Raw genomic sequence first — 144,179 nt, 5'->3', positions numbered from 1 at the left:
TAAAAGTTATGACGTATTTATATGAAAAAAAAAACTATGAATAACTTTTAAGTTGGAGTTAGTTACTTCATTTCGTTGTTTGTTTTTGTTAAAAAGGTGTGAGTCATAAAGTTTTACCCCAAAAAGGGTTAAGCATTTTATTTTTCTTTTAGTTCTGAAGAACTATACTGTCAGGAAATTATTAGCCATATAATGAAGTGTTATTACTCGCCATAGATTACTGGGAAAGTATATTTCTCGATATTAAATCTTACAAAACGAAATTGCATTTTATCATGAAGGAGAAAACTACCTTTTATAAACAAGCTCTTCATGCATAGCATTGCTAAAACCAACGTTGTCTAGATTAATTTCGTATGATCTTAAAATTTGCATTGAAGTTTCGATGCAAAATATGTTAAACTGTCAATATATACAACTGGATCAAAGGTAATCATTTAAATTTAACCTGCCCTACTAAATTCAAATTCTTAAAAGTACATTACAATGGAAATCAAATAATTAATTCCAAAAAGCCCCATGATACTTTTTCTCTTTTTTCACTGTCTGATATTTCATCATATTGCCGAAGAATTTAATAATGAAATATTTCATTTAAAGTCACATTTCTAAAAGCGAAAATGTATTATTACGAACTGACGGTCCAAATCAACTCTCGAGCTGCATAAACTATTTCCACAGAAGTGGAATTGAGAACTTTTTCTCAAAGCCGTGTTCATTAACTCTGGCCCGAAGTCAATTAGGCGAGGAATAATAGGAATATTAAAGTAAAACACAACAATTTCCTCTTATTCATAAAAGCTCTCATTGCGAGTAAAGGCAATATAGCGCGAATTCCATGCCAGGATTTTGGAATGAGTCCAGGATATGTGTGCGCGCCATCCATCTTCTCCGTTACCATGGTAACGCTTCCCGGTATACAGGACAGGATGCGGAGAGCGAGGCAGAGGCTGTGTAATGGAGCACAAACATGATCAACTGTGAATAATGAAGACAGTTCTGCTTTTATGCTGTCTTTTCAGATACAGAAGAAAAGAGGGGGGAAATATCGGAACTATCTGTCAGTGAAACCTTTATCGGAACCAGCACATTCTCTTCATTCGAAGATGGTTTAAGCACTATTTTTGTTTTATTTTTGAAATATCAATGGCGTTCCGGCAATCTTAGAAAAATAAATGGGATTGGATGTTACAACTTGTGTTTGACAAATAATAGTAACAATAACAATCAGTTCCTTTAAAGTAAACATAAACAACGTCAAAAAAGCACAAATTTGCAGAATTACTGTATACACGTGTTTCGGCGTTTTAGGGAACACTTTTTTCAATGCAGAAAGTAAAGCGCTTATGTATGAAAAGACATCTGACAAAAGCCATAAGCTTTCGTCGGATGTCTTTTCATACATAAGCTCTTTACTTTCTGCATTGAAAAAAAGCGTTCCCTGAAACACGTGTATGCAGTAATTCTGCAAATTTGTGCTTTTTTGACGTTGTTTGTTTACTTTACTGTTCAGCACAAAGGTATTTATTTATTTTAATCAGTTCTTTTGTTTCAAAATTTGTTGCAGACGTCTTTTAAATTTGATTGAGGAAAATTTTTTTTCTTTCTTTAACATAGTAAATTTGTCCCCATTTAAAAGCTACATCATCAGTTGCTTTGCTTGTATCAAGTGAAAAACATTAAAACGACGCAAATGCTACTCAAATCAGTGTTGGAGAAATTTAGAACTCATGCACTCAAAAGGGAAGGGAAAACGTGGAAACTTGGGGACGGAAAGATACAACCAAAGTATAAATTAAAACCAACATTTTTCCACGTGCAAAGATGACCAAAATGATGATTAAAGGGAGAGTTTTTTCTCAATGTATCCAAAACGCACAGATATATGTATCGAAAATGAAATTGGATAAATTGAGTTAAGTGTTAGAAAAAGTTTGGTTTCGTTACCTGAAACAATAGTTTTGATGAATATTTAATTTAAGATAAATTAGTTTCAACCGTTAAACTTGTATCACTTTAATGCTTCTGATATTGATATCAGGGTTTTTTCTCTAACGTTTCACGGTAGTACAAACCAAAAAATGATATTTCTAAATGAAATTTTGTATTTTTAATTTAATTTTCTGTTGGTAACGTTCCTGATCTATTAAAACATTACTGAAAATGCTGCTTTCAAAAGTACATAAACCTATGGTAGAATTCTTCAGAGTCACATTACGTTTATTGATATTTGCTTATTAAAAATATGTTTTATGCAACAATTAAATAGCATTGAGTTGATGATAAAAATAGAAAAATGTTTAACTGAAAAATGAATACGAATCCCTCAAAGTGTTTTAAGCAATCTAGAGTGTATAAATTAAAAATCATATTACAAAAGTGTTTTTTCAATCTTCAGCACCATATTGATGTCGGTTACAGACTGTAATTAAAGAAAGTACGTATGGTTTTCACGCGAGTGTAATTTCAAAAAACTTAGAGCCAGAAGATTGACATACTATACTTAAATGAATGTATTGTATCTGTTCGGAAAATATTTCTTTTTTTCTTATTGCTAAGTCATTAGACGAGCAGTTAATGTTGCGCTAGAACAAATGCATAATACATATAAAATTTTATGCTGTAATCAGTTAGTTTGAAAATCATGCACGGATGAGATAGTTTATATTTCGAAAAGAAACGTGAGAGATGGAACATCTTCTCCGTGAAAATTCAGTGTAAAATATTCAATAGAAGTCAATTCTTCAGATTCGAAAGTTCTATCAAACATCGAGGTAGCTTACTTGGACGTAAAAATAAAATAATGATTGGTAAAACCAGATTGAAATCTCATTAAAGGAGGAATTTTTAGCTAAAAAATTTCATTATTGGCATCAATATGCCACAAAAACCTGTTGATTTAAAAAAGGTAAGTGTGCCAAATAAAGCTATTGTGACGTTTAGGGTCTAGTTTATTAATGATTCAATTTTCTTCAAATTTTGTACATTCATCAAATGACAAGTAAAAAATAAGAAGAAAACCATATCATGCAAAAATTTATGTTTAAATTATGTTTTCCAACAGTTCAACAAAAAATGGTTAATTGACCCGGTTAGAAAGAGGGGTCCCTAATTAGATCAAACTTTAAAAACGCCAAAAAAGACAATCAAACTTTAAAAAATGAAAAATTCTTTACTGTCAATAAAAAACATTAGAGCCACATTTGATAAACTCAAAAACATTATCAAAGCCTTGAATATGCCACAAAAACCTGTTGGTTTTAGAAATGTAAGTGTGCCAAGTAAAGCCAATCCAAAGTTCAGGGTCTAGTTAATTAATAATTCAATTTTCTCCAAAGTTTGTACATTCATCAAATAACAAATAAAAAATAAGAAAAAAAACCATACCATGCAAAAATGTAAGTTGAAATTATGTTTCCCAACAGTTCAACAAAAATGGTTAATTGACCTGGTTAGAAACAGGGGTCCCTAATTAGATCAAACTTTAAAAAACGCCAAAAAAGACAATCAAACTTTAAAAAATGAAAAATTTTTTACTTTCAATAAAAAACATTAGAGCCACATTTCATAAACTCAAAAACATTATCAAAGCCTTGATGTTTACTTCAATGAAAAGAAGAATATCAGTCATTCCGTAAGGGGCACTGATAAGTTGTTACTTTTTTTTTTCAATCATGCACACAGTTCTTGCACAGTTGTGGAGCATATGCTGTAATAAACCTTGTTGCATTCTTAAGTAACAAATCTTTGTTACATTTTTAAAATATTACTTTTGGCGTAAAATATATAAGCTAAAAATCTATAGTAATAAAGCTAAACTCTTGAGCAGATTCAATCCAAATTTGTTTATTACCTGTCTTACAGAACTGATAATAAAGATTTTTTTGTCTTATTCTTACTCTCATTTATGTAATATTTTTAATGTTCCTACTCTTAAATCACGCCGTGAATTTTTGTGTCTTTTTTTCTATAAGGTTCTACATAATATTATAGACTGCTTCGATATCGTCAATTTCATACAACTTGCTATCCCAAGTAGGACGCTAAGGAGTCATTCTTCTTTAAGATTTTTTTTTTTTACCAGACGGAACTATGTTGATAATTTTTGTCTTTTTAAATTTAACAAACTTTTTAACATTCATTGTCTTGATTTAGACATTTTTAACTTGTCATTTTACAATTGTAAATCTTTGTTTTAATAATTTAAATGTATAATTGGTTTTAATTGATATTTTTATATTGTTGTTGCCACTGTAACTGAATTTTTTCTGTTGTGTGAAATAAATTTATTAAATAAATAAAATAAATGAAAATATAGAGATGGCACGTATGGGATAAAATATCTGATTTCCTGCGTAAGGCGCTACTTGTATCTGTCTGAAATTATCATTAGAAAGTAATTGGTGGGATAGCAAAGTATATATATGTAATAGATTTTCAATAAAAGAATGGGAAGATATACTGCTAGAGTCCGGAACTCTGAAGCTAATTTCTAAAAGTGAGTCCCACACGTGACAGATAAACTTCATTAAAAAATACCAAGAAAATAGCACTTATTATTATTATTTTTTTTTTTTTTTTGCTTAACAAATCACAGGACTCGAGTAATTTCACTGGGTCAACAAGCTTTTAAATGTCAGCCCTTATTAATTTGTATATGGATGATTCCATTTGGAAAATTTATTCCACATTGGCTCACACGTGACCGTGGAATTACCCACCAGGACACGGCGGACCAGGGTTGCGAAGTCGGAGGGGGAAATGACCGACTTCGGCTCTAACTTCTACTCCGGAAACGATTGAACCCTCAACTCCGCTTCCTTTACCTTTAAAATTTCTTTGACTTCAACTTCGACTTTGACTCCGCAGCCCTGGCAGAGTTAAGGACTCAGAGGGAACATGATGGACTCTAATTCTTTAAATTTTAAAGTCCCCGTCTCCGACTCCTTTTCCATAAAATCAGTCCACTACCGACTTCGATCCGCCGCTCTGGTCAACAGTCTTCTGTGGGAAAAAAATCAGGATTCAGTGTATCAATGGGAATAGTAGCCTCGCAGCCACGTGTTTATAAATCAAAGATCTCTTACTTACACTTTTCCATTTAGAAATCTGCGTATTCCAACTACTTTCTGGTGATCACGAATGTAGTAGAAATATGAGACATAAAAGTTTCCAAATACCAATAAAGCAATCAAACGTGGAAATGAAATAGGTAAGCGCACGTTTAAAAATAGTTATTAATGCAAGATTGTCAATTGGGGCATTTCATCCTGCGCACAGTGCGGCTGCCTATGAACAATAGTGGAAAATGCGACTTTTTTTTTTCAACTTGTGTTATTTTGATTATCCTTCTAAAGGTACCTCAGTGAGGAGATGGAATTTGAGCTTTTAATCCAATATCATAAATACAAAGGATAGAAATCATGTTTGAACAAGAGGCAGATCGCACTTCTCTATCAGTGAAACATGTTTCATTTAGTGATATCTTCTTTCGTGTTGAGGACACATCGTTAATTTTTATAAATTTTGTTATAATTATATTCTATTTAGTATGGAAGGCATCAAAGAAAGTGAGTAAGGTCAATTTTTTCGTTAATACCTTTGAATAAAACTTTTTCGTTACTGTCTTTAAATGACGTTTAAAAAGAAAAACTTCAAATAAATATTTTTAATTTCTACCGAAAACATTCTGAGTTTCTGAAATATTTTGATTTAATAACAATCATACATCATGAATAAGTAAATATTTCCTGCTTCAAACTATTTTGAATAGTTTTGGGTGATTCTCCAAAAAACATAACGTTTTCCAATTACATTTTTTTAATTAAAAATGCTGGAAAAATGTATACACTTATTAAGAGAACAAGTAACTAAAATTAAAAATTTAAAAATCCGCGATTGGGTCGCAAATGTAGAATCAAGAGGGAAAATTAAAAGTCCTCTTAAAAGCCTTGTACTATTAAAAATCAATTACAAATATTTTATTTGTATACAAACAGAAATTGGTAGCAGTTAAAAACTTTAAATCGTTGTGTTTAATTTCCTTGTCGGCCAACAGTGAATTCGGCTACCAATCGCGTGAATAAAAACTTAGCCATATTTAAAATCAGCTTTAAAAAAACGTCATTATTTGAATTCTATATAACATGGAAGTTCTAATTTTCGTTACATATATATTATTTAGTTATATATTAATTTTCATATATTTTCGTTAATTGATATCATTCAAAGATGCAACCTAGCCAAGAACACTCTCGATTCTAACAAAAAAAAGTTTTTCAAAATCGGTTCATCCGTTTAGGCGCTAGACAACCGCAGAACAGATTCACAGATACATAGATACACCGTCAAACTTATAACCCACTTCCTTTGTGTGTCGGTGGTTAAAAATAGAGAAAACTCACTTTAACTATGTTATAATAATATAGATTTCAAAATCCCGTCAAGAACGACTTTTGTCCACTTCGACCGTAAGTGCGTCGTACTGTGTAGCGTGGCGATGAAGTTATTGCGTGGAGGAAAAATCAAATACGTCATTTAGAGTATCATGCATGGCCTAGTGATTCATAGCGTATTAAGCGTGGCATAGGAGTAAAATAATCTGAGTTTAGGGGAGAGAAAATAAAAATCAAGCGTGAATGGTAAATTTATGGAAACAGGAAAAATCAAGCAAATCCGAGTCATCAAAAGAGCACTCTATGCATAGCTAATTTATAGCATTCTTATTTTACTCTTTAGTAAAAAACGAATTGCTTTTTATGGTTCAAAATTAATTGGGAGGAAAGAATGACGTCGCTTTAACACAGCTCAAGAATGTACTTCTCCCAGGTAAAAAATTTTGAAAAATACAAGCGATTCAAAACAAACTTAAATGAAATTGATGCTATTTTTAAGATTACTTAAAATTTTTTTAGTCTTGCAATTGTATAAGATCAGGTTTAAATGGATTATTAAAGCATTTGTGTGCATCATCTTCAAAATTTCATTACATACAAAATGCTTAATCATTTTTTGCCAATGCTGAAATGTTTACCACAAATTAACTTGGAATTCCATATCTTAAACAGAGAATGTGAGAAAATAAAATGGCCAAAGTGTATATAGCAAAACAAGATTCTAGTGTACAAACGCTGCTTTACAATTACTCTGAGAAATACTGAACGAATAACGAAACTGTTAAATGAAAACATTTCACTTGCAAGCTCTGATTCTTATAAAATTTTGCGCTTCCAAGCCAAATTATTAAATTTCTTTTGGAAGAACTACGTACGCTTATTGTCATGTTACGTAAAATCTTAATAAATATTACGCTTTTGTACTGCATGATTTTCATAGTGTTTGGGTTAGAAATGTTGATTCGTTTTCTCATATCCCCGTCCAATGCAGATATTTATTTCACTAAGTGCAACAACAAAAACACGCTTGGGGTAAATAAAAATGTAGCGAAACATAAGAACTGCCTATTTCTCCTGGGAAAGCATGCCCTGGACCAAAAGGACTTGAGAGAAATAACGTGGTTTGTCCCATAGGACCAGAAAACCAAAGCAGAAGAAGAATATCAAAGCTGGCCCATTCTAGAGATGACGTCATGGAATACCCGGGCTGTGACGTCAATGGCTGGCATCGATCCGACCAAACAGAGACAGGCCCGGAAGAAATTTCATTTTCTCGCTTAGTGTCCGGGCGCAATTTCCAAAATTTAAATGGACATGGTTAGTGAATGAAAAATGCGATCACTTCATTCAGAGCTGTCACTGTAATTGAAGAAAAATGCTCCGGGAGGCCGCAGCGTCGAGCTCTGTTACTATTAAATGTGGGAGAAGAAATTATTTGCTTGATGTTGAGGATCAAAAGAATGGATGGAAGTGTCAGTTAACTTTCGTCTTTGCAGATATGAGTTTTGCAAACTCCTGCGAAGGGAAACAGTTTGGTGGAATTTTTATCTTCATTTAAGTCATCTGCGCAACAAACATATTTCTTTAAATGAAAGTAAGGATTCTTAAATTGCAGTTATATATTCATTTAAGTTGCTGGGATCTGGGTTATAATTCAAGCAGCAACTATATGGGCATTACGAATAAGTGATGAAACGATGTAGTATGCGCTAAGAAAGTAGATGTTCGTTTTAAATTAAAAAGCGTTGTTTATTTCTTCAATGCAATCAAAAGGGTATTTTCAAAAAATATGATTAAAAAAGATTATCAATTCAGCTGGAAAAATCTAAGTCCACATTAGGAATTGCATTCCCGATCCCTCGGGATTGGAATCAGGAGGTACTCCACTGATTCCTATGGGATTAATCGGTATTAGGATCTCAATTCCACAGGATTGAAATCCAGGAACCATAAGAATTCCCCTCTTTCGAAGCAGTTAAAGTCTTATACTGATGTCTGAATTACACATTTTCCCTCTTCCCCCTCCTCTCATCCTCCATACATTACTCTATCCTGAAACTCTTTGCGATAAAGAGACATGCAGAAGCGACCTGCCTGTAATACAGTGAAACCTGTGTAAGTTGACCACTACTTTAGTAGTCAACTTAAACAGATGGTCAAGTTACAGAGGTTGGTTTATATGGTAATGGCTAATTCCGTGCCTGATAAAAGTGGTCAACTTAGACAGATGGACAACATACAAGGGTGTTCAACTTTACAGGTTTTACTGTGTTAGGAAAAACTGACGTCAAAATGCGCTCGCAGCATATTTTGCATTCATTTTGTAAAACTTGTGATACATTAAGTAATAATTGTAAATTATGTAAACTATGAAACAAAAAATAAAGAGAAAAATATTTATGATTACATTTTATCAAACTGCGCTCCTAACATCGACCAAACTTCACAACGAAAAGCACCTCTGGTGTCTCATCTATTTTGGATTCGTCCGTAAAATCGTCTGCCAATCCTTTATATTGGAAGATAGCATATAAAAAGCCTTGATTGATATCAGATCTACAGTAACTGTTTCTGAGGCAGAATTAAATGCAGTATGATTAGTAATGAAGTAAAATAAGTAAAAGTAAATAAAAAATATAAAATACCTGTAGAACTAAATTCAACCTTAAGCAATGCGATTAAAAGTTTCATTTCATATTATCTCTTGCTAGCAGTAAAAGTGACATTCTTGACACTTTCTAGTAGACTTTGTAAGCGTTCCGTCCTAATTTCCAATGAAAACGTTAGAGACATCTAAATTATAACAGGGCGGTGTATTTCATGTATTTCTGACTTAGCTCTGGCTAATGGGCGGTAACTTACTGAACACCTCATGAGGTGCTTGAAATTTTTCCTAAGAATTATATGACGAAAATACTTTTTTTTCTTGTTTTTTACCTTTTTTGATACGAGTGATCTATTTCTTCGGAATAACCTTATGTAATTTATTTTTTTAATTGTTGATCTTTTTTGAGCTCTGAGTCGGGTTTTTAAAAATTGCTAAAATGAAAATTTAAAAAGTTCCACAACCCGATATATGAACAACCCAACAAGTGGATATACACATCATTTTTAACTTATTTTCCTTTTTGAAATGTCTAGAATAGAAGTTACTGCTAACTCATCTAAGACTAAAAACTTTTGATTTTTTTTCTCTTTTGAAGTTACGAGCTGTAAATTCACTAAAGGGGAGGCAGAGTGTATTCCATCACTGCTTGATCATCCATTCAAGATAACAGGAATACTACGAACTGCAGTGTCGTTTTAGAAAACTTCATTCACTTCACCTTCTTAATTTATGTAAAACTTTAACAACCTTTTGTTCACTAACTCCTGATAACATCATTTTACGATTCCCAGCAAAAACAATCTCTACAAAAACGTACAACGTGTGAAAATTAACTGCTTTACTGTTACCAACGGAACAAAAAAAGCAAAAGGAGCTTGATGCGTATGAGCATTGACTGCTGTTTTCCGGAGATGAATGGGAGAATTTCTCTCTATCGCTTTCTTTTCTCCTTTGAATTTCTTTCGTTTTCAGCTTCCCGTATTTCCCACAGATGACGTTGATGCCTATGTCCCGTGCCGATCGTTACCATAATGGATATTTCACTGGGTTGTACGTTAAAGGAGAAATAATTCTTTGAGAAAAATGGGACTTTTTTTTAGAGAAAAGATTTTAAGTGAGAATTTAATTAACGCTTTATCGCAGCTAAAAGTCAAATTGACAGTAAATCGCTACTTTCTTGCAACGTTAGCTAAATGTTTTAGAGTTTGAGAAATTTTGATTTATTTGTGATACATATGAAATTAGGTCATAGAAAAGCTTTACATTTGAGGTAGGGAGAAGCAAAGGGATGCGAGTGGCGAAATTAAAAATTTGGAGATAACCAGTACAAATGGTAGGTGAACCTCTCCTCTGTCTTGAAGCAAGAGATAGTACTAGTAGCCCTGGTAGGTGCTGCTGTACAGCATGATTTGGAAAAAAAATTTAATGAATGTCTACCTAGAACGAAATCTTTATATGCGTTTTGCTCGAAACTTGAAAATGTCTACTTATACATTACTTATGTCTACTTATACTTACATCCCTTTGCTTTTCACTGCCTCATTTAATTATATGATTGAATTAGCATTTAGATGTTAAGAGGGCCGACCAGTGAAGGATTTTCAAAAATTTATAATGTGGCTAAAACTGTATCATTCGTAAACTGAGAATATTTATTATATAACATCTAAAAATTAGTTTGGGAAACATTGCACCCAATGATTAAAGCACAATGGCCACAATATAGAAAGGTTACACCGTAAAGTAAAATGTGTGCACACATCACGTCCAGATAATGAATTGATAAACAAAAATTAAGCTAGTATGAGTTATCCATCCAAGGACAGCAAATGTGTGTTGAATGTACAAATTAGTAGGTACTTGCTAAAATTAGTTGTTTAAGCATGGTATTAACAATTTGTAAAATTTTATCAACCAATTGGGGGTAGAAGGAAATATGACCTGCTCTGGCTCCAACTACAACACTTTAGAAGCCTTCGAATCTGACTACGACTGAAGCCCTGGTATTATCGCGCAGTAGAGATGTGTGCACAGTAATAATAAATCTAAAGTCTGTTCACGTGGTGACAAAATATATTACAGTTGTAAGCTTTAGGGCTAGAGGTGCAGGTGATCATGATGTCATGAGAAATAGCATCCCAGACTGCATGTCTTGTAAAGAAAAAACTGGTCATGACATCTATCTATTAATAGAAGAAAACAATAGTTACCTGCTACTAGACTAAAGCTGATATAGTATACGCAGTGTAATGTGTTCATCGCTGATTATAATTTGGGGTCGGTCAGGGGCGGATACAGTTTACCATTTTAGGGGCATGCTGACGAATGCCCCCCCCCCCCCCGCCCCGTTGAACGAACCTACAGTTTTTGGTGCGAAAATTTCTGAATCCACTTAGGTGTCAGTATAAAGCACCGAATCTGCTGAGGAATGGGGCCCCTAAAAAGGGAATAAACGTTACTAATTAATTGCATAAGCAATAAAAAAAAGAATAATCTATATATATAAAAATAAATGTTTGTCTGTATGTCATCCATGAACTCAAAAACTACCCGGCAGATTTGGCTGCAACTTTCACCGTTTGTTATTTTTGGTACTGGGAATGTTTATAGACCAGTTCGAAAAAAATCCGATCGATAGTTCCTTTTTTATTCCAATTTAAGTCACAATCCATTGGATAAATACGAATAAAATTATCGGCTGCGGAAATTAATTTGCGTGAAAGATCTCATTCATAAGAAGTTAGCTGTTGGGGGGATGACCTCATTACCCTCCCCTTGTATCCTCCCCTGGGGCCGGTTTGTGTGCATTCATAATGAATGGCTCATCAAACTACTCCAGTGAACACCAACAAAATTGAAATTATGAGAAGTTTCCTTAAATATTAGTCCCAGGGCACAACTGTCGGTAAAATATGCGACGTTAGACAACAGAAACTAGCGTATATGTCATAGAAATTGCTGTAGTAAGTGGTAGCGACAGTAATACTGTTGCAGACGTTAGGACCTGTTTTACTTTTGGGCACCTTGACATTCCAAAGCCTTTATTTTGTCCATTCGAGATCGATGTGGTGCTTCATAAAATATTTCTCTTCTAAAAACTTTTTTTGAAATAATAATGCTTTCCATTTTCGACAACATTTATGCATCTCGAAACAACAAATTCAAAAGCAAATTAAATATTTAAAAAACTTAAAGAAAGAGTCAGGAACAAAGAAAAACAAAGATTAATTTTCAAGAAAAAATGATTGTTGAGTTTTTTTATTTACGTTTGTGAATTTTTATTTCGTAATAAATGATATGAAAATCGTAGAAAAATATTTACATGCTCATAAATGTTGCAAATGCTTATGTTGCAAGTTTATTGATTATATCTTATTCCTTTTTAGGTAAGTTCCTGAACCTGTTCATTTGTTTCATTTTGGTAATGTATAAATCTTTGTGATTTGAGAAAACAATGTTTCCGTACCTTTTAACAAAAAGTCTTACGTGTATCAAAGGTCTTTCCCAACTATTTTCTAATTTTTAATGTTAAATGGAATAAAAACGTACAGTGGTAAATTGAAACTATCTTTAAACTATAAAATCGCCCGTCAAGGTATTACGGTAGAAAATTGTATTTACATTCGAACGAAGCCAATGCCTGGTTGGTGATATTTTTATAGCTGAAATTTTAACCCTAACTCCAGTGGATTAACCCTAAACTCCAGTAGATATAGCGTTTATTGTTGACCCCTTATTCCCTTGAAATGACACTCTTACCAGTAAAAAAAAAGTTACCGGATCCAGTTCAGCCTTGTCACAATCAAGCCTTTCCCTGCATTTTAAGCATTATCAAAACATATTACCAAATTATCATGCCGTGGCGCGAGTTTCACTGTTGATGACGTCAAGAGCGTTACTCGATCATTGACTAGTCTATATGTGAGAATCGAGGTCAGAATTTACAGTGTTAAATTGAAACTCTGTTTAAATTGAGGTAAGAATTCATTTTGTAACTTGGAAAATAAGATAATGGAGGAAAAGGGTTAATTAGTAGAATATAAAATTGAGGTAAGAATTCATTTCGTAACTTGGAAAATGATAAGATAATGGAGGAAAAGGGTTCCTTAGTAGAATATACATTATTAATAATTTTATTTTTGTTAGTCCAATAAATTAAAGAAAGTTCGCAGTAACAAACTATAAATTTCTGGATGAAAATTATTGCTACTGAAACTTTTCAATCAATTTTTTTTCTTAAGATTAAATCGAAAATCTTTTTTGGTTTGAATAATGAACTAAAGTGTGAAGTTATTTTCCACACGCTGCATTACGTCAGAGCATGATAGCAGTTTAGTTCTTTTGGCGTGCGTTTTAAATTCATAGCAAGAAGAAATCGAATTCTATTTATATTCTTACGTGTAGAAATGAACTTTTGCAGTACAAACAACGTCAAAACTCTTTGTTGCGTGGATGCTCACAATAACAAGAATGCCAAGCGAAATCTTCGATTAACAAAAAATGAGTTGATTTTTTTTTTTCAATATACCTTTATGTTCCTTTATTCAGCTTACATTTATTTTTAATTAAATCAAATCTGGTTTTGATATGTAAATGTAGGGTTTTTTTACACAGGGAGACAAATAGTTTCTCTTTCAGGGATGCAAAAAAAGACTTGTTATACGAGTTAGCATAAAGTTAAAAGACGATGTTAGATCAAAGTTCAACTGTATACATTTTGAGCGATTTATGAAAAAAACTTTGCGAATGTTCATAACTATTTTTTAAGATTTCCTCCCGACATACAAGGAAAATAAAGAAAATAATCATTTAAAAACTATAAAAATTAACACTTATTAAAATAAAAAGGCTCTTTTTTAATTTTTTTAAGAAAATAATAAGTGAATTCATAATTTGAAATCATTAAAAATAATTTCTGGCAAATTGTAGGATACTACTTTTTATAAGGTAACGGGCGTTTTAGGTTATTTTTAGCATCGGCAGTTTTTTTTTATTAAATAAAATATTCAATTTCTTTTTATTTTTAATAGCATTTTTCAACTTTTACCGCTTAGTTTGCTATTGCTTTAATTGAATGTTTGGAGTATTTTTTTAGACTGTTCCATAGTTTGTCAATTAAGCAGATTTGTGTTAAAATTTTTCATGAAACATATTCTTTTAAAGACTAGAAATCCTTATATATTATTTCTGTAGCTTGTTTTTGGTTTCTACGCGAGATTTTCCTCAATTCTTGATCGATTTCTTTGATTTACACCTCATTTTAAAGCTTTACGTGCAGGCTACAGACGAAAAATAGACCCACGGTCTAAAAATTGTTTTTTCGAGCAAAAAAACCTGTTTTAAAGAACCATAAAGAGGTTTTCGGTTAAATTTATAACTTTAACTTGCATTGTTACCGACAGAGCTGAATAGCTTGATCGGCAGAGCGTTCGACTGGTAACCAGGAGAATGCGTGTTCGGGCCCACGTCCGGAATTCTGCATCAAAAAAATAGAAAAATATCGCGCATTATATGAACAATGAATAACACATATGAGGGAATACATGAGGTAGAAACGCTCCTAGCTGTTGTGAAAACTTGATGCAACACGGAGCTAAATTGATACTCAATTCTACGGTTTTATTTATTTTATTTTTTTTTAAAGCTTTGGCTCCGGGAAGAAAATTAAAGCATAATGTAAGCGAAAATATAAGTATCAAGTTTAAGATTTCAGACTACATTGGAATTGTTTTTTGTTCAGTAAAATATAATAAATCGTATGTTGAAATAAAGATTCTTCTAATGAGTTTTTGACTCTTTGTACAAATAAAAAAAATACTACCTCAATTTAAAGGGTAATATATATATATATTTCTTCTTTTTGCAAAAAAAAACAAATAGCGTATCACATTTTTACTACATTTGAAAAGCTACGCTTAAAAAAGAACTTAGTTCAAATTACAGTAAAACCCCTCCTAACGGACACCCCTCATAGGCGGACATCCCTCTTATGCGGACAATTTTTAATTTCCCTGTTCCAATGCAAATAACATTATTAAACCCCTGTCTTGCGGACACCTCTCTATTGCGGACAAAAATATTTGTCCCGTTAGTGTCCGCATTAGAGGGATTTTACTGTATTTTGTATTTTAACCGTGCTGTTAAATGATGAACACGTGCTGCCATCTAAGTCCTAACGGTTCAAACATCCTGCGATAACAAATTGTAAAAATTTTCAAAAATAAAAACACTTCTCGGCAAGAAAAAAAATTTAAAATTACCTGCGGGGTTTTTTTTTTTCGGTAGAGCGTTCGGCTATAAACTGTTTGAACTTCGGGCCAGTTCGGGCTGTCCGACATAATAGCAAATTTACAGTAATATTACGCATTACATGTACTCATAACATACAACAGATAACACACGTAATAAAATAAATGCAGTGGGAATGCTATTTGGTGTTTCGACTCCTTTATGCAAGCTACAGTCATCATTCAGATAAGTTGACTGCTAATCGAAGGGTGTTCTTCCCTTTTTTTTAAGCTTTGACCCGTCCAGACCACTGAGAATAATGTAAGCATAAAAAAAAGTAGTAGATATACCTCAAGGGAATCCTTTTTGTGCAGAAAAACATTTTCATTGTATGCTGAAATGTAGATTTTTCTAATAGCAGTGTTCGAACTTTTGTACAAATGAAAAAATACTACGCCAAATTAAAACTGCGAGTTTCAACCAGTAAATCTTTAATTATTTATTCGAATACGATGTAAAACATCAAAATTATTATCAACTTCATTAGTAAGAAATCATTTTCTACTCCTCTGCTTTCGGCTGAAAAAAAAAAAAAAAACATTTTGTCTATGTTCGAAAAATTACACGTAAAAAACGGACTCAGTTCAACTAGTTTTGGTTTTGAATTTTAATTGTTCGATTGAAAGAAAAACAAGTGCGGGCTTTTAAGCCGTACAGGTTAAAGAAGCCTGCTATGGGAAATTGTTGAATATTCAAAACTAAAAACACTTATTTTTTCAACCGAATTTATTACTTCTCTAGAATGTTTGTTTCAATCGCTACGTGAGATCTTCCTCATTCTTTAATCAAATTCCATGTTTTACGAATAATTTCAAATCGTATCATGCTGGCTAATGATAAAACATAGACGCATGATCTTATTATATTTTTTTCGGCGAAAAACTTTTTTACTGTGTTTTATTACGCATTCCTTCAATGAAGAGCATTCAAAAAGGAAGGCACAGTTGCTAGGTTTGTTGGAGCGTCGTACTGTTAATCAGAATGGCGCCAGTTCGAATCCGTGCCACTAAATATCTCTTTAATGTTTCTTTTTTTTTCCGTCAGATGCTCACATGGGCAGGACTGTATTTGCCACAACCTGTTTTTTCACATGCAAAATTACTGATTTTTCACGTGTCATTCAGCCACACTTTTAATGATATTTATATTTGCATTGAAAATACGTACAACCAAAAGGAGAGCGATGATCAAATTATCACAACGTTGTATTTAAAGAGGTTTTGTTACTGATGTCTTTAAATTACATGCCTTCTCTTGTGCGCTTACTTTTTTCCGTTTACTTTTTTCGGTTTTTCTTCATAATATTCTTTCTTTGAAATTTTAAAGAGCGAAATGCCTTATGAAACGATTCGAAGTACAGTGCGGAGCTCCGCACAGGTCGACTAGTAAACTCATATTATAACGAAGAAAAACAGTTAATAAAATTGTTGTAGCTATCATTTGGCCTTCGAATAAAATCTGTGTGGAATACTATTAATAGAACGAATGGAACCAAAGTTAGGCAATTTTTTTGCAACTTTATTACTGAAAGTTAAGATTTAAACCGTTTGGAACTTTTTCAATATTTGTAAAACACCTTAAGACCATCTCACCAAAAATTACCTTTATTACTAACTTATTTGAAGAAACTTAAACTGTAGGTTTGTAAAATGAGCATACACGCAAGCATGCGTACATATACTCTGCTTTTTTTTTTTTTTTTATCGATAAGGCGTTGCTCCCGACCCGGCTATTATTTCAAATGCAAGATGGCAATTCGTAGAGAGGAGCAAATAATAAACAAAAGACTTTGTGGGGCAAAGCGAAATAGCAAAGATAGCTTCATTCTGTATTTCAAAATGAAAAAAATTGAAGTTTGTTTTGAAAAATACAGACCGTAAAAAAAAGAGAAATGTATTTATATAAAACTTTCATTGAAGTACGTGTATTATTTTTTATTTTTTGCTCTAAAATTGTAGAAAAGTTTAGCTGGAATAATACTGGGAAAATATGGGGCAAAGTTAAAAATAATCGGTAAAATATTCAATTGGATTTTAAAAAAATATTTTTCGTCAAATAAATGAATAAATAGATGAATTATTGAAATTAAGATGAAATTAATTTTAAAACAATAAAAGAATTAATGAAAGGATTTACTTTATACATGACAAAAATTTAATGAATGAAAAAAATAGTGAATGAATGAGAAAACAGGTCTATTAATGAATAAAAAAAATGAATTAATAAATGTTTAAATAAAGAATATGTATGTGATTTAATACATGAAGGAATGAAAACACGAAATGGACTATTTAATTTTGACCCTTTCACTTTGATCAATGTGCATTCAAAACATATATTAAAATATTTATAGTCATAAAGTACCTAATATTAGTTATAGGCGACTTCGCAGGAGTTAAGTATGTTTCAATTAATATTTAGAATAATAACAAAAACTTTGATTCCTAATTCATAAGGTAGGAAGGAAGGGTCTGAAGTTAAAAAAAATATGTTTCCATTTTCTCTAACTGCCCCTTCTTGCGTTGAGGGTACTTTTAACTGAACTAAACACTGAAATTCTTGACAACAAACGGCAAGCGTTTTGAAATCAGATCATAAAACATTTTGTCTAGTAAATTTTAATGCTAAATTTCAACAATAAAGTTCAGTATTAACCTTTAGTACCTTCTATCTCAGCGATACTAGCTATATGTTGCTCTACCCCTTTTGAAACGTTGAAATTGTTTTACGTTGAAGTAATACTACTTTGAAGAGTACTCTTTTGCATATATTTTGCTGCAATATGTTCTGAACTACAACCGTTCTGTAGTACGCGTTAATAATCTTCTGGCCAATAATCCATCCTCAACTGAAACCACATTCGAATTCCTTTCATTAATTTTCATTAAGCTCTATTCTCCACTAATCTCGATTCTAAAACTCGAAATGGATAATTAAAATTTCTGTGCTGTGTTCCACACGATTCTGCATTCAGGCACTTTGTGAGGCATTAAATGCTGTAGAGTTAAATTACATCAGCACTCAATTGCACAAAGCATTTATAACTACAGATGAAATTGCGTTTGATAGGTGTGTGGAAAGAGAGTAAATGAAGTGGTGAACAATCGGAGAAATGTTTGCTTTCAAAAGTTCTTAAAAGGATAGATTGGAGCAATTGTAATGCTTTTCCGCGTAACATGCTGCTGTCTGCTCAGTTTATTCTGAAACAATTAAGTGTTAGACATTTGACTACTTTAAGAAAATCAGGAAGTAGTTAAGGACTGTATTCAGTAAATTACCGCCCATTAGCCAGGGCTAAAGCAGAAATACGTGAAATACACCGCCAGTTCAGTCATTTCCAGCCGAGAACTGCAGTTTCGTGCTTATTAGCACTCATCAGCCCGGCATAGGAAAGTGACTGAGCTGGAGATGGAAAACCTCTTAAGGAAGCCAAGAGTGCCAAACAAACTGGTAGCTAATATAGAATTAGCAGACCAGACGAGTGGCCGAAGCAATGGTTCGGTTCAACTCGAAGATTGAACGCGAGGCAGGGTATATTCAGTAAATTACCGCCCATTAGCCAGGGCTAAAGCAGAAATACGTGAAACGAGTTGAACCGAACCATTGCTTCGGTCACTCGTCTGGTCTGCAAATTCTATATTAGCTACCAGTTTGTTTCGCACTCTTGGCTTCCTTAAGAGGTTTTCCATCTCCAGCTCAGTCACTTTCCTATGCCGGGCTGATGAGTGCTAATAAGCACGAAACTGCAGTCCTCGGCTGGAAATGACTGAGCTGGCGGTGTATTTCACGTAGTTAAGGACTGGTTTGGCATCTTATATATAGATGCAATTTCAATAGTCAGCTTAACTAATTTTAAAAGATGAACGATGAAGTAATTATTTTTAGAGTTATTATTTTTTACAGATAAATAATAGTAATATATTATTATTATTATTGTTATAAATAACTAGAACTTGGTTTTGACACATTTAATATTTTTACAATCAATGATGGCAGCCAGATGGTTACTCAATGTTTTCACCATTTCCATAACTTAAGTCATTTCAGCCTATATTTTCTTTGTTTTATTCGAACTAAAATCTAAATGAAAAAAAAAAACACTAATGAATCGTAACGTATTAAAAGTTGCGCAATAAATACAGGAAACCATATATTTTAAAGCGCGAGACAGTATCATCAAAAAATCAATTGTCTACACAGCAAGAATTGTGTGCAGTTGTAATATAATAGATAAGAGACTGTTCAAAAAAATTTTTAAAATAAAATTAAATACCTTATTCTACAGGAAGCCAAACAAAAATGAAAATATATTCTAATTAACTTAATACACAATATTAAATCACTTCATGTGAAATTAACATTTTTGGTATATGAAATTCGTAAGTTAGATATGATGTAAATTGAGATCATTCATAATTGATGTATTTATGTGGTGAAAGTAAAATTATAAAATATTATGAAATACAAGAAATATTCTGTCCGAAAGAAATTGGTAAAAAAAGAAGAGAAAGAAGAAACAAATCAATCAGATGCTGAACTATTTACCGTCTGCAAAAAAATAAATAAACAAATAAATAAAACGAAAAAATAAGCAATTTCATACAAAAATATTTATTTCTAGCAAAAATAAATATCCACATATTAAGTAACACGAAGATCACATAACTTCTGTTAATTTATAAACCCTTCTCCTCAAACACACATAGAAAACTTTTAAAATGTTAGACATGAAACTTTTTTTTTTGAGAAGTCACCGAATCGACACAACATACCCACACCTCACTTTTGCTTTGAACAACTGTTGCCAAATTTTAGGCCATAAAAAAACTACTTTATGTTCCCCATGGAAATATAAATTCTTATTGAAATCATGACTGACGGATTCGCTTCAAATTTATCGGAAAACGCTGCTAAAACGGTTCTTATTATCTTATTATGTCAATATTGTTTTCACATTTTAAGTTTCAGAAACACTTTAAGCCTTAGAAAATATTTTAACATTAATGCCTACGGGAAACCAATTTTATTTTCAAAGAAAACTAACATTAAAAAATGCTTTCAGCAATCAGAAAATTGAAACCATTTAACCGTTTTAACCACTAACTGCCAAAACTCCACGAAAATTGTTCGTTATAGCTGTTATTCGTAGCAACCATAAAAAAAAGTGATATTGTGTGTGTACAAAAATTTAAGCAAATATCCTTTTATCTATCTACCTAAGAGTGTTAAACTGTACAAAAACCTATACAAATATCCTTCTATCTACCCATCTAAGAGAGTAAAACTGGACGAAAGTCTATCCAAATATCCTTTCACATATATCTATGTATCTATACAGAATATAATAAAATTAATTGTTTGTGTGGGTTTGGCGTACTTCCCGGGAGAACGATCAGACCTAGAAGTATGAAATTTGTTATACGGATATAGTTTCTGGTATCGATTAACAATATGCACAGCATCGGCAGCTTTTCAATTAAGTAAATAGAATATGATTTTTATATTATGTAATTTTTACCCCTTTTTATCCAGCAGACCCAGAAGCATTTGTTGTGGTTCATATTGCATTGTTGTGAAAAACGAAACTCACTTTAAGTGTTTTCTACTACTTGGTAAGCGTCTGTAACAATGAAAACCCTTTGCAATAATTCAATTCGTTAGAAATGAATATACATTACTGTGAGTTGTGCAATGTACCTAGCAGTGCAACAATATTGCCAAATGCTGGGATTTATACAGAAAGATGGATAAATAAGGAGATAGAGAGATTTATACAGAAATAGATCTATGTAGATGGATAGATATAGAAAATCTTCTTTTGAAACTAATAGATATAGATTGGTAAAGGTACAGAAATAAATGGATACAGAGATAAATAAAGATAGAAACAGAGATAAATACATAGACATGAATAGATAAGAAATATATAAATAGGTGTAATGAGATGTAGATATTGATTGAATTTTTGTAACTCCCCAAAATGTATTTAGGCTGTCAAAGACGGCAATCTTGACGTAAAAAAAAATAACGCAACAAGTGAATTGCGAAAAAAGGTGAATATATTTTGAGCTTTTGACTTGAGTTTTGTTTCCTAATTCTAAACTTTTATGGCTATTTTTAGCTGTTTTCTTATATGACAACCACGGTCACGATATCTAATTCGATGTTCTCGAAATGTCAATGTTTTTGTAAAACATGTTTTTATAGAACACTTTGAAGTATAATCAAGGAAGTTAGTTTTCTAACATTGATGTTTCGAGGGTGATTCTTTATTTAGGGTTTAACCAAGAATAGCATACCAAGAGAATACTAACTGCGGTGAGTATAATTATGAAAATATTTAAGATGAAAGCTACGTAATTAATTACTAATAGAGACCTCACTGGAAAATGTAGCTAGTTGTATAAAGAAGTACTTTCATTCGAGAACAGTTAACTCTAATGATTCTCCTCGTTTATACTGCCGTGAGCTATAATTAGCAGTATTTTCATAAATAACTCTTCGAGATAAAAGACATTTGAAGAAATACGTTTTGGATTTAATAATAACAGTACGGAAATGTTGGAATTAGAATTTTTCCCGCGCTTTTGCTGTTTGTCAGTTGGTATTTATGACTCCTCCCCCCCCCCCAATCCAAAATTAGGAAAATTTAAACAAGTGATTGTTATACGTAAAAAAAAGGGGGTGAAAAATTTTGTACAATGAAATAAGTGTATGCATGTACTAATAAAATCAATAAAAAAGAAACAAAAAACGCCGCAACAGCATTTTCCGATTTATAAAACCAAACCCCTTCATCAGTGCATAAAATAACGATGGAGCACAAAGTCAAGCGATGGACAAGTGAACGAGAAAAAATAAGACGAGGATGAGTAAATATGCTTATTGTTGTTTCTTTTTGCTATTTTAATATTCTACTTTTTAAATTATTTTTTATTTTTATTACTGTTTAAGCGCTTTTAGGTTTCTTAATTTCTTTGATTGGTGGAATCCTTTTTAATGATCACTTTTTTCGTGAAACCCCTGATGTTTCAATAGTTTGCAGTGGCGTAGCCAGTGTTCTGTTTCGGAGAGTGCCCAGGTTCTTGCCTCAAAGAGACTATCACATTAACTATTTCTCAATAAATCGCTAATTAAATGTACATAATTATAGATCATTTTAATAATTGGTAATTGCTAATTATTATTTATTTTTGTAAAATACAGTCGGATCCCAATTTAACGAATTCATCGGGACCAAAACTTTTATACGTTAAATCGGGGTTATTCGTAATATTAGCGTGTAAAAAAAAATTGCACTTACTTTATCAATAAGCCCTAATAAGCAATTAAGCATAAATATCGAAAAGAAGAAAGTGTACCCTTTTTGTTTAGTATTCTACAAATTATTACTCACTCCTTAATTTGAAATTTTAAAGTACTGAGCAATAGATTTTTTGACAATTTCTTTGATACCTTGACAGGAAATAACGCTCTTTCTATGGAGCGAAGGAAATACTGGCTGATTTACAGCTTGTTGCATGAGATATGTTTTTACAGTTTCCAGGCCAAGTAAAGCGTTTGAAAAAGCAAGTTTTAATAGGAGTTTCATTATCGCTTTCTGCGTCAGAATCACTATTCATTGGCTGCCCCCTCATCACTCGCCAAAAATTGCAGATTCTAATAAAAGAGTTTTTCTGCTTCGGGCAATGTGGATGTGTCATTTGGAAAACATTCTAATATTTCCTAACTCAAACTGACAAAAAAAAACGTTTTTTTTGGCTGTTGAAATGTTTCGTTAATTTGGTGTTTATTATTCGTTAAATAGAGGTTTTTGCTTTCATTTTGGTAGAGAAAAAAATAAAAATTCGCTAAATCACGAAATTAATTAAATAGAGGTTCGATAAGTTGGGGTCCGACTGTACCAGTAAGTTTCTATTTGTAATTCTGAGAAATACTCAGAATCTTTTGAAGGGATAAATAACCTAAGAATTTATTCATGAGTTTTATGATCAAAATATCTTCTTAATTAGGAAAAGAGATACTGATGTTTTACCTACAAAAGTGTTAATAATTCAATTAAATTTACGCAGAAAAAGTTTTTAATCCTTAAAATTTTTTAAATATCTGTTATTTTTTTATTTTTTGAGCAATCACGATTGCTTATTGTTCTCATTCGACTGTTTTTGACGTTTCTATCATTTTACTTTCCCTCCGCACCGTCTCCGTCGACCGGCTCCTCACGATGCTGCTCCTATAGCGAAAGCCGTCTCCAGGGTGCATCCATGTCCTACACACATGCACATACATACACAACTACACACACACACACACGCACACACACACAACTACCCACACCTTCATGCCTGCACACAGACACAAACACACATGCCTACACACACATACACATACCCCCCCCCCCACTTACACATTCATACACACAACTACCCACACACTTATGCCTGCACACAGACACAAACACACATGCCTACACACACATACACATACCCCTATACACAAACCACCCACACACAAACACACACGCCTACATACACACATTCGTGATTGCGAAAAACATAATTTGGATTCAAGATGTCAAAATTCAAATTAATTTTTTTTTTATTTATTTATTTACAAATCAGAGATTTTGATGCAAATATGTGTTCCACCAGACATTAAACTATTTAGACCCTCGTGACCAGTACTCCTTAAATTGGTCCTCACTCGTTAAATGCTGAAATTGTCCTTTCAATAACGCAATTCATCAACGCAATTTTATGCTATTTTTGGAGACATTAGGTGAAAAATAGACGTTTTGGAGCTGATCTTAAAAAAATATTAAACGTTAAAACCTTAAAATTTTATTAAATGTTAAAACCTTAAAGGCATCATTTCATTCTATTTTTGATAGCTAAAAATTTACATTATTTTTGCGAGAAATAAAATTGTTCCCATAGCATAGTGGCTAATCCAGATGGATAACAGTGCTTAGATTAGATGCGAAAGTGGCAGTAAATGCATTTTTGAAAAGGCGTTATTTTTTTCGATTTTTTAAGTGACAAATTTGAAAGGTGTGAAAAGAATATCTCATGGAACCCCTGAGAGAGCTCCGGGGAACCCCGGGGTTCCGCGGAACACAATTTAAGAAACGCTGTGGTAGTAATATGGGTATATACATTCAACATTCATTCGAACATCAAAGTCACACCGATGGATGTCCAGACACAGACATACAGATTCTTTTGTACAATGCATGAATTTCCATCTTTTGGTCAAGTTAAATTTTTGTTTTCATCTTTCGAAATTCTAGTACTGTCTTGACTCTGATAACGATATTTTTATAATTTGAAGATTCTTAATGCATTCGATACACAAAACATTTTTTTCTTTACAGATTTAAAAAATTTTACTTGAACTTCATATTTTAGACTCCTAGTAAGATATTTCTATAAAAGGAAAAAAAAAAAGCTTTTCTTCTTACGCAATGTTTTGAGTTTCTGTTTTTTCCTCAAATGTTTACCGAAACCTTAGAAAAATATTTTCAAATTACGAAATTTGAGAAAAGGGTTCTTTTAATTTATTTTTAATTTTTATCCATTTATTTGCTTTCTTGAACCGTGGGTCCCTTAGTGATGACGCCCCCCCCCCCCCACTGCGGGTTCTACGCGTATGTAGATATGGGCCTGCTATTTTCGAATGCTTTATAAAGTGCAAGTTAAAATTCAAATATGGAGGGAGAAATCTTTCTACTGAACAAGAACACAAAGCATTCATTTACGTAATTGATCATAACTGATCAGTTCCACAAGATAGTCTTTTATAATTTGTGCAAATTTCTAGACACAGGAAATTAAACATTGTTAAAAATGTTTTCCTTTATACAAAAAACAAATTAGCTTTTTTGTTCTGAACGCATTATAAAGCATAATTTTATGTACACTCATTATTAAATTAAAACGGTCATAAGATGCGAAAATCTAAAAAAAAAAAAAGAAACACCTACCCAAGAAATTATTCAAAACGGAATGATTTTATTATACTGCAGTTAACAGTTAATTATGATGCAACCTCTTGAAATTCTGTGCTCAAAATAGAAACGCTCCATTTCATTGAAAATGCAATCCAAACCTCCCCTTTCATCTCTCAGCTCATCTAATACCGGACTGCAATTGGCCACTAGTTGCTTCACTCAGTAGATGACGTCAAGCAATCTTTCATCACGTGACACGACCCGGCTGTTTCCAATCTTTTCACCACCGGAAGAATTCTCATCTCTCTCTCTCTCTTTTTTTACTTCGATCCTCTGCTTTTATCCCAAGAGATCTCAAGGAATATTCGCTACAGAAGCTTTTCAAATTCTAGGAAAACATCGAAAATTCAATGCAATTCTGTGCAAATTCGCGACTCGAAAATCTTTTCATAGCTCTACGCTAGTACTGACGCGCTCCAGTAGATGGCGTTGCCTTTCATTCCATGTTAAATACAACGTTAAATTAAGATTTTTTTTACTTATTAAAGAAAAGGTATATAAAGAGACTCTAGCTGAAAACAAAATCCAAAACTAAAATTAAATTACTTAGTTTAAAAAATAACAATTACTGTAAAAAAGAACGATATTTGACAACTTTCGTGTTTTATCCGAGATTACTGTTAATCGTTCTTTCCCCGCGCACGTGACAAAGCTCTACGCCCCCTAGCGGCGACACGGAGATCCGGCATCAGGGACGGCGGGAAGTGATACGGAGGAGCGCTGTTCCAAACGACCGTAAGAACGATAGAGAACGAAAGCTGGTTCCCGTGAATCCATCGTTTATAGGATTTGCGCTTCTGCAGAAATATATAGAGTCAGTGATGCAACTATTTTTTTGCCGCCAAGTTTAAGGAATACTAGCGCAGTTTCATTGATAGTTTGCAAAAGATTCCTTTGTTTTGTTGAAAATGCAGTGCAAAAATTTATCTTCGTAATAAAGGTTTGGAATAACTAATACAGTTTTTAAATCAAAAAAGATCATCCTTGGAATAATAAGAAAAAATAAGTGAAAATGTCTTTTTGATGCACGTCATGTTTTGCTATGTGTTTTAGTTATTAAGATAAATATAGCCATTCTATGCTATTTATGAAAGTTGAAGAACAAATCAATGATTTAGAGTTTGTGCTGAAAAATTAAGTAGAAATGAAAATAAGCTCTAAATTATTTTAAAAATTGCATTCCAAAATAAAAATACTACGCTTATTGCGATACGTTAAAAAAAATTATCTTTGGTTCAAGGAAAAATACCCATGTTCTGTTTCTAGAAGGTGTTCATTTCATCGCGATATAATATGGAATACGTCAAGAAAAAAATCGAAAAAGTTAGCAGGAAAAATTTATAATGGTTCGTAATATTTTAATTTTTTACTTATAAACACAATAACAAAATGTACCTAACTTCTTTTTTAAAGGTATATTGCACAAATTTCAATTGAATTGATTAAGCGACAAAAAAAAAAAAAAAAAAACGCTGGTATGGTAGACTAATTTATGCTTTGGAGCACTGAAAAATTAGTAGTTTGAAATATGTGATAGGTTTAAAGAAAAGTGGGAGAAAATACTTCAAAAGATATCTTTTAGTTAAAAAACGGTTATTATAAAAATAAAAATTGAATAGTCGAATGACATGTTTACATTACTAGAGGTCCTTCAACAAGATATTGATAACTGATGCGATAAAATAAATCAATTTATTTAAGAAAAAAATTGAGAAGTTGTCGTTACATATTCATAAAAAAGAACGAGTGTTATAACATTTACAACACTTATAATTTAGCATAAAGTTGAAGGAATTACACGTCATCATTTTCATTCCAAATTTGCGATATAAACTCAAATGTTATCTCATATTATGGTATGAGATGTTCAGAATATGTTAATTGGAAAAAACAAAAGGTAATTAAAATATATTTTACAATTTTTGCTATTTAATTTTTCCTAGACGTTAATATCAGCGGAAACAAAAAAGGGATAAAAAAAGGGCATTCTTAGAATTTGAAGGAGAAAAGAGGGCTGAAAAATGCATTCTGTATCCTCATATGCGAGAACTGGAATATTTTACTTGGAACTTAAGAAAGAGTATGGCAAAAAAATAACAATAAAAATAAAAGAACGTATGGAAAAAAATAATGCTGTTAAATGTATAAGTTAATGTATGTACTAGTGTAGGTAATTTCAAGTCAGATTTTCGTAAAACTCTTATAGTTGAACAAATAATTGCAGAAATATTTTGGCGTCTTATTAAAAAAGTGAAAATATTAATGATGTAGTAATTAATGACAAAGAAAAACAAAAATGGAGTATTTCAATATGATACAAAGAAGCGTAGTCACTGCAATAGATCATGTTTTTTTGCTTTAAAATCCAGAAAAATTTGCGAAAACTTATTTATTTCTCGAATTATAAGTTTTTAACAAATAATTAATTTTAAAGTTAGTAAATGTCTGCTTCAAATGTAGTTCAGATTTGTTATAACCAAGCACATGTTTTTTAATGATTAAAGTTGTTCTGTAGTTGTTGTTGATTATATTTTACGAGTATGATGTTTTAACTTGTAAATGTTTCAGTACGCAAAATAGATAGAAACAATTATTTTAATGAAGCTTTCAAAAGAATCATCAATGTGTCATAGTTTGCAAAAACATATCGATGTGTCAAAAGAGTGACTTTCGATTTTCCAACTGCGCAAATCAGCAAAGCAGGCTAAGTAAACAACGGTTCGTTGAATAATTGATTTCGCAGGGAAGAGTGCAGCGAAACGATTGAAAGTCAATTACAAGCGGAGTTTCTTGATTCCAGCACATGTGGTTCAAATCGATTTCAGATTAAAGATAAATTTAAAATCGAGTTAATGAAGGCCATTGATACTGTGTTAATCTTGATGGTTCTGGTGCGAATGTGTGGTTCACCAAACCCAAATCAACCAGTTTGACGTGTTCTTGGTTCAAGCAGCTACTTGTCCACCATGGCCACAGTAGGATTTTGGTCTCAGATGGGAACTTCTACGAATGAAACTCAATTACCACCAGAGTTTCTGCAGGATTATAATTATCAGTAAGTAGATTTTAAGTTTTAAGCTTATACATGCTAAGTTACTCTCGTGCATAGCATTTTACCTGAATGTTTCTATATGCAATACGTGAATACTAATTTTGTTTTTAATTAAAGGATTAATAAATTCATTTATAGAAATGCTACCATTTTTAAACCATATTACTTAAATCAATATTATCCTTTAATGCAATTATTTGGAAAACGTATTAATGATCTTATGACAGCGTCAATAAAATTACCTGTTTTGGATATTCATCTTATACTTATTTTTATAGTAGAAATAGGCAATTTTTGAACTTATATTCAATATTACAAGATTATATTATATAAAATAATACGTGCTTTGCATTTTAAGTGCGGTTTTCAATAAGCCATTTTGATAATTTGGAGGAACAGTTAAACCTAACAGTTAAACTAACCACTAAACATAACCATGAAAAGAAGTGGTCGTGGAGTTCGGAGGATTTTAGAATTATTCATATTGCTTTGCGGTAATCATATACAAACTGTTAATTACACATGGTATAGATATAAGCAAAACATAATGCAAGGATTTTTTGTTTAAATGTATGAACTATGAAACTCTTACTGGTTTAACTCCATGTTTTTTTCTTTATTTTTAATTGCAAAAATATAATGTGTCGTGATTAACTATACAGCCTTATGACCAGACCAGTTCGTAAAGTTAAGAAATACCCCAAAACGAAACAGTAGTAACATAATTCGGCACAGATATTCACGGAAAAATGGGGTGGAAGCATAATGTACTAATAATACACAGTAAACCATGAAGAAGCAAAACTTACTGTAAAATAAAGTCCAGCATTATTGGCGTGCTGTACCCGAGAAAAGGTTTTCTTGGGTGACTTTTGAACCAAAAGCTCACTTCTTTGAACTAAAAAGTGGGATTCTTGAATCCTAAAAGCACTTGTCTGCAATCGATTTGATAATTTGCTCTTGATATACATACATTGTTTACCATCGTTACTAGTGTTTTTTTTAAATCTAAAACATAAAACTCATTAAAACAAATTTGAAATTCAGTTTGCATATACTTTTTTCCGTAATGACATTCTAAGTAGGGGAATGTGGGGCAAAGTGAAATGGTTGAATATTTCCATAGTTTGCTGCGCCACCGATTTAGCAATATTTTGACTGTGTTCCTTAACATATTGTTGGTTCCAGTCAAAAAATGAATTTGAAACTCTAGAGATCTAGGTTCATAATGATATCGGTAATTTTCAAAATTTGATACACATATTGCAAGATTTTGTGGGTTACCAAAAATATTTTTCATTGTTATAAAATGATAAAGCGTTTGCAATTCACATTTTAAATATTTATTGAAATTTATTGATATCCAATGCGGGTTTTTTTGAAACTACAAATTTGCTCCCAAAAATTAAATATTTTATTCCAATGCAAATTTTAGTGCAAAATGAAGTATTCTTGCTTTATGTGCTGTAGTTTTCAGAACAAATTTCCAATTTGTTCAATTTAAAAAAGGTTAGCTATCTTAAATATTTCATTTTAGCCTACATTCTACACTAAGAAGAACAGTTTTTTTAGCGCTTATGCCCTGCAAAAAGGATTCCATGGGATTGTAATGCGCATTAGGTGTTATTTTAGCACCTATAGGCTGCCTACAAAAAGTATGACGCATGTTCATGCTTAAAAGTCATAAAAAAGCGAAATGCGTTTTAATTATAGACATTATTTTTTATATAAATTGAAAAGTTATATGTTTGTTGTTAATAAAGTTCCAATGTTCGCCATCAATTGTAAAAACAATAACATACGGGTTGTCGATTTCATGTCAGCTTTCGTACACGGCACACATATTTCCCAAGTACATCTGCATTTTTTTCTGGTTTTGCCATTATCCTAAACATATGATCTAAGGAAAACATCACATGAAAGGAAACATTGAAACAAATTATTAATAAAGCATAAACATTGTAATAATTATAATAATTATCAAAAAAGCAAGCGAAACACTAGATAGTTTCTTTATAGTCAATAAATAAACATCAAAACTTATTTATTCGCTATAGAAATGTTCCTATTATAGAAGTAATGAGTAATTCTATTTTTGTAAATCACATCTTTATGGATATTTTGATTATTTTATCAATTATATTGCGCCGATTGAACGTTTCAATTAGTTTAATTTCGGCAGAGTAAGTCAATTTATAATCTATATAATGATAGAACTGTCTAATTTAATATTGAAATTGATGGATTTTCTAAATTCAATGTTCTTATGCTGTAGTGTGTTGCTCGAAGAATAGAGGTGGGCAATATGTGGAACATTTTTTGAGTTCTTTAAATGTCAACACTGTTTGCCAAGGAATTCAATTCAGTATATACCCTGTAAATGTCTGTAGCTGAGCTCGGATTTTAAATTTTGCTCTTCCGTTAGTTCATTTGTATTGTTTATGTTATTTTTTGCTTCAATAAATTTTGTGCAGTTAATGTTGGCTTCATAGTATCTGTTCTCACACCGTGGCAGGATTGAGTTAGAAATGAAGTTTCGCGACAGGTATCAGGAGTTTTAGAGACACCCCATACAGAAAATGTTCTTATCAACTTTAAAACAAGTTTTATATGTTTAATTCAAAGCTTTAAGATCAAGAGTAAAATCAATCAATATTCCTTAGTACTCTACTAAGCAGTTGAATACAGAGGTTAAGGTACTAAAGTTCACAGATTATCCAATGTTAAATCACGTTTGCTAGTGAATCAAATTGGAGTCGATGATTCCAGTTTTAATCACTAGAAAAAAAGAACGAGCTGATGTGTGCATCACACGACTTCCTTTTACCCCAATTTAACGTCATTTCCCCATTACTGGCAATTTTAATGTGATTTAATAGTTTGCTCTCTAAATATATCACCAACAGTGGTCAAATTGAAACGATTGAAAAAAAAATCACCAAGTTGGCGACAAAACTTGGCGATTAAAAGACTGGCGATATATCGTCAAGTGTCCGCCACATTATAACACCACTTGAGTTTACATCGAAATTAACAATGATTCCCCCCCCCCAAAAAAAGGGGCAAAAGACCCCTTTAGAAACACCCGAATGCAACCAAAAGAGGAGGTACACAACTACACCTCACTAGGAGTCTACGTACTAAATTTCAACTTTCTAGGATATACCGTTCTTGAGTTATGCGACATACACACGCACATACACACATACGTAGTTCATACAGACGTCGCGAAAAAACTCGTTGTAATTGACTCTGGAATCGTCATTATGGATATTTCGCGTGTCTATACGTTCTTAGGCACTTATCCGCGTGTGGTCGAGTCGAAAAAAAAAAAAAACTCAATATTCATTCGGGAGTGAGTAAAATGAAAATTATGGTCGATTTTTCAGTGAAAATTTTTTTACGAATACAATACTTCCATTTTTGTAAAAGGGAGTAATAAATATCTTGTTTTACAAATGGAATACTATTATCTTAGGTTACTCCAAACTGCAGTCTGGATTTTTTTTGTTGCAGAGAACAGAATTGTTGAAATACAGTACAATTCCAATTATCCGAATCAATTGGGACCGGAGCCCCCCATTCGGAGAATCAAAAATTCTGATAATTGGGTTTCTTCTGGAAAAAGGTCTACGGTAATTAATTACTGTTTGTTTGTTGAAAATTGTAGAAAAATATATTTTGAAGCCAAAGAACTTGTAATTAATTAAATGAAAAGACAACACTTTTTCATGTTAAGTGCAATTACACGAGCTGTACATTAGTACATTACGAAAGTACTGTACTTTAAAATGAAGGTCATTGCTTCGTGAATATTTCGGTCAAAGTGTGAACTGTTTGACAAACATCGCGGAAGGAATAGCACATAGATAGAATCACTATTTTTTGAATCGCGGTAAGTTTCTATATTAATACTTTCTTTTCTGAAATTTTGAATGAGATTCAGGTAGTAAGAGTTCGAATAATTGAAGTTCTACTGCAGTTCGTTCTATAGTTTCAGTTGCAATAATCGAATAGTTGTAAAGTACATTTTATTATGAGTAAAATATAAAATTACATACAATCCAAATCCCTGTGAAGTAGATGATTCGATATGAATTTAATATTTAAAATTAGTTTGAATACGTAAACATAAACTAAGTATAAAAAATTGTTAGCAACAATAAGAAACAAACCCATCTTTTTTTTTTTTTTACAAAAATATAACATTTCTTTAAATATTTATCTTTATTTTCGCTTATCAGCTTATTAGCAGCCTGTTAGAAAATCTCCAAGAATTTAAATCACTGTCTTCAGACTTCGCCTTGGAAATTCTGTGCTTCCACTGTTATTTAGAGGGAGATGCTATTAAGCTAGTGCCATTTACGCGAATCCACTCTTTCTTTTATTTGCGTTTTATGGCCCCAGTGTAAGTCCCAGCAATGGAGCCGTTTTTTAAGGAATCAAATTAAGATTTTATTACGTCGTTTATCTTGCAGCTGTTGAGCTTTCGGGTTTTAGATGTAAGAAAAAACTTGATCCATTTTTTTTTCTTCGTTTTTCTTCTTAATTTGTTCTTTTCTTGATATGAAACTTAAATGTGTTTTGACATCGAAAGGTAAATGGTACAGTTCAATTCTTTTTGAAGTTATAAATTATTTTACTTTCTTGTTAAATTGGGGAACGAATCATACTTTTCTGTGAAGGTATCGCGGGAGATCTAGGAAAGACACAGTCACTTGAAAAGGAGCTAAGATCTACTCCCTTTGAAAATTTTGACTTGAAGAGCAGTTGGTTTTAAACAGGGCCGCAGAAAGCCAAGGTGGGACCCTTGTCAGTTATGTCGGTGGGCCCTTCCCTTCCCGCCCCCCCCCAAAAAAGAAGAAAGAAAAGAAAAGGGGGAAAAGAAAAAAAATGGGGGTGAAGAAGAAAAAAGGGGCGAAAAGAAAGAGGAAAAAAGAAGAAAAAAAGCGGGGGGGGGGAATCAAAACTGCTTTTTAGAAAACAATTAACTCTATTTTTAGTGCCACAACACTAAATCTAAAAGAGAAAATTTTACTTAAACCTTTACGTTTTTTTTCTTATTCGGAGTCCCTCCCCCCCCCCTCCCTTTTTTCGTTTTTCTTTCTTTCCTTTTCTTTCTTTTTTTTTTGTGTCAGTGTCGCCGGGCCCCTCCAAATCCGGTCATCTAGTTTCCGATTAGGCTGACATGGTCTCTTGTCTGGCCTGGTTTTGAAAATATATGTTTAATCGTTATTTTTCTCTTGCAATTGGTAAATGTACTTCTTTCTTTTAGAATTTTCCTCTTTCTTCAAGTCAAATAAACTGCATTTAACAGAAATTTATAAAATGCATAGGTTAATAGGCGAGAAAGTGAAATGGTGAAATACTTTGTTTTTAGCGCGAACTATCAGGTAATGTTTAACCTTGTAGTAAAACATGCAGAATTTTCCCGTCAGGAAAAGGTTGTCTCTGTAGATCAAAGCAATCGGTCGATAGCTGTTTTTAAAAATTGATGTTCAGATTGTAATATTTCGTTGTAATTCAAAAATTATTTCTGTTATTATAAAATAATAAAGGCATTTTAATTGAGACCTACTAATATTCAGTGCAGTATTTATTTTCTTAAGTTTGAGCTTATTTTTATTTCACAATTTATGTGCAATTAGTCAAGAGGATGCGTTGCAAAGTGGATGGGTCAAAGAGAAATAGTTCATATTCGTTTACTTATTCAATCATTTACTAAACCAGCTCCATATTAATTTACTTATTAAAGCATTTATTAAATGAGCTTCATATTAATTTACTTATTAAATCATTTATTAAATCAACACCATATTAATTCACTTATTAATTCATTTGTATTTCTTCCTTTAGTAATTCGATCATTAATTCATTCATTTTACTTATTTTCTTACTCATTCACTATTTTTTTCCATTCATTTATGTTTTCCCCTCTATAAATTTATTCATTAATTTATTCGTTTATTGTTTAATTATCTATTCATTTATTAACTCATTCATTTATTTATTTACTCATTCATTTGATTAAAAATATTTGTAATAATTAAAAGAAAGAATTTTATTAGAAAAACATTCTATTTTCCAACATTTGAGTCACTACCTTGCGCTGGACTCGGGACACTTGTGGGAGAAATATTGGAGAGCTCGGCACGGCACAGGATGAACGATCTATAGACTTACTGTAGTTTCATTTTTAGTGTTGTGTTCTTTTTTAATTTTGTTTTTTGTTCTTGTTTCTATGTTTGCTTTTTGTAACTACAGTTGTCTTTCAATTTACCATAAGAAATTAAAAAAAAAAAAAAACATTTTATTTTTTGCTTAGTCTCATGAAAAAAAATCGAAAATTATCCTTTTATTTGGAAGTAAAAATTAACTGTAACAAAAAACAAATGTGCTTCAATGTAAGTTTTATTATTACGTATATTTTTCTTTCTTTATATACCATAATTTTAAAAACAAATCTTCAATTCGTTCAATTTTAAACTATTAAGTTTTATTTACTATTTCACTTTGCCCAACATTTTCTTGCATATGGAAATAGGTTGGATGCCCATTTTCCTTTCCGAAACCATTAATAATCGTACTCCCTGAATATTTCGTAAATTTTTTATCCTTTAACATTTAGCTTTTTAGATTGGATTCTGTTAATAAGGTTTTTATTCATTAGTGTTATGCTTACAGAAATTTTACTATTTTTTGTCACATTTATGATTTTTTTAATATCAAATAATAAATGTTTGCTCATAAACGTAGTGCTTCAGTTATAGAGTAGTTCGGGGCAACTTTGAACATGGGGTGATTAATAAGGCTTTTATTTGTAAGTGTTGCGCTTAAATTTTACTATGTTTTGGCACATTTATGATTCTTTTAATACCAAATAATAAATGTTTGCTCATAAACGTAGTGCTTCAGTTACAGAGTAGTTCGGGGCAACTTTGAACATGGGGTGATTAATAAGGTCTTTATTCATTAGTGTTATGCTTACAGAAATTTTACTATTTTCTGTCACATTTATGATTCTTTTAGTATCCAATAACAAATGTTTGCTCATAAACGTAGTGCTTCAGTTACAGAGTAGTTCGGGGCAACTTTGAACATGGGATGATTAATAAGGTCTTTATTCGTTAGTGTTATGCTTACAGAAATTTTACTATTTTCTGTCACATTTATGATTCTTTTAGTATCCAATAATAAATGTTTGCTCATAAACGTAGTGCTTCAGTTACAGAGTAGTTCGGGGCAACTTTGAACATGGGGTGATTAATAAGGTCTTTATTCGTTAGTGTTATGCTTACAGAAATTTTACTATTTTCTGTCACATTTATGATTCTTTTAGTATCCAATAATAAATGTTTGCTCATAAACGTAGTGCTTCAGTTACAGAGTAGTTCGGGACAACTTTGAACATGTTGTGATTAATAAGGTTTTTATTTGTAAGGGTTACGCTTAAATTTTACTATGTTTTTCCACATTTAGGATTCTCTTAGTATCCAATAATAAATGTTTGCTCATAAACGTACTGCTTCAGTTACAGAGTAGTTCGTGGCAACTTTGAACATAGGGTGATTAATAAGGTTTTTATTTGTAAGTGTTATGATTACAGAAATTGTACTATGTTCTGACACATTTAGGATTCTTTTAATGTATCCAATAATCCTTGTCCAATAAACGTAGTGCTTCAGTTACAAAGTAGTTTTGGGCAACTTTGAACGTGGGGTGATTGAGACGAGTGCCGTTTTCATTCTGGTATATAAATTGTTTTAGGAACCTTTGAATAGTTGTTAGATAAAAATGTGAACTCAGTGCTCAGACAATTTTAAGAGAATCTACACATCTTTGAAAAATATATTTGGCTAATGTTGATTAAACGTGATTTTGTTCGCAATTAAATCTGTCTGGTGAGTGCAAACCTATTTCTGACTAAGTCCATGATGTCGTCCTTTTAATCTTTTTGGTTGTTATTTTACGTCAGTGTTAAAGTTTAGCATATGAGCATTGAACAACACTGGTCATCATTACCTTATTTTTTACCAGAATGTTATTTCTACTGTTATTTCAATCATAAATTCATTCTTGCATCGTTTTTTTTTTCTTTTTTAAGATGTTGCAAAACAATAAACGAAGTACAATTACCATCTCACTGAAAATGGAATTGTTATAGCATATGGGACTATTAAAATTTATGTTTGTTATCAGTTGATAATTGTATGAGTAGCTAAAGAGTCGAATATAGAAACCTCGTTCAAAAGTAGTTTTGACGTTTTTTACTAAACTTTTTTGCATTTAAAACGTATATAAACTATAGCTTTATTCAGTTCTCTTTCGAAGTCGGTTGTTTTTAATGCACTGAAAATTTCAAAACTCCGCCAATGTCGTTACTATGATAATGGCCGACCTTAAACAATCGATACAATAATATAATTACCAAAGTAATATTGCAACAAGTAAACTACTATTAAATCCCCCACCCTTTTTACTTCCTTTTACAAAAAAGGAAGTATTGTATTCGCGAAAACAATTTCACACACAAATTGACCTTAATTTCCATTTGACTCACCCCTGAATGGATATTGAGTTTTTTTTTTTTTTCGACTCGACCACACGTGGATAAGTGCCTAAGAACGTATAGACACGCGAAATATCCATAATGACGATTTCTGAGCTAATTACAACGAATTTTCTCGTGACGTCTGTATGTGCGTACGTATGTCGCATAACTCAAGAACGTATATCCTAGAACGTTGAAATTTGGTACGTAGACTCCTAGTGGGGTCTAGTTGTGCACCTCCTCTTTTGGTTGCATTCGGGTGTTTCTAAAGGGGTCTTTTGCCCCTTTTTGGGGGTAAATCATTGTTAATTTCGATGTAAACTCAAGTGGTGTTATTATTTGGCGGACACTTGGCGATATATCGCGAACATGGTGAAAAATTGGGCGTTTTTTTTTTCAAATCTGTTTTAATTTGGCCACTGTTGGTGATAATTTAGAGAGTAAACTATTGAATCACATTAAAATTGCCAGTAATGAAGAAATGACATAAAATAAGAGTAAAAGGAAGTCATGTGATGCACACATCAGCTTGTTTTTGAGGGGGAAAAAACCCTACAGATCAGCATAAATAATAACTCAAACTAGTGTCTTGAACGTAAAAAGCAAGCGCAAATTTTTATTTTATCATGGATTATAAAGTTCTGAGGTCAACAGAATTAAAATTCAATTATTACGAGCATCCTTTTAAAATTTCCAGAGGATTAAAATAAAAATCACTATTGACACAGTTCATATTGTAAACAAACCACAAAAACAAGTTCCAGAAAAAAAACCTCCAAGCGCACATTTAAGAAAAAGGAACCGATTTTTAACAATATTCAATAGATATTTAAAGAAAATGATACATAAAAAATATTTTTCGACACTGCATAAGAACTTAACAAGAAAAAAAAATTAAAGATCTGAATACGAATGTAGCTAAAACTAAATTGCTATGTGTCGCATTTATTTTGCATAGTGCTATTAATTTCTTCGAAACGGGTAGTTCTCTATGATTCCGAAGCGAGACAGTAATTTCCAATGCCATTTAAAATACTCAACGACTATCATCAATTACGCAAGTCTTTTGAGACATCCAAGATCAACATCTCCTCTTTCATGTCTTCAGCGGAAGCACTTTAATTCTTTGTTAGAAGACTTTCCCATTTAACTTCCGAGTTGCAAAAAACTTGGCTGCGCCTTGAAAAATCAGAACTTGGTGCATAATCATTCCTCCAATTAGAAATCGCATAGCAGTGTCTGTCCGTTGAAGAGTCAGCTGGAGTTGTCTCTCAGTTTAACTTTGTAGGAAGCATTCAAGTTGTTGACATTCGACAGGTCTTTTTCTCTAACTTGTTGGTTCTTTCTTTCCGAGTTGGAATGTTGGATGATGGCCAGAACAGCATCATCATTTGTTTTCAGTCAACCCATTAACTTCTTGTATAGTAAGTCAAAATTAAAGGAAAAAATCTGTGAATACGAGTTGCGACTATGATTTATCGAGTCTTAAGTGAACATGATGAACATTCGGTTTGGCTAAGCGTTGATACTTATCGATTTCGTTTACTATGTCGGTTGGGATTATTCAGTCGTATTTAGGTGTCCAGTTTGATACGAGAAAATGCAAGGCATTCTAAAATAATCAAAGAAATAAAAGCTACGTCAACCAAAGCAAATAAAATGAAATTTCATAAAATTAGTAAAGTATAGTTGCCTCTACTTCTCAAAACGAAGTTATTTTTTACAATAAAACGTTTCGTAAAATCTTTACTAATAATAAAGCTCAAAGTCTCTCTGTCTTGAGGATGTCTGTAGGATGTTTGGATCTGTGTGACGCGCATGGCTTCTGGACCGTTCGGTCGATTTTCATAAATCTTGTCACAAAGTTAGTTTGTAGCATGGGGGTATGAACCTCGAAGCGATTTTTCAAAAATTTGATTTTGTTCTTTTTCTATTCCAATTTTAAGAACATTTTCCGGAGCAAAATTATCATAAGATGAACGAGTAAATTACAAAATTATCATGACGTGGAATGGGAGAACGAATGAACATAGCCAATTAGCGAGACATTCGTCATCTATTATTTGTAAATATACAGTCGAACCGAATGACCTTTTAATTTTCAACTACGGGCAAAGCCGTGCGGATACCACTATTAAAAAATGTTTGAAAACTCTTCACTAAGTTTTCATCCTTCATGCATTTTGCAATGAGAAATATTTTCTTCTCGAAACGCAGATACATTCATAAACAAACTTAACATTATTTGAAAAACTGAAGTTGGATGTTCTTGCGAAAAAAAGCATACAATTTCCTCAACTACCATTTATCCTATAAATTAAAATTTTTTTAAAGAAAAGGAAAATTAAAATACTGCGTTACTTTGATGTAACTAAATTCTGTACCTCAATCAGAGTGACGTAAGTCCAAAAATTGCGATTTTCCGTTTATTAGTACATTGTATGTATGTAGAAGCCTATTCCGCATTGAACTATGCACACTTAATTCTTTTTTAAAAAAATCTTTTCAATTTTTTATGCGCCAGAAAAAGAATTCTTCCTCTCTCCTCAAAAATTAAATACGTCACATAATATTATCATGATGTGACTTACAGCTTTCTGGCTCAGAGGTACAGAATTGTTCAGTAACTTTGCATCAAAAGCATAAGCATTAATAGTAGACATCGCTTTCAAAAAATAAAATAATAAAATATGTAACAAATCAATAAATAAAATTTTTAAACATGTAATTCGATTGATAAATTTAGTGTAAAAGCATGAACACGAGAACACATTTTGTTTTTAGTTTTACAAAATTCCTATGAAAATCTTTCTAAAAATATTCTCGCAAACTAAAACATTCTCAGCGCAAATAAAGTAACTCAAATCCTTCATCGGGTGTCGAGTCTCCACAGCTCTTTCAAATCATAAAAGTTAACCAATACTATAATGTGCACTTCATATCATTCAATTATTTCTATAATTACGTTATTTTTCCTTTTTTTTTTCTTTTCTTTTTCTTTTTTTTTCTCTGTTTCTTTTGCTCCTTTTTTTTGCTTCCTTTTACAAAAAAGGAAGTATTGTATTCGCAAAAAAATTTTCACTCAAAAATCGACCTTAATTTCCATTTTACTCACCCCCGAATGAATGATTAGTTTTTTTTTTTTTTCTTTTTTTCCGACTCGACCACGCGTGGATAAGTGTTTGAGAACGTATAGACACGCGAAATATCCATTTTGACGATTCCAGAGTTAATTACAACGAGTTTTCTCGTGAAGTCTGTATGTGCGTATGTATGTCGCATAACTCAAGAACGGTATGTCCTACACTGTCAAAACTACGGGTGCCTTTGATTAACTATTTGGCTCCCTGGGGTGAAAACACGGGGCCTCAGGGTGCAATAGAGGCTAGGAAATGTGATCAAGGTGAATGACGCTAATAAATGTGAAAACGTACCTCCTAAATGCATGGGTGAAACGCTGGCGCATGCGCTCTCCGCTCTGACATCATTCAACCACAATCAATGGCGGACGCAAGAATAACTACCCACATGCACTTTCCCATTGAATGAAGTACGAAATTGGATTAAAACTCATAAGTTTCTGCGACTTACTCTTCAAAATTTCGCGTAAGTACAGGCATTTGATCATAGTGTAGCTTTTAAGGCTTTCGAACATATTTAAAAGTGTTTCAAAGATCAAAGGTACGTTGATTCTTCAGTTAGCATTTATGTACAGTTGCTATTTCTATCATGCATAAATTTTACCTAAAAATAGCTATCAGCACCGGATAAGTAACATTTAATAATCAAAACGTTTAAATTAGATGATATTTGAAAAGTTATTTCAATTATTAATTTTGACTATGTGATTTTACTTGCTTGTATTGTCAACAATCTTGTGGATTTTTAACTAAGAGATTTATTGTTAGCAATGTGATGCACTCAGCAAGTGAACGGAAACTCGAATTACGATGATGCAAATAGCAAAAACATAAAAGCACGAAAAAAAAAAGGAAAGCGGATTGAGAAAAAGAAATTTCTTCTCCGTCTCGATTTTTTTAAATTTATTATCTCGTGTCTAAGTTAAGTAGCTTTCCTCGGCTTTATTGCTTAAAGCGAATGACTGAGCTTTTTTCGTCACTCTTAATAGTAGGAATGAATAACTCGTTAGAATTTGTTTTGGCTTTTAATTTATCGAAAGACTTGTGCTCTTTTATATTCTATACGGATATTCAAATGTCGAATCATATATACGTACGTTACTAATATGGTGCTCTTGATTAAAATTACGAACGTGATGAAACGATTTTATTTTTCCATGATTGCAATATAATTGAATATTTATTGTTCGTGTAAATGATTTACAAATAGTACCTACGCTCTTCATTTTCGGTATGATCGTGCTGCAGTAAATGCCAATAACATATTAAAATTACTGAGCAATCCAAGTGGACAGGGGCGGACTGGCCACGTGTGAGATGTGGAAAATTCCACATGGGCCGTCCTTAGCTCGGGCCGTTTTCTGTGCATTCAATGTGTACGTACCGTGTTCCTCAATTTAATTTTTTTAAAAAAGTTCTTAGCTAGGCCGGCCGTTCTTGTGTCGAGGGCTGCAGCCAGAACTGCTCTTTTTTGGGTGGGGGGGGGAGAGGAGGACGGCCGCTCCTTTTCCCTTACTCTGTTCTTGCCTAACTATTACTGTATCTTGTTACGTAGGGAAAACGAAACAATGTCTTTGTTGGGTGGTCTTCGTCCGAAGCGAAGCCTTCAGGGTCCACGCGTATCTGTTCGGGATTGATGTTTCCTGGAATTCTAGTAAGGAGTTTTATTGGGGGTGGGGATCTTTTTTTGTGGCCATCTGAGACGATCTGAGACTGTCTGGGAAAGGATTACGTTGAACCTTTTTTCCAATGAAATAAAAGAAAGGCGCCATCCTAAGAATAGAATGTATAGGAGCAAAACGTCTGCTAAAAAACTTTTTTTTTCCCTTTTCATCCTTCGTTTTTTTTTTTTTTTTTTTTTTGTTATGTTTCCCAACACTTTGCAACATATAGATCCATGACTTTCTCAACCAATTAGACAATTTTGAAATCTCCTCAATTTCGTCTCCGAGGAAAAAAACGAGTCATTTGTTATACACCGTATGGACTGCTCAATGGGATTGAATGTGTTTTAAATCCAACGGTGACAAGATTTTTTTTTAGGTAAGTTTAATATTTTCAATCATCATGTGTTTTTTATTTTATTTATTTTTTGTCATCAGCACTTTAAATAATAAGAACTTGAAGTATCGGTTATAATTATAACAAATTGACGATGTTACACAAAAATGGGTCAACCCACCAAGCAGTACTTTTGAGTAAATTGAGTTCTAAGCTGAACTTCATAGATGGCATATTAATTCAGAATTCGACTGGAATCGTCTTTGTATCCCCGTAGTGTATCAGTTTATCTGCCAACCTATGTGAATAACTCATTATTTTTTGGAAAATTTTTGTTGGGTAACTCATTTTTGTATAACACCGTCCAAATCATCTATTTTCGTTTAGCAAAGATAAAATTCACAAAAGTACAAACTGTATAAATATTTAAAACAGTGATTTCCAACATTTTCTTATCCGTCGCCCCCCTTACCTTTTACTCCCTTTCCTTGAAAAAAAAAACAAATTTTAGAGCAACGTAAAATCGATATTAGGTATTTTTTGCGTATAGTGAAACCTGTGTAAGTTGACCACTCGCGGTACAGTACTTTGGTGGTAATTTAGACCGGTGGTCGACTTATAAAGGGCAGTAATGATTTTTTGAAATATTTTTTGTCATTTCTGGCACCGTGTATTCATTTTTCGAGGAATTCACCCTCATTATTCTTTCTGTTCAACTAACTTTCATTGTTTAACATTATTGAAAGTGAAACCATAATTAAAAATACTATTCAAATAGTTGTGTTATTTTTTCCTTGTTTTAAACTATATTAGACACCGTAGTTTTAGAAATTCCATATCTGCCAGTTAATTTTCTCTGGCTTTCTCCTTTTTCAATTCATTTTAATATTTCATACTTTTTATTAATTTCAAGTTCAACTAACTTTCTTTTTGAAGCCTTTTTATGTAACACTTATAGCACAAAGAGCAACAATGTGTTTTGACTCTCTCAGTTCATAAAGGCTAAATTAAAATGTCCTATATCTTAATCCCTTGCACTTGAAATAAGCCAGAAGGGCTCTTTAGCAAGCCCATATCTGCGTACCCGCAGTGCTGGGGGATCACTTCCTCAAGGGGGCTAACGGCCCTAGAAATTGAAGAAAAAAAAGAAGAAAAAAACTAGCACTAAGACTTATTAACTTTACAAATAGACACTGCTGGCCACTAGGGAGATGCCCTACTCATTTTGTTGCAGTGGGCCCAAAATGTACAGATCCGGGCCTTAGCACAATTCCAGTATTGCCACAACCTATTGCAACTGAAAGAAAACACTTTGTACTTTTCTACTAACATCTATTTTTATTGAACAGAGTACAAAAAGCTATCTCAAATAGAACAACAATTGAAAAACAAGTTTGGAGAAAAAGAGCAGCATTAGCTGAATGCTGCTGTTTAGTTAGTAAAATGCTAGTCCGTCATCTAAGCATCAAAAACATTCTTGGAAAGCTATCAAATAAAAATAATAATACAATAATAATAAATTAATAAATAATAAAATAAAATAATTTACTGAAGAAAGTTTTAAAAAATAAACCAAGTGGTAAACTTACAAAGGGTTTTTACAATACTCCAAACCAAATTTGGCGTACATTAGTGGTTAAGATAGACAGGTGGTCAAGTTACAAAGGTTTTCCTTCATTATATAAGATAGGACTAATTCCGTTCCTGACAAAAGAGGTCAACATAGACAGGTGGTCAACTTACAAGGGGGGGGTCAACTTTACACAGATTTTAGTGCGCTTAATTTTAATTTAAAGCCTAAATACTGTACCAAATTTATCCACTTATTGTTACACACATTTTTTATGTTTTTTTTTACAAGAGTAATTAATTTTTGAAGGGAGATAATAAGCTAAGATTATTAATATACTTTTCAAAGACAGCAGAACATTTTTTTTTCCTTTTTTTTTTGGTATAAAATTTAGGATTTGGAAGAATGAAAAACTTTGGCAGTTTAAACTTGAAGAAAAAAAAAAGAAGAGAGAATGATTTGTCCCGGTATCCAGAACCTGTCCTGAGTACAATTCGTATGCTTGTCCAAGATATGAGGATGTGCATGGCCAGTGGCGCACACAAGGGAGGGGTCCAGGGGGTCCGGACCCCTCCCACAGGTCTTGTTTTTTCCCCGATTGATTACGGTTCTATGTATTTTGTACGTAAAATATTTCCAAACAAAGATAACAATAATTTCAGTTCTAATAAATGAAAAAATAAAATCGTTATGCTAAAAGATTTTCAAAAATATTGTGCACTTTTCCTACAACAAATGACCTAAAAGAAGTAGAATGGTGATTATAAATGAATACACTATAATAACGATGTTTTTAGTTAAGTATTTATAGATTAAAATGATAATCTATGAACTTCTATAACCATATGCTGCTTCTACAACGATGAATTTGCGTTGCTGAATCCATTTCTTAACTATAAGAAAAGTAAAAGCGTAAAATTATTTTGCTTTCTGTTAATTTGTTTAAGTATGTTTCATTACAAAATGCTAATTATTTATTCAATAGTTTATTTTTTACTGTTTTCCGTTCTCGCGAATCGACAAAATCAAGTCAATATGTTTAACGACGTATTGGGTCATATATGAAAATGAGGCTTTCGATCTTGGACCCTCCCCTTGCAAAATTCCTGTGTGCGCCACTGTGCATGGCCCTCCTGAACTTAATTCATTCTCTTTTGAACTCATCTAAATCTACGTTAAAACCAAGGGCTCGAGGAGGAGACCGCGATCCCCCCCCCCCCCTCCCAAGTGTATATCCCATGATTTTTACTTTAGTTCTCAGAACCTGACAAATAAATTTCATTCACTAGATAACATTTTGAGAGATACCTTTGAAAATCAGTTTTCTCACTGAGACAAATGGTGACTTTTTTTTTTTTTTTTTTTTTTTTTGTAGAGTAATTCGGGCTTATCCGATATTTCCAATCAGTTGTCACTGTCTCATGATCTGTGATGTATTCATTCTGAACGGATATATTACGTTTGGTTTACATGAAATTTTTCATTAGTTTGAATACGTACAATACAATTTTAAGAAAAGACCTTTTAAAAAAAGAGTTTTTTCTAAAGAGTAAATAGTACCGCTCATGGCCATATGAGGTAGTGAGAAGCAAAGGGATGCAAGAGGCAAAATTAAAAATTTGGAGATAACCAGTACAAATGGTAGGTGGACCCCTCCTCTGTCTTGGGGCAAGAGATAGTACTATAGCAGCCAGGCCCGTGTCCAGATTTTCATAAAAGGAGGGGTTTTAATCTTACCTACGGGAGGGGGAATTGAACCCCCCGCAACCTTTAGTTTACGACAAACTGCCGATCCCAGTATGGCGTTTTTACACCTGGAAGGGCTGCTGAACCCCGCCCCCCCCCCCCCTTTTTTTTGAGAGAGATAGTTTTGGCTGCGCAGGTGACCAAAGTAATCCTTCATTTTACAGGTTCGCTTTAATCAAATCTTGTTTGTTACTTTTTAATTAAACCTGCTTACTACGCGGCACATTGCAATAAATATTAAAATGTCTCCACAAATTCTTTTATAATGTAGAATGTATACCAGGTTTCAGGGCCGTCGAGAAGGGGGGGCAAGCCTATGCATTGCATAGGGGCCCGTGAGAGATTTGGGGGCCCGCGAAGCGGGCCTTTGAAAACGAAAAATCCCTCCCACCACTTTTTCCTTTCTTTAAAAAAGAAAAAAAAGAAAAGAAAAGAAAAAGCTTTTTAGTTTGAAGAAACTCTTTCTCCTAGAGATTACAAGTTTTCAAGCTTGCAAGTTCGAAGTGAGAATTTTTTTTTGTCCTTACCTTCAGAGCCCACTATCGACTCTATCAACCAAAAATAAATATGATTTTTTTTTCTTTTGTGTAAATTACAAGGCTAAAAAAAACAAAAAAAAAAACGCTTATTTCTGAAAGATTACCAGAATTGTAGTGAAATAGACAAGGGGTAAAAATGAAAAAAAAAAAAAGCGCTTGCATTTTTAGCGTTCGAGACTTAAAACATTGGCAAACACCTCAGTTTGATGAAATATTTTAAAATATGTATTGATTTGAGTTTTAAATTCAGTGATACAAAATGAAACTAATTCTAGCGTTGTTTCAAAAGTAAAAACGATTGCCTAATTTGGGAAAACATTTTGGACGAAGCATTTCTCATCAAATGTTTAAAAAGGAAAGGGGCACTGTTATGTCACTCAAGGGTGCCCACCTAGGGGGGGGGGAGCAGGGCCATTAAATTTCTTTTGGGGAGGGGGTGCCCTTTCTCTTGGGGGGGGGCTCCCCTGTGTCACTGTATTAATTAGAGTCAGGGTTGAATTTACCATTAAGCTAAACAAGCTATAGCTTTAGGTGAACTTCCCGAATGGTAAGAGGGTGTTACTTTCTCATTAGTATCTATTTTTTAAATATTTCCACCATTTCTTTTAAAGAATTTTATGCATTGTTTAATCTAGATAATTTTTCAATTGATTCAGCGTTGTGTTTGTCGGTAGGTAAAAGGGATAATCAAAACTAACGGGGTCGAAAAATAAAATATGTAACCGAAAGTCGATGTGAGCAAGTGATAGACTTTGTGTCATATCGTTTCTTCTCTCTCGCTTTTCCTCTCTCAGCGGCGTACGCAGACAAATCAGTTCGGGGGGGGGGGGGGGGCTGAGCTCGAAAGTCTTTGAGCTGGGGGGGGGGGGGATACTTATGAACTGTAGCTAAGAAAAGTTCATGTATCGCTTTTCTGATATCAATACGAATGTAAGATTTCAAAAATACATCATAAAAAAAAACTTGTTCTTTATTATAATTTTTATAATTAATTTTGAAAATTTCCGGGGGGGGGGGCTGTAGCCCTATCAGCCCACCCCCTGGGTACGCCACTGTCCTCTCTGTCAATAAATATCAACGATTTGTTGAACCAAGGGCAATTTTTCTTTTGTATTGCCTTAATTTGCAAAAGAGTGCATAAGTTTAAAACATTTCTGTATTTTGTTCTCCTATTTTTGCTGATTTTTTGTAGTTCGAATTACCTCTTAAAAGACCTCAAAATGCAGAATTTTTTTAATGCATTTTTCAAATACATTTACGGGGGAGAAACGACCGGACCCCCTCAAATTTGAGGTATTCTACCTTCAACTCAAAGGAGGTCCCTGTATAACTGTCCTGAAAACCCTGCTCGTCCAAGGTTAAAAAAAAAAAAATAAATAAAAATACAGTATAACAAAACATTTTTTTAAAAACACATTCACGGCTATATCGCTATATGTGCCAGAGGAAAACACATAGTTGGGAAAAAAACTTAAAAAATAGCCTGTTTTGCCACTAATATAATGTTGTCCGTGCTACGAAAAAGGTCCCCCATACTTAAACTAGCCTAGGGCCCACTAAGTCAAAATCCAGCCCTGTATACTAGAATCTCTTTTTAATAACATTACAAAGTTTGATTAAGAAGAAGCACAGCAAAGCAATTTTAATTGAGAAAAAAAAAACTTTCAGTTAAAAAAAAGAACAAAAAAAACCTTTTTATTAGACCTAGACCCATTGACAATATTTAGGATATTTATGTAAAAGCAGAGCGAAGAAAGAGGAGATTCAAGTAAAAAGTTAGGGGCCCTGAAGAAAGTTGCATAGGGGCCCATTAATCCTGTCGACGGCCCTGCCAGGTTTTATGTCCTAAATAACTGAAGTAATGCTTAATAAACTAAACAAAAAAGAGGTTATTGCAAATGCAAATTACATTACCAAACACCATCACTAATGCATTTTCATTGCTAGCACACATGCTAAATTCATCATAACCTCCTTACAATAAGCAATACTAATGCTTTGCATTGATAGATCATTCAGCAGTTCTTCCATCTCAGTTTTTCCTAAATATTATTTCAGTTGATCAAGCTTTAACAGTTATAAATTGCAGAAAAACTTAAGAAAAGAGAGAAAGTTAAGAAACCCCCCCCCCCCCCGCTGAACACAAACTTTACATTAAAATTAATTTAAGCCAAAAAAGAAAAAAAGAAAAACATATATTTTCTTGGTAGGTGCCGCTGTACAGCATGATTTAGAAAAAAATTCAATGAAAGCATACCTAGAATGTAATCTTTATGCGAGTTTTACTCAAAACTTGAAAATGTCTAGTTACACCCCTTTGCTTCTCACTGCCTCAACTGTATTACGTTTTGTTTTAAATAAGTTTTTTTTCACTTTTACATAAACGAAATACTCTTAAATGCGGATTTTCAAAGAAGCCACACAGTTTTCACAGTGGTTTTTTATTGCGTAGAGCAATTTAAGCTTGCAAATATTTTTGAGAAAGTTAGATCCTTGAAATATCATCTGTATATTATGGGCGTTTGCTGTATGCTTAGTTTAAATCAATCTGCCCACTAGTTTGCTTGAAATGAAAAGTTAAATAAGGATTTCTGAAAAACAAAAAAAAAAAAATCTTGGTATTTCAGCGGAGGGAGAAAAGTGAGGAGGTGCTGGAGGAACCTTTTTTTTTTTTTTTTTTTTTGAAAAATCACACTAGAAACTTTTTAGGTTTGGAAAACTACAGCCAAACCTTTTTAGATGGGGCCGGCATGAATTTTTTTTTCCACATTAAAAGTTTAGGGCCAGTCCGCCCCTGCAAGTGGATGTACGAAAATTTGTGCACGGAAGACAAATTTAAGTCATGAACACTTCTAAACTCTGTTCGAAAGTTGAAATGTGATCGAATGCCTTAAAGTACAAGTTTTAATCATTTTCAAAACTATTCAATGTGGAAAATGTACCAAGACTTAGTTTTTTATAACTCAAAATAGTAAATAATAATGTATACAATTTTTTACGAAAATGCAAACAAAACCGGAGGGGAAGGGGGGGGGGGCTCAGCAACAGGAAACAGAGGGTGCCGTTTTTCACCGCGGTGCACGCTGGGTGAAGGGTGCCGGTTTTTCGCCCGTGTTAAGGGTGCAATTTCGTCACCGTAAAGAGTGCCGCTGGTGAACAAGCTTTTCACCCTTGAAAAGTGCCAAATGCAACCTGTAGTTTTAACAGTGTAGAAAGTTGAAATTTTGTACGTAGACTCCTAGTGTAGTGTAGTTGTGCACCTCTCCTTTTGGTTGCATTTAGGTGTTTCTAAAGGGGTCTTTTGCCCCCTTTTTTGGGGGAGGAAATCATTGTTAATTTCGATGTTAACTCAAGTGGTGTCATAATTTGACAGACACTTGACGATATATCACCAGTCTTTTGGTCGCCAAGTTTTGTCGGCTTTTTTTGAGCAATCACGATTGCTTATTGTTCTCATTTGACTGTTTTGATGTCCTATCTTTTTATTTTCTCACCGCCACCCTCCGCACCCTGTCACCGTCGACCGGGTCCTCACGATGCTGCTCCTATAGCGAAAGCCGTCTCCAGGTTGCATCCATGTCCTACACACGCGCATACATACGCAGCTACACACATACACACACATCTACCCACACATTCATGCCTGCACACTGACACAAACACATGCCTACACACACATACACATACCCTCCCACACACACATACACACATTCATATACACAACTACCCACACACTTATGCCAGCAGACAGACAAACACGCATGTCCACATACACATACCCCTACACACAAACACACATACCCCCACACACAAACACACACGCCTACATACACACACTTGTGATTGCGAAAAGCATAATTTGAATTCAAGATGTCAAAATTCAAATTATTTTTTTTTTTTAATCTGGTCACTGTTTGGTCACTGTTGGTGATATTTAGAGAGTAAACTATTGAATCACATTAAAATTGCCAGTAATGGGGAAATGACAATAAAATGGGGGAAACGAAGTCATGTGATGCACACATCAGCTCGTTGATCTTGCATTGTTGAGTGTTTCTTCTTTTTGTGGTTTAAAAAACGCTTCGGTGGTGAATGGGAAAGTACTTGATAATACGGTCATTTATTTGATACATGACTGATGCATGTCTGTGCAATGTAAGATTTATATTTAAACAAGCTCTGTCGTCCGACTTCGCACGGTCTATGTAGAAACTAAAAGTTATATCAAGTGACGCGTGTTCAAAAATAAGGCTTAAATAATGGGGGGGAAACAAAAATGCTTCAAAATTTCCCGTCAAAATAATGACCGAAGTCCCTAAAAAATCCCATCAAAACTTGAACTTTAGTCCTCAAAAATCCTCGACAGAAAAAGTGTTATTGTTTTCAAATAATATTAACTTCCTTTTTTTGAAACCGCATAGTTGAACCGTTTATTTCAAAAACCAGCCACGCAACAAACTCTAAAATTTCAAAAAAAAAAGCATTTTAACCTTCATCTTAAAATTTTTCGATAAGGATTACAATGTTTTAAGCTAAAAAGGATACATATTTAGGTATATTTCTTTCAATAACAATGTTGTAATCATCATTGAAAAATTTAATATGGTGATATAGATCTTTTCCAAAACTAAACAATTTTGAATTTTGTCGCTTGACTGTTTTTTTTAAACTAACGATTCAATTATTTTCGGAAGAAAGAGCCATTCAATACCATTTTTGGACTAGAAGCTAAAGTTCGAACTGTTCGGTACTTTTTTGTCGCGCAACTCCCCCCCCCCCCCTACATTCCTTCACGGATGCCTTGAGAACTCGCTTATGTATCACATGATTCTTAGCTTAAGTGAAATTAAAATCCGAATTGAAGTAAACAATTATCTTCAATTGGAAAACGTCCGAAATCAACTGCAGCGTATTACACCCAATGTTTGATTGTAAAAAAAAGCTGTGTTTCGACGACAATAGTTGTTACCGCAATGTGCAGCACTAATGATACTATTTTGATCAATGGGATCATTTATCTTGGACGAAATTGTCCAACCGAGGGAACATGTTAAGGAAAAGTTTGATAAATCTACAGGAGGAGGGAAATTTTCGTACTCGGTATAATTAACTGTCTGTATGTTTACAATGGCTCCATGTGAACAAGCGCCATTTTGGAGGAGTATTGTTCCTGCACGAATAAACAATGAACCTTGTATGAATTAGGGTCCACCGTTTAACTGCGAAATAATATTTTATATTGCATCGTATGAGAGACATATTAAGCGTGTTAAAGACAAGTATTTTTAATGGGCAACACACCTATTCCCAAGCATCGACGTTGCTAATGTCTAGCCAGAGCATGTGGGACTAAGCATCCACTTTTTCCGCTTTTCCGAAATAATATTTTATATTGCAGCGTATAATAGACATATTAAGCGTGTTAAAGACAAGTATTTTTAATGGGCAACACACATTCCCAAGCATCGACGTTGCTAATGTCTAGTCAGAGCATGTGGGACTAAGCATCTAACGCTTGCCCCCCTTTTCCCGCTTGCCCCATTTTGCAATGGGTTGGTAAAATGATGCCAGTCGTCCACAGATCCTTCGTATTCGTTGATGGTGACTGGGTAATGTTGAAAATGTTCATGGTCACAAAGTCTTCCATGTTCCCATCGAAATCAATACCGCTGGAGGTGCTGGATCATAGCTCTGACTCCTGGTCTGGATCAGACAAATAAAGCTGTCTTTAGAGCACAATCTAACCGGTTAAGCAACGTATAGTGTTCGGTGCGAGGGACCCGGGGACCAGTGTAAGATTTTGGACAGTTTGCCTTCTAGTCCATGTACAAAGGAAAGCAAGTTTTTGTTCTACTTCATTCCGTAAATTTTCGGAATCGAACAATATCAGAATATTTTTTACTTCCTGAACGACGAGTGATCAGAACTAAGCTTTGAAAATACAGTCGACATGCAGTTGTGTTATACAGCGTGCGCATCCATTAACCAATAGAGAAGTTTAGGCTTAAACGGTTGTGTTCATCAGCCGACTCTCAAATCCGGCGAATGCCCCAAATTGCCCTATGAGGTGAATAGCAAAATTATATAAAATATTTATCATGTAAATTTTTGAACCCTCTTCGGGGGACCCTATGATCAAAGTGGAAGTAAAAATAGGACAGTAAACATGTTGGGAAAAGTAGCCATATTTCCTCCTCGTGTCCAATTTCGGTGATAGTTTTTTCTGGTAGCGGTAAAAAAACACTATTTATTTCGGGAAGTTTCACGAGTCTGGTCCTCCCTTATTATAATTTTTGAAAACTTGAGTTACCGTAATACTATTCGTAAATGATATTTTTGATTTATTAGAAGTGTTAATTTCATTGTTTTTGGAATCTGTGTCACGGGTAAAATATAAAATAAATGGTCTGAACATTTTGCTATGTAAGGTTCAGTTCACGCAGAACAGGAAGTCGCCATATCGGTAGGTATGATTTTGTCCCCTCCAAGACTCGCGTAAAGGAGTTGATGCCGAGAATCCTATGTACCAAAAACATTTTTGTGAAGACAAGCATGGAGAAATATAGGTGCATTGCCCTTACTGCGGGTCGTGGCAATGTGAAATGTGTTTCGCAGCGAAGAACAGAAAAAAAAATCTGATGCTTGTTTGGAGGTTTGAAAAATCGATATTACATTATTTAATTAAATATTTTGAGCCAAAAGTGCACATTCTGTGATTTTTTTCTTTTCAACAATTCTTAATCCGAACTAATATTGTTAAAGCAAACGCACCAGTAGTGACCAATGCTTCAGTAGTGGCAACTTCAAGGTTTATATTTGAAAAATAGGGATTGCTGTTCTCCCAATGGATTCAAAAGTCTTTCAGTGTTTTTTTCTTGCACGTTTGAATCCATTGGGAAACCTGGAATATGAAAAAAAACCTTAAAGTGGCCACTACTAAAGCACTGGCTACTATTGGTGTGTTTATTTTACCTGCTTTCTGGACCATTGTTATCTCTTTAAGAAGGTATATTGGAGGAAGAACGAACATAGGATAGCTATTTTCAACTCTGGTAAAAAAGCTGTCTTTCAAAACTATTTTTTAATGGGAAGCAAATTGTTTTTTAAGCGTTTTTAAGCTTAAATACCACAGTAAAGTAAGAAAAAACAACGTCAAAGAAGCACAAATTAATTGCAGATCACAACAGACACGTGTTTCGGCGTTGCAGGGAACACCTTTTTCAATGTAAAATTAATGAGCTTATGGATGAAAAGACATTCGACAATGCAATTAATTGGTGCTTTTTTGACGTTGTTTCTTCTACTTTAGTGTTCAACACAAAGGTATTTGTTTATCTTAAATACCACGTCTAGGATTAGTTAATGGTGTTATGCAATTTTTATTTGATGAATTGAGTGTGATAAATGGTGCTCAGAGGCCAAAAAGCTTAAGAGAGACGAAATGCGGTGCTTTTACCCGACAAAAAAAAAGTACTAAGTCGTTTTTCTGTGTGAAAAATAAAATGTTACATATATTTTACAATGATATTTCCTACACTTTTTCCCCTCCTGAATACTCGGTGTTAACTAGAAAAAGTGTTAAATCAGCCATACTCACTATAAGCATATTCGAATCCACTTCATCAAAAGAATTATGAAGAAAAGTGACACGTTTTCGTTATCGAGATTGTTTCCCGCCCGGGAAATATCTCCTTTTTTTCGCCGGCATTCTGAAGAAAGTCAGTATATATAAGATAAATGATTATAAATTTCTTTTTCTCCGGAAGTCAGGCAGGGCATATGTTAGGCTCAACTTTGAGGAAAGGTGTTGTTCCCTTTGTGCCTGGTGGATACGAAATTTATCATTTCAAAGCCGACAGCAACACTGAAGCTTAGTAAGAACTATATATCTATCTGAAGGGTTTTTGAAGGCCACTGGAATTAGATGTCATCTTTGCTGAAGTATCATGCCGTGAATAATTTTGAGAAATTTATTTATTGAACTTGTTTAATAGCACAGTTGAGTGCACTTAGTCATTGAAAATCCATTCGCAAAATAATTCAGCTTACTATAGTTTTTCAGTTTTTTTTTTCATATCCATAAATACTTCAACTGAATAACTCTTACAGCTGGATTCAGCCATGAGAACTGTGGAACGCGCAATCTATTTTATTACTGTTCTGAGTCGATTACTCGTTTCCATACATATTTCTATTTAGTCACTTGGAGTCAGCATGGGGTATTTTTACTATAAACACACAATGCATGTACTGAATTTTGCCCTTTTAATGATGAAAGTTTTTCCAAACACTCAAGTAAAGATTTCATTTTTTTTTACAATTGTTTTATAAGACTTTTCTTTAAGCCTACATTCAGGCTTCGTGTTCTGAGGCTGCTATTGGAGCGAAGTGTATCAACATATTTTGTTCGTCTATTCTCATTCATTACTTACGAAGCTGTATTTGCTAGTACATGCTAAAAATATTTAATTTTTGCTCTACCGGTTAAAACGATACATGGCTTTACCTGAACATATCCTGTTATAATAATAACACTGGGCTTGCGTTCGACGAACCTCACCGGTCGACCGGTGAGTAACCGGTTACTAACCGCAGCGTTCTATCATCTATCGTTATCTCACCATTTCACGGTTACCATTTTAAGCTGTTGATTGGTTGATTGAAGCACGTGATCAGTATCTGCCACGTGATTGGTTAACCGGTAGTGACCTGTTGAGCTCATCGAACGCAAGCTGGGTGTTACCATTAAAAATCCTAGATTTTCTTCTTTCTTTTTTCAACTATCACTGCCAAGAATGTTATCGCATTGTAAAACACAAGTTCAAACAATAATTCCTTACATTCTAATCGTTAACCGTTTCGAAGCCAAGGTGCATATCTGACTCTAAGTTAATAATATATTTTATAAATTGTTAACAAACACAAATAACTTATCTATTAAATTCTTTTCTGTTTCATTGAGACATGAAAATATTAATATTATCAAAAAATTAAGAATAAACTTATAAAACAATTGTTTGAATTTTGAGATCTTGAATTCTCACGTTGGAATCACGAATAGCAATAGCACCCTACTCGATGGGTTTCTTGTTTCTACTAATGGCTTTAAACGCAACCATAATTTGAATTTAAGACGTCAAAATTCAAATGAATACCAGGGGCTGGATGCTATGGGTGAGATGTTGTGTGCTGGATACAGTTTTCGCGAGAAAAGGCTTCTGTCAAGTCGAGAAGTCGTTTACAAATCATTCGATTCCGAGGCACATGAACGAATGCAAAACAAACATAGAAAAATAAAAACTAACGGTGTAGTGAAAAGAATATTGAATTCGTGATTACTCAAAAGAAAAAAAAATGTTTTTCTTTCTTATTTTTTTAAAAAACATATCCAAACCCTATTGCATATTTTTTGGTTATCAAAAGAAACCTTTCTAAACTTTCCTAATTGTCAACTAGTATTTATACAAATGACGAAAATTTAATTTACAGGCTGATGTTTATAATTACTTTAAATCAAACCGTGTTCAAAATATCACAAAAGCTCTTTGACACATCACACTGATAAACCAAAATAAAACGCTCCCTTTGCTAACAAGCGTGAATTAAACCCACTTCAAAACATCATTCAACCGAGGATATTTTTATCTTTTCTAATAAAAGCATTACAGTAATATAAAGCTCCCAATTTAGACTTCTCGAGCGAGAGAGTGAAAATATTTACTTTTTATTTGGAGTCTCGGAGAAACAGAAATAAAGCCCCGCAGTAAACTTTCCTAATTTCACACTTCTAACAGAGCACGCCCCCACCGAATGTAGGGAGGGGGTGAATGGGAACTGTTCCGGGGGTAATTGTTCCTGATTACCGTCATTAGGTTTTTGGAATACTTGAGATAAGGGAGAGGGCTCGTTAAGTGAAAATGTTGCCGACCCGGCATAGTGTGTGTTGAGTAAATACAATGCTCGTGGAGGGATGGGTATATAAAGTGAAGAAGGAAGTGAAACATTGCGAGTTTGGGGTGGATATGTCTTATGAAAGAATATTCATAACACATGCATAAAGCAGCATGACTGAGATAGATCACATCATTTAGTCAACACAACTGACAGAACTAATTTAGCTATGTATCTCTAACTGCCTATATTTATCAATCCGCGTGTTTATCTTTCTAACTATTAACTTCAAAAAAAAAAAAAAAAACTCTCACTGCAAATATCAATTTGTGTGGTTTCATCTTGCTCTTTTCTCTCTATATATATATTTATGTATCTATATCTTGTTTATTATCTTATATTGCTTATTTATTGGCTTATTTACCGATTTATATCTCCATATTTATGAATCTAATATATTTTTCAATCCACATAAATATCAGTTTTTAGAAAACTGCCTTTAAAATATAATTATTTACCCATCGTGTTTATTATATACTCTCTATATTTATAAATATGTATCTATCTGCGACTACCTATATAAATAGTTTACATTTCTATATTAACTTTCATGTTTGCAGACCTTACTGTCTTCTCGGGACAACAAAAATAAATACACAAAGATCTTATTCATGACTTAAAATAATGTGTATTTATTACCAAATTGAACTGTGACAAATTTTATTGTTATATATTCTTGGCAGTTAAAAAACTAGCAAAGTTGAGTTTCGCTTTTTACAACAGTACACTGAAGGATAACGGAACAATTAGTTTTGTGTCAATTGGATTAAAAAAAGCTAAAAACCACATGAAATACTAAAAACAAAAAAAAAAAGTTTTTTGAACTCATTTATCGGAATTCGATCTCTAAGGCGGAAGAAATCTTTGGTGAAAACTACATTTGTGTACCAAATTTAACTCTTGTAGGTCTTACCATTTTCTCAGGACACGCGCGAAGCACAAACACTTTATTTCACAAAATACAAGGGCTGTTATTAGAAAAGTATCCGATCTTATTTTATTCAGTTTTTTTAATAAAAACTTGATTGATATGAATTTAGCGATCTTGGCCAGTCTGAACGTAAGTCTTTGTGTGCATGCTTGAATTTTCTCCTTTATGTCGATGGCATCAGTTGCTGACAAACCAAGTTTGACTGAGGTAATGTGTGGTACTCTCGTCGGATTTTCTAATTCTAAGAAAAATGACAGATCGACTGGAGCTACTACTAAGCTAAACTAGGCGACAACCAGCCTTCGGGTGGCTTTCGGTGACGATTTTTCAGCGCATTTATTCCATTATGTTTCCGATGAAAAACCAGATTCCTGTGCTTCAACGGGCTCATTCCTGTCCTAATCCTGAGACTTCTGGCTGATCTCTAAACTCAAGAGACAATTGAAAAATCCAATATTTCAGACCAGAAAAGATATTTAGGTTTTAACGACAGTCGAACAATACTTCATTCTTATAAATTCTTCATCGAAATGCTTCCATCACTAGCAGCATCGCTAGAAGTTTGGGAAGCGTCAAAGAAACTACTTTAAGGGAGAATAGGTGTTTTCAACGCTCCATTTTTGCCATTATTTTTTCTTCGGCCAAGGAACGGATGCTGTTTTAACAGACCTGGTATTTAATATCCATCTTATTATGGATTACAAATGTTATAGATACAATCATTGGTTTTAAGTTGAAAATATTACAAATGAAAAAAAGAATATTAAACTCCAAAATAAGAAATAAATTTAAGTAATACAGCTGATGGTAGAACTTTTTGTTTTCCTTTTTTCTAGTTTTTTTTTTTTTTTTTGTGATTTTATTTCATCAACTCACTACATTGTTTACCTATAAAATTCTGTACAAATATATTTCCTCTGACCACATTACGATTCGACGGAACGTGAAAGAAAAACGGTCAAAATATTCCGTCACGCAAGACATCCAATTGATAAATGTATTCCCCATTTTATTTGAAAACCGATGACTTGTATACGTTGAAATGTTTCCAGCCATATAAGCCTAAATTTACATCGTACCTTCAATCTTTACCAGGAAATTCGGGAAATTCCCCTCACGCGTATTTGAATCGCGGGGCAAAGTTGCTCCCGATTCGTATTTCTTCCAGTCAAGTTTTTGTTATACCTGTAAAGTTTCTTTTTCTGTGAGTGGTCTGTTGAATACTAAGAATGTTTCAGTTCAACTGGGGCTCGTTCTTCAACTTCTGGTAGTTGAAAGATTTAAGAATGTGTAATGTTAGGTTTTGCTAGAGTTAAAGTACGTTAACTCCGAAAGCACATTTACAAAGTTTTTGAATTGCTTTGGTTTGACTTAATCTGCGTCTTCCCTTTTAATAAACCTAGGAGTGGGAATATTCCTTTTGATAAACCTAGGAGTGGGAATATACAAGTTTTTAGATACATTAGTTCTGGTAAAAGTGAAATGAAAAGATAAATTCAGAATTCAATTTTAATATGTAAAAAAATGAATCAATTTTTATGCTATATTTCTGTTTTGCACACCAATAACTTAAATAAAATGTATCTAACGTAATGAGGGCCGTACATTTATTTCCTCATTTTCGTATGGTTAATATTATTTTACCTGAAGCCGTTAGCTATAAAAATCCGAAGAAAGAAGTTTTTTCTTTGTGCCTAAAGTTTGCCTGTAACAAATGTTAAAGACGGTATAGAAGATGAGATCGATTTTAAGATTTGGTTATGTTGTTGTAAAATATTTATAAACAGTAAGTTACTTTTTCACCCATTCTCCAAAAAAGAAAAAAAAAGATAGAAAGGAAAGGAAACTAAATGTTTCAGGTATGATTTTAGTCTGAAATGTTTGAATGGCCGTAGAGTTGGAGACGAACATACGTCAGGGTTCATAAAGATACTTTTTCCATGTTTTCTGAAATATGCTCACTTATTTTTAAATACGCCCAATTATAAAAATTCGTATGTTGTGTTTATGGTTTTAGTGTTTACGGGATGTTTGAAAGGGCAAAGAGTTAAGAAAAACATACTTCGGGGTTAATAAGAACACTTTTTCCACTTAATCTGAAACATGTTCAATTATTTTGAAATGCACTCAGTTATATAAATTCGTATGTTACGTTGATTAGTATGCCTATTAATAAGATTTTTTTTTGTCAGAATTGAACTCAATGTCATACTTGTTAGTTTTTGGTGAATGTAAAGTTTGAATCGAGGTAGTTGTCTATTACGAGACTTTGATAAGGACCATCCCAAAAGATGATGTCGTTGTAATGATTATCAATTTCTTTGTTGCTACCAAATACTTAAGAATAGTAAATTACTGTCTCAACCATTTAGAAAAAAAAAAGAAAGAAGGAAAAGACTTAAAACATTTTATGTTTCTTTTAAGCCCTTATGAAATGCCTGTATGGGCAAAGATTTTAGATGAACATACGTTGGGTTTAGTAAAAAAGCGAGTACTTGGAGAACTTTGTGACTACGACAAGTTCAACGTGCTCCAATCGCCATTATCGAGGTCGGAGTATCTTTGACCGGCTGGCAACGAACCTGGGCGAGACCCACGTGATAATAGGCCAGAAAACTCCCCCCCCCCCCCGCTTCGTTACGCCACCAGTCGTCGATCTATGAACTTGGCGCGAAATTTTGAAAGAAGTGCAGTTTACCAGTCAACAGTAGTTTTGCTTGCTGTAGCTGAAATAGATGAAATGGGATATATGTTACTTCGGATGCACATTTTTCAACACCATACTATTGGATTTGTCCACATTCACATACCGGAATGTAGAGGCAATTAAAATAATATATACAAGTATTTTAAGTGTCTGAGTGAAAGTGTGTCAGTGATTTCCGATTCCGAACAACCTTCATGCGAAGAAAATATTGGATGCCTTACGGAATAAATTTTTAAGTTCGGAAGTAAATACTTTTCTTAGATAAACTAATTTACTTTTTATACAGAAAAGTTCACGCAGCTAAGGTTCCTTAAATTTCCTCACTTACACAAACAATTGTTAATCCGTTTCTAATATCTTTGTCTGTAATTTTTTATTTCAGCATACTGCTTTAATATTTGAAACGGTTAACTTGCAACTTTTTTTTCTTTATTTTTATAATCTTGTACACGCATTTATTCGAAATGGATTTTTTTTTAAGCTCACAATATACATGTGTCAAAAATTTCTGCAAATATTCTTGTTGCTACCAGAAGTAACGTAACTTAGTGTTGATATTCAGTTGATATGTAAACAAGTCTATTGAAACTGGTTTTTAACTAAACTAATCTTATACTTTCGGTTTCAATTAAATTGTTTCATAAGCTATCATGTGTTATTTTGATCAAAAAACATTCCTTGGTGGACTTCTGTAATTCTGAGGTAGAAGCTTAGCTTTGAATGCCGGAGGTCGTGGGTTCGATATCCAGACATTTCCCCCCGACTTCCCTACTGCAATGTTATTCAAACAAGCTGGTTCTGTGTGTAAATGAAAATATATATATGAATTTGTTTTTTTTCACTGTCGTCTTTAAGTTTTGTGCTATTTATGCATAAATTGCTGTTAAGTTAACTGGAGTCATAATTTCTGGGATTGCGAAAGATTACTTTTAAGCAATGGATACACAACGTGTTTTTGCCAAATGCTCTATGCTTGTTTGTTATGCTTAAAAAGGACAAACTATCTTGAACTATACTATATTTTTTGAATTCCTTGGATTTTCTGTTAATCAGCTAGCAGGAATCTTGAAACTGTAACATAAATTGGATTAAGGAGCTATCCATAAACGATGTTACAAAACTTTGAACAAATTCCCCCCCCCCTTGTTACACGTAACGCTTACATGAGCATATTGTTATAAACAGCGCGTGATGTCATACTTCTTGTTATCCATAAAATGGTCATTCCATGGAAAGTTTTTCGAAAAGGGTTACTTTGTCATCAATTAATGATTTTTAAAATAATTTTACAAAAGTCTAAAATGATGAACTATTAAAGCCCCCCCCCCTCAACCCCAAATGATCACTAGCAGCAGAAAAAGCTGAAAAGAGAAACGTAGCAAAATTCCAAAAAAAAAAAAAAGGCTGCTTAGATATTATAAATACATTTCTTACGTACAACATACAGTATTCATGCTGTTGTATAATTCATACTATAACTAATGTTTCTCAAGTTGAATTCCTGTGTTTTTTTCCCAAGAGTGCCCACCGAGGGGGGGGGGACATGGTCTCATAATAATGATAGCTTTTCAACGGCTATAGTTATAAATAACTGTGCCATTGAAAATTGAGGGGGAGGGGAAGATGGTTTTTGAGGTATTTTTCTTGAAGTTTTCACAATTGAAAGGGGTAAAGCACCGTTTATTTTGGGGGATGGAACCCAAGTATTCATATCTTTTTAAAAGCATTAATTTGCTCAGCTAAGTTAACATTAATAATTTGGTATTACTTAATTTGATGTTATGTCTTTGAAACATATTTCAGTCATGTTTCCCGTTTATGTAAATAAAATTGTTTATTTATTTTTTAAAATTTCATTTGAAGCTTATTCAAATACAATGTTAAAATTATTTTTTGCTTTGATGTAATTGTAAAATGAAAGCTCATTTATTTATTTGAATACTTTTTAAGACTTAATGTTTCAATACAATATACGAGTAGTTTAGAATGTGATTAGCTATAAAATTGTTTTCAAATGAAAAATAGAACTTTGTTCATTTATCACTTCGTTTTAACATAATTGTAAAATAAAAACGTCTTTACTTATTTGAATACTTTTTTAGACATAAAAATTTTCATGGAAAATAATCTGAAAAAAGCTGTTTATTTTTTAAAGTATGATTATCGGTTCCTTTTTATGTTTTCAAATGATAAAGTAGAACTTTTAATACTAATAAAATAATAGAAGACAAAAATAAATACAATTAAGTAAAATTTAAATTAATTTGAATTCTGAAATTTTGAATTCAAATTATGTTTTTCGCAATCACGAACTGAGACAGGACCCTACTCATTGGAGTTATTGTTTCTAGAAACGGCTCCTGTCCCCCCCAAGTCTGCCTCTCCTCCTGGGCGGTTACTTGTGCATAGTTGTGTGTGTGCGTAGACCTGTGTGTATGCACGTAGGCGTGTGTGAGTGGATGTGTGTGAAGTCGTGCGTGTGTATGTGTGTGAACGTGCGTGCGTGTAGGACATGGATGCCTCCGACCAGGAGAAGCGGATAGCTCAAAACCGGAGCAGCCGCGCCGCGCCGCCAGCAGACGGTGGGCAGTGGTGCTGCAAAGGCTTCTGGTCCAAGTTGAAAAAGGCACGGACACCAAAAACGGTCAAATGAGAACAATAAGCGATCGTGATTGCTCAAGAGACCAAATAATTCAATTAAACCAAAATACTAATCGAAACGCGCACTTCCCAATATCATCGAGAATAGGCCTCGACCGGGGACACTTCGTTTACGAGTCCGATGCCTTACCGATTATTCCACCACGTCAGCGATTTTGTATAGCACTATGTTTCAGTTTTTATTCAGCCCATTTTTAAAGATACTTAGTTATTGTTCATCAGTAGTGAGCTAAACGGGTTATTGGTGGGTTTATCTTGAATGAACAGTTCGAGTTGAAATAATTGTCTAAAACTAGTGTTTAAGATCGTTTAAGAGTATAATGTTACCAAAAAGAATCTTTTTTTTTTTAAATTTTTTTGCCAAATACTTAAAAACAGAAATCTACTGTCTCAACTATTTCAGAAAAAAGAAAGAAAGGAATCTTATTGTTTTAGATTTGTTTTTAGTCTTTAAGATATGTTAGTACGGGCAAAGCGTGTGTCTCGAAGAACACGCGCCGAGTTTAATGAGGACGCATTCTTCTCCCAAACTGAAACATGCTCAATTATATTGAAATATGCTCAACTACATATAGCTGTATGTTGCGTTGTTTATAAAGTCTATTTTTGAGAATACTATTTATTATTTGTCAGTAGGGAGCTAAATGAGAAATCGGAAGGTTTTACTTGAATGAAAAGCTTGAGATGTAGCAGCGGTGTTGAAAAGTAGCACAAGGACGCTTCCATCTGTAAAATACATAAACTTCACGCTTCCAAAAATAAACAGACGCTCTGCTCTTGACATTGTCATTTGCTCGCCGGCTGTCTAGCCCACACCCCTTATAGGAAAACCGTTACTAACAATAAACACCCTATTGTGAAGGCATCCCTACCAAATGCTGTTTCTAAAAGTGGAAGTTGTTCTGTTCATTAACCACCTAACAAATGATCACCCTCGGCTGTTATTATCGGAAGCAAAACAACACTTCACGTGTAGTCTTGGCGGGAGTCCAGCAACTACGTCAGAAATGTCCCATATTCTTGGTGTATTGCTCTTAATATGTCACTAAAGGACTCTTGGAAGTACGTGGAAAAAGCCCTGTTGACACCAGGTGTTTATATGTCAATGAACTTGTGAAGTTTTATGGGTCTCGTTAGTGCGACATTGTGATACATAGCTCATGCTGTTCTAAAAGTGAAACTTTTATGTATCCCAACTAGGGATGTGTCGTTCACGAACGAACGGATTCGAAAGACCAACTCCTTAAAATTAACGATGCAGTACGATGTTCTAAAAACGAACTGTCGTTCTTCTGAACGTTGGTATTCAGTTTATAGTTCTTCCTCACTTATTTAAATTTTAAAAATAATTTCATTAATATATTTTGGTTTAATTTTTCCTTTATATGCATTCAAAATATTTTTCGTTTAGTTTGCAATAGTGACAAAAATTTGGAGATAATTTGTATAGGAACTTTAGGAATTTAGAAATAATGCACTTTTCATGTAAGTTCACTTTTTGTTTTTCTTTAACGCTAAAAATGTTTTATAGGACGGTATTCAGGATTTTTTTTTAAATTTCTACGTCACGTAAACTTAATTATTATCCTTTTTAATTCAATAAAATGTAATTATGCTATATTGTACGTTGTTGGAATCAAACCAGTGACGTTAGAATTGATAACAGGTGTCAAGTCTTACCCAGCCGCTACGCAGTCACCGAGAAATATCTTACAAAATGAACTATAATTGCATTATTCATCTCAATCTAAATAAACTATTTTTTTTTAGCTTTTTGCTGTTATATTTTTTCAGTGTTTGATAAATTTATTTGCGTTTCCTTGAAAGAATATTACTGATCCAATGAAAAAATTTTAATGTACTTGAACACTTTTCGCAAGAGGTCACCTGATTTTTTTTTATGATCAAAGTCGTTCAATAAAAAAGGTCAATGAACGGGTTTAAAAAATGAACATTCCTCTGACGAACGGAACATTAAAAAGAACGACATTGCTCATCTCTAATCCAAACGGTGGCATGAGAAAGTATAAGAAGCGTAATTTTTATATAAGGTCCTTCTATCTGAAATCATGTAGTATCCTAAATTTTTGACGTCTCCCAAACTGAATCACATTATCAACAGCTGCTCATTTAATATAAATATAATTAATTCTCTGGTTTTCAAGCTTCATCTTTCAAATCTTGAGGGTTTTTTTTTTTCCTTTCTTTCTTTGCTCTCCCATTAATCGTAACCCATAAATTTTGAGGGTATTTAATTTTACATTGAATTTTAAGGCCTTTAAAATGATTCTACAAAACATAATTGTTTTTTAATCGTATATTAATAAACTCATATAATTTCCCTTTTTATATTTTGAAAAGTATAATTTAAACTTAACCGAAATGGATGGGACAATTGACTTTTAATGCAAAAGTAGTTTTGATGCACTGCACAAGGTTTCAAAAATGTTTTTAGGCGTACTATAAAGAATTGGAATGGTTCGCTTTGTGTATGCAACTTTCTTGGTGTAAAACGGTTGCTTTACATAAACCTCACCCAATTCCAAAATAGAAAAAGTTTCCAACATTGCTGCATTTTCTTCCCATGAAATTTTCAATTTCAAAATCCGATCTTAGAATGGGGAGGAGAGAGGTGCATGCAGTAGAAACTTACGCAGAAACTTCACAATGATTTTTTTCCCTTCTTTTTCCTAGTCATGTTGATATTCAAACAGCTATTATGCTACGAGACAAATTTGATGGTGCAATATTGACTAATCGAAGTTAATGCACAAACAGACTTCGTCAAGAACTGCGTTCCGGTACTCTTTTGATTAACGAACTTCATTTGTCGCTGCTCAAGGCATCGGCTAGAGCAAAGTATCAAGGGTCCCCCACTGCTGGCACACAATAAATGTTTCATTCGGTAAATATTTGATTATTTGCCTTTAAAAGCCCGTCTCCGTTTTCTGCACAGTCAAGGATGTCAAGCAATTCCCGAAAAGTAAATATTTCCCTTTCCCTCGGGAGCGCACCTCCAGATCGATACCCCCCTGTCGCTTCTCCAACCCTCTGCTTAACGGAAACAATAGACAACCGTAATCAGTGGCCTCTTTCGTCCTAAGACTTCAATGGAATGCGGGCTGCTGTGACGGCCATTTTCATGACCCATGCCTAACTGGTCACTAATGGTAGAGTGGGAAAATGCGGTGCAGGAAGCTTGGTTCTAAATGGGGGGGGGGGGGGAGTACATATCATGTGACTATTGGAAAAGCCACCAATTCGATTGGCAAAGATGCAACATGTACATTTTGGTGTGGATTTAAGGTTTGAACGTCTGTTGTGTAATTCTTTTGCTCATCCTTGACATTAATATAAATATAATGACTTTAGTATATTGTCGTACAGTTTATTTGAATTTTGATTTCATGTTTCCCGTTCAATGTGTTTTTCACAGGAAACTTTTTTAATCAACGAATCCGACTACGCGAATAAAGCTGAACCTTCGGTATCGCCTCTTGAAGAACAATTACACTGTGCGGCAAAAAAAAAAAAAACTTAAAAATGTTTCTGAAATTATTCCTACTGATTCTTATCTAAAATTACCCCCTGAATACAAATATGACCACCGTTTTCCCCCTACAAGTACCACTTTTTGAAAATGATGCCCCTCAGTTTTCGACAGTTTCTTTCTTTCGTAAGTAAAAACTTGATGGTTTCATAGTCATTATCTTTAATTGAAGGGGAAGGTAAAGTTATATTAGCCATTAACTCTCTTTTGAGGGACTAGAGAGGTGAAAAGTTCAAAACCATAAACATTTAGACCAAGTCGAGAGACTCATAGGAGTAATTTCAAATATTTTTAAAATCTCCAAAACGAACCTTATTAAAATTATTATGTTTTCTGGTAATTGAATTAAGTATTTTTTATTAAAAAGTTTTGTTCTGTTTATTATTACTAATTATTAATTTATTCATTATTTTTTAAATGTTTTTTTTCTTAACAATCAATGAAACGAATATGCTGAAATGAAAAGAATATGTTTCGCGGCGTATTGTGCAAGCATGATAGGTTGGAAGTTGACCATACGTCCCGTTTTGAATCGCACAGTCCCGTTTTCAGGCAACCTGTCCTTAAACATCGTGTCAGGACGCAGAAATGTCTCGTTTTCTGAAAGTATTAACAACCTATTTGAGCAATGTGGGAAAAAAAAGTAGAAAAATCTAAAAAAATTGAGCACAGATGATAAACTATAATCTTTTCTAATTATAAAGCTGAAAGTCTGTGTCTCTGGATATCTGTGTCTTTTAATGTCTGTGTCTCTGGATCTCTGTATGTCTGTTACGCGCATAGCGTCTAGACCCTTCGGCCGATTTTCATGAAATTTGGCACATAATTAGTTCGTAGCGTAGGAGAGGTCACCTCGTAGCGACTTTTCAAAAATTCGATTTTGTTCTTTTTCTATTCCAATTTTAAGAACATTTTACAGAACAAATTGTCATAACATGAGCGAATAAATTACCAAATTATCATAACGTGGAACCGTAACATGGGCGAGCAAATGAACATAGCAAATTAGCGAGAAACTCATCTTCCATTATTTGTAAATATTGGCGAACCGAATGACCTTTTAATTTTCTACTACAGGCAGAGCCGTGCGGGTACCGCGCGCGCGCGCTAGTATACTATAAAGTGGCGATTAAGTTAGTGTGACTTAAGTAAAAAATAATAACATTAACGAATCGAGCAACGTAAGCATAACCACGCGATTAGTATCTACCTATATTAGACACCTCTGGAGTAGTAGACAGGTGCGCAGAAAATTGTTATCAGATTTGACACATATGTCAGCAATTCTTTGTTCATTTTAAGTAATGTTTTCGCTATTTTCAAAACTTTTCATCTGACAATCCTGGTTTGAGAGATGAAAATAAAGAACACAATGCTAAAACTCGGATTTAGTTTAATTATTAATCGTGATTTCAATAAGTCTCTTGTACCTTTCCTCTTTTTGATGTCTTCATTTCTCTTCTTTGCAATAAGCATAAACGGTTAAAAATAATTCCTTTAATTTTAAGTATACTGTCGCTTAAAGTTCTGGAGCGTCCCGTTTTGAGAAAGAAAACTTCTGGTCAAGCAAATCGAAGTGCTATCTATACACACATCCGTGTTGTCAATGTCGGTAAAATGTTACTTTATTTCAGGCTTGATTTAAAAGCCATAAATATGTAAAAATAGCAATTTTTTGTATTTTTAGGTTTAGAAATTCAAATTCAAACGAGTGTGAACTTTTTGAAACTTTGAAATCCTTTTACGGCAGTTCCTGCAGACCAAAGTACTCCCGTATCAAATAAGAAAAACTAAATTATTTTTACTGAAATTGTTTTACAATCGACAAATTGTAAACAGTAATTGTTGCTTGTTTGATTTTTTCAAAAAAAACTTAAAAAAAAAACACTATAACCGTAACTATTTCAAAGAGTTTAAAAAAATATATTTTAAAAATAAAGATTTCGAATCACTTCAGAGCTAAGTTAGAGCAAAAAGCTTTCCTTACACGGGGTGCCCACCCCCACCTGAAGTCGAGGGCACCCCCCTCCTCAATATCGCGGAGACTCCCTCCCCCAAAGCAAGAGCTCCCTCCCCCCCCCCCCCAAATAAGACAATTGCCCCTCAAAACAACCTCTTGAAAATTTCAATGGCGCAGTCTGCGTCATTACCCCCCCCCCCCCTAGAATGCCACCCCTGCCTTACAATATTATAACAATAAAACATTCATTGTCAAGTGAATGTCCATAAGTAAAAATCTTCTTTCCAATAAATGTAACGCTAGCGATCAGTTTCCTTACACGATTAAACAAAAAAAAAAAAAAAAAAAACTGATCCATGGACTACGAATCAAAAATTATCTTGCCATTCCTCTAAACTTTCTATTAACGGGACTAGCCGAGAGCACACGACACGAATGATAAAGTGACAGTGCTATGTCATATTGTCGATCGCAGTTTCCTTTTTGCAACCATCCCCCTGCATCTGAAAACCTGTCACACACATGGCACAAAAGGTAGGATTTTCTGTCCGCCCGGATATAGAATCCATTCACAAGTCCGGCCAATTTTTCTCGTGATTCTTCACTGACATTCTAAGTTACTTGGTGAAAAGAAAGGCCTATCAATTGAGATGCGGCGAGACATTACCCGCATTTCAATCAAAATGTAACATTAGCTGCGTGTTTTGAATTTGTTATTTGACTCGGCTGTTATCAGAGATTTGCCATGCAAGAATAGTGTGAAATTTTTAGGATTATTTTCATTTTAGTTTTGAATACGTTATTTTTGAAGTGAAACGTATTATTCGAGGGCTTTGAAATTCTATTCCACAAGTTTTTTGTAAGACGGAAGTGAAGTAGCTGTTTTTTAATTGTTACTAAAAATAATGAAAATTAGTTTAGTGATTACAAAGTAAGTTTCGTTAATGAATATAAAAAATTATTTTCAAGGTTGAAATTAAGCAAGCATATAATTCAAGTGAACCCAAAATGCTGAAGTTAATCCTTGGAATTAATTTAATAACTTTTATTTGCAAAATTAATTTTATAATTAATCTTATTTTTCATTATTTTTGGCAATAACCTGCTTTTTAACAAAGCGGGTTTCGTGTCTTCTTTAATTTTCTCCTTGCTTATAATATATTTTTTTCGTTAAAACATACAACTTTGCTGTGAATATGCCTTAGTCAGGCGCAGAAAGAACAAGAGCGTGGCGTGAGAGAAGACGTGCCGGTAAAGCGACAGTTCAGAAATGAAAAAAGAAAGAAACTACAAAAGTGTCACTTCTCGCGTGGTTCTTTATGAAGTCTTTTTTTTTTTTTTTATTTAATTGCAAATGCGGTAGCGTTATTATGTATTTTTGCGGTCTTTGTAGAACCTGTTAAACAGCGTATAGTTTTGATTGCTGTGACCTTTTGTAAGGCGGTTGAAAAAGGGGGGGGATGCAAGTCGCCACTTTCTGCAAACGAGGGTTAGGGAGTGAAACGCGCAGGGAGTGGAACCCACTAGTTTAAATATTAACAGCCAGGATAGCCAGTAGAGAATCAATCTCGATAGAGATAATTCTGGGTATTGTATCATTATGGTATTATAATGCTTAGTGCGGTCATTTTTATAAAAAGATAAAGTAAATGAATGCCTACATTTTTTTTATTATTATTGTATACTTTTTATAACTACTGACAAATTAATGTAAAATAGCACGTATTCATCCAATCATACTCTTGACAAGCAAATTAACATTTGTAAAGAAAAGAAAAAACAAATAAAAGTAAAAATTCAAGTACTTTAAGTATAGAAGGGATTCATTTTTGCATCTATATAGAAACAGATCTTGTTAACAATTAAAATAATATCATTACTTTGTAGTTAGTATAATAAAACTAACAAGCAAAAAATTTCAAGGGAGAAATAATTTGGAAGAGTGGAACTAATTAGTGATAAAACTAAAAGCGCTTTAAAGAAACATTCAGTCAAGTCGGAAAGTTTTTTCGCGCTTTATTTTCGACGAAAACCATGTAAGCAAGCTTGTGTAATATTTATTTTATTTTAACTAATGATACCTTCGTTCTGCCATTTCTAGCTGGCAGGAACGAAGGTATCATTGGTTAAAGTAAAACAAAATATTTGTATATCTAGCTTGTGTACACACAATAGAGCTAATAAACAATACTAGATGATAAGAATGCAATAAAAATTAAAAATTTGCTGATACTATCCTTTACCTCTCCACATAAGTATAAGACGAGTTTATTGTTCATAGGATTTTTTATGAAAAATAAAGGTCAACGGTTTTTTCTTGTTCTGAATTAGGTAAAAATTTTGGTTCTGTGCAGGCTTGCCAGATTTCTGAAATGTTCAACCGGTACACCGCACTGCGTCATGAGTATTCATGAGGATACACAACACACGCCTAGGTGGGTTTTAGAGTATTTTAGACGGTAGTTTACTCTCAATGATAAGAAAAAAATGGTTACTAATTATGAGCCTAAACCAGAGGTAATAATAACGACGCAAGCAGATAAATTAAAAATTTTTATTTCTTACATGTCAATATTTATAGGTTACCCAAGTAAGAAGAAACACTTTGAATTAGGAATAAAAATTTGAACAATAATTTGGTATTAATCGTGATGTAAAAATCCTCTCAAGCTAATCCGATATCAATGTTAAATGGCAAACTAATTATCCTAAATAATCCTTCACAGTTAATAATTTTTAGACTTCTTTGGTCTCCTGTTATCAAACTTTTCTTTCATCGGGACGTAAAGTAATTCGGCCGGGACACCGAGATTTTGTTTAAAAACCGAGACGTCTGGCAAGTCTAGTTCTAATATCGTTTTGTTTTGCATGTCGTGTTAATCTCTTACGCGTAATAGTAAGTCTTTTGCTTCAACCCGTTGCTTTTTTTTTTTTTTTTGGATGACTTTACTTCCAAAAACTCACTTTTTTACTTTAAAAATTCATGAAGCTCCGAAACACGTGTTGGAAATAAATTTCTAAGTTGTGCTTAATCTCTCTCTCTTTCTCTACGTAGTTTACTAATGTTAATTTGTTGCACAAAAGTATTTATTCTTTTCGTTCAAAGCACAAAAGTTATTTCTCCACTTTTGTGCTTTATTTTCTTACTACGCTAACCCGTTCCAGTGTACTCAGTCCTTCAAATAAAAAAAATGCCCGGTGGCAGCTTCGGGCCACCGATTGCTGTTTTTGTTGTGTGTTTGCAGTATACAGCTGTGAACGCTTTTTTGATAACGCTGCATGTGGGTGCCAGAAAATGACTTTCCGTCAAGTCCGCTATTAATAGATTTCTGCATTTAGATGTTCTAACTCTTTCGGCAATTTCTCGCTTACTTAGCAACTTCGTGGCACATGTCCGCTATTAAAGAATGCTGCCCTTTCTACCGCAAACGTGTTACGGTGTGACCGACGCTTAATCCATGATGAATTTGAGTGAATTGGGAAAGATAATTATTGTCGTCGCTTGTTAGTAGTAAGATGTATTTCGTTTCCGTGTGCAGATTGAAACTGAAGATATGTCGTTATGTTTAATATTACTTCAGTTGAGTTTTTTCCCCTTCAGAACATGACTGAAAAAGGATTTTTTGATTTAAGGAATTGAGTTGGCTGTGTTTTTCCCACAAAATATATGTACAGTACCATTCCAATGCAACGAACTTCATGAGACTGAACATTCATTTCAATGAAACGAATATTTCGTTATATTGGTATCAACTTCACTGAGATTTTATTGTGTTTACATTGAATTCCTTTTAAAGGTGTCTTCAATACTAAGTACTGGATTAGTACAAAAGAATGACCAGATTTTAGAATTTTATATTTTCGAAATTATATCATATATTAAAATAATTGATACACGAAATCAAACAAACTGATTTCAAGATTTTTTTTTCAGTTTAAAATTGTGTTTAATGGAAGACTCTTTTGTTACTCTACAAAGAGCTAATCTGCTATGCAGCTCGTTCAATACGTTTTGTATAGTGCGACTCTGGTGAGTTGAGCTCCGACATTGACAATGTTTACCTCTTTCTCGGAAAATAGAGAAGGGTAATTGGCGCTAAAATAATTCGGACTACTTTCGTAGCAGTTTTGCTAGCAATGTATTCCAACTAAAACTCCCTTCAATTACACTTTTTTTTTTTTACTAAACTCTCCTAACAGTACAACCGACCATCTTCAAGGCCGCCCTAATGCGGTGAACAATGGTTTGCAATGTGTTTTAGACATCTGTGGTTGATAAATCCAGTTTGTTAAGCAATATAATTAAATGTTTGGTATATTTCCAAATTCTAACACATTGAACATTTAGGAAATACACAATATATCAGCTAAATAATAACAAACTGATTGATAGTTATAGAATGACACTCTTAATGAAATTTAAAGGGTTAAATAAGCTAAGCTCACATCAACTGGCAACTATTATGTAGTTCATAATATTTCATTGGTGATTATTGTGGTAATATTTTGTGGTGTAGTTAATTTTGCTTTCATAAAGAAAATCACCCAGCATAAGCATCATTTTTCCATTTTCTGGTAAGCATTATCAAAAGGCTCAGAACAGCTGGACATGAAGTGATTCTTTCCATTATCGTATTATCAAAAAGTTCAAATTTTGGCCTAATTCCTTTCAAGAATTACTGATTTTTCTACAAGTCTTCAAGGTAGAGTAAACATAAACATAAAGAAACCATATTATGCCATAAAAGTTGCAATAAAAATATTCTCGAAACATAGAATTAAGATAGTTTGGTCAAAAAAAAAAAAAAAAATCTTCGAATGTTTTCAAAGTTCAAAAAACATTGCCAAAATATTTCGTAATTCAAAAAATAAGTCTTCAAATGATGTTTTAATTACAAACAAGTCTGTATTGTAGGGTATAAGGCATATACTTTCTCATTTGTTTAAAATAAAATATCATACATCCACCGGTTTTTAATGAATTTGATGTATAATACTTTATTTGAAGGATTTTTATTTTCATATGAGCTTTGAAAAATCGCACAGTAATATCTACGTACTAGACATAACTGTTTATTTTTGTAATTGAATTCTCATCATTTATTTTCATTACGTTTTTGTTAAGTTTATTGTACTTTATGAACAAATTAGAAGATTAAAATAAAAACTCTATTTGGTACATTTTAATTTGTAATACATTATTTTTCTGCTGTAACGTTACAGCGAATGTCCTCTTATTTTTCTAATTTATGGAAGACACCTTCTTTTACTTCTGTGAATACAGCACTGGTTACCCAGACTATAAAGGTGGATTCGAAAACAAAAAAAAAACACCCTTGGAACTTTTGCTGATTTCGTACCGGAATCTAAACATTTTATCTTCCTCCTTAATGCCAAAACACTTATTCTCCTTTTTCCAAAAGGTTTAAACTTCACAAGGAAAGCGCTGTTACAGCGCTTTTAAAATTACTCTTCAAAATCCTACATTTAAACAAGAATTCGGAAAAGTCGGGTGATGTCATTGGCTTCAATCCAGCTTCAATTCTAATGCAGTAAACTTATCCAGTAGGGATTTCTCATAACAAACAACGTAAGTTAGTAGTAAAATTAGAAAAGTTATTTTTCTTAATTGTTTTTAACCTGCCGTCACGGTTAAAACGTTGAGTTAAGTTACATTTGAAATGTAATAATCCATGGTTAAGATCGAGGTTGATGACTTCTTCGTTGCTTTTAAAACTTGGCAGAACTTGGGCACGAAGGGAAAACTTAATTAATTAAGCTAGATTTAGATATTAATCTATCATACAAACATATCATATATTTGGAAGACTTTTGGGTATTTTTTCTCCACAAAACGTTTTTTTTTTTTTTTTGGTAATTTCACGTGCTTTTCAGCAATGTAAACAAATAGATACGTCTTTACTTCGTTAAATTTTACTCCCTCTTCCACTGCACATTAAATATTTAAGAAACGTTATTTGCTAATGAAAATGACGCATTTTATTGTGTTATTGTTTAAGAATAATTTAATACAGTGAAATTTCGTTAAAACGAACTTCAAGGAACCGCAAATTTAGTTCGCTGCAAATGGAACTCAAGAAATGTAATGGAAGTTCAATCGTGACTGAAAATTTACTTTGTCGAAACGGATATTTCGTTGTATTGGTATTGGTATTCATTGTAATGAAGTTTCACTGTATTTATTTTGTGATAAACTACTTGCATTTTATATGTTTTGTTGCGTATTCGATGTAACGGGATTTCAGTGTAATTAACACAAATATTGTTTTTTTCCAATTTATTTTCTTGCGGATAAGATTATTTGAAAAATGTGGTATCGGATCGGTGATTTTCTACCAGTGTAATTTGCCCTATCCGAAACATATTTTTTGTGCACTAAATTTAACAACAAAACTGTTGCAAAATTATTGTTGAGATTTACATTGTTGTTAACGCAATGAACAACAACATTATATTAGACATTGAAACAATTTTCTTGTAAGCAGCCGTATATTAAACGCAGCGTTTTTTTTTTTTTTTCTTTTTTTTTCCTTGGAGATTAGTCATCTAAGCACGAAAATCTTTAAAAAAATAACGATAAGAATTCTTAACGAAGGTTTAGAGTTTTAAGAGACGAAGCTGGTCATTTTCCGTCTAAGTCCGCAACTCTGCCAATTTTTGCGGACTGGTCAGACTGATTTTTAGAAAAGGAAGCGGTGTTCGAGTCGAAGGTTCTAAAATTTCCGGAGTCAGAGTTGGAGCCGGAGTCGGTCCTTTTCCCTTCGAATTCGCAGTCCTGGTTCTGACAGTTCCTCTACATTTCATCAAGAAGAGGAAGAAGAAAAAGTGGAAAGGTTATCCATAGAAATTTTCTTGGTGTATCAGACTTCTTCATTGTAAAAATTGCTATGTTATGTCCGCGTTAGCTTTGAGACACGTTACGTGAAAAGCTCGTTACTACAAATTACCAGAAAAAAACGTTACTAGAACGAATACGTTACTAGAAAAACACGCGATACATACATTTCCCGCAATATCGCATTGTTGGGACTCTACTGTATTCTCTTTCTTCTTGCTTCATCTGTTTATTTGCCCATTTATGGAGTTACTAGTGGCCCCCGCACGGCTTTGCCCATAGTTGAAAATTAAGAGGTCTTTTGGTTCGTCTGTATATTTACCATGCCTGCGGAGTCGGAGGGAAAATGGTCAACTCCGACTCCAGGATTTTAAAACCTCCGACTCCGGCATTTTTTTTTCTTTTTTTTTTTCAAATCACGCCCCCCCCCCCCCCCAGGGAAAGGGGAAAAACCCCTAAATAATGATTGAAATATTAATTCCTTTTTATGTATTTTTCGCATTGTAATTTATTGTAAACCTAAGATGCATACAATGTTAGAAATTCAATTTGAAAATCAAATTATCTAATAGGTGCGATTTTTAAAAAGAGATAACTAAAAAGTCCCATTTAAAAAAAACAATTGAAAATGATTTATTTGCTCCCCTTTAATGTTTAACAAATAGATGCTGATTAAATCCTGTGCTTTCAATTTTTGAAAGCACAGAGAAGAGTGAGAGAAAGAGTTTCGAGAGGAAAAAAAAAACTTTTTTTGCTAAGTCATAATTTTTTCTTGAGAGGGGGCGCCCCTCCACCCCTCCCGGGTGACAGCCATCTGGTGGGTGACACCTCAACTTAATTTCAGAGTTTATAAAAATTGAAATACTTTAAGTCTGAAAATATTCCCCAATAATAAATCTTAAATTTCATCTTAAAAATTTCAACAAAAATATTGCACTATATTGCGGAGAGAGGTCGGGTACCTGTACGTCTGGAGCAAATTTTACACAAAGTGCAGCGGTATACAGCTTTGTACGAATAGCTTTAACTATACCCACATTTCTTGGCTCAAGTTTCAATTTTAATTTTTTTATTGGCAGTTTCAGAATTTACTTTAATATGAAGATTTTAGGATTGACTACAATTATTGAGTATTGTAAACCCTGAATAACCCTGTTGTAACCCCAAAATAAAATTAGTACATGACTGATTTTTGTAATCATGTACTAATTTTATTTTGTGCTTTTCAGTGTTAACCAAGCTTTCTTAGATAAAGCTTTTAGAATTAAAAAAAAAACATTTATATTTTTTTGGATCTTTTGGATTTGCGCTTTTGTTCCAACACTCTTTTGAATTTACCAAGCACCCTGAAAAGTTTCCCGACTTGCTCAAACGATACATACATTCCTTTTACTATTTTATAATAGAGATCGAGGTAAAAAATATATTATTTTTTTTATTTGAAAGTGATTATTTAGAAAATGTTAGGCAACAAAACTGTTTGCTGACAGTTGCTATCAGTTAAATAAAGTTAGAAAATAAGCAAAGTAGGATATGGCATAGATAGCTGTTACAGAAAGTTCGATAAAAAATCAAGCCAGCTAGTTGCCACAATGAGTTGTTTTCTTATTAGTAGGTACATGTAATCAAATTAATTGGTAGTCAATTTCTTTAAAAAATGCAAGGAGAGTTAGTGAAAATCAAAGAAGAAAAAACCCAGAATCGGAGTCGGCATGTTTTCGAACTACTCCGACTCCTTTACCCCAAAATCAGTCAGACTCCGACTCCGACTTCACAGCCCTGAATTTATAAATAATGTATGAGGAATTTTTCGTCAATTGGCTTGTCCATGTTACGGTTCCACGTTATGATAATTTGGTAATTTATTCGCTCATGTTATGACAATTTGTTCTGTAAAATGTTCTTAAAATTGGAATAGAAAAAGAACAAAATCGAATTTTTGAAAAGTCGCTACGAGGTGACCTCTCCTACGCTACAAACTAATTCTGTGCCAAATTTCATGAAAATGGGCCGAACGGTCTAGGCGCTATGCGCGTCACAGAGATCCTGACAAACAGAGATCCGGACAGAGAGATATCCAGATAGAGAGACTTTCAGCTTTATCATTAGTAAAGATATTTTGGGGCCCACTATGAGCATCTTCATTTACTCACTGCTCACTCACTCCGTTAGCCTCGAAAGGAACCACTCATAATCTATGTCACTATTTTTTTCACCATTTTTGAACCCCCTCCCCCCTTTTGTCCCAAAGTGTCACATTTCACATCCCCTCTCCCCTTTGTAACACATCGCACTTTTTTTCATTAACATATTCATATAGGCGTGATTTCACACCTGTCGTTTCTCCGTACCTCCTCCTTGTCACAAAACTGTCACAATTATGCAACCCTCTCCCCTACTCAAAAGTTACTTCATTTGGGGACAGAACAAAATGTCTGTTTTCCGATCTTAAGGGCTTTAATTTGATCCCTTTTAGTGAAAATTTATTTACAGTGTTTCATTTTACTACTCCAAAAATAACATTGAGTTCGCAAAATCTGGACAATTCAAATTTTATTCCTTTAAAAAAAAAAGATAGAGAAAGCTTTAATCACCAGATTTTTTTCGGAAAAATGAGAACGAAGTCCCAAGTCCCTTATTTTAAATTTTTTGTTCAAATAAAAAGTTTCAAAGTATGCAAAATAATGCTTCTTAAAAATGAAAAGTTTTTTTTTTTGCAATACCTCAACTACTTTCAGCTATAAACATTTTTGCATAGTTTGTTGTTTATTAATTCTCAGCAAATATCTTTAACTTGGGAATTGTTAAGCTAATCGTGACGTAGAAAAAACGTTTTCCTTAGGGCTTTGTTAAAGGTTTCAAATGAGGTACACCTGTAATTCAACTATTTTAAGGATGATGCAATGCATTAGTTAAGTAAAAATTGAGAGTTTTCTGTATGGAAAAGGAAGTTTAAATTATTGATTTGATCTTTAGTTATTAATTTGGCATTTAATATAAACTAAGGTTTTAAATATATTTCTAACAAAAAGAGATAATGTGCTTGAAAACATGAGTGTTAACAAGATTCTCTTAAAGTAGAAAAAAACTGAAAATTGCCTAAAATTGCACATGAGCAGTAAAAGTGTTGAGCTCATATTTTGGGGTTACAAGAATACCTTTTTTCACTTTAAAGTGATGCGAGATGAAAAGACATCTGACTAAAGCTTGTTTTTTTAATTCGTAGTTTCAATTCTTTTGTGTTGAGAAACTGACTGCTTGTAACCACGAAACATGTGTCTACAATCCTTTACGCTGCTTTTGATTTTTGGTATTTTGCACAAAAGTTAATTTTTCGTTGCAACATCAATATTGCAAAAAAAAAAAGAAGCTCAACTCTTCCATTCACTGCCATTGTACGTAAAAAAATGAGAGATACCAGTTGCACCTATGGTTTTCTATTATTTTTCATCCACGGTCTAATTGAATGGCTGTGAATTCAATTGAAAGGCTGAGTGACATGGGTGGGAATCGAAGAATTCGTTTCCGCTCTACTGTTCATCTTCCATTATTAATGTTGGAGTCGATGGACTGTAACCACTCAAATAAATCATAAATGCAGTTGATGGAGAATAAAAGAAAGCCTTTTCATTCACAAAATAGAGCATTGAGCATCATTACGTATCGGCTAAGTTTATTTCTTTACTTTATTTATTTCTTTTTTTTTCCTCCTAATTTTTGAGTGTCCTAGTTATCTTATATTATTTTGGAGCTAGTAAGAGAATCCCTCCCCCGCTCCTTGAAGTTCGGTTTTTTTTGTCTTACATAATTCAAAACTGAGCGTATGTACCTATCTATCTATCTATCTATGTGTCTATCTATCTATCTATCTATCTATCTATGTCCGAGTTACTTCTCCCGAACGCCAGTAAACTGACCATCGAACCAGGTATCGTTGGATTCGTAATTTTCCCATCTTTATGTTTGGCTCTTTAACATAATCCTCCGATAATAACTAGCGGAGACATAAATTAAAAACTATATAAATTAGGACACTTAGATTAAGACATAAAATCCAGTTTTCGAAGGCTTTCCTCCATTCAAATTATTATTTAGTGCTTCATTTGTAGCGTGAAGAAAATCATTGAGAAGAAAGATGTGTTGCCATTTTTTTCTCGAATATGAAGAAATAAAATTATGGCTTTTGTTTTAAGGATTTCCTGAAACGGGGGATTTAAAACGTTTCTTTTTTGATTATTTTTTCGCTAAATCTGTCGCAAATTTGCACTGCTTTTTTTTTCAATCCTGATTGTTGAACACGCGTCACTTGACATAACTTTTACTTTTGAAATGCACCGTGCAAAGCCGGACGACGCAGTTAGTCCAAGAAATAAAACTTGCTAAATAATTTACTTTTGCCTTCACTTCCAGTTTCTCATTCTGTTGTCTTTGGTTGATAGATAGCGAGTCAAGCGATTCATTGCTTTTTGAGGTGAGAGAGCCTTTGGTCTATAGCAGTGTCGTGATGCATTGGCTTGGAGTTAGTTTCCTTTGCTTTACCATTGGTAGATTGCGAACCACGTGATCTATTTATTATCTGTGTGACAAGAAATGGACCTTCACCCAGGCGATGTAGTTTTGCCGTCGCTTGGAGTTTTCTTTGATTTTAATTTTCTTTGTGATTGGTACGTAGCGACTTATATGATGTCAATGATGAAAATGTACTTATGCTAGCTTGCTGAATTTGTTGGCTGGACGACGTAGGTGGTTTGATGCTGACCTCGTATGCCTTTGGTCGAGCGATCTGAACTAACGGTCCATGGAATCAGTTAGTCGATTTTCAAGATGCAAAAAATTGACAGAGAAGTTGTCGCTTGATTTTGCGGCACATTAAAAATCCCTTTAGTATATATTTGGCTCAGGCACTCTCAAACTATTTCCATTTAATTCCTTGTGAAATTTTGGATCATGAAAGCCGACCATCTGGCTGGAAACTAGGCGTCAAAATCAAAATTATCTATGCCATTGACATCTGCACCTTTAGATGGCACGTGAAAGACTGTATGCCATATCGTGAGATCGCACTAGGTCGCAAAAAGTTAAAGTCTTCTACCCAGCCCCATTGGAAAAAAAAGTTTGCGGAATCTTCTAAACATTGTGTATGAATATGCATGATATGCAGAACTAGAATGTAATGATGTGGGGGAAGATTATATAAAGAAAAACAATATATAGAATTATTCTAACTTCAATGAGAATTCTGTTACTACTATTTGTATAGGAGTGTCCTTTTCTTAAGAATAATAGTGCTCAACCCAGAAATACCACGGATAACCCTCCAGAGCAAAAGCCTCTACCCACAAAAAAAGAAGGAAATACACCGACCTCCTCCTCCTCGCCCCCCCCCCCCCTCGGTGTGGCACACTGTGCACCATGACTTCCAGGATGCAGAGGTGTTTCTGGTGAACTCTCTAAAATGTGTAGACAAAGTTTGCCGGGAGAAATGAAATGTTTTTTTTTTTTTGAAAATAAAATTTGGTGGTAATGTCTTTTGCATAAACCTATTACAGCAGAAATGTTTTATTACTGAAAGCAACAGAAAACCATGTTATTTTTAATTGAAATCTAACAATAGTTTGATAATTTAAAAAGTGAAAAGTCTTTTTTTTTTGTATTGCTCTTCACTTATAATTTATGCAGAGCGCATGAGCAAATCCCCCTAATTTTGACACATGTTTTGCAAGCAACATTAATTACTTTATCTTAAATTTCTTTCATCAGCATGTCTCTTTCTTTCTTCTTTTCTAATTTTAATTTTTGTTCTTCGTTACATTTTCTGCTCTGCTGTGTTTCCGACTTTAAGACAGCAATAAACAATGAATGCTATTAAGGAACCTGCAAACACTGGATTAAAATGCATGCGTTTAGTAAAGTTCTTTAAAAAAAATCCCTCATTAAATATGCATGGCGTAGTGACAGAGCTGTAAAATTAAGTTCCCAGCAGCAGAGCTCTATATTGCCAAGGTAGAAATCCCGACGCTAACAGTTGTCATGGTAACATTGACGTCATCGTAGTACGCGATCAGAGAGAAAAATATTCATTCGTATCTGCCTCAGAATGCCCGGGTGAACCTCTCCAAAGCATAAGCATTTAATTTTACGTCTTGTAAGAAATAGAGTTTAATATTAAACACTTCTATCGGTTGAGAAAGGAAATAGAAGAATTGAGAACTGCGGTTGACATTTTGTTCTGTATGCATAAACAGAGAGATTGCAATGGCGATCATTTATATTGCACGCTATCTTACCATAGTTTCTCACCCAATTATTTATTAACAGTAAATTATCATTTTAGTTTTTTCCCCAGACTACCTATCCCAGATCTCTGCTTCAAAAAAAGTGAGGGGGGGGAGGCATATTGAATACCTCGGGAAAAGATATTGACAGCTCCACTGTTTGGTGGTTTTGTGAAATGTTTGCAAAAAATATAAATGTTATCTTTAGTACATAAAATACACCTCTAGATCAGTTGTTCCATCCGAAGACTGCAGTATCATGCTTTTTAGCACTCATCAGCCCGGAATAGGAAATAAGGAGGAGGAGTTGGAGGGAGGAACCTCTTAAAAGAGCCAAACAAACTGATATAGCAAATGTAGAATTAGCACACCAGAGGAGTGACCGCAGCAATAGTGCAGTTCAACTCAAAGATTGAAGGCAAAGCTAGGTATTTTGCAGTAAGTTACCGCCCTAAGCCAGGGCTAAGCAGAAATACATGAAATACACCGCCAGCTCAGTTGTTTCATCCGAGGACTGCAGTTTCGTGCTTATTAGCACTCATCAGCCCGGAATAGGAAGTAACTGAGCTGGAGGCGGAAAACCTCTTAAAGGAGTAAAGAGAGCCAAATAAACTGGTAGCTAATGTAGAATTAGCACACCAGAGGAGTGACCGCAGCAATGGTGCGATTCAACTCAAAGATTGAAGGCAAAGCTAGGTATTTTGCAGTAAGTTACCGCCCTAAAGCCAGGGCTAAGGTAGAAATAAATAAAATACGCCGCCAGCTCAGTTGTTCCATCCGAGGACTGCAGTTTTGTGCGTTTACCACTCATCAGCCCGGAATAGGAAATATCTTTAGTACTGTACAAAAACAAGACCTCTCCAAACATGATATCATGAAACATTAATAAAAAAGAATTAAAACTGGTTACTTTTCAGATACGGACTATACAGCTGTTTAATAACTTGAGGCACTATTTTGAAAGTAAAGTGTTTTTTTATTGCATGACTCGCATTATTTTCATTTTATAACGATTTCTTTTTTTGCCCAATACATTTTTTAAGTAGTATGAAAATGACATAGTAAATGCTTCCCCCCCCCCTTCCCAAGCAGTCCAAAAACTTGTAAATGTACTTTTTTTTTCACAATTAAATAGAAGATAATTCAAATACGTAATTGTTTAAGCAAAACATTATTTTGATTAAATAAAAAGTAATTTAAAATTATTTCGAAAAATTCTGGAATATTATTGCTCAAACAATACCATTATTTTTGTTCGAGTATATCGTTGTTCGCAATCGACACTTCTAAATCAATTATACTTTTAACAATACACAGCTCAACTACTGATTCTACATAGCATCTTTTCAGAGTTCTTCGATCATATTTTTTATACGAAATTTGGTTCATAAACGGTCATATCTAATGCAAATTAAACTCTCCAAATAACACCATCTCTGTTATAAAATAGTATTGCTTAAACGTTACAGTTAAATAACTGATCTTGCATATCATCATTTCAACGTCACGTTCCTCTATCAGATTGTTCTTGCAAAATTTTGTTAGAACAATATGTATGTCTATATATATCAAACGTTTAAATAACATTCATAATATCGGTAAGAAATACAGTCCATACTTTGAACAGTTTAGAACTTTTATCATTAATAGAAAATTAATCTTATGCTTCAATTTGACCCAAGTATTATCTTTTAAAGAAGAGCCTTAGTACTTTACCCTAAGAAAAAGTTTAGATGCATAGACATGTAGGTGATTTCGGGGCGAAGAGAAATAGCGGCGCAAAGTGAAATGGTGAAATATTTACTCCGATTTCAGTTCCACTTACCTTGTAATATTTTAACTATGAAGTAACATATGCAGTTATTTCAGTCAAGAAAAAATACCTCTGAATATTAAAATATATAAAAATACTGGCAATTTTCAAAATATGATACTCAAAATGTAATTTTTTTGCAAGTCAAAAATTATTTTGACATTATGAAATCATAAAGTTCTTGTTATTCAATTTTTAAACGTTATTTTGGACCTTTGAATATTCGGTGCGGAATTTATTTAGTAAATATTTAGCTTATTTGTATTTTTAATATTTTTCGCAATTTGTCAAGTGCATGCGCGACAAAGTGGATGGGGCAAAGTGAAATTTCATTTCGCGTAACTCGTTCAATAATTTACTAAATTACTTACTTATTCATTTATCAACTAATTTGTTTACATTCCTTCATTTAATAATTCTCTTATTAATTCATTCATTTGCTTATTTTCTCAGTCATTCACTATTTTATTCACTTATTTATATTTCCGCATGTATGGTTAATTTATTTATTTATTAGTTTATTGTTTTATTATCTTTTCATTGCTTCAACTTTATTTTTATTTTTATTTTCTTATTATTTTTTTTTTTTTTAATTTTTTTCACAATCGAATGGGAAGTATATCATTCGAAAAATATTTCATTTTTCACTTAGCCCCATTAAAAAAAAGTGAAAAAAAAATCACTTTTTTTAAGGAACAATTTTATTGCCAAATACAAAAAAAAAAATGTTTCAATGCAAAATTTATTTTAAAATACAATGTTCTTTTTAAATGTAATGCAATTTTCAAGACAAATTTCCAACTTATTCATTTTGAAAAAGCTCAGTCATCTTAACTATTTCATTTTGCCCCATTAAAAAAAAAGTGAAAAATTTCCACGTTTTTTTGAAGGAACAATTTTATTGCCAAATATAAAAAATAATGTTTTAATGCAAAAGTTATTGTAAAATACAATGTTCTTTCTGAATGTACTGCAATTTTCAAGACAAATTTCTAATTTGTTCATTTTGAAAAAGCTCAGCCGCGTTAACTATTTCATTTTGCCTTGCATTTTCCAATATTAAGAAAAAAAAAAACATTGTACCCAAGTTAGAGACCTTCCACCGTAACTTGGGACGCTTAGAGCTCTGATTTTTTCCCCATGTAAACAGCAATAAATGATAACTTGGGATAATTATTCATGTTTTGCTTCCGCAATCCTCTCCAAATTTGGAAGAATAAAAGTATTTAGTGATCCCAAATATTTCGTTATGCAACTGATTCCTTAGAACTTCATGTTTCTCATTTAACACCTTTTCACATTCATTTTCATCTCTTCATCATGCGTGAAATCACAACAAGTAAATTGGTTTCATCTATACTTTGACACATTTCATTAGTAGAACTAACCTTTGAACTGGAAATTTGCTTTGGAAAAATAGTTTTGCTCATTGACGAATTCCGATTTTGTGAAACTTTCATTCTAGTAACGGTACGACACATTTACTGTCTGACCACGGATTGTATGGAAAGACAATTAGCCATTTTACAGCCGGAAATGGACGAATCTATTTTTTTTTCATCGGTGTCAGCTTTTGCAGAAGCAGAGTCTCATTCAAATGAGCAAAATACGGGCATCAAATCTTTAATTTTCCCCCTCATTCAGATAGATTCGTCTTATCTGGACGTTTGAAAATTCTATGCAACCAGTGGTTGGGCAGTATTGTCATCAGAATAGTCATTATTAAAAATTAAAAAAAAAAACTTTTTTCCTCAATATAATTATTGCAATTTATTTACTCAATATTCCCCGCATACACTTTTTCGTCTTACACCCTAAACTTGGAAGTGTCCCAAGTTTGGAGCATATCTGCAGTTTCTCAAATTTATGAATAAATAAGTTAATCTGAATTAGTAAAGTTTAAATGAATATTCACAAATAAGGCACAAATACATAGCGGAGAAGCAGTATCACAAAAATTCAAACAGATGCTACTCTTTTAACGTACGGAACTAAATTTATTCACATACTTAGAAATCTTACATTTTGTCGAAATTTTCAAAATACTTAACCATACTTACGTACACAACTTACCCATAAAGTTGAAGCGTCAAAGCTAACCTTACGTAATCTCAAAAGGTAACTACTCATTTATCCTGTAACACCTTTATTTCTGACTGGTGGGTATACTGATAGGTGAACAAGCCCTCAAAATAATAATTTTCAAAATATCCCAAGTCAGGGTCCGCAAGTATGGGCATTTCACTGTAAAGTTTTTTAAAAAGATTATCTTCCTGAAATGCATTATTTTTTTAATATTATTATTCATGCACCATGCAAATTAAAAAGTATATTTTATGTATTATTAATTAATGTATTTATTATTGTGTGCGTTATTTATTTTTTTATGCATTATATTTTCCATTGTGAGGCAGTTCCATAAACTTATTCGAAGACTCAAATAACTTGGCTCAAAAATTGCATTTACTTTGTCAACACAGGCACTTTCCATCGCAACAAAAATCTCTAAATTCAAAATTTTCTCTTATATGTGAGTCAATCTCCTGAAAAAACACATTTCCCCCCTCTTTTAAAAAATTCGATTTTCTGACGTCACAGTTTCATCCAGATCAGTGAAATATGACAATGACAAAAATAAAACGCCGCTCGTGACACTTTTTTTTTGCTCAAGTGAAGCCTTGAGGTTGCGTCGAAGAAGTTCCCAGTCAAGTGCAAAGCACATAATCTTGTTCTGTCAGAGTTGTGCCCAAAGGCGGAAAGAAATAAAGTAAATAAAAGTAGAAAACAGAATTTATATACCTGTTTCATTCCCTTTAGGTTTAAAAGAAAAAATGGAAAGTTTATACCTGAAATCTTCACGCTTTTAGGGAAAGTTTATCTGAAAAGTAAACAATTCTGTTTACGCTTAATTATTTTTTTAAAAGTAATTTGTTAATGTGGCAATGAAAAGATAAAAATAATTTTCACTTGCTAAGGAATATGATTATGTTAGATGGATATCAACTGGTGCCCTGAGCCGCGTTTAGAAAACAGGTATAAGATAAGCGAGATTTGATGTAGCGTTCATTTGATGTAGCGTTTTGTATAAAGGATATTGCCTTTAATTGTGTGTACGTGTTTAATAATAGGCATCCTCGATGCATTAGTAATTTATAAACTTGTAAGACAATTTTGGGCAGAAGCTTTTGTCTTACTTTACAGACATCTTTTATTTAACAGAGAAAATATTTCAATTTAATTCATTTCCAATAAAGCAAAAGGTTTCGATCGCAAAAAAATTAAATAGTTTTTTTTTTAGTTTTAAGAATAAAAATAAATAAATAACGAAACAAACAAAGGGACTAAAATGTGTAACTATGGTAACAGCGAAAAATTAATATCCGTTTCGAAGATGAATTCCATTCACCGTCGATTTTTTATTTTATTCTCGAGCTCAATCATTTAGAATCGTTTGGCATGCTTAAGATAAGCCTCTGATTCCGTTTTTCTAAAAACAATTCTCATAGGTCTCCTACCTCTCGTAGAAACTTCGAACAAGCTTCATCTCCAAGTTTTCAAATGACATAAAATTTTAAAATGGGTGTAAAGTATTTCTCCCCCATATAATCAAATTTATGTGACAAATGAATGAAAATTTGGAATAGAAGGAGAACGAAGTCGAATTCTCGAAAAAACACTTCAAGGTGCACATCCTCATGCTGCAAACTAATTTTGTGTCATATTTCAAGAAAATAGATCGAACCTTTTTGACCCTACATGCGTAACAGACAGTCAGAAAAACTTTCAGCTTTATTATTAGTAGATAGGAGGTAGGAAGTTTTCCTTCCTTGCTTAAGACGCAAAGCTAGACATTTTTTCACCATAGAAAGAACAATGCAAGAGCAATGTTTCAAAAATGTTCTGAACATAATTCCTTAAAAACAAAGAAAATAAAAGCAGACGACTTTTGATTTAGATCGCAAAAATAAAGTGAATTTTTTAAAATGTTAAGAATGAAGATAAAAAAAAGAAAGAACACAAAAAAACATAGTAACATAGCAAAAAATTAATTTCCGTCTCAAAAATGAATTTATTTATCTTTGATTTTTAATTTTATTCTCTCAATTATTTAGAATCGTTTGACTTGCTTATGGCAATCGGCCTTGGGTTCTGGTTTTCTTAAAATTATTCTTACAGCTTTCCTAATAATGCTACTAAAAATTTCGAGTAATCTTCATCTTATGTAGAAAGTTTCAAGCTTTCGCATTATTTAAAACTAAAAAATATGTATAAAATATTTCTTCCCCATATTAACAAGTTTATGTGAAAAATTAGCTTAATGGAATAGAAAAAGAACAAAATCGAATTTTAGAAAAAATGCTTTTAGGTGCACAACCGCATGTTACGAACTCATTTTCACACCAAAAAAAAAAAAAAAAAAAGAACAAACTAATTTTCAGGCAAATTTCATAAAAATCGACTAAACGGTCTTGACCCTATAATCGTCTCTGACATTCAAACATCCAGACATTCCGACAATTATACGTCCGGACAGACATCCAGACAAACTTTCTACCTTATTATTAGTAAAGTAAAAAAAAGAATGAAATTATGGTGACAAAATTTTGGAATCATTGTTTGATAGGAAAACATTAATAGTATTGAAGAAAATTTAATTTTATTCGTAACATTAGTAACAAAAGTATAAAAAATCAAAACGAAAAGTATATAAATTATAAACAGTCTCCCCTAATAATTTATACTATACTAGCGCCGCCCGCACGGTTTTTCCCGTGGTAGAAAATGAAATGGTCAATTGGTTCGCCTGTATATTTACAAATAATGGATGATGAATTTCTCGCCAATTTGCTATGTTCATTTGCTCGTCCAGGTTATGGAAATTTACTCGTCTATGTTATGATAATTTGCTTATTAAAATGAGCTTAAAATTGGAAAAGAAAAAGAACAAAATCGAATTTTCGAAAAATCGCTTCAAGATGCTCACCTCTATGCTACGAACTAATATTGTGCCAAATTTCATGAAAATTGGCCGAGCGGTCTAGGCGCTATATGTATGCGCGTAACAGACATCCAGAGATACTGAGATCCAGAAATCCAGACATATAGACTTTCAGCTTGATTATTAGTAAAGACTATACGGTAAAACATTTTGATCCTTTGTAATTCTGTAACACTGAATTGGTTCACTTTTACGTTAATTTTGTGTTCCTAAAGTCAGTGGCGTCACTACGAGGAGACAGTCCGCCCCGGATGTCACCCGTCTGGGGGGTGGCACCCTGAGTGGAATTGCAAGTTTTTGAAAAATATGAAGCAAAAATGCATTTTTAAGACGACAAATTTGAAAATTTTTCGGAAGGTAAACCCCTGGACCCATCACTTAAATCTGCTTTTCGTAAATTACAGACTTAAAATTTCGTTATAACACAAATGTAGTTTCTGAATTGAATGAATTTCATGTTTTGAGATTTTTTTTCTTTTGTGTGGGAGGGGGGGTGACACCAAAAATTGACGCCCCGGGGGTCACCCATGCTAGGTACGCCACTGTTAGTTATAAATTATTATTTTACTTCTTTTAAGAATTGTATTGTTTTACAACATTCGGTCTTTCATTTCATATATTTCTATAGTCAAGATTTATACAGCTTTTGCAATAAATTGATATATAGCATTTAAAGAACATTATTGTTGTTTCTTTCTTGAAAATTTTGAAAAACGGTATTCTGGTATCAAGTTTCAAACAGTATCCGGAATTGGATTTTTGGTCCAGTACTGCAATCAATATTTGCAATAGAATCTTTTACGTTTTGAATTAAATTCATTTTGATTCCGTCAATCAACCTCGAAACTTCATCAAAGTTAAATCTACAAGTACGCATAGCAGACTCACATTTTACGCTGGTTAATTTTATGCGGTTTCGATTATACGCGGTTTAAGATTTGAACTCTTTATTTTTTTTTTACGCGAATAAGTTTTGAGTTTACCCGAAAGCAAAATTGCAAACAGAAAGTTCTCCCCTCTTTCCAAGTTCATAACTTTTGAGATCGCTGACACTATGCAATGAACAGAGTTTTAGCGTGTTAATAAGCGATCTTGGGTCACTGAAGGTTTTTTTTTCTTTTTGTGGTTGGTTCCAGAGCTCTAGAAAGAGCTTTTTGAAGTGACGAAGGAGGACAAAATCAACGAGGATACCGACACTGATGACCATGGACGGATACAAGGGAGGGGGATGGGGGCGATCGCCCCTCCCTTGAGAGGATCTACTGGCATTTTTTTGGCATTGAAGTTCCAAAATTATTTTTAAACAGTCTGCAAAGAATTTAAGAGAGCTCTCAACAGGAAATGTTTCGGAATATTTCAAACTTGAGGTCTTAAAAACGCGACTTTAAACCATCTTTGGTGACGTTAGAGGAAGAATTGAGATTCAAGCCCTTTCCTCCGCTAATTTTTCGAAACTGTAGTTACCGAAATGTAATTTTAAACTTTATTCGATTATGTCAGGGATAGAAGGTCTTCAAACTGTAAAAAATTTTCAAAATTGAAGTTCTAAAAGCGAAATTTCGCCCCTCCCTTGAACTCCTGGATTCGTCCTTGCTGATGACACACAATAAAAAACTTTCGCTTTGAAAGATTTGAACCATTCCTTGACGGTGGATAATGATCTTCCTGATTTTGTTGCTGAAGGAATATTACACCCTGGACATGAAGGGAGAAATGGATGCGTAAATTCACTATAAATAAATACAGAAAGAAAATACAATCGACTGCCAACATACATTCATAATCAACTACTTTTACAAAAAGTAAATTTTTTCGGCTTTTTTTCAATGCACTTTAAGCATACATATCGAAAAAATTAACGAATTCAATTTATTATATATTTATCTATAAGTAGAATGAAGAGTATTTTTTGTAACCACTGGAAAGAAACCCTTATTTTAACACCAATGTTAGGTCTTAATTAACGCGATTTTGATTTATGCGGCGCTTTTGGGGACCGTAATCCCCGCGTAAAACATTTTTTGGTATTGTTGGTTTTTTCGAGAAAAAGGTTTGAAATTCGTCTGTTGGTGTTTATGTTATTTTAATTTATATATTTATTTTATTTTATTTATTTATTTATTTTTTTTTTTTTTTGAATTTTTCAACAAGGTCAGTTGGGGTAAGTGCGGTCTTGGGGCAAGTGCGGCTTAGGTTAATAATCAGAAACCGGGAATATCTGCAAGGCTGCTGCCATCTGGGTAGCTTGGTAAACGTTATTACTTTGCACTGCGTGCGTTAGATCGCGCTACTTGAATGGTATCTCTACTCCCTCCCTGGTTTCCTAACTTTTCTCATTCCCACTACAGTGCCATGTTGTTATGGTTCGAGAAATCATCGTTTCTTCTGTTGCTGTTCTCACTTTTTCGTGCCTCCAAAACGTAAGTACAGCTATTTCATGTCTGCTTTTCGTAATTTTGAAGCTGAGATTTATTATTTTTTACTTTCAAATCAATTAATTTTAGGGCTGCACTTGCCCCAGAAAATTATACGACTGGGAAAGTGCGGCCCGAAAAAAAGGGGCAAGTGCAGCCTCGCATTTTTTGGGGCTGCACTTTCCCATTAATCTGGCAATGTTATTTCATGACAGATATAATTTGTTCGCAACGATTTAATGAATAAATGTAATTAATTTGTAATTCTTTCGAAATTATTCGAGGAGGAAGAAAGTGATGATAATGAAAATATGAGTTTAAGGGAAGATTTACATGATGAAATGACAGTCGAAGAAATGATTGCCACAGAGCAAAAACAGCAAGAAGATATCATTCAGTAGGGAAGGCATCCAACGGAGAGAAAGGTTTCTTGTGAGATTTTCTACAAAAAAGATGACTAAACATTTTGTAGGACAAATTACTAATATAAATAATGATAATTTCCCTGAAATTAAATTTTTAAAGTTAAAAGCGGCTGGAAATTATAGCACTGTGTTTAGTTATCCTTCAAGAGACGACGCTAGCGAGATCCAAGACGACGACATTGCATCAATCCTTCCAAATCCCTCTTCAGATCGTAGAGGAAATTTGATTTCAAGTAACGTTTTCAGAATATAATATAAATTAAATTGTTAATTACTATACTTATTTATTGTTAATTACTATACTAATTTTACGTATACAAAAAAATATGTTCAAGTTCGCCAAAGACATGTTACTTTTTATCAGTTGTATAGTTACCTTTTGTATTATTAAGTTAATATTTTATAAGTTCGTTGATATTCAAGTTTTAAAGATTATTCCTTGGTATGCAAGTTTTGTTTTTGTTTTTTTAAGCTTATTAGCATAATAAAAGTTATATTTCATGTTCCTTATTTAATTTAAAATAAAAACTTCATAATTTTGTTTAATAATCCATTGTTCCTTGAACGTTCTTCATTTTACATTGACAGGTTTCGTTAGGAAAAATGTAATAACTTCCCAATGAATAGATGAAAATTAAAAACAAAAAATCGTTTTTAATCAGGAAAAAATACTCGATTGATTACACTAGCCCCTTATTTTCTCAAACGGTTTAAAAAAAAAATCAGATAGGTGATCCTCTTACCCCACTTTTATTGAGAAAGTGCGGCCCTAGAGCACAATAGTTTAAAATGTTTTTTTTTTTTTTTTTCAACTTTTTTACCTGCAATGAAACAGAATCATGTCTCGGGAAACACACTAAAACAGGTAACATACGAAATAAAAATTAAAAAATTTGTATCAAGTCTTGTAATATCTAGGCCTTAATAAAGCCGAACTGTACAACTTAAAGACTGCACTCCCCCCAACTCACCTTATATATCCTTCAGATAGCTAGATCAAAAAAGCTTTTCTGCACATATTCTTCGTCAAGAGTTCTTTCCAACAAAGTTTTTTGGAAGCAAATCCACATTTAAGTACGGTATCAATAGTTGCCTAATTTCATCCGAAGGCACTAATGTTCAGTATTTTTTAACTGTTCAAAATTAAACAAAAAAAGAATGTCAATCAAAAACATCTTTCCTTTATACATGCTCTTCATTAAGACTTTTCCATCGAAGTTTTTTTGAAGAAAATCCACCTTAAGTTCACTTTATATTTGCCTTAAATTTCCTGTATGCTCTAATCTTGAGTGTAAAAATCATTTACAATATGTATTGATCTATTTATTTATTTCCCTTTTCTTTCTTTCTTTCTTTTTTTTTTTTTTGCTTTGAATGATATTTTTAACATGCATCAAGCCTTCTTTCATGGTTTAATTTTTTTTTTGCTTTCGAAGAAAGTAGGCTGTAAAAAAAACGAAAAAAGAAAATTGAAAAAAGAAATATTTTTAGGAATTATTTAAATCGCTTTGAATTGAAAGGCCCAATAAGTAAACTTCTGAACATCATAAATGATAAGCAAATATAAGAAGGAATTTGTTCTATCGTTTCGTAACACACACACACACACACACACACACACACACACACACATATATATATATATATATATATATATATATATATATATATATATATATATATATATATATATATATATATATATATATAACACTCCAAAAATAGTCTCTTAAGACGTTCTATTTAAGTGAAAAAATTAGTGAGATCAAAATTAAAACGAGTACAAATGTAACGAAATATCCGTTTTAACGAAATAAATTTTCAGTCCTGGCTTAATTTCTTATTTGCTATTCCAGAAAAACAAATTTAATTTTGAAACATGGATTTATTATGAATGATTGGACATTCGCTTTTTTACTTAAAAGCCTCGAAACTTCAAAGCGTATGCCTGACAACTTGCCAAGGTAAGAGATGCCAAGGCGAAAAGTACAATAAACAAACGTTCTTCAACACGATTTATGAACGGCAGGAAGATTTCCTAACCATAACACACCTGTTGCGCATCGTTAAACAGATTATCTCAAGATTATTTCGATGGTTTTAGTCTGTACTAACCCCTTTGCTAACTTCAAATGATACAATTGAAACTTCAAGCTTTTGTTAACAGAAGATACACATATTAACATATGTGTATCTTCTTCGTACCGTATAACACATTCATTACTAGCAAACTTATATTTTGGGTATTTTATGCATGTAGATATTTAAAGCAAGATTTGAGTTTCCAAAGCTTCAGATGAATGAATTGGTTACTTTACAATCCGTCGCAAAATAATATTTGCCTTCTGAAATTAAAGATTATTGCAAAAAAGAGAGTTCCACTGAATGTTTCATGTCTGAGGTGCCCCGCGCGGAACCCATCGGATCTAACACAAAAACTGTATGGCAATCAGTGGCGGTTCTAGCCGATTATTTTGAGAGGAGCCATCCGAAATTTTAAGACAAACTCCCCATTCTTTTTTTTTTAATGAAGTTTTAAAAACTCAATTTTAGGCTGTTTTTGATGATGTAAGAAAAGTTTGGGTGCTAACCTCTAAATACTTTTTAAAAATGAAGATAAGAAGCCAAAATATTCTGCCGTTTTATATTGAGAAATTAGGAGAGTTGGTGCTGTGCTAGCTCTTCTGCTGTCGAACCTAAAAATACATCTTTAGGCAGTATTTGCTGACATTAAAGGGGGACTGAGGAGGGTGCTTAGAATATCCCTTTCCTGGAAATTGTTTGCCATTGAGGATCTAAAAATCCAATTTTGAGCTATTTTTGGATGTATTCGAGAAAGGGTTGGAAGATGCGTGAGCTCTCTCTCCAAAACCTCATTCTAAAGCTATTATTACGATATTAACCGAAGGGGGGGGGGGAATCTGTATGAAATCGTGCCTTTTAAGCCGCTTTTAATAAAGTTAAGGGATAAGGGCTGGGTAATGTAATCTCCGTTGAAAAAATTTCCAAATCGAAGTCCTAAAATTCAATTTTTGGTTACCTTTCGTGGCATTTGTGTAGGAGCATGGGAAAAGGGGGCTCTCTCCTCGAAAAGTTTTTAAGCCAGAAAAACGCTTATTTCGGTTCGTTTTTGTCTCGTAAGCAATAGGTGCACCCTGAGGACAGCAGCATTTAGAGATCGTCGAATTGTCTGCAGTTTGGAATCAAGAAATAATGTAAACGATGGAGCAAAATTTTGAAAATAAATAGTTCTATTTCGAGGGGAGAGGGATATAATATCTCTCCAAATTAAAACAAAAATTTCTTTTAAAGTAAAACACATCTGTTAAATTTTGTTATCTTATCTAAATATTTTCTTTCTTTTTTTTTCTTCCGAAAAAAAAAATTCCGAAACTCACAAGGTTTAGGGAGGGGACATGACTCCCTTGGCCCACCTCTAGATCCGCCCCCATATTTCTTGGTTTACACCCCCAATCTTTTTTCCCCTGTTTGTGTTTTTATTTATCGTAAAAGAGTAGTTCTTTAAAAATTTGTTTCATACATTTGTTTACTTTCCTGGATGAAATTTGAAGTAAAAACATGTGATTTTTGAACGTGCTGCCATCTACTAAAAGTCATATAAAATAATCATATTAATGAAAGAATTTCAAAATTGCTGAAAATCATGCCGGTCATTTCTAATTTTTCCAGAAGAGATGGGGGGGGGGGGGGGTTAAAGGCTTTTTACCGCATTGCAAATTGAACTAAGAAACAACCAGAAGCATGTCAATAGATTGATTTCTCAAAGCCTACAATGCATGGGAAGGAGGGCAATTGCCTCCTCCTGATCCCAAAATGACGGATCTGTTAAAAACATAATAAAAACTGTGTAAATATAAAATAGTGCTTGCTTAAAATTGCTCCTGAATGTTTTCCTGAATTATATTGAGCATAAAGTGAAAAAACTATTGGGATTGTGAATTTGAACGAGTATACAACTGTTAAGCTATTAAGAAATATTTTAAAGAAGGGGGACAAGCAAACACAATGTGCTGAAAAATTAAAGTTGTTCAAGAAGGCTAGACGTTTGAAGATAGAGCTTTTAAATTTTCTGTTAAAAGAGCTTCATTTTTCCAATCTTAGCGTTTGTCCGGGAGCTTAGAATTTATCATAATATTCAAGAAACGCTCATAGATGGCAGCACCAATGAGCTCGGATACCTCTATAGCTGCGGAGTCTGAGAAAAATGACCGGCTCCGACTTCAACTGGGAATTTTACAGAGCCTCTGACTCTGACTAATTTCTCCGAAATCAGTCCAACTCCAACTCCGACTTTGACTCCACAAGCACTGTCAGAGTTCTAGACCTTGTAGGAAAATGACCGACTCCAACTCATGACATGTTCATTAAAAGATCTGCTCCCAACAATCTGCTTTCTTATCATTATTAAATTCAAGCAAACATTAAATATGCATTTAAAAAAATCTAATTTTATAACTACTAACGTCTCGGATTGTAAAATAACTTTAAGAGCATTTATTTGTGCTTTTGATTACCGCATTTTTAAAAATACGGCATTTTTTTGTGAAACCTTTTGCTGTCTGTTACATTTTGTTGGACAAGAAAATACAGCGAAAATATAAAACAACTCAGAGCTTGATCATATGAAATGCGTACTTTGTCGAAAGAAAACTTGTTGAGAAAAAAAAACTTATTTTACAGAGCTTTTACTTTGCATCCGGTGAAGTTAGATGTTCATTTACAATTTTTACATTTTAAAAGCGCGCTTAAGAGCAGTCTGGAAAATGTTCTTCCAGCTATGAAAAATTTCTTAAAAGATGTCAGCACGTGGATGCCCTGATCTTACATTTTTGGAGGGGGGGGGGATGATCTCAATTTAACAAATGAATTTTATCGAATAATAATCCACGATCTTACACATCAATAGAGAAGAAACGATAGCCATTCCTGAAATCCATTTCTTCAGATGATTGAAAATCTATAATGTTAATAAATTTTTTTGATAAGAAACAAGTCTATGGCATGGTACAATAAATTAATGACAAAAGCACAGTATATTTTTTATACGATTTACCAGCCGTCCTATTCATAAATTTGTTGAATCATCAGAAAAATATTGTTGAGTAAGGAATTTTTGGAAATTCACATAGACCTCCCATCCGGGCACCACTGCCTTATCATTTGAGTCAAAGTTTTAAAGTTTTTTACGGCAAATTATGTTATAAACTTTTATTACTTTTTCTTTTCTTTTCTCTGCACCACTGCCTACCTGTTGGCATGACGTTTTAGGATTTTGAAATACGGCATTCACCGTACGGCTCGTAATAGGTGGCAGTCGATCGTTGGAAAGAATGCGCTAAAGTCCATCGATGGGAGTTAAATTAGATTGGAAGTTTCTTTGTTTTTGCAATCCAGTCTTTTTGGTCCAGTCCAGGAGCTCGAGCAGCCCCTGTTCATGTACCTAGAAATGGGAACTTGGAGAACTTTGTGACCACAAAAGTTTTAACGTGCACCAGTCGCCATTAGCGAACACGAGGTTTTTTAAACGGCTTGTATGAAGCTCGCAATCCTCCTGCCAGGAGCTCAGCGCTTTACCAGTAGTGCCCCAAAATTCCAACTGGTTGGATATAATTAATAGTCAGAAGTAGGGACTAGGATTATCCACTCTCCTTAAAAGATTTCCATGTGCTGTTTGCTCGAATTAAAAAATTTTATAGTTCAATGTGTTTAAAGAAATGTCCGGTTATTGACATATTAATTACACATAGACCGTGATCTTATTAAAATAAACAATGAAAACATTCAGATTTTTTTTTTTTTTTTTTTGAAATTCATTCTTTCGTGCTTAATGAATGGCTTTTTAAGCGATAGAAATTATGACCACTAGTGACATATTTCCAAATGAATGAACCTCCTCCTAATTATTCTTGCTTTTGACCAGCTTTTTCGTTTTCAGTATCTTACAACTTTTGTAATTCTACATAATAAACTAGCTTTTATCACAATGGAAAAGAAACCATACATTGTATGAAAGGCATGGTACTATAAAAAGCGAGGTGTACATTTTATAAATAAAAAAGAAAAAGTTCAAAAATAATAATTAATCTTTCCTTCTATTGTGAAGGGAAAAAATGCTTTTGTTTACTTTGTCTCTTATTTGTATCTATGATTAAGTATGTTATGCACTCGTCATTAAAAAAAAGTTATCACTGTTGTGTAAATGGCATTACCTGCGAAAAAAAAGTCATTTATACAATTAGGCTGGAAGCTTCATATTCGGGAGTTTTTTCTTTTCTCTTTAATTCCTACTATAAGCTTGAAATTTCCGTATATTGCTCATTTGGAAGAAAAGTGCCCCAATACGAAGAAATGAAATTTTACAGGATAAGCGTTTGAAGTAAAACTCTTCAGGCAATTTGCATTAAGTAAGTTTGCTGTGCTTTCGAGTGGTTAATACTGAAACAAAAACTCTGTCATTATTTTCTAAAGAAGATAACGTCTGTTGAAGTTCTTTAAGAGAAAGAAAATTAAAAATATCGTACTGTGGCACTCTTCTTCCAAACGAGCGATATGTATTTATGTACTACATATCTAATTTAAATCTTGCAACTTTTGAAATGTAGAATGCGACCTCATACCCGATTACATGCACTATTCTGTAATCCCATTAATTAATTAACTATTTATTATTAGTTTATTCCAATTGTAATCAACATTTTTGCATAAATCTTCTAAAATGAGGACGGAAAAATGTTCGCAAAAATTAGAATAAAACATAAACATTGGAGCAAGTTTTATCTTGATTTTTCTGCATCAGATAAAATTTGTTCGTATGGCTATTGTACGCTTTTATTCATAAACAGATATGTAAGCACAATTCCATTTTGATAAATCTAACATTTCTTACATAAAAAACATCCTTTAAAAATTAAGAATACGTTAGATTCTTGACTTATTGTATTAACTTTATGAAGGATATAAACTGTACTTCTATACAATTCAATTACGTTTTGAAGAATTTCAGAAACTTTTTAAAAATGATATTTTTGGTTTAGTAACGAACGTATTTTATAAGTTTCGTCAAGTCCGTTACTGAACAAATGATATAATTTAAATATTTCTTATACGAAAATTCAAGATTTAATTACATTACTTGAAATAGAGTTCATAAAGTTCAAGCAGTGAAACATGAATACAATATATTGGGAGTATTTGTAGACTATTTTCGGCAACAAATATGTGTCTGATTCTCCTGTAAATAAAAGTTGAAGTTAAATAAACAACTTTGTAAAGTCAAATCTGCAAAAAAAAAAAAAAAAAATCAGACACGGGAGCTTCAGTGCTTGAGGTTTGAGGGAATCCTCTTTTCTATGGGTTCTCTGGACCCCCATAGTCCAGGGGTCTCCATAGAAAAAACCCATCTGTTCTATGAGTTTTTACTATAGGGCGACTTTTCGTCTTTTAGCTCAAACCTTTTTGGTTTGAGATAACGGATGGAAAGTCCCCCGGCAAAAGCAAACTTTTATTTAAGATAGGTAAAAACTTTTGCATCATGCAGCATATTTTTAAAATATATTTTAGATGTAGTTCAATCGATATTAACCGATTGTACTTCAATAACTTCAGTAGCAAACACAAACTAGCTTTTTTTACTTATTTGTGAATGGAACGTTTAAGTTTGATCAACATCGTGTGGAATGAAGTTTTACTCTTTCATATTTATTTTGTTTTTACAATTATTGTAGAATTTTGTGAATGATTTGTTTGTATTTCAAATTCTTTCTTTTTTTTTAAATGTGTATAATTTATCAATTATGTTACAGACCTGTCATTTCAACTTCTTTCAGTCCGTCTTCTGCTATCCGTCATAACACCCTTGCTTCTGCACTATTATTCGATGGTTGAAAACAAAAAGTTCTGCTCAAAATTGAAGCGCTTTTAAAAGTGATTATTCTGGTATAATTAGAACCTACAAAATACATTTTACCTTAGGTCCAAGGGTACATATTAATTATTACCAAAAATATGTTGATGTTATTTGTAATACTGATTTCCTATGGTACTGTTGGGAACGGGTGCCACCTCTTTGCAGTAAAATAGACACCACAAGTACGTCACTCACAATTTGCATTCACCCAATAAGCAAATCTTAATAAAATATCACGTGTTAACCTTTTTCACGGTTAACACGTGACCTTTTTATAAAGGTTACATTGTTTTCATTCTCCCTTAAAAATGCATCTTCACAATTCATGTAGGCGTGAAGTGGGTACAGTGAGAGAGGGAAAACAATGAGATAACAGCAATTAATTTCCTGTTTGGATATTTCTAGCATGGTTAAACCTTTGAAAAGTTTACTTTTTTTACTTTTGTTGTTGAAAAGTTTACTACATACTGTGAACAATGTTATATAGTTAAAAACTGAGCGTATGTATCTATGTATGTAACTATGCATGTAACAACTATGTATGTCCAAGTTACTTCTCCCGAACGCCAATAAATTGACCATCAAGCCAGGTATCGATGGATTTCTAATTCCCGTCTTTATGTTTGGCTATTTAACATAATCCTTCGACAATTATTAGCGGAAATATAAATTGAAAACTATTAAAAATGACACTTAGATTTTGGCATAAAATCCCTATTTTTCGAAGGCTTTCCTCTATTCAAATTATTATTGAGTGCTTCATCTCAGCTGTCCGCAACAATACTTTTATTAAAATTTATAGCGGTGAAGAAAATCATTGAGACGAAAGATATGTTGCCATTTTTGTTTCTTGAATATGACTAAATAAAATTTATGCTTTTGTTTTAAAGTCTTTTCCTGTAATCGGAGAATTTAAAATGTTTCCTTTTTGGTTATTTTTCCGCAATCTGCCGCAAATTTTACAGACTTTTTTTTTTTTTTTTTTTTTTGTTCAAGCCTGATTGTTGAACACGCGTCACTTGACATAACTTTTATTTTCGAGGTGGACCGTGCAAAGCCGGTTGACGCTGCTGGTGTTATGAAAAAAAAGTTGCTTTCAACTGTCATGTAAGAAAAATAACTATGTTGTCATAATTTGAACCGATAGAAGTAAAACATTGCCATTGTTTGTTTCACACTGTTTCTAAACTGTTAGATTAACTTTGCAGTCTGGTGCTTTTAATCTTACACTAGCCTATTAAGTAAAGCAGTAGAATAACGTTGGTAATTTTCTTTGTCTGAGAATGGCAGCTATTGCGTTTATATTTTGCAATGAGAGAAAAGTGAGACAGGAACAGTGAATCACCATTAATTCGTTGCTCACTGCTCCCACAGTAATTTTATAATAAAAGTGGAGAAATTTGCATTGAATTAAATTTAATTACAACTAGTCTGTTGATGCAAATAATTATGAAGTAAGTTTGAAAAAACCCTGCCTCAACAAAACAAGGATGCTTGAATGCAATTATGACTTTTATAGCTAACATAATATCGCATTAATATTTCCATGCCTACTTACTCTGTAGAAATCAATTTTTTATGGTTTCATTGCAATATGCTAAATTTAATTATAATTCTAAACATTTCAAATTTTAACATGTTAAAAAAGGAAGACCGATCAGATATTTGAAAGATTTTCTAAAACAGACTGGGAAGAAGCGGTTGTATTAGTAATAAACAAGGCTAGAGTGAAAGCATTCCATCTATGTCTGTTACATCACAAGGTGACAATTAAGCCAATTTACTAATCCAGAATCATCTAAATCATTCTATCCTAGTCCCAAGCAAATACGCGGTAGATGTTACTAATGTGTGTCGAGACGTCGTCCATCCGATCGCTGGTGAGACGACAGGAAATTTGCCTTACCAAAAGCAATAGCTCGTACCGAAACAAAAGACAGCAATCATTCATATTTTTCCTGGTAAATTTAGATTCTTTTAAAGTTTGCTAATTCAAAAAATATGTGTGTCATTGTTCCCACTTACTAGGGAAACAGTGAGACAAAATTTATTTTCGTTTATGTGTTTTTTTCTCGTTTTTGTGAATTCGTAGTTTTTTTTAATACACTTTTTGATACCTATACAATAACAAATGTTATACCATTATGAAAGAATTTAATTTTTGTGTTTTTAACAATAAAAAATGTAATTGAATTCTCCTGTCTCACTACCCACTCCCCCTATACACATGCCTTATTAACTAAAAAGAAACACAGTTAAAGTGATTTAAACTCATATCTTCAACATATTTCTGCAGTTTTACGAATTAAGATGTTTCTTTAATAACACGATTAATCCTCATATAAACATAAACGAATTTGAAGCTTCTGTGTAATAGAAATGTAATACAATACTCAGAAGTTTTAGCACGCAGATAACCACATCATCAAAAAAAATAAATATTGATTCACCATAACACCGACAAAGAACTACTTTCTGAATTTTTACAGCGAACAAAACGCAAAGACAAGTTAATACATGCAGCCCACGGTTCTAACCTTCATTTATTATTTACACATTCCAAAAGAAAAGCAAAAGTTCTGGTGCAAAATTGGAAGAAAAGAACTTCAATCTCACACTTTAGACCAAAAGGGCACCTGCTCCCGCCTCGTGCTGCCGAATGCTTCATCGAAGTCCGCCCCTGCCCCTTCTCTAATAAAAGTCTCCATCATCTTCAACGAGAGTAGACGACGGAGAGATTGTTACTATTTATAGAACTCCCAATAGATAAAGGAGCTGAGCAGAAAGAGCAACTCCGGAGGATGGTTTGAGCGGAGGAGTGGTCTAAGGAGGGATGGAGGATGTCTTAACAGAAGAAAACTGGATAGGGACGGATTTTAACTGTCTGCGTCATCTAAATTACTGCTTTGGGCTAGTGTCTATGGTTAGATGAATAATGCTCTTTTGTAACGTAGGAACAATAAGTAGTTAAGCAACCCTTTTGAAAAGATGTTGATAAGGTTTCTCTACTATTCAAAGCGATTATGTATTATCCTGATATGCTTCTCTTACCTGAACTGATAGGAACTTCTGCTTGTCCTGTATGGAACAATCTACATTATTATGAAAAGATTATTTTATAAACGATGCAAACCTTTTATATATTTTTTAAAGCATGCAAAATAATAATGTACTTTTCTAGTTCAGCCTTTTTCCTGGGTCCGATTGAAGCTTTCTGAAGGTGGACCAATCCACATAGTTATGCTAAGATGATTTAAACGCTGGTGCAATACTTTATTAAAAGTTAGTGAACAGTCCCAGGGTTATTCAAGACAGGAATGTGTTTTCTCGATATATGTCAGTTATATTGCCTTATGCACACAAACTTCCTTTTTAATATACGATGATTTAAAATCTGATGCAAAACTTTTATAAATCTTTTTGAAAGAGTTCAGGAGTTTCAAAATATAATGTATATTTTTGTTACGTGTCTCTTTCGGAGCCTCAAGCCTGGGTAGAGCTTCTGTTTATCCAATGTGAGTCAATCCACATTGCTATGATAAGGTGATTTAAAAACTGATGCAATACTTTCGCAAATGTTTTTTAAAGTGTCCCGGATTATTCAAAACCAGAATGTTTTTCTTCTATTACCTTATGTAGACTACCTTACATTTAAATAATAATAAGAAAAAAATCGGATGAAAACTTTAAAAACGTATTTGAAAGGGTACGGGAGTGGTCAAAACGATAATCTACCTTCTTGATATAACCTCTTTTATTAGTCTGAAGCTTTAGGAGAGCTTTCGTTTTTACCACTGTGGACCAATTCACATAGTTATTAGATGTTTTAAAAACTGATGCAACACTTTGTAAATGTTTTTGAAAGGGTTTAGGTTGGTTAAAAGAAAAATGTATTTTTCCTATGTGTCCTTTATATTACCTTGCGTGGATCAATCTACATTGCTTTGAAACGGTGATTTAAAAATTGCTGCAAAACTTTAGTAAATGTTTTTGAAATAGTTCAGGAGTATTCAAAATGGTAATGCATTTTTTTGGTGGCCGTCTGCTACCTGTTTCTTAAGCCTGATTAGAGCTTTTATCTATTCTATGTGAACCAATCCACATTGTTTTGATAAGATGATTTAAAACCTGACGGAACAATTTCGTAAAAAAATTTGAAAGGGTCCAGGGTTATTCAAGACCAGAGCGTAGTTTCTCGCCATGCATCTCTTACATTATGTGTTTAAAGCTTCTGTCAATTTATGTGGACCACTACACATTGCTATCATAAGATAATTAAAAAACTTATGCAAAACTTTTGTGAATAGTTTTGAAACATTTTAATAATTTATGAAGCAAAATCATTGTTTTTATACGCGGTAAAGTTAAATTTGAACTTATTAGCAATATTTCCCTTGACCTTTTATTCATGCACATTTTACGTATTTTATTAAAAATCATTCAACTGCCAAATAAAAACGTGTTATCACTCTCAAAGGTGTTACAAATTATGTATAGAACGAAGAGAATTACAAAAATACGGCTTTTTGTCATGGGGCTATCCGTAACTTGTGTCACGTTTTTTCAACATATTTGACCTTCTCCCACTTTTTGTAAAAATGTCCCATTTTATTTAACCTCTCTCCCCCTCTTCGCACGCGCCATGCTACGTTACATAAAAATATTGTTACAAAAAATGTTTCTTTTGTGAATAACATTCGTGAGGTCGCACATCTTGCTACCCCTTCCCCATGACCGTCATTTCAAACTTTTCCAGGGGAAGGGGGGTGGCAAGAAGCATACGCTCAATGCTTATCATTTCGGAAAACAACGAAAACCAAGCCTACATATCTTAAAATACATGGATTTCTCACAGCAAGGGGGCCAATTGCCCCCTCTGGAGCCTCCTAACAGGCCCACCATTTCAAATGTTTCCAGAAGGAGGGGGTCAAAGGATATATAATTCGCGGTATATTAAAATCGTAAAGCACAAACCACTCCCACATATAGGTAAATACATTAGCTTCTCAAAACCAGGGGGGATCAATTGCCCTCTCCTGACCCGCCTAAATGACGGGCGGATCTCTCTCTATCGCAAACTATCAGTTTCATGAAAGCGTGGCATCATTTGTGGACGACCCCATATGGTGAAATGCTTACGAGAATATTAAATTAATTTGCATCAAATGAACTGCAGAACATTTGAACAGCTTAGTAAAATAATAATTTTAAGTAAAATAACCATTTTTGCTTCGAAATAATAATGTACTTCAGTACTAAAATAAAACATGGTTTTGTATCAAATCGTAAATGGCTAAACCGGAATTGCCTTTGAGCTCGAAAATTTCCTATTCAAAAGGAAACCTGTGCATGCTGAATATATTTCACAATACGACGATGCTCAAATTTACAATTTTTATTCCTAAATTTTTCTTTTATTCAACAAAGTTGGGATATTATTTTTCCAAAATACTAAAATATTCAAGTAAAAAACTAAAACGTATGTTTCGTGTCAAAGTGACGTAAAAAGAAAATAAGCAATTTCGCGTATAAATAAATTTTTAATCCCTTTGTTTGCCTTGCTGAATGTTTTTTATCATCACTAGATGAGATAGTCACTTCGAGATATTTTGCATTCATTCAAATCCGGAATGTTAAACTGCATACCACTGGTCGGAAGAAACATGTGGAACTTTTATAAAAGAACCTTTGAAAAGTCAAAGCACTTTATAGGGCGTATTATAAATCTGTTTTGTGCAATTATTTCTTATAAAACATTTGTTTTCCTTTTTGAATGCAATGGTTTTGTTTTTCCATTTTAAAAAAGGTCATTTATTAGAATAATTAATGGTTATTTTCAAAAAATCACAGATCATTATTTTTTCGTGTGCTGCTGCCCGCATGAAACAGTTGTCAAGTTCAAGCGGATTGGCAAAAAAATAAACATTTCGGTTACGTGGCTGTAGATCATTGATGCCTAGCCTACGGCCTGCGAGCCCGTGAAAGTGATGTGGCCCGATCACCTTCATTTAAGTTCAGGAATGATTGTAGAAAATTTGGAGCCTAATAGTCAGAACTTGATTACTAAAAAACGGATAGAAGGTAGAAACTTCATATAACTAAAATAAGCATCTAGTTGTGATAGCGGCAATTCTTGGTTTGTAATTTTCTTTCGTTCTCCAAGTTTTCTCACGTCTTGTAAAGGGAAAAAAAATCAAGTGTTTTGAAATTTTATATGTGCTCCTGACTATGAAGATTCATCGTAGTACGGTGAAACCTGTGTAAGTTGACCAGTTGCGGTGCACGACTTGAGTGGTCAACTTATAGAGGTTGAATTATATGATAGAAAACTAATTCTGTGCCTAACAATAGCGGTCAACTTACAAGAGTGGTCAACTTTACATATTTTACTTACTATATTAGGTGCTGCCGACAAGTAAAAGACAGTTGGTCTACGTACAAGGGTGGTCAACTTTGCATGTTTTACTGTATTAGGTGCTGCCAGCGAGTAAAAGAAAGTTGGTGAACTTACAAGGGTGGTAAACTTTACATGTCATGTTTTACTGTATTAGGTGCTGCGGCGAGAAAAAAAGTTTGAGAAACTCTGCGAATAGATTTGAAGAGCTTAGAGTAAGAATGTGATATGCCACATGATGTGAATTTTTCAGTAGGCTAATTTGCAACGTACAAAAAATATTTGCTGCAGAATTTTTCAATGGTATTATGCATTCTATATTCTGCAATACTAAAACCAGATACGCTTTTCTCCAAATGACATAATCCATTGTCATGTTTATTTCAATTTTAGTTATGAGAAACAAAAATTTTAAGTCTCTCCTCGTGGCTTGTCACATTTCTGCCCCGAACTCTTCATATATAAACAAACACTGAGTTTCCGTATCATTTATTTATTACTGGTATCCGTACTGGTATTTATTAGTGGTACCCGCACGGCTTTGCCCGTAGTAGAAAACGAAAAGTCATTTGGTTCGCCTCTATCTTTACAAATAATGGCTAAGGATTCTCACGCCAATTTGCTATATTCATTATCTTGCCCATGTTACGATTCTACGTTATGATAATTTCGTAATTTATCATAACGTGGAACGGTATACCACGTTGTGATGATTTGCTCGGTAAAATTTTCTTAAAACTAGAATAGAAAAAGAACAATCGAATTTTCGAAAAATCTCTTCGAGGTGCACACTCCCATGCTACAAACTAACTGTGTACCAGATTTCATGAAAATCGGCCGAACGGTCTAGGTGCTATGCGCGTCACAGAGATCCAGACAGAATTTCAGACAGACTTTCAGCTTCATTATTAGTAGAGATTTTCAGAATGACAGTAGGCTATAACAAACCCAAATACTATGAAAATGAGGTAACCAGTTTGGAAATACTTTACATGCCATTAAATGAAATATTTTCAGTACGTTACTGCCTTCTCAGTTTAAATAACCAAACCTTCGACTATTATTTCAAAACAGAAATGTAATAGCTCATTCTAGACAGTCCTCAGATATATTAAATGCTCTCCTTAAAACTTCCGCTCCTATTACTTTACTAAAAGTTCAGAAAAGTAAGAAATAGTTTTCGCTCAAGAAAGACTTCCACCTCGCTGTAATATTTCTTTTCAGAATTAAGCTGTTCATATTTTAAGCGCATGTGTGGGAATATTCTTAAATGGTCCGACATTTATGAAAAAGAAATTCTTTTCCACAAAGTACCTCATTTAAAAACTCTCCTGATGATTTTAAAAAAGATAGGTTGTCACGTATGAATAATGTTTTACGATCACAGCCATTTCGCTCTTGCAGATTTTCGATCATTTTTCTATTTTGAATGAGGAAAAAAAATCCGTCCAGCCATAATGAAGAAAATGTTGGTGAAAATACTTATCAAAAATGAAGAAAGAAGCGTGAGTCGGTGTTTCTCCGAGCGCAAAAGTATTCTTATCTGTGCTGTGCAATACCGATCAAGTTATTTATACTTATTGAATAAATATTCTATAAATAGAAACTTAACAATAAACTTTTCGTTAAGTAGCAACTTAGCCCATAAATGCATGATTTTTTAAAAATACTTTAAAATATGTTCTTTGTCATTAAACTTCTGTTTAAATCATGAGAATAATTTTTTCAGAAATCATAGTTTGATTAGGGTATGGTTTATAGTCAAGCAGCCACTTGGCAACATCAAGCTTTAAATATCAATCCAACAAATAATTTCCTATCAAATGTCCAAAACATTGATAAAAATTGTAAAAATGCCTTACTATTTAATTATGAAATACTTTCTCAAAAATTTTTATATTTGGTACACGGTGTACTATGGTAAAAGATATCTTATAGACGAAATTTCAAGTTTGTAGACGAAAACTTTAAGGAGTTATGATGCGTCCAATATTCCGGAGTTTAATTTTTGAAATTATATATAAATATAGAAACAATGAAATATCAAGCAAACTTTATTGTAAAATGTTCTCCAAGCAATAATAAAACATAATGTCAGCACTTGAAACGATTAATAAAATATTTTACATGTTTTAAAAAATTAGAAAGAAAACTTCGCTTTTGCGACAAGAATCCATATTTGAAAAAATGAGCCACTCTCTATCTCCCAATCCCTATATGTCAGCATTATTAATCCCGAAACAAAAAATTCTTTCACATATAATAATAAGCAGAATGTATAGTCAACTACGAAAAAAGTCGAGTAGTTTAATCAATTAATAAATGATTAGCAGCTGCTTAAAGTGCATGTCCGGTATACCGGACACCAGGTCTGAAGGGGTTAAGTAGTAGTGACGAAACTTGATTCGTCATAGAATTAAAAGAAGTAGACATTTTCAATCGCACTAAACGGAAAAAAAAAGTCGTACATTTGTGAATGCTGAAAAAAAAATTATTTTTGTTTTCCGTCAAATTGGTGCATTTACAAGTTTTAAATTGATGTTATAGCATCTTTGGTAAGTATTTTGTTGGTTATTGTCAACCACAGATTTTCGATTTGTTCCTATAGTATTTTTGAACTGGCTACGTTGTCAAATGGCCAAACGATGCATTAGAGAGTTTTAAGTAGTCAACTACTTGATAATTAGATAATTTACTTGTTTTCAAGATTTTATACTTGGAGCTTCTTTTGGTGTGATGCTGACATTAATATTATTTGAAATCAGAATTTAATTTCGAACAAAAAAAAAAGTACGGGAGCCCTATGATCCTTCAGAGCTTTTTTTCAAATATCCTTAATTCCATCTACGTAATAAAAATTGACATAGAATTGAAAATAAATGATGGACTGATATTCCGTCTATTTTCATATAAGGTTATTCTAAGCTAAAATACATAAGTGTAACAGCAAAATCCTATCGCAACCGATACTCATGATGATTTAAACAAACATACATCCTAATTGAAAAGATTTTTTATCGCAGGTACTGACTTCATGTTATTCTATACAATCCGTCTCATTAAAGCTGTCACTTTAAAAATATAAATAGTACTTTTATTTGCAAGAAATGCCTATATACAGGTGTAAAATAGGCTGGGGATTCAGGTGTAAAATAGGCCGGGGATTCAGGTGTAAAATAGGCCGGAGTTACCTAGTAGCTTGTACTTTGTATACTGGGTTCATGGCCTATCACCACAGCTAAGTGTATACTCGCTTTTTTTTTTTGTTATCGTTAAATCCAGGGGTATGGCAGTCCTGGCGTCAGTCACTTGGGTGTAGAATCTGGTCGATTTCCTTCCGCTTAGGTTTAAATTGAGGAGGTGGAGACAGATTATGTCGAAGCTTGACTACGGAGAGATGGCGGATGACCTTCATGTGGAAATATTTGTTTGTAATAGAACGTTAGTATTTTCAAATACAAGCGTCCCTCGTATACCACGGTTAATTCGTTCCGTGTAGTATCAAACCGCGCTATACGAGACTTTTTTAAACTATTTTTTAACTTATTTTTTACACTAATTAATCATGTGCGTTGTAAAAATCATGTCAATGTGTATCGTGTTGTATCGAAACCGTGTTTCGTGTTGTATCGAAACCATGTTATACGAGACTTAGAAATAATGTAAATCAAGGGATGTGTACCGTGTTATATCGAAACCAAGTTTCATACAAACAGAGTAAAAACGTATTAGATTTATCAAACATTAACAGATTGTGTTAAACAAAAATGAAATTCCATATTTTTTAAAGATAACATTCGTGTTATATCAAAACCATGAAGTATTATATTCAAATTTCGTACCGTGTCATATCGAAACCGTGCATTAATAAGTGCAAATTTGGTACCGTGTAATATCGAAACCGTGTTGTAAAAGCACCGTATTGTACGAGGGACGCCTGTATACATGACCAGCGAGAACGCGCCTCTTACTACTCGACGCTTCTGGCTCATTCTACCTATTACAAATGACATTTCCACTTCAAGGCCATCCGCCATCTCTCCTTGGTCAAGCTTTAGCTTCCATCAGAGGTGTCTTAAAACCGACACTGCTTAAAACACCTTATTTGTTCGAGCCGTCGCGTCAGGAAGGTTGCTTTGATGCTCGAAGGAAGCTTACCAAGGAACCACACGATAGTGTGATAATAGAAAAAATCTAAATATGTAGCAATCGATATAGCATAGTAAATTATGTTTTTGGATGTATTTATTATTTCTCGCGTCCCCAGTTATGGAAATATAATCTCTTAAAGGAAAAGGTGCTAAAGAAAAGTCATCAAATTTAACTAATTTTGGTGAGTAATGGACATTGAGCTGTAACACTAAGAGGAGCGCGAACTAATCGGTCCGTTTTTTTCCTCAAGCGAGTATGGCAAAAGTATCGCACTTTTAACATTTAAACTCAAGTTTCATCCTATTAAACCTCTTTCCAGGCAATTTTTAAATCCTCAATATGTTCAAATCGTTGTGGCAAAAGAAGCGGTCTTTTGCCATTAAACAAGATGTTTTATCATGCAATTGGTTTTGCCATTCTCGCTCGAAATTTAGACCGTGAGCCTCAGTGTAGAAGAATGGGAAGTTCTCTCTCCTCTTAGTGTTATTGCTCAATGGTAATGGAAGACATTGTTCCTCACACCTTACAGACGGATGTCCTGCCGCATGCACACGGTGAAATCGTCAGTGAGAAACTTGTACCATCAATATCTCGCCAAACCCCTAAATTTGGCTCTTTAAATTTTGCACTTATATTTGGGCCTGAAAACGGAATTGTCCCAATCAAAACATGGCGTCGGGTCGCATTATGTATGTATCTCGCACAACTAATGAACGGTGTACTCTAGGGGGTTAAAATTCGATATTATAGGGTTTAGTTGTGCACCTCTCCTTTCGGTTGTATTTTGATATTTTAAAAGGGGTCTTCAAACCTTTTTTATGGCAAATTGATGTTAATTTCAATGTAGACTGAAATTTGTGGCCATTTGGTTAAGTATCGCCAAGCTTTTGGTCAACTTTTTGGCTATTGGAGATATTTAGGGTTATTCCTAAAGAATCAATGCTAAAATTGTCGATATCTATAATATGAGCTCTTGCTTATAACGATCTTTCCATCATTAGCTATAAACAAACTCCAACTGTAAGGATTTAAATGGGTTTATGCTTACCCTAAGGCACTGTTTTTATGAACTACTGTTCCTCTTACACGCTCCATTTAGTTTTTGTTGCTGTAAATTGAAACGTTAACAAAACCCCTGCTTTGTTTACTTTTGAAAGAACAGTTATTTGTTTTTACCCTACTTTTATAAATAAGGAAAGCGTTTGAAAAAATATTCACCTAAAAAGTATTGCTTCTAAGGTGCATGAATGTGTAAATGCACTCCTTCTTTTGAGCACTATAAAGTATCGATTATGTAATACATGAAATAGGAAGTAATGGACCTCGTCATTTCTTTTTTTTTTTTGTTTTTTTCCAATGATTCGGGATTTACATTTGGATAATTTTTTTCCTTTTGCTGATTTAGAAAACAAACTTACATATTTTCTTTATCATTCCAAACAAGTAGGGTCAATTGTGGTGAAAGGAAACATAGAGAAAATGGAACCAAACTTTGTTACTGTATTTGTGGTAGTTTTTGGAGCTGAATTGTTGGTGAATGAAGACTACATAACGTATAAAAGATATTCTGAGTTCCGCCTGTTTCCAAACAATTGTATTGAGTCATCATTGTCTGAATATGACACAATGAAACAGATTGTTTTTTAAACTTTAGTGATCTTACATTTTCCTCTCCAAGCATGGTCTCTCCAGCAGGACTACAAATGCGACTAAACCTGCTTCAACTAGTTTTATTTGTCATGTGCAAGGTTACTAAAAGTATTTATTTATAATTTTCACTTTTCCAGCTATTTATTTTCAATGTGTCATTTAGGTATTTCCATTTTATCTCTCTGTTCTAAAGTAAATAGGAGCAGCCAAGTTTTTCATTTTTTCTATTTCTTGGAAGATTTACTTTCACTTTCGTGTGTATTTTACGTAAATTCAGCACATCTTTTATGCAACTTTTCTTTTAATTGATATCACATCACATTTTGAGAATTCCACAGGTTGCATTGAAATTCTGTTTCCATTTACCCCAACTTCCCTTGTTTAAAAATATGTTTAATATTATATCGTTTGAAAGTCTTTAGGCATCCCTAATAGGCTCTCCAACAAATAAAACAGTTAAACCGATGTTTACTACATAAAACGTCGGTTAAAGTTTTTATAGCGGATCAAAATATATACATATTTTAAACAGCTGCAATTATAACTATACAAAAGCGTATTTCTAGCTTTTTTTTAAATATTTTCTATTTATAATTGATCATACAAAAAAATGTATAAATGTAAACTATGTTAAAGAAACACTTGATGACCGTAACTCAATTTTTACAAGAAGTGCAAATGTGACTTTTGTGCTTAGCACGGCATTATTGTCATCAGTAAATAGGAGGGTTAGGCAATGACAGTTTTTCGGTTAAATCCCAAGAATCTGTGACATTAAATCTTTCGCCCCCCCCCTCCCTCTTTATATTTTAACATCTATTCATGCAAGAACTGTTTTGAAGCTTCCTTCTCACAACCCCTGGAAGAAAACTAGGGGGTGCTGATAACTGCATATCCTGACATGTAAACTCAATCTACAGCGCTGTCATGCGCATTTCAACAGTAGTTGTAGTGAACACTTTTTGTGTTATCCTAATGACCAATATATCCAAAAATTAAGCATGGATTGGTAAATGTATTGCCCACTCTGCCTCTACAGCAAATTGCCTCTTCTGCAGCAGTGATGTATTTTCAGGTTTGGGGACCCGTCGCATTGTTTTGGGCCTCATATCCCCCATGTGGTGGAGGCTAGGGGTATAACAGGATTCGAAAAAGGAACCCAGTATGAGAAAAAGAAGAAAAACTACTTCTTATACGTTAAATTCAAAAAAAAAAAAGAAAACTAAAAGAGGGCCTGCAGCATGATCTGGAAAAAATGTTGACCGAAAAAGGTCGGGTCCATGGGGAAAGATTTACCTGTCACTCCTAAAATAAGAGTTGAAAAACCAGGTTCTTTTTGGAGCCCCTATGTGGCCAATTCAGACCGTCATCCAAAAATTAAATTTGTCTTTCTGTGCTTATCTTTTGGTAGAGAATTTTTTTAGCACTTTTCTGCGCAATCGGGTCTTCATAGAGGAACTAAAATGGGAATTCAAAGCCACGCTTAACACAAATCGTGCATTTTTGACTTACATCACTATCAATCTAAACAGTCCACAAGTTTTTCTCACTAAAACTTTTCAAAGATAAGTACATTTCTCAAGTAAATACTCATACACTCATAACTTTAGTATTTGAATTCATTTCATACTCGCTGTCATTAACCCGTGAAACTTGTTTCTTCTTCCCCTATCCCTTTTTTTAATAGAAAGTTGTCTTGCCTCTGACGTCAAAGATTCTTTTTTTCCTTATGGAGTTACTTTTTTTAGCTGTATCTCAATAAAACATTTCAAAAAAGAAGAAGAATATATATCCAAATTTATTTCTTCATCGCCGCTTCGGAACTTCGCCTGCTCTCATTTGGTCAAGGCCCAAGTCGCTTGCGGGGAACTAAACAAAAAAAAAAAAATAAAAAGATAAAGAAAGCGAAAAATTTATGTCACAAAGGCGAAAAGCAGTTCCAAAATTTTATTGATCTCAACTTTCGGCAAAGGGATATGTTGAGAAAATGGTAACTCAGAAGCACCACGAGCGGAGGTCATACTTGCAGCCAAGTGGGGCGAACAGGCCGAGTTGTGCTGCAGCTTGGCTGACTGTCAAGATCTCTTCCACTGACCTCGCAAAATCAATCCCCTCGTCTCAGTGTTTCAAGATATTCTGTGCTTAGCATCAAAATAAAAAAGAACGAAAAGCTGGAAAATTATTTTCTTAACATGAGCATGCTTTAACACCTTTATTTGACAACATTTGGACGCATAATGCTTCCAAAAGAAAATCAAGACTAAATTAAAATGTGATCCTTTCTTTTTCTTTTTTGTGTGTTAACATTTGAAAACATTTTGTTTAATGAAAACTAAGGGACGTAAAATCTTTAAAATCGTATTATATTTTTACAAAAAAATATGTTTTAATAATTTTTTTGAAGAAGATCAAAAAGATGACACCGTTTTCATGTTTTAGGAAAGCGACAACTTTAACTCCAAAATTTGATCCTATCTGGAATGAGCCGAAACTTTTCAAAACTGCAACAAAGTTAAAGGAAACGATAATTATTGAGCAAATGAAAGCCTATTAATAGTTTTCCAAGTGTTACGGTTAAGTGCGTAGTGGTTAGGCGTAGGCCTATTACACTTTTGTAGGCCGTTTTAGTCTTTTCAATTCTAGCAAAATATCCACCGAATCTGTTGTTACAACTTTTTTGAAAAATACTTTGCTCTCTTACTAATTAATTTTTAAATGCTAGTTTCAAAAAGAAGCAAATAGTTTGCCGTCACTGAAAATGAGACATTTTTTCCTACATCAGACTATCTCAATTTTTATATTCAAAAGTAATAAATGTAATATACAAAAAGGTTTTTCCTAAGAAGTCACACATACATGTGTGGTTTCTTTGGCAAAAAAAAAAAAAAAAAAAAATGTTTATAACTTGCTTTGAGGTCCAACATAAAAACGCCACGTACAGAACAAAATGTCTGCTTTTCCGCAGAATGGCCCATAATTATAATAAAAAATGCATTAGCTATTGCAAATTGCAGACAGATATTTTTAACGGGAATAATGGAGTAGTGCTAAACTATTTAACAGCATCTCACCTACAAACATGCAAACAATCATCATTTAAAGCGAATAGAACGACGCACGGGTGGCTGTGGAAATATTCATAAACTCACAAAAAGTGTGAATGAGGATAACTGAGTATTTCTATATTTAGATTTAATCTACTGATGAGTTTGGAATAATGAAGAAAGAGGATTAGTGCGTATTTCTCAAAATTAACGTTAGGTTCCTAATAAAGATAAATTATATGCTTGATACTATAAGCTTGAAAATTGTTTTAAATTTATCGTGTCATATGTTGAGATATTAATGATAAATGCAATGTGTGATTTAAAAAAATTGAACGCTTTTAAGTTTGCTGTTATTACACATTTTATGATTTTTTCCAAAATGAAAGAGCAGAAAAAAAGAAGTTAGGGTAACGGCACCAGTAACAGACAAATGTCCAGTAACAGAGAGTCTTAAGTTAGGATTTAAATAATAAGAATTTTGGGCGGGAAAAACTGATGTTGCTTCGAGCCATGAATACAGTGCAATCAAATAGTGTTATCAGAGTGAATTTTATGAGCCAGTTGGCTTTTACAAAGCAGTAGTGGAAGGTTATGAGCAGCTGCCATGACGTCTGCCAGTGTTTCATCTTCATTTGAATTTAATAAAGTTTTAAATCTAAAAATAAAGGACTTTTGCACATTTTGAAGAGGAAAGGGGAATTCTGACCATTACCCATCCTTCCCTCATCCTATTTGTTACTGGGTATCATCAGAATTGCCGGTGTCTGTTACTGGGAGTCAGACCATTTTTCGAAATTAAGCAAATAAAAATGGAATTAACTAATTCAGACGATTCAGAAGCAGCCAAACATTAGATGAAATGTAGTTGCATGAGAGAAAAATAGTTTTAAATGTTTAAATACATAAAGAGGCCCAAAAAATTGAGTTAACCTGAGAGCGATGTCTTAAGCATGTCTGTTACTGGAGCCGTTACACTACTGCCTTTTGAATTTCTTTTAATTTGAATTTAGAATGTAATCTATAAGCAAGTAATTTAATAAAATAAGAGTAACAGCTTAAACATAAGTCATTATCTACTTATTTACTTTGCACATTAAAAACGCAGTTCTTTTTTTTTTTTTTTTGAAATTATATATTTGTTTATAAAAAATTATCAAAAACTTTTCTGCTAACATGCAACTAAATTTTTAAAGGCACATAAATGAAGTCTGAATTATTACTATTTGTAAGTAAGTATTTAAAGATCACAGTAGAGCCCCTTCATATAGGAAAAAAAAAAAACGTTCAATACTCTAGTTGGAAATGAAAGTGACATTTACCAGAAAGATACCAGTATTTATTCTGTAATCGAGATAAAGTTTCATTCTAGTCTTGAAATGTATTTATACATTGCTGGTAAACGATTTGAGGCGTATTTAAGTTGTTTATTTCTAATATATTTTTCTTTATTGTTTGCTTTCCTCTATTTAATGATATTTTCCCCTTTAACTATTCCTTTTTATAAATTGCTCACAAAAAGAGGAATAAAGGGACTCTTATCTGCTTCTTAAGTTCAACACATTCTTAAATCAACAGAATTGAATTAGTGTGCTGAATATTACTGATTTTCAGTAAAAATATGCTTTAAAATATATCCTTTATTTTATTTAGTACTTTTTAAATAATATTTATTTGTTAATGTTATTCCATTTTTTTTTTTTTTTTTTTTTTTGCATTTTCATTTATTTTATTCATTATGTCATAATTTAATTTCATTATTATTATTTGATTTCATTATTACTATTGTTGTTATGTATTATTATGGTTTTTTTTTTTCATCTTTTTTGAAGATAAATTGTTATTTTGTTGAAACTTACTAGCACAGATTAAACAAGTAGATTTTTTTCTAAACCCATAGAACTTAAAAAAAGTTGCTTTTATCAAAGATTTCTCAAGAATTGCGTAAATCATAACATTTTCATTGTTGTTTCACAAAAAATTAGCAGTTTAAGATTTAAAAAAAAAAACTTTCTTTTTGAAAATATTTTAGTTTTATTTTCTGTGAAAGAACTCCTGAAATTTACAATAGACGTTCAACTATCATTTTTCTACTGTTAAAAATCGAAAATAATGTCTCAGAAAGACATATATTACGAGGACGAAATAGCAATGATTTAAAAATATTACTTTTCATAATCTGCCACCAAAGATGATGAATTACGGGACTATAAAGGTGATGACTGTACCACTTTCTCTCCATTCTTTCTTCCATCTTCCCACCGTAAAGACCTTGCGGAAACTTGAATCAATCATTTAGGTCGTCATTAATCATGTGACAATCGCATTCGAAATCTTTGGCCCAACGGGGAAATTGAGTTTATTTTCCATTTTTCGATAAATTCGAAGCAAATGTCACGGGAAAAAGGAAGGCGGGTGGTTTAAATCTTACTTTTAATCGTTTACTTGAAGTATACGCTTCTGAGGAATAATTTCAATAGAAAATCCTGCATTTTAAACTCTCAAAGGTGAGTCAGAGGGGCCACCATTCAGTTATTTAAATTTATCAAACGAAAGATGTTAATGGATTAAATTTTTGCACGGAAAGTAGGACGAGGGGTCATTGTATTAAGCTATTTAAATCTTAGGCTAACTTGGAAATCAGGAAAAACTACTACTTTAGTAGGGTCGTGGGCACTTGGAACAGCTTACCGGAAGAGACGGTAATGAGCAAGGGGGTGGATAGCTTTAAGAGGGCAATTGATCTTCATTGTGGACTAATTAATTGACTAGGACCAGCCTAGCTGGGCCCAGGGCCTGTTGCTGGTCGTCACATTTGTATTTGTATTAAACTTTTAAAATGCAGAAATTTGTTGATAGATTACTTAACAACTGAAAGTGTTTCTAGTTTGCATGATACTCCTGATTAATATGAATGCGTTCCTTTTAGAGTCAATTTATAATTCGTTTGTTTAAGTGAGGTAATCAGATTTCGAAATTTGAAATTTGAGGGACTATAATTTCGATTTTATGAATAAACTGTTTTATCATTATTGTTATTTTGTTGGAATCGTTTTTATTTATTTTCTTTTTTTATCATATTAAAATAGCCAGTGTGTTTTCCATCAAAATCAATTTTTTTCCTCCAGCTTCAAGTATCTTATATAATTAAAAAATGAGCGTAAGTATCTATGTATGTATGTATCTCTGTCCAAGTTATTTCTCCCGATTGCCAGTGAACCGACCATCGAACCAGGTATCGATAGATTCGTAATTTTCCCGTTTTTAAGTTTGGCTATTTAACATAATCCTCCGAAAATATATAGCGGAGACATAAATTAAAAACTATATAAATTAGGACACTTAGATTCCGACATAAAATCCAGTTTTCGAAGACTTTCCTCCATTCAAATTATTATTTAGTGCTTCATCTCAACTTTCAGTAACAATGCTTCTATTAAATTTTATAGCGTGAAAGAAATCATTAAATGAAAGATCTGTTGCCTATTTTTTTCCCCGAGCGTTTTTCGAAAACTTACCCGCTTTGGACCACCCTCTCCCATTTGTTTTTCAACGTATGCCTTTCATGTATCAAGGTTTTTTGTTTTAAAATAGTGCCTAGACAAATTTTATTGTTAAAAATTCGCCTGCCTGTTTCCGATCCACCGTTCTTAACTGGTTAAAAGGGATGATGAAGTTACTTTGACTAACGAAGTATAAGTTAAGTATGAAAATATTGTGTTTATCGTAATAAGTCATGCTAAAAGCCCTTGGACAAGATTAGTCTACAGCTCTCATTTTCAACCAAAAAAAAAGACATTATTTGGCTTGAATGAGTTTTCTTGCAGAAAAAAAAAGATGCATTTTTCTTATTTATCTAGACTAAAAATATCTACTCTTTCTTAGTGTTCTAAAAAGATTTTTTGTGTCTAGTAGTTGTAGAAGCTTCATTTCCAAGTTATTACAATATTTGCTGCAGGTTCCTACTCTGTTCCCCTTGCTTAACAATGCGTAATATCAGCATACGCCTAGAAGGTAGCTAGCAGCATATCTTTATTATTTCTCCCTCACAAGAAATGTTGTTGTTTTTTTCCTTCGTCCATGTGTAGGCTATTCCAGACACAAAGAAGAATTCTTTGGAAAAATGACATTCCAGAACGGTGTTTTCTCCTTGTAGTAGCCGCTCCATTAAACAAAAGCGGTCGAAATATCTCGGTAGACAGAACTTTTCTGTGATGTAACTCTTCTTTACTTAATCACGTGTAAAAGGAGGCACGCTTTATAAAAGTATTGGTAGATAAGTCCTCTTATCCAACAGTTTTCGAGTTTTACGCAATTTTGTTTTAGAAAGAATTTTTACGATGTTTACTCAGCTTAATTGTTTTTTTTTCCCCCGTCTGATATCGAATGCATTATCTTCAGCGTAAACATAGCATTCTGTACCCATTGCAGTGTTTTTTTCCCCCTTTTTTGTCTATATGTATTATTTTGAAGAAGTATTGAAACCCAAATCAAAGTTTCAAATTTTGAACTTTGTCGGATTTACTCGTTTAAAAAAATCTCTGTCTACGTGCGACTAGTTTTTGTGATCACTCTAGCTAAAAAAATACTGCTTGGAATATGAAAGAAATTAGATACACATAGGTACCTCTAGGAGAATTGGTGCAGATTAGTTCCTTCAATTTCTTCAAGAGAAGAACATTGGGGTGGTTTCCTTTAGTCAAAATTCTACTTTCAGTCACTGAAATTGATAGAATAAGCAAGAAAAAAAATATTCTTCTTCTTTATTCGAGAAAAAACTTTCAGTTTTCCAACGCTTAATTTTTAATTTTTTTTTAAAATGTCCGATTTTGAAAAAAGGTGTGGTCTTTATGACGTCACAAATGATGTACTTTGGCGCATCTGTTTACCGCGTTTCCACGTTATGGTAATCAAGAAGCGAATTGAATATTGTGCTCTACGCTTGCTATCAACAATATCATCGCCAACACAAGTGAATAAAGAAGCGAATTAAATATTGTGCTCTGTGAATGGCATTTCATCATTTGTGATGTCATCGGTAGAAACATTAACAGCGCACCGATTAAAGTAATTTTTTTAAAGTATTAAACAGCCAAATTGTTTTTAAAATGTGCAGATTCTATGTTTTTAGCATGCTTTTTCAAAAAAAAAAAAAACTTCTAAAATTTCGGAAACAACCACATTGAATGTGCAATTCGTTAGGCAAGATTGCTATATCTCAAGAAGTAATGAAGGATTCAGGCACAAATTCGTCCAGAAGTAGGCCTCAGCGTGTAGAGATGCAGGTAAGATTTTGGTGCTAATAGCCCCATCAATCATTCATATCCTTCGTTAGAGCACATTGAGATTCGCTATGGTTATAATCTTTAGAGGGCGCTGCAGTTGCTAAATAATAGTGACTGAAAGAGGTAAAGCCAAGCCTAACCATAATCACAAAATATCTATACCGTCCGTAACAACCACAGAAAACCGTGGAAACAGATGGTGCCACTTGAAGTACTTTTGCACATGCGCATAAGAGCTCGCGGCACAATTGTGTGAAGTGCAGAATTATTTTCTCCTAGTCTACATAAAAATGTTTGTTCGATTACTATCATGTTCGATTTATCGGTATGCACGATGTGCAACAAATTAAGTGTCATTAAATAATTTTTATGAAATTTAATTTGTTGTTAAAAACATTCAAGTTGTGATAAAGCTTGACCACGGAGAGATGGCGGATGACCTTGAAGCGAAAACATCATTTGTATAATTTGTAATAGGTAGAATCAGTCAGAAAAGTTGTAAGAGGCGCGTTCTTGCTCATTCTATCTATATACAAAATAATAACTTACAACATATTACAAATGAAGTTTCCGCTTCAAGGTCATCCGCCACCTCTCTGTGGTCAAGCTTTGATAAACTCATTCATTGCACATTCTTTCAATATGCATGATTCATTCAGTTACATTAGTTACAATTAACTGGTGCCAGAAGCAATAATTTTAAAAATTCATAATAATTTATGTAATTAATCCTATTTATGAAAAGTTTAAAAAACGAACATTGGCTTCAAATCATAAGAATAAAGATTGGTAGTCTAAGGATTCAAAAATATTATTGTAACTTCTTTTTTTTTTATTCGAATTAATTTTTGAAATAATCTGAAGAACAGACTTAAATGTGATACAGAAAAGAACTTCTATAATGAGGAAAAGAAATCCTTTATGTTCATTTATATTGTTTTTTAAAATGTAACAGTCTTCACATCATTTCTTAGTTAAGTGTTTTTATGCAAAAGAAAATGTTTTGAAATTAAAAACAAACTACGGAACTTCTCCTCCCTTTACCAGTTCTTTCTCCCCTTAATTTTATTTAATCAAAATATGCTCGGGAAGAATAAGTTCAGAGTTTCTATATTCTGCAAAAAAATTATAGTAGTGAAAAGATGAATAATAATTTAGAATTCAACTTGAAATTTCTCTGTCTGTTTTAATGATAATTATTTTTCAAGTAAAAATCTTTTTAAAAAAATGTACATCGAATTTTATTAATCGACAGCTAGAATTTTCTATATCGCATTGAATTTTAAAACTTATAATTTTAACGACAATTTATAAAAAAGATTTGATCGCTAATACAAATACTAATGCAAATACCTCTTGTAAACGAATAACTATTTTGAAATAACTCACTTACTTGTCATAAAATAGTAATTCATAATTCGCAACTACAGAGCTCAATACGCTACCTTGCGTGATTAACAATGCTACCAGAAAAGGTAAAACATTCCATTCCACGTGTTTTCTTTGGGGTAAATTACGGGCTTCAGACAGTTTATGGTGTAATGTAATTTTAGAAGAATAAAAAAGAAAGCTTCCCAATAATACGATAAAAAAATTTTGTCATTCACAAAACGTCAAAGCAAGTTATAAGTTACGGCATTTGTTTGTTTTACCTTTTTAACCGTCATTAGACAGTGGCTGCAGCGTCCCCTATAGTTTATTGGAGTTGAGAATAAATTTGGAACGGAATGTCAATTTTCTTAAAAACTCCCTAAAGCATTTTTAAAAAAAATCTACCACTGCCATGTATAATAATCTTATGCGGTTGACTATCCCAACAAACAAAGCTAACAACGTGGAAAATTAACATTGTTTCTTATTCAATTCGCAACTCCAGAGCTCGAATTCGCTACCTTGCGGTGATTAACACTACTAAAGAAAAATTTAAAACATTCCATTCCACGTGTTTTCTAAATCTTCTGGAAAAATTACAGGCTTCAGACAGTTTGTAGTGTAATGTAATTTCAGAACAATAGAAAAGAAAGATTCCCACAAACACGATGAAAAATTACCGTCATTCACTAAGCGTCAAAGCAAGTAATAAGTCACGGCATATGTTTGTTTTACCTTTTTCATCCGCCATTAGACAGTGGCTGCAGCGCTCCCTTTAGTTTATTGGAGTTGCGAATGACAAAATGGAGCGAAAAATAAAATTGTAACAACACGCGTAAGTTACAAGTTTATTGCAATTAGTATTTAATGCAAAATACTTGTTGTGCATACGCTTTGCCATGGAATTGTGAACTAAGCACTCAAGTGACAAAATCAAGAAGCTCTCCGATTTCTTGCTTTTCCAGAATTTTCAGGAAAGCTGCTGCGGTTGGTAAGTTTAACGGCTTTTTAGTGTGGCCATGGACCTAACCAATGAGACATCTGCCTCATCCGTGCAAAATTTAAATGTTTTACCGCTTTGGTTAATTTCCTAAACCACCGCAAAGTGGCGTGCTGTAGCTATAGGACTACGAATAATTTCACGTTTTTCGGTAATTACTATTACTATTATTATTATTATTTCAGAAGCACACGATAACGTGTTAAAAATTTGAAGATATTTTAGAGCGATCGTTTGTGACTGAAATAAAGTTGATAAAGAGGGCTATAAAATCTGGCAACAAAAAATAATGATTAAATTTCTGTTCTACGGTTGTTCAGATGATATTTCTTTTCCTCTTTTGAAGACAATACCATGCCCAAGCCTTTCATTCTTAGAGGGAAAAAAATGTATGAAAACGCAAGCACAGAGGTAAATTCGTTTATGTTTTTAAAATATTTATTGACACAAAAGTACTTTCCCAAACTTAAATTAATTTATGATCCTGCATGGTAAATTTCAGAGCCTGCAGGCCGGTAATTTTCAAATGTTAGTTTTTAATCACGAACTTGGCATTACATCGATTGTTATAATTTGGTTTTGTTTGTAACTTAGTACGTAGCCATTAAAAGGAAGAAAACAACAAGGAAATTGTTTACGCCCTCAAGTAATGTCATTTACTCTATTTTAAACACGTTACAGGACGAACTTTATAAACAAATTATACGAATATAGATGAAATTCCGCAAGCACTTAAAAAGAAAAGCTTATTCTACCTAAGTAAAAGTTTTAAACTAAGGTAAGGTTATAAAGTAAGAAATAACAACGTCAAAAAGCAGAAATTGCATTTTACTGCAGACACGTGTTTCGACGTTACAAGGAACGCCTTTTTCAATGCAAAATAAATGAGCATATGGATGAAAAGACATCCGACAAAATTGACGTTGTTATTTTGTTTTACTTTTTAGCACAAATGCATTTATTTATCTTAAGGAGTCATATGTTTTATACTTGATTTTGAGAAAGCTAATGAATCAAATACTAAAGAGGAAAAAAAGGAACTATGGGGAAATATGAATTAGAATTAGTTTCGTATTATTTTGAAACGTTAAAGAGAATATATATATATATATATATATATATATATATATATATATATATATATATATATATATATATATATATAGCCACATAACTGTAAATTTTAAACTGATATATTACAGGTACATATGCAGTGCTGTCGCTGAAAAAAAATGTTTGGGGGAACTTACCTTTTTCCTTTTTTTTAGAGAGGACTCACGAAAAAAAAAGGTAATTTAAAACCAAATCATCCTACATTTGCATTGTTTTTGCTTGGACTCTACCCCATCCTCTTCCCGCAATTACTGCACTGAAAATACACATGTATATGTTTAGTATTAAATAATTTACATTTGAAAATAATATGATTGTCCTGTTGAATTTTTGCTCTCATGTGTGTCAGACTTTCCTACGTAAAATAATGAAACACACGTATACGTTATAAAGGCGCAATTGATTATTTTTTAACTATCGAAAAGTAAAGAAATACTTTTTTTAAACATTTCATGAGACACAAAGAAAAGTCTTTTTAATCATGGGGAATTTTTTGCTCTGAGAAATTGATAACAGTTTCTGAAAACTAAAGAAATAAAAAAAAATGTTCACTTGTGTCCCAAAAATTTTTTACATTGATTTATCATTTAAATAAAATTTAAATCAACTTTACTCACGTGACTGATTTGAGGGAACAAAAAAAAATGTACCAGGCTTTGTCTTACTTTATCTTCAATGAAACTGACAGGTAAGTACACGGAGCATTTAAATGATAGATAAGCAGAACACTAGACTCATATATAGGTAGAATATTAAACATTTGTATGTTAATTTAACATATATTCAGAAAATAATAATTTCCAATATAATATCAATTACAACTCCTCTCAGACATTCTCCAATACATTTTTTTTCATTTAAGAATGCAAACATGCTTCCACAGACTTCGAGTTATGCTCTACAAACCAATATCAAAACAATTGCTTGTCTGCATTGTAATTCAATTATTAAGTTGAGATTCTGGCAATCATAAATTTGTTCCAACCCCTTTCACTATTTAGTTACTTAAATTCACTCAAGTGCTGAGCTGACGTGGCTTCAGCAATTTCAGTCTCTAATTCAATTGTAGCGCAGGAAACTGGATGCTTCTGAAACAGGAAAATGAAATTAGTTTTATAATTGAATTCTGAGTCGTCTTTTGTAATACGAGGCTTCTATATTTGGAAGTTAATTCCTCTTTCATATTAAAATGGGTGACTCTAATTGGAAAGTAATTTTAATAACCCCTTAAACAAGTTAATTAATCACTTAATCAAAACTAGTTTGACTAAAATAGATGTGCACTAATGTGTGTTAATGCATAGGAAGTGGGGCAAGCATTTTTTTTTTTTTAATCTGTGAAATCTGCACTTGAAACTCAATTAACTGGACAGTTTGGGATAAGCCGTATATGGTTTTTTTAATCATTTTATTTGCATAGGTTACCCCATTAAGCGAGCATATGCTTTATTAACGGCTTTAGGAATTTGATTTATGTGTTTATTTGTATATATATTTATTTATTTAGTTTTTAAAATATAAAAGAAGTACGGTTACTGTGGATTTAGTGGGGTACTATGGAATGACGTTGATTTCTCGTTATGTACTACGTAATAAATACATCCGTAACGTTCCGCAGTCAGTTTCTGGTACGTTCACTAACATGATTCGAGGAGTTTTATGGGCATAAATCTTTGTTTTTAACTTGTAAGACTTCAGTGCTAAATTGCACTGTAAATATTAAGCTGTAATATTTACAGCAGCTGTAGTTTTCCAATCACTGTTTCTATACTGTTATCTGTAAGCACTTCGTGCTGTGAAATCAGAACTTGTTCATCACGTGAACCACGTAACCAATACGAAACATTCTAACGGATTTCAGACGTTCGAGTCACGCCTTCACTCCAGATGAACTTTCCCTTCTTTTGGCTGCAGATTCTATCCTTTAAATCTGCGTTAATGGAATTGATATTACTATAAGTTAAAGGAGGCGATACGCTCGAATATCTTTTATAACTTTAATTTTGGTGGTTTTTTTTTTTTTTTGTGGTATTGAGCAGTAATACTCACAGCACTGATATCAACTTAGGAAAGTTACAGCAAAGTTACTGGCAGTCATTGTGTTAGCAACTTTTGCTGCAAAATAAGTGAGGTTTTTTAGTTTGATGGGAGTTTTTTTCAACAATCTCTGTAAATTAATTGACTTCTGCATTGCAAAATGAGACTGAACAAGAAGTATTAGGTTTGATTTAATTGGCTCCGATTTTTGTACATTAATCAAAAGACTCAAAAAAATAATAAAAACAATCAGCACATATGAAAATTTAATTTTAAATTTTATTTATCAGCAGCTTGATACAAAATGGCGAACTAACCTTGTTAGGAACTCGGATTCCAAACAATGCCAACTCTGAAAAAAATGATTAAAAAAAATATCAAATTTTGAAAACAATTGAAAGATTCGTTTTTTATTTTCAATATAAAAACATATTAAAACACTTCTGAAACACCCAAACACATTGTCAAGAATGGGGTGGTTTCTTTCAGTCAAAAGTACTAATTTTAGTCATTGAAATGGATAGAATGAGCAAAAAGAAAAATAACATGGACCCAGAAAATACTTTCATTTTCCCCAACAGTTTTTTTTTAAATGTCCGATTTTTCAAACGAGGCGTGATCTTGATGACGTCACAAATGATGACTTTGCCGCATCTTTCTACTACGTTTCCACGTTATGATAACCAAGCAGCGAATTAAAATTACGCTCTACGCTTGCTATCAACCATATCGTTGCCAATACACATGAGTAAAGATGCAAATTAAATATTTTGTTCTGTGAATGGCAACATTGAATGGCATTTCATCATTCTTGATGTCACACGACAGAAGTGTAAACAATGAAAGCGCATCCATTTAAGTAATTTTTTTAAATATTAAACTTAAATAAATTATTTAAAAAATGGTCAGATTCTATGTTTTTAAGCATGCTCTTTCAGAAAAAATTCTTTTAAAATTTTGGAAACGACCCCATTCCACATTTATTTCATAGAAAGAACAATTGTCGATTTCAGGCTTACTGATGACTTTCTTTTTTTTTTTGGTAACTCATGCACACAGTTCGTGCATATATGTACGGAGCCTATGCAGCACAGTATCATATCCTCCACCTGATCCTTTTTTGTCACAATGAAAACACCGAAGTACTATTCATGCCAATCATTGCCTTATTAGGCTACAGTCCACTTTTCCAGGATTATCAAATCAAAGAAAAAAATAAAGTTACTCAACCAAGTTTTTCTTTTTGAATTCGTCAACCAAATAAATTAGGCTTTTTAGAAAAATTTAAAACTTTTTTGTACTAGTAAACGACAGAAAACCATGAAGGAAAAAAATACTGCAAAATAAACTTAGGCAATTTTGACAACTCTCTTCTATAACAACTGTTGTTACACTTTTGTCTTATCACATAGCTAATAGGCTCGCAAACTGGGTGCCGTAGGAAAAGGCGAGGGGTGCCACAAAATGTCCATATTATCAATATATATTTTAAGCGGAGGTGCAAAATAAGGTCATATAGACCAATGAGGTCATCCTGCCATTGTTTAAAGTCAGAAAAATGTAGTTGTATGCCGTCATTTTTTCTTTTGATTTTATAACCTAGAAAAGTATATTGTCGGTCAATGGGGCCATGTTTGCTTTGTTTTCACTCTGGTGCCTTTATAATAATACACTGGAGTATCGAGTAGAGGACAGGATCCTGTTATGCCTATGCTGCACATATGTGAAGGAGAAACAAAAACAGAAAATAACGATGGGGTCGTTGCCGAAGTTTTAAAAGTATTTTTTTTCTGAAATAACATGCTTAAAAACATAGGATTTGAACATTTTTTTTAAATAATTTGACTAAGTTTACCATTTTTTAAAAAATATTTAAATCAGTGCGCGGACTCAATTTTATTTTTTACGCTACTGCGCTTGACATCACGAGTGATGAACTGCCATTCATTGTTGCCAGTAGCGCAAAGAGCAATATTTAATTCACTTCTTTACTCATAGTGGCAACGATATTGTTCTTAGCAAGCGTAGAGCGCAACATGGAATTCACTTCTGAATTATCATAACCTGGAAATGCAATAGAGAGCAAGCGTAAACATTCAGCGCGCCAGTAGCGCCTTCGTACATCAATTGTGACGTCATAAAGGACACGCCTTGTTTGAAAAAAAAGACAGTTTAAAAAAATAATTAAAAAATAACTGTTGGGAAAATGAAAATATTTTCTGGATCTTTTTTTTTTTTTTTTTTTTTTTTTTTTTTTGAGCAATCACGATTGCTTATTGTTCTCATTTGACCGTTTTTGGTGTCCGTGCCTTTTTCAACTTGGATCAGAAACCTCTGCAGCACCACCCACCACCGTCCTCTGGTGGCACGGCGCGGCGCGGCTGCTCCGGTTTTGAGCTATCCGCTTCTCCTGGTCCGAGGCGTCCATGTCCTACACACACGCACGTTCACACACATACACACACACGACTTCACACACATACACTCACACACGCCTACGTGCATACACACAGGTCTACGCACACACACAACTATGCAGAAATAACCGCCCAGGAGGAGAGGCAGACTTGGTGGGGGGGGGGGACAGGAGCCGTTTCTAGAAACAATAACTCCAATGAGTAGGGTCCTGTCTCAGTTCGTGATTGCGAAAAACATAATTTGAATTCAAAATTTCAGAATTCAAATTTTTTTTTTTTTTAATTTTTGTCTTCAACTTTGCGTGAAGCAATTTTTGCCCAGAGTTTTCCTTAAAAGTAACCTATGTTTTTAATAAGGTTAAATCGTCTTTCTTTGTTAAAACTGGTGAAAATTGTTTAAAAAAAAACCTTCACTTTAACTCGGTTGAATTTTTTTATTGGTTTCAATGAGTCATCTGGTGAGCATGAAAAAGTTGAAGCCAATTAAATCATAAATGAGCGAAATACTTGGTTATGAACTTTAGGGTGACCTTATTTGGTGCACTAGGGTGCCGTGAGAATGTTCTAAAACTCAAAGAGTGCCGCGAGTCGAAAAAATTTGAGAATCCTTGAGCTTATTCCCTCGACCCGCCAACGACAGAGCAAGTATAGGGTCAGATGGGGAAAAATAGGCAAACAGGATAAAGTGGTGTTGGATTGGAGTACACATATTTTCCCTTTTTTATGAAAATGTTCATTTAGTTCTTTTTTGAAGACATATATTGAGATTATAACGAGTATTTCTGTTTTATTTTTAAAGACTGGTGACAAGCTAAAAGAGAGAAAAATATGCGATTTTGTTCGTTCGATAAGGAACGTCAATTTTATGCCTTCTAAAATTGTTATTAACGGGCACAAAGTATAATTTTTAGTGCAAACTAAAAGTGGGTTATTTAGAAAATTGATCTTTATAGAAGCGTAAGAATTAATTTGAAGATTCTATTTAATATCAGGCGTTTTCTGAAGTGGGGTAAATTATGGATACGATTAAGCTTAGGTAAATGTTGCATTACAGATTACACTGATTCTTTTTGTCTCTGAGTTTGATAAAGATTAATAATTTTTATTTTACATTAAAATGACAAAAAAAACTTATATACTTTTTATAACCTTAAAAAGTACTTTTAACTTTGAAAAGCCAATTTCTTTTGGAATGCCGTTCTCTAAATGCAGTTTCGACTGAAAAGAATGACATAATATGGTTGATAATTGTTGACATGATTTCTTTGAATGAATAAGGAGCAAAAAATATTTTTATGCGCATTGCATCTTTAAATGTAGTAAGGTACATTTGTTTCAATGTTCTCTTATATCGAAAACAGTAGTATTTACAGTTTCGTTTAAATATTTCCCCAATTTCTAAACTAGCTATACTTTACCCCTTACGAAGGAAAGTGGGGCTATCAAAATTGCCACTTAGCAAAAAATAATCGAACATTGCATCAAAATTTAAATTAAAATAAATTAAACTGATTTTAAAGTCTTTTCTGAAAAAAGCTTGATTTTAGACCCACTTCCCTCCACATAGCCCTAATTAAAGCTAAAAATATGGTGAAAAAATTATTTTTGAAAGATTTTAAACTGATGACTTAAATAACGCAAAGCCTCCAAAAACCGTATTATTTAAAAAGTTTAAAAAACGCAAAATTCACTAATCCATTCTTGCTTCAGTTCAGGCAAGAAGTTAATTTGACAACTTTAATAACAAAATTAACTTTATAATTACTACTGTTTCCATTTCTGTTTTTGGCAACGATTTAAATGCTTGTCCCAATCACGAGCGATGAAGTAAGCAAAATAGAAGCTAATAAGGATATTTGTCTCCAAAATCTTCAACAATTTATCTATTGAATTCACGGGGCTAAGCTAAACTGATGACTCAGATCAAGAAAAGTGTCGAAAACCTGTATTATTTGAAAACATTTAAAACCCCAAAGTCCACTAATCTATGCTTACTTAGGTTCAGCTTGGAAGGCTATTTCAATTTTATCAACAACATTAACTTTATAATTACTATTGATCATTTTCGTTTTTGGCAACGATTAAAGAGCTCGCCCCAGTCACGACAAAGAAAACAAAATAGAAGCTAAGAGGAATATTTGTCTCCAAAATCTTCAATCTATTGTTGAATTCACGGAAGTTTTACTATATTTTGGAAAACTTTGTATCAAATCAGCGGCGACATAAAGAGGGTGAAGTGGCAGATATTCTGATGAGATGATCTCGTCTGCAGTGCAGAAGAAACATCACTCTCTCGTTCTCTCTCTCTCTTCCCAAGTGAGTGTCCCGGGAGCAGAAATCGATCGATGCTTCCTGATCCGCAGCCAGGACCTCTCATTTAATGATATGCAAACTCACTAGACCCTCTGTCGGGGACAGACAGGTCCCCCTCCTGCCACCACCCTTTTCGAAGGTCACCAATCAGCTGCAAAGGAAAACATACTCGGTAAATGTTCGAACACGCTTCAGTTGACACGCTGGTTGGATCAATTCAAATTTCAAGTGCGTCAAATTGACTGAAACAGTGGTAATAAAGATTTTATACCGGTTTTCGACAAATTTTCTTTTTTTTACCTTCAGTATTGTAGAGTGCAGGGTGACAATCGATGAGATAATATACTGCCGTGGGCAGGTAAACGGCAGTATCTGCAGAAATGAGGTTTTGAAATGTTTGAAGCAATGCATTTTGGATTCAATACTATCAGTAAGGAAATGTTAGAACTATACATTTTTTCCAGCGGAATCCAAATATGCAAGCTTGTACAATAATGCTAACATAAAATAAATGGCAAAAATATGAAAATTGAGAAATTCGCAGTTACTGTCCTTACTCACGGCAGTATAGGGGAATAATGGGAAAAGTGAAATAATAATGCAAAGTGAAAAGGTATTTTTACATTCACAAATGGAATAATTTATTATATAGTTTCGATTAAGAACAATCAGACAGCATTTGAACTATGTTATTGAACCACTACTTGGTTCTTGTTAAAAGAACCTCTGAAGATGAATATATAGGGATAATAAATGCCGTTATAAAAATTTGACTCTCATGAAGTAATACTGTGTGGCACATAAAAATTGTTTTATTTTTATTGAATAAAAATAAAACAATTTAAGTTCTTGTTAAAAATATTTCATACATAAGTGTTGAGTTTTTTTGTTTAATATTATGCATGTTTTATTTTTTAAAGGTTCAGTTTTATTTGTCAAGTGTATACTGAGCAATACCATTGTACTACTACTAGGAATTTTGTTGCAGCGAATCGCTGTGGGTTCCTGTCGCAAGTAGAGTCAAAACGGGTGGCCTTCCCTGGTCGGAGGTCGTCTATTGTCCAGCGACAGTTGACTGTGATATTGCACGTTACAATAATTTTCCCAAACATTATTTTTGAAATACAACTAAAACACGCGAGTTTTGTAATGCTTTTCAATTTTGAAGAGTTGCATGACATAAAAGGGAATTGGTTTTGACGGAATACCAATTGCTTCTGCTATTGGGATAAGGAAGAGGCTAAAATATTACCGGGACCGTAATGGGATAAAAAGAAAAAGAGAGACAGTGTGTTGTAGGTAAAATTTATGGATATTAAAAATGTGTTTCATTTCAATACATTCTAAAAAATGTATTTAAGAATAGCGATATCTTACCCTGTCTGTTGACAATATTTTCATCAATATGTGCTTCCTCTTGTAAACCAAGCTTTGACTAATGAAATACAGACTGTCATATCGTATAAAAATCATTTAATTTAAAATTGGGATATTGAATTTCAGCAACGGCTGCAACTTTAAATTAAGTAGTCTTTGTCAAAATAGTCTGACGTCATAATTTGGAAAAGTTAGCGAGTTAGCTTTCCATCGCTAAATTTTACTTAAAAACCACGTTTAATTCCATTCAGAGTTCTCATGAAGATGATGAAATATTACTTTTAACTAATCATGGGGTTGATTTTAGTTTTTTTTTTTTTTTTTTAATGCTTCCGCATAAAGTGACGTATATACAAAATAGTTGCAGAAATCAGTAATAGCGTGAAATAATTCTTTATCTTTGGAAAACATAACTCTCTTCGAAAACAGGAAGAAAGAAAAAAAATATTATAATAAAATCTAATTATATGATATGAAGAAATGTGTGTATATTGGTCTGCCTTTTTTTTTTTTTTTTGTCACTGTTCTTGCACTTCTCTTCTTAAACAACTTCTAAGTAGTAATACAAATAAAAAATGTTTGTTTTTGAACAGAAGCTGCGATTTATAATTTCATTTAAATATTTTTTGTTTCAATTCAAACTATTCAAAAGAAAACAATATTAGCCTCAACGAAAAAACAATTGAGTATCTTATATCTATTGATCAAATAGATATAAGATACTCAACTGACTTGGTTGTTTTACTAGAAATAAAAGTTGTCAGAAAAACTTTTATTATAGACTGTGTAAATATTTTTTTATTATTACTTTAAAACTTCAAAAATATTTTCAACCGTTCAAAAGTGTTAACCTTAAGATTGAACGCAAAACAATATCAATTCAGGTATAGAAAGAAGCAAACCTTTTTTTAAGGGGGTTCGGGACACATTTTGAAAAAAAAATAATTAAACAATTTAGAGTTTTGAAATTTTTTGCAATGATTCACCATCAGTTTAATAAACAAAATCATAACATAACTATTAAAAGAAAATTTTTATTTAAATTTAATCTTATCTTTAATTTTATTCGGCGATTTTAAAAATATTAATTGAATAAAAAATAGAAAATAATTGAAGAAAAATTTAAAAATTTCGAAAAATTCGAACATACTTTTTTTTTTTAAATCATATTTTTTGAAGCAATGGTTTTTTCAAATTATCCGAATAAAAATAAAAGTAAACTGTTTGAAAAAGATATGCTCCAAATTTCATGACTTTAACTTTATTAGATCTTGACTTATAAGAGTTTGAATACAAAAAAATCGGGAAAGATTGCGTCATGGAGAAAAACGCATTTTAAGTTATAAAGTTAAACGTAATATTAGTTAAATGGCATACAACAAAAATAATTATATCTTTCGTTCTAATTAAGATAGAAACAAGATTCAAACGTCCTTTTAAGCAGAAAAAGACGGAAAAGTTTTTAAAATGATTTTTAAAAATTGTAAAATTTGACAATTTTTGTGTCCCGGACCCCTTTAAATTAATAAAATTTTGCACATAAAAAATCAAAAGCAATTCTGAATACTGGGCACGTTGTTTGCTTTCTGTTTCGAGAGATTAAACAGAGACTCTAAGATTAATGGGTAATCAATTCGGGCTGCAGATGATACAAAACGTATGAACTCAGACGTATGCCTCAGTAATTTGCATGACTGCGATTTGACTTTTCTTAATTATATCTTCCTTGGTGGGACAGCGCAAAATTTTATCCTGAGTTTCAAAATCGGTGTAGATTTTAATGCAATTCTACAGTTTTAAAACGTGGAATTCTCCTACATGTTCCGAACTTTACACACGTGTGACACTAATTTCATTTCCACATTAAACTCTGTTTTGGAATTCTCGGAGAGAAACCTTTTTTTTTTGCAAGAATCCCAGCTAATCACCCAGAATCACGTGCAAAATTTGATTAAATTTCTCAGCACAGTTCTTTTCCTTTTATGCACCCCAGGAGGAAGCTATTTTGGGGAATTCTATTTCATTTTCGCACTTTTTTTCCGGATATTTTTTCCTTCGCAACACACTTTTTGAAAGGATCTACTTTTTCTTCGGGATAAAAACTCGATGATTTTTTTTTTCCTTTCCCATTAACTTTCATATTTGAAGTTAATAAAAGGACAGAAATGAAATGTATGAAAGAAACGTTTTTGTGCAGAGAAAAGGATAAGAAAGGACTGCATTGGATAATTAAACTATTCATTTCTATTTTTAGGTACAAAGGGCTTCCGTGAAATATCTTCGAGTATAGATGTAAAAAAATTTAACTCGGTGAGCTTGTGACTTTATCAATAGTTCTTTACGCCTAGCACAATTGAAAATTATTGTATGATCGAAAACTTTAAATTGCATTATTTATTTTTTTTCATTTTAAGAAACTCATATATATGTTTTGAATAATTCTTTGAACTAGTGTTATACTCAACTTAGTTACTTAATATACTATTTTCATCAACGGTGAATACAAAAAAAAAACTTAAGGGGCGGGGATCCGTTAATTTTTATTATTTACTCTTTGAAATTTGCATTTCTCAAAATTTTCTAAGGAGTACACTGAACCCCATCGCTTACTTTTGTGTCATCAAAGATGTCCTGCATCTGTGTATCTTGAACTTCAATTTCGAAAAATATCCTGGGGGCCCAACAACTTATCTCTGATATCAAGGGTGATACGTTGCTTTATTTAATTTTGTCTTTATTACTAAACTATAAAGACGTCAGTCGATGTATGACGGGTGAAAATTGCTTTTCTTCTTTTACATTTTAACGAAGCAATTGCCTGTTTGAGGATATTTTGATAGTTGAAATTATAACCCTAGCTCCGGTGAATGAACCCTAAACTCCAGTAAGCGTTCATAGTTGACTGCTTTTTCGTTTCTTCATTCCCCTGAAATGACTTACCAGTAAAACAGTTAAGTTACCGGATCGAGTTCAGCCTTGTCACAATAAAGCCTTTCCCTCCATGTTAAACATTACAAAACACATTATCAAATTATCATGCCGTGGCGTGATGTTCATTGTTGAAACACGCGCGTTACTCAATCATCGGCTGTTATATATATGAGAATAATAGCATGCAAACATTAACAAATTAGACCTTCTAAATAATCTGAAACATAGCAATACAAGATGTGCCTTTTTGCGTAAATATTTAAAACTTCTAAAACATAAGTTATCAAGCATTAAACTAGATATTGAAAAGATTATTCACATAGCAGTCCAGTAGCCTTTCAACTTTAATCCAAAAAAGTCTTTTTTAAATACGCTATTGAAAATCAAAAAAGACCTTTCACGTTTCACTTGCGATTTTAGGAGATATGGATAAAAATATAAATTAACAATAGATTACTGTTACTCATACATAATATTATACTTTTTTAGGATTGGAATAACTAAAAAAACGCATGTAACTATAAAATTTAGTCTTAGACTACTGAACACTAACTATTGATTATTAAGTGGAAACTCAAATTAAAATAACATTTGCATTGATTTACTACGAAATTTTACAATCTCAAAGATGACTAAAAAATTAAATCTAGCTTCAGGAAAATGATCCTTAGTATTTTCACACGATGATTCAAGTACTCAGTGTTTATTCCATTGCAAGAAATACCAACCACCAATATATCTTCTTTCCATAGAAAAATATTTTAGACATTTGCATACATGTATGGCCGTACATTTTCTGCATTTACATAGAAAAAATTAATACGTAATATGCAGTTCTATTGTAAGGAAAATTATCCACCAATTAGTTGTTGTTTGAAATATTCCACATTAAAAGTACTCTCTAATTAAGGCTCTTGTGACCAAATTTACATAGGTTCAATTAAGAAATAACATCTATCATGTTATTTCTTAATTTGTGTTATGCCCAGCATCTGTTATTACGGTAACTATAATTATTTTGCCAATTTTGGAATCAATGCTTTTATATTTCGTCCATAAAAACGCCAACAACAGCAACAACAATGATTGTTGCAAATTTGGAACGAAGTAGTGAGAAACTGGTTTTAAAAAGCAGGTAAAAATTTCATATTAATAAAATGAGCAAGGAATAATGACGTAAACTGTCCTTGGTTTGTAATTTTCTTTCCAGTCTTTAGGTAAATATATATATATATATATATATATATATATATATATATATATATGTATATATATATATGTGTGTGTGTGTGTGTGTTACGTGTGCCTTGGCCCGCGAGATTCATCGTAATATATAGAACAACGTTTCAGATTTGTAAACCTCAATTTAAGCCTACTTTCCCATAAAAGTAAAAAATAAAATCAAACTAAGATTTTTAAAAAAAAATGACTTAAAATGTAATGCAAAAATATCTCTATAAAGTACTTTATGTTCACAAAAGTTATTCAGTTATTTATTGTCATTTCTCAAGAACCCCCCCCCCTTTTTTTTTTTACAAAGTATACTATTTCCTGGCAATTGAAAAAGTTTCTGTAAGCTAAGTTTTTGATACATTTTTACGAATCTGAGAAAAAGGGTATCTTCCAAAAATTCATAGAAAACCCAATGCTAGTTTCGGCATATCCTAGGTGATGGTTGCAATAAACTCCAAAAAAAAAAATTAAAAGTCACACCTACAGTGTTAATATAATTTAGTTTCTGTTCCTTCTATTAATTACCAGAAATAGCTACACAGTGATAAACCCTTGGTATATCACTCACGTGCAATAGACCGAATTCAAAAAATAGCCAAATTTAATTATGTTTGGTGTTTTAGGCTTATCGGCGTGTTTCAATACACGTGAGTCAAATACCAAAGAAAATGTATTTTGTGGCCGCAAGAATTAGTTGGTACAAAAAAGTCTGTAGACTCTTGAATTTTAATAGAAAAAAGTCACCTTTTCTTTCTTTTTCTTTCTATTTTCGTAAACTACGCTGTTTTATAAAGAAAGTTGATTTTTGACTCACCTACAAAAAATCCAACAGTATCTTCAACCATAGCGGCAGAAATTTAAAACTTTCTGTATGAGCAAGTTTTTTTAACGATTAAAAATTTTAAGGAAAATTAAAAAAAGGGGGGGTTGCAATGTCTCTCATTAAAGAAATTAAATGAGCCTAATGTTTTTAATTTATAAGTTTCTTCTTGACAAAGGTATTTTCATTGTTTTCTCAAACATTTGTTTATATTTTAAATTGAAATCAAGGTGTTTTAATGTGTTGAAATTCTGAAATGTGTTTTCCATAACTGAATCATTTTATTTTAGAGCAAATTTTTTTTCCTTCCATTAAAAATATGTAGTTCTACTAATCGAAATTATATCGCATTAAAAAAAAAAATGGCTGAATATGACAACATAAAATACACTTTCATTCCGATCCCCTTTAAATTTTTACCACCTTTTAGTTTGCAACTTTATTTTTGCATGCATTTTAAACAATTTAGTAGTATTCAACGCAAAAACAAATTTTTTTGCTCATTGCATCAACTGCATGTACCTATTGAATATTGCTATTGTACATAATAAAAACTCATTTTGATTAAATGATGCATACTTCTATACCAGCGCAGCTTTTAAGCTACTTGGCTGTGTTCAAACGTTTGCCATTTTTATTAAAACAAATATTTGCTAAGATACAAAAGATAACCTATTTCAAATTGAGTATTTTTGTATGCAAAATATTATAAATTGTTTTCAAGGCCTTTATTCAGGTATATAATCTGTTAGAAATGATATCACTATGGTTCGCAAGCATTTTCGTCCAATTCATTCTTTTTTTACCCCGTTCAAATTTTTTTTATAAGCTAGGCACCGAATAAAAAGTCAAGAAATCAATTATATAATAAAATTTATTTCGTTCATTGTATGGTAACCCAAAAATTGTTCGTCTATTTTCGACAGCTATACAGTTTTTATGAAATTAATCATCAAAAAGTTATTAACATCTTTATATTACTGTGATTTTTCTTTTGAACATTTATTTTACTTTGTGTTCTAGTTTTTACTCATATTTTGCTTACGTTCGACGAGCACGATCGGTAGCGACCGGTTAGTTAATCACGTGAAAGCTAATGTTCACGTGTTCTAATCAACCAATCAACTGCTTACAATGGTAACTGGTGCTGTAACCGGTTAATTATAGAACGCTGCGGTTAGTAACCGGCTACTTACCGGTCGACTGATGAGTTTCGTCTAACGCAAGGTTTAAGTAATTGATTTTTAGAATAGTGTTATTCTGAAAATTATGTGATCACTTTTCTAAAGAGAAAAGGGCAGTTTGTATGTTAGTATAAATGAACAAATATTACCAATCAATGTACGCTTTCAAGGAAATTTTAATTTTTGAGTTATGTAGTGTAAAAAATTGATAACGGCATTGTATTTATTTACTAGCTGCTTACTTCGGCTTTGCACGGTCTACGTCGAAAATGAAAGTTATGTCAAGTGACGCGTATTAAACAATCAGGCTTGAACAAAAAAAAAAGTAAAATTTCCCAGCAGATTACGGAAAAATAACCAAAAAGGAAAATTTTTATGTCCCCCGATTACAGGAAAGATCTCAAAACAATAGACTGAATTTTATTCCTTCATATTCGAGAGTAAAAAGGCAACAGATCTTTCTTCTCAATGATTCACGCTACAAATTTCAATAAAAGCAATTTTCAACAATGATCCTGATCAACAATGAATTTCTAGTTGAAGGTTCACCTACATTTTAGCATGAAATTAGTTAAAAACAGTTAATAATTCACACGTTCTAATTACCTTGTAACATTAGAACATTTTTTTTCTGATGCAGAGAAAAATGGTATTCCATGGATAGTTTATAATTTTTGCGTGCATTTTTTCTCCCTCATATTAGAAAAATGCCATTTTTGAGTCCTTGAAATTTGAACGGTTTGGTCTTTTTTTGGCTTTTGAAAACCCCCATCGTTCCTTCACGGGTGTCCTGCCAAATTTGGTCAAGATCCGACGCAAATTGTTGATTTGTATAGGACTCATATAAACACATCGCTCGTTTGAAAAATGAGTGTCACAATACGAAATTTTTAATTTCCTTTTTTTTTTCGCTTAAAGGCCTTCAAATGACGTTATCTTCTTTGGAAAATAAGAACAGGTTTTTTGTTCTAATATTAACCACTGCAGAACACAGCAAACTTACTTTTCTTAATGCAAATTGCATGAAGAGTTAAACCTTAAACGCTTCTTCTGTAAAACTGAATGCCCAACATTGTTCAGTTAAAAAAAAGAATAATTACCAAGAATTAAATAATTCCACATGAAAGCTAAGTTCGTTTAGCTTTCATTTGGAATTATTCAGTTCTTGGTAATTATTCTTTTTTTTTACTGAACAATGTTGGGCATTCAGTTTTTTAAGTTTATTATTATTTTTTTTAAAGTAAAAATGTTGTATTTCGATAAAAGCAGCATTCACGCCAATATTCTCTCCGCTATATAAGTGAAATTTTTCAATTTTTTAATTTTAAGTGTCACATTTATGCGAACAAAAAAACGCATTTATTATTGTTTTATCTCCCTCAAAAAGAGTTTATCACTTTTTTTCCGCAAGAAGATTTTTTTCAAAAATCTACTTTTGTTTTAAATTTAATCACTTGGATGTTTTCAAACAGAAAATTAAATGCAAGCAAAATATTCTATCATCTTTTTTTTTTCTTTTCTTTTCTTTTTTTTTTTTTTTTTGTCCTTTTCTTTATGTTGTGATTTTAAGTATTTCTTTTCTTTTTTCAAAAATTGTTCAGTATATCATATTTTCTTTTTCAAAAATATTTGCTATTTTATAACTTTAATTTAATTAATAACAATTAAAAGAAAAAAAAAGTATAGAACGTAAATACTTTGGCTTTCAAATTTGGAGCATAACTTTCAAAAGATTAAACTTAACTTCTCATGAATTATAACTCCAAACTAAAAAAAAATTGAAAGAGTTCGAGAAAAAGGATTCTCATTAAGGCTTACCTAAGAAAAAATATATTTCGGCTGCTTAAAACAGGGGATATTTGTCTTTTATACGTAGTATATTTAGTGTAAATCGTTTGTTTTGATAGTGAAAATTCAGGGGGGGGGGTGAATCCAGCATCGGCGATTTCTTGAGAAAGAAAGCGATGCGCGGCAGGGGTCCGGCGCGGGAGCGTGACGTCACCGCGACACGCGCCCCCTAGCAGTGGGCGGGAGTCCGGCATTCGCGACCCGGGAGCCGATCTGTGCAGCCAGGGGATCGGCCAGCGCCGCCACAACGGCCACAATTGTTGTCCCTTCGCGTTCGCTTTCCGCGCGCTGGCGGAGGTTCCGGGCCAAAATTTCGCGGATACAGTTCGCCGAGAAATGGGGCGCGACCCCCGTGCTGTGGCCGAGGCGGCGCTCCTCGGCCGCCGGCAAGGAGGCGTCCGGCAACGGCAGCCTCCTCGGTTTGCCGGACGCCGCCGCCGGACAACCGCACAACGTCGTCTCACTTCTCTCTGGTTCCAGGTCGCTTCCGAAGCTGGGCAGCGAGGAGCTGGGCGGCGTCGACGGCCAGCAGCAGACGCAGTCCGGCCAGCCGCACTCCGGCCAGCAGCAGTCCGGGCAGTCTCCCTCTCCGGGCAACTTCGAGCCGATCCCGCACGACCACGACTTCTGCGAGAGGGTGGTGATCAACGTGTCCGGGCTCCGGTTCGAGACCCAGCTGCGGACGCTCAACCAGTTCCCGGACAGCCTGCTGGGTGACCCGACCCGCAGGATCCGCTACTTCGACCCGCTGCGCAACGAGTACTTCTTCGACCGCAACCGCCCGAGCTTCGACGCCATCCTCTACTACTACCAGAGCGGGGGCAGACTGAGGCGGCCCGTCAACGTCCCGCTGGACGTCTTCGCCGAGGAGATCAAGTTCTACGAGCTGGGAGAGGTGGCCTTCAACAAGTTCCGCGAAGACGAGGGTTTCATCAAGGAGGAGGAGAAGCCCTTGCCCGACAAAGAACTTCAGAAGAAAATGTGGTTGCTATTCGAGTATCCGGAGAGTTCGCAAGCGGCCCGGGTCATCGCCATCATCTCGGTGGTGGTCATCCTGCTGTCCATCTTCATATTCTGTCTGGAGACGCTGCCCGAGTTCAAGCACTACAAGCTGTTTAACACGACCAACAACATGACCCGCGTCGTCGAGGACGAGGTCCCCAAGACGACGGACGCCTTCTTCATCATCGAGACGGCCTGCATCGTGTGGTTCACGTTCGAGCTGCTGGTGCGCTTCCTCGCCTGCCCCAACAAGCTGGCGTTCTTCAAGGACGTCATGAACAGCATCGACCTGGTGGCCATCATCCCTTACTTCATCACCCTGGCCACGGTGGTGGCCGAAGCCAAAGCTCAAGAACTGCCCATCATCTCGGTGAACGAGAGAGCAGGCAACAACCAGGCCATGTCCCTGGCCATATTACGGGTCATCCGTCTCGTCCGAGTGTTCAGGATTTTCAAGCTGTCCAGGCACTCGAAGGGCCTGCAGATCCTAGGAAGGACTCTGAAGGCCAGTATGCGAGAGCTGGGCTTGCTTATTTTCTTCCTCTTCATCGGAGTTATCCTGTTTTCGAGTGCCGTCTACTACGCGGAAGCGGACTCGGAGAGATCCTACTTCAAGAGCATTCCGGACGCCTTCTGGTGGGCCGTGGTCACCATGACAACGGTGGGCTACGGTGACATGAGGCCCGTGGGCGTGTGGGGCAAGATCGTGGGTTCCCTGTGCGCCATTGCCGGTGTCCTCACCATCGCCCTTCCAGTCCCTGTGATCGTCTCCAACTTCAACTATTTCTACCACCGTGAGACGGACCAGGAAGAGATGCAGTCTCAGAACTTCAACCACGTCACCAGTTGTCCCTATCTGCCCGGCACAGTCGGGACTAAGTTGAAACGCGATTCAATAAGTGAGTCAACTTCGGACATCATGGAGCTCGAAGATGGTGCTGCGGTGACCCCATCCCCAGGATCACGAAAACGATCCAACCCCGGCCACACAAACAACAATCATACCTCGTCCGTATCAGTGGCCGTTGAAACGGATGTATGATTCCAGTTCATTCCGTCTACACTTGCAACATATTTAAGTTCCGCTTCGGATTTCATTTGCAAAACGTATCCTTTTCATGTTGAAGTGCCTTTTTAAGTGTTTGTAGCATGTTAGAAGTGATAATATAATATCTTCCTTTGATGCTTCAACAGAGCAAGGTAAGTTTTGTGCTTGATTTCATTTTTCTTCCTTTCACTACATAATTGCATACTTTTTTTATGTTGTGTTGTGGTTGTTTATGTACAAATATTAATTTTAAGATATTTATTTAGAATTTCTTTGTTTATTCATTAATTATTTGATAAAAGTTACATGCATATAAAATGTAAAGGAGGGGAAAAAATAGTTGATTTCTAAGATGCATAACTAAATACCAACAATAATTCAGTGCTATGTTTACTGAAAATAACTGATTTCGTTAAAGGTTTTTTTTTTTTTTTTTTTTTTTGCATTTGTTTTGAATATTTTGCTTTTTTGACAAATTAAATAATGAGTTTTTCATTGTTATAGAAAGAATACATTTCATTTACTAAGGCAACATTTAGGGGCTTAGTAAGGGTTGGTCTAAAGAAGCAAATCTCCTCTCAGAATCCTTAATTTCAAGCCATATTGCTAACCATTGTGAAGTATTATATATTTATGTAAGGACTTCTATGTTCCCATGCTCTTGAACAAATTATGTTTTTTTCAGTGTTTTCCCTCCAACAAAAACAGTTTAGTCATCTTGAAGGCTAAAACTTTAAAACCTACTGTTGAACACCACGTTCTGTAGTAAGAGTAATTTTCAAAATTTTATGATTATTGTTATTTCAATTTTAAGCTCTTGGCTGAAATGTAGAAGAAAAAAAAACAGTATTTAATATCAATTTCTATAGCATTTGAAGTATTTATAAACTTTTGGTTTTCGGAAAATTCCTCATTTACTTTACTAATCTAATCTTATGATATGAAATGCACTAAAAGTTTTATTCCCAAATCAGAAAAAATATTAATTTAATTTTTTTTAGACATTCTACAAAAGCTGCATCTTTAATACTTAAAACAATTTATAATTAGTGTATGAATGAGTTAAAGCATTGTGAAATAACAATGAGTTGCAAATATTTTTTTAATGCCAAAATATTTTCATCTTTTGTAAATTTGAATCACATATGTATCAGATATATTTTCCACATTACTTACCTGTTATTAAAATGCATGTTTTTTTTCTTTAAAATTATGACATCATTCAGAATTGCATTCTTCTTTTGCATTTTAATGTTACAATTTAATTTTAACAATAATACATCAAATGATATTTCATGACAGTTTAAGTTTAATAAGACAAAAATGTGTTGTTCTTACAATAACTTGAATCATATATCATATTACATTTTTCATTAGAATCAAACACTAACATACTTCAAAAAAAAAAGCTTGTAAAATCCTGTAAAAGAGAGAAATTTCAGTAAAGATTTTTAAGACACTCGACTATTTTTTTTTATAAACTTCAAAAAATAAAAAAAACTTTTATACCAATAGTCCCTACATTATCCCCAAGCAGCGAAATCTAAAAAAAATGTCATTTATATGCGTCAAATAGAAACAAAATATTTATTATATTCTGTCTTAAAACATGTTTAAACGTGAATATGGTAATAAGATTACAAAAACTTTGTGTCAGAAAAATAAGCACATCCTTATAAAACTGTTGTTGCTTTTAAATGTACTCCCGTCTTTGATTCTGAAGGAATTGTTTCCCCCTCCCCCCTCAAATTACAGAATAATCTTTGTCTTTACTCTAAGAAACTATAAATTATCAATTTTAAATAATAATTTACGTTAAACTAAAGCTAAACGCTTCTTTTTTTTTCTTTTCTCTCTTTGTTTATCTTTATATGCGTAACGTAATATTGTACATCATTTTATGAAAACATTTGTTTTTTAATCTTGTTCCAAGGGTTCTCGAAGTTTTTACGTAGACTTCGAGTCCAATCAATGTTTGAGCAAATTTAAACCAAGACAAAATGTTATTGCCTTATGTCAAAAGTGATTTGAAAGTTTATACCATTCATGTTCTTCTGCTCCATTTGTGACACAGAAAAATCTATTGGATGGTTAGATAATGTCTTTATGTCCTTTATTGTCTAATTTTCTTAAAACTCTTCTTCTCAAACTACGTACTCTTATACAAAAATTTCTTTTCTTCCACTAAGAAAAATGCCCATCAATTTTTTCCCAATTATTTCAGTAAATCCAAACACGCACTTTGGTACTTTTCCTCTTCTTGATCTCTCTTGACTAATAAAATGATAGCCTTTCAAGTAAAAATCTTCAATTAAATAAATGATAAATAAATTTTAAAGAGAATTATTCTAAAAGAAAACGCATTATTTTGCCTCTCATAAAGCAAATCTCTAATGATTTAGTTCACCAATAAATGCGTCCATTAAAAATATTTTTATTCATTTGAGTGTTCTAAGAATTCATAATCAAGTAAGAGTAGAGTTACTCCCCTCCCCGGTGGATCGTAACTTATGCTCATATAAGCGCATTCTTATAGTAATAACACATTATTTGGGGGGTAATTTCAAGCCATGCCGGTTAAATTTGAACTACTTCCAATCAATGATTGACTTTAAAAAAAGCAAAAAAAAAAACTAGGAGACTCGAAAGTTCAGGGCAGCACTCTCCTCGCACAAAGTTATAAAAATAAGTTTTATAATCTTTACTTTATAAAAAAAAAATAATAATAAAAATAATAATAATAATCCAGAACTGTACATAGCTCATCGTATCATTCAGTAATTCTGAAGTTTATGTTTGGAAAATATTTTTGAAGTTGTTGAAGTCGGTGTTTCGTTATTGTAATATTTTATGCAATATTAAAAGTACTCGAAATTTTTTTGATCTTGTGAATTTTTAATATAGTAAAAATTTTTAATATTTTTAAATATTAAAAAATACTGCATTAAAGGTGTACTACTTTTATTAAAATCTTTTACAACTCATTTTGATGTAGTTTAAAGATAATCTGAATGGCAGGATAGCTTTGAACACGGATAATAATTTATTTTAAATGGATTTTAGAATTAATGTTTCTTAATATTTGAAATTTATTCAGTAGCTTAGGAGTGTTTCTCTTGTTTTATACTAATAAATACAACGTAACTATTAAAATTGTGGGTAGTGTTTAGTTACCCTGAATGACTAATAAAGAAACAAGACAAAATAGAAACAAAAGACTTTTTCGACTTATATGATTTTTCTTTTAATAAAATTAGCTTTGTTATTTGCTTGTTGAAAGCAAATTTAAAAAAAAATAAATAAATAAAGATATCAAACATTTTTAGTTATAGCATCGCAATATTCATGAAAAGTTATGAAATTATTTTTATTTTGTTGCAATTGTTTTTTTTTTTTCCTTGCTAATACAAATCAGGCTATGTTTGAACTGCTGAAAATTGGGTAAACTTTGTCGCTAAGCTTTGATCTAAAAATACATGTATACAATTAATGAATTATGTAAAACTTTATTACATGTGTTATATTTTACTAATAGTAAGCTTTTTATGCAATCTATGAGTTATTGAGTGCTAGCGAGGAATACTACTCTTAC

The 144,179-nt window shown here is 33.1% G+C and overlaps 1 protein-coding gene across 1 annotated transcript; it reads left to right on the top strand.

Moving 5' to 3' along the window:
• Positions 1–28,248: 28,248 nt before the first annotated feature.
• Positions 28,249–140,581, top strand: LOC129219748 (potassium voltage-gated channel protein Shaker-like). The gene is made up of 2 exons (XM_054854041.1): positions 28,249–28,355; positions 139,018–140,581. Exons 1-2 carry the CDS (start codon positions 28,267–28,269, stop codon positions 140,579–140,581), a joined length of 1,653 nt encoding a protein of 550 aa, XP_054710016.1. The 5' UTR covers positions 28,249–28,266.
• Positions 140,582–144,179: the final 3,598 nt, after the last annotated feature.

Source organism: Uloborus diversus, chromosome 4 (assembly GCF_026930045.1).
Source record: "Uloborus diversus isolate 005 chromosome 4, Udiv.v.3.1, whole genome shotgun sequence".
NCBI lineage: Eukaryota > Metazoa > Arthropoda > Arachnida > Araneae > Uloboridae > Uloborus > Uloborus diversus.
The sequence above is the reverse complement of the archived record's forward strand: the minus strand, read 5'-3'. Positions and strand labels throughout refer to the sequence as shown.

What these genes read in the sequence shown, in the direction of transcription:
- LOC129219748 (XM_054854041.1), top strand. Translation starts at nt 28,267, where the DNA reads ATGGCCACAGTAGGATTTTGGTCTCAGATGGGAACTTCTACGAATGAA. An exon ending in CTGCAGGATTATAATTATCA is followed by an intron (nt 28,356 to 139,017) that starts GTAAGTAGATTT and finishes CTCTGGTTCCAG; the next exon opens with GTCGCTTCCGAAGCTGGGCA.